Source organism: Suncus etruscus, chromosome 14, assembly GCF_024139225.1.
Source record: "Suncus etruscus isolate mSunEtr1 chromosome 14, mSunEtr1.pri.cur, whole genome shotgun sequence".
Classification (NCBI taxonomy): Eukaryota; Metazoa; Chordata; class Mammalia; order Eulipotyphla; family Soricidae; genus Suncus; species Suncus etruscus.
The window spans coordinates 63,259,159-63,362,452 of record NC_064861.1 but is presented as its reverse complement, the minus strand read 5'-3'; the positions used below and the strand labels follow the sequence as shown (position 1 = coordinate 63,362,452).

Here is a 103,294-nt window from a genome sequence, read left to right as displayed (position 1 = left end):
AGGCTCAGGGGACCATATGGGATGCTGGGATTCGAACCATCGTTCTTCTGCATGCAAGGCAAACACCTTACCTCCATCCTATCTCTCCAGCCCCCAGTTTTGTATAATCTTTCCTTTTTTTTTGTTTTTTGGGCCACACCCGGCAGTGCTCAGGGGTCACTCCTGGCTGTCTCCTCAGAAATAGCTCCTGGCAGGCACGGGGGACCATATGGGACACCAGGATTCGAACCAACCACCTTGGGTCCTGGGTCGGCTGCTTACAAGGCAAACACCGCTGTGCTATCTCTCCGGGCCCAGTTTTGTATAATCTTGTTTCTCTTCTTTTTCCTAATGATTCCAGGCTCATGACACAATTCTCTTCTTGAATCCATAGTTGGCTTTTCTTGAGTTATTCAGATGGCCTAAGTGTTGCTTATGGCTGAGCATCCTAAATCCATATACTTTTTGATACTTTCCATTCACAGATTACTGATTGCCTCATTTTTTTGTTTTCAATTGCATTGAAATTGGCTAATTATTTTTTTGTTTTGTTTTTGTTTTTGGGTCACACCCGGCAGCGTTCAGGAGTTATTTCTGGCTCTACGCTCAGAAATCACTCCTGGCAGGCTCAGGGGACCATATGGGATGCCGGGATTCGAACCACCGTCCTTCTGCATGCAAGGCAAACGCTCTACCTCTATGCTATCTCTCCAGCCCTGGCTATCTATCATCTATCTATCTATCTATCTATCTATCTATCTATCTATCTATCTATCTATCTATCTATCTATCTATCTATCTATCTCTATATCTATATCTATATCTATATATATTTGGTTTTTGGGTCATACCCGGCAGCACTCAGGGGTTACTCCTGGCTCTATGCTCAGAAATTGCTCCTGGCCGGCTTGGGGGACCATATGGGATGCCGGGATTCGAACCACCGTCCTGCTGAATGCAAGGCAAACGTCCTACCTCCATGATATCTCTCCGGCCCCAAGGCCCCGACTAATTATTTCTTTACCTACCCCATGCTCACAGAGGCACCACTGAATGGTATTTTTTCTTTTTGGAGTTATTCAGAGGCATTATTCTGCTACACCCAGCAAAGCTCAGGACTCACTACTCACTCGCTTCTTGGAACCACACATATGCAGTGCGAGAGATCAACCTGGAGTTACCACATGCGAGACAGTGCCCACCTTCCATACTATCCCTCTGGCCCTTGCTGTTTTTACATGAACAAAAGTAACAGAATCTGTAAGTAATATATAGGTGTATCCACTCTTCTTTCCCACATATATCTGTGAATGCTCCTCCACTGCTTTCTAGATTTTCTATATACCTCCTCCTCCCCCTTCTTTTCCTGGAACTATATTTTACTTTGTGCTGGATCACCCCTGTTCCTCTTTCTTGGGCTGTCCAGAACATACATACAGAGTAAAGTTTCTGGGCAGGAGCGATAGCACAGCAGGTAGCTTGCCTTTTCATGCTGCTGACCTGGGTTTCATCCCTGGAATCCCATCTTGTTCCCTGAGCTTGCTAGGAGTGATTTCTGAGCACAGAGCCAGGAGTAACCCCTGAGTTACTGGGTGTGACCCAAAAAATCTAAAAGAAAAAAAAAAGATTAAAGTTCCTTTGACATATTCTTCATTGATTAGAATAGCAGAGCTGATGGGGGTCAGGCCTTAATGATTGGTTCACAGAAACCAAGCCCCAGGAAAGACAGTAGCAGATGAAGGTTTTTACCTGGTGACTGCATGAATTGCTAGCGGTACATTTCCTTTGCTGTGAATACCTAAATTCTTTTTCTTTTTTGGGGGGTTCACACTCAGCAGCACTCAGGGGCTACTACTGGCTCTATGCTCAGAAATTGCCCCTGGCAGGCTTGGGGGACCACATGGATGCCAGGATTCGAACCACTGACCTTCTGCATGCAAGGCAAACGCCTTACCTCCAGCTATCTCTCTGGCCCCATGAATGATACCTAAATTCTTTATTTTATTTTTTTGGTTTTTGGGTCACACCCGGCAGCACTCCGTGGTTACTCCTAGCTCTATGCTCAGAAATCGCTCTTGGTAGGCTCAGGAGACCATATGTGATACTGGGATTCGAACCACTGAACTTCTGCATGCAAGGCCTTATTTCCATGCTATCTCTCCGGCCCCATGAATACCTAAATTTTTATCCTGCTGTGTCAAACTGTATCCAAGGGGAGACCCCACCACCCACACCACACAAGCAGTCACTGAGGTTTGTTAATTTTTCATTAATTTCTATACTTTGGAATTATTTTTTCATATGGTGGTGAAGATCCAAACCAAGACTTCATTCCAAGGCAGGCATTCTACTGCTGAAATATATCCCCGAACCTCGGTTATATTACTCTGCTTAAAATCCCTCTTCAGAGATCGGAGCAGCAATAGCACAGAGGTAGGGCATTTGCCTTGTACGCGGCTGCTGATCTGGGGCAAACTTAGCTTTGATCCCTGGCATCCCATATGGTCCCACGAGTCTGCCAGTAGTGATTTCTGAGCACAAAGCCAGGAGTAACTCCCTGAACGCACTGAGTGTGGCCCAGAAAGCAAATAAAAACAAACAGGGACCGGAATGGTAGCACAAGCAGTAGGGTGTTTGCTTTGTTACGCGCTAACCTAGGATGGACCATGGTTTGATCTCCTGGCATCCCACATGGACCCCCAAGCCAGAAGCAATTTCTGAGCACATAGCTAGGAGTAACCCCTGTGGCCCAAAAACAACAACAACAAACAAACCCTCTTTAATGGGGGTCAAAGACAAAGTATAGCAGTTAAGGCCCTTGTCTTGCATACAGCTTATCGGGTTTGATCTTCAGCGCCTCCATATGGTTCCCCCAAGCCTTCTAGTAGTGATGCTTGAGCTGGACGTGACCCAAAAGAACACAACCACACCAGTTGTTGGGGGGGTGCCTATTGGGAGGCATTCAGGATTACTCCTTGCTCTGTGCTCAGAAATAACTTCTGGCAGGTTTGGGGATTATATAGGATGCCAAGGATTGAAACCTGGTTGGCCATGTGCAAGGCAAACAAGCTAATCACAATACTATCTCCAGCCGCAACTCCCTTTTTTTTTTTTTTAGGGGTGAGATATCAGACCACACCCAGCAGTGTTCAGAGCTTACTCCTGGTTCTGTACATGAGAGATTCCTGTAGTGTTTGGGGGACCATATTAGGTGCCAGAAATTGAACCTGGATCTGTCCATGTACAGTGAAAGCACCCTGCCCTCTCTGTTAATGCTCCATGCCTTTTGCTTTTCCTTAAATGATTCCTCTGCCCCAAACTTCGTGTTTCTTACTCAGTTAAAGAAAAATTTTTTTTTTACATTAAATTGAGTGCTCCTGTATTCTAGCTGGGGAGATGGCTCAAAAGGCTGGAGCACACTGAATAAAGCCTCACACCCCAAAACCAGTAATCCAACTACACAGTGCTTTGCAAGTGGGAACTGGGGTTTGTTCTTTGGCACGCTATGGTGCCCTATGTAGCAATACATGAACCCAAAACAATAAACACACACACGTTCTCCCTCATGGAGTTATACTGTTTTCCATAGTGACAGTACCATTTTACATTCCCACTAGCAGTGCACAAAGGCTCCAGTCTCTCACTTTATTTTTCTCTAATAATGATCCTAATAGACGGACATGCTTTTATATATCTCTGGAGAAACAAAATGTACACCCACAATGGAATAAACAGAATACAATATATTCTGTACTATGATTGAACCTTGAAAACATCATGCTAGTAAAACAAGTCAGGTTTTGTCAGGGTCATACTCAGCTGTGCTCAGCAGTTATTCCTAGTTCTGCTCTCAAGGATCACTTTTTTTTTTTTTTTTTTGTTTTTGGGTCACAACTGGCAGCACTCAGAGGTTACTCTGGCACTGCACACAGAGATAACTCCTGGCAGGCTCAGGGGACCATATGGGATGCTGAGTATCGAACCTGAGTCTGTCCCAGGTCAGCAGCATGCAAGGCAAATGACCTACCGCTATGCTACCACTCTGGTCCAAGGATCACTCTTGATAGTGCTCAGGGGTTACTCCTGGCTGTGCTCAGCACTCCCAGCAGGCTCGAGGGACTATATGGGATGCCGGGATTCGAACCACCGTCCTGCCTGCAAGGAAAATGCCTTGCCTCCATGCTATCTCTCCAGCCCCAGGAGTAATTTCTGAGCACAGAGCCAGGAGTAAACTGCTGAGTGCTGCTGGCGTGTGCCACCCTGCCCCTCCAAAATGTTAAATTACTCCACTTGCTTGTTTAGGCTGCCGAAAAAGTTCTGGAAATAGAACTGAATCACACACATTTTTTTTTTTTGGGCCACACCCGTTAGATGCTCAGGGGTTACTCCTGGCTACGTGCTCAGAAATTGCCCCTGGCTTGGGGGGACCATATGGGACACCGGGGGATCGAACCGTGGTCCTTTCCTTGGCTAGCGCTTGTAAGGCAGACACCTTACCTCTAGCGCCATCTCGCCGGCCCCAAATCACACACATTTTGAATATACTTTTTTTTTTTTTTTTGGTTTTTGAGTCACACCCGGCAGTGCTCAGGAGTTACTACTGGCTCCATGCTCAGAAATCGCTTTGGCAGGCTCGGGGGACCATATGGATGCTAGGATTCGAACCTTCTGCATGCAAGGCAAATGCCTTACCTCCATGCTATCTCTCTGGCTCCACATTTTGAATATACTTAACGCTTGGAATTATACACCCTAAAAAAGACAAATATGTAAGAGCCAAAGATAAGGCTCAAAGTGCAAAACAATTGCTTTGCATGGGGAATTCCTGGATTTTATAACTAGCACAACACAATTCTTTGAGCACCACCAGAAGTGTACACAAAATATCACACATATCCTCGCCACCTGGCTCTCTCGCTTCCTGGCAAGGGCCTTTCTCGGGACACTGGGGGTTCCCAGCAAATGCTGCCCCAGCCTCCTAGCAGAGCATCCCATGCCGAGGCTTCCTGAACAGCCAAGTCCGAGAGGCCACATGCTGTGTGTGGTCTCCGCGGGGCCAAGCTGAGGAACGGGGTGCAGGGAAGTCTTGGGACACAGAGGCCAGCACACAGAATGCAGCCTGAGCGGACGGGGGAGCAGTGACAGCGGTGCCAGGCCTCTAGCTCCAAGAGAAATGGGTGGTGGAGAGGCGGCAGGTATACTCACTCTAGGTCCGCATATACCTTCCTGCCAGACAAGCACAGGCAGGGTCCAACTCCTGGGCTGGGCTGGGCTGGAAGGGTGGGCAGGCCCCGAAGAATCACAGCCTTTTGGGTCCACCTGCCCCCTGTGGGGGTCGGGGTCAAAGAGGTCGAGCTGAGACAAGGCCCCTCCTTTGCAGGCTGCAGGGAGAATGTTCTCTTCCCCCGAAGGAAGCTCTCGTGGCCTTGGGGCTTCCCAGGGCAGGATGAGGGATCCAGAGCACAGGGCTGGCAGGTGAAAGCAAAGCAGGTGAGGACACGACAGTGATGGAAGCTGCGACGGTGACAACAGGTCTCTCAGTGGCCCTGCAGCCCACCTGGCCGCCCGCCCTAGGGGCGTGGTCCATGCAACAGGGGGCGTGGCACGGGCAGCAGCGCTTTCCTGCCCTCGCCTTTCCCCTCTCCCCATTTCTTTTTCTTTTCTGTGGCGCATTAGGAGTCACGTTGCAGGACTAGTTTACATCTTCACTTTCTGAAGACACTTGAATTTAGGACCGACCTATCTGTGACAAGCATGAGGGTGGGGCTGCCATGGCTGGCTTCTCCCCTCCCCACTGTACTGGGCGGGGGGTGTGTGTGTGTGTATGTGTGTGTCTGAGGGCCGACACAAGGCCCTAGTGGGTGGCTCTGCACCCTAGAGGTGGCGTCTGTGCCCAGGGGTGGCACGTGCTGAGTGTGCTGGGGCCTTGTGTTGGGCTCCAGATCCGGGGCCAACTGCTGCCCTGTGTGTCCTGGCCTCCAGCTCAGTCCCACTTCCAGACCTCTGTCTGAGTTGTAATGTTCTGTTTTGTTCCATTATAGCCCCCCCTCCTTTCCTGATGATTGATTTTACAAAAGAAAGCAAAGCTGCTTGAGGCCCTGGTGGAAGAGTTGGGGGCCCAGGAGACTAACTTGGGGGTGGGGTTTTGCCAAAATCCTGGGCAAGGAGCGGTGAGTGAGGACTCCCATGAATCACTGGGGGATTTTGGGGGGGTCCCAGGCTGGCCTGCCCCTGCAGCCAGCTGCTGACAGGGACAAAGGACAGTGAGGCGGGAGAGAAGAGGGGCCGCTCTCACTCGTAGAACATTACCTTTCCATGCTAGGATATCCCGTTCAAAAGAAGAAAAAAAATGTAAAATACTTGAATGAGCTTGTATTATAACATTAATATTATTGAGGACCTGCTTTCCAGGCTGAAGTGATTCATCCATTATTCTAGTCCTGCTTTAGTCCTTTGTAATTTGTGGTAATTATGCTTTTCTTTTTTTTTTTTTTTTTTTTTTTTTTTTTTTTTGGTTTTTGGGTCACACCTGGCAGTGCTCAGGGGTTATTCCTGGCTCCAGGCTCAGAAATTGCTCCTGGCAGGCACAGGGGACCATATGGGGCGCCGGGATTCGAACCGATGACCTCCTGCATGAAAGGCAAACGCCTTACCTCCATGCTATCTCTCCGGCCCCTATGCTTTTCTTTTTAATACAAAAAATGTATAAAAATAAAAACTTGAAAAGGCAAAAAAAAAAAAAAAAAAAAAAAATCACACATATTCTTGTTCACTTGGGGATCACACCTGGAAGTGCTCAGGGCTTACTCAATGAGTTGCTGGGAGGACATATGTGGTGCTAGGGATTAAAGCAGGGTTGGCTTTGTGCAAGGTAAGTACCTCATCCCTATGCCAACTCTCCAGCTCCTAGTCACACATTTTTTGTTTGCTTATGGGCCACACTCAGGTACCCAACACACTGTACTAGCTCTTTATTCTCTTACACATATTTTACTGCAATTTTTTTTGTTTTTGTTTTTCGGGTCACACCTGTTTGCTGCTCAGGGGTTACTCCTGGCTAAGCACTCAGAAACTGCCCCTGGCTTGGGGGGACCATATGGGACACCGGGGGATCAAACCACGGTCCTTCCTTGGCTAGCGCTTGCAAGGCAGACACCTTACCGCTAGCGCCACCTCACTGGCCCCTGCAATTTTTTTTTTGTCTTTTTTTTTTGGGTCACACCCGGCTGTGCTCAGGGGTTACTCCTGGCTCTATGCTAAGAAATCACTCCTGGCAGACTCAGGGGACCATATGGGATGCTGGGATTCGAACCACCGACCTTATGTACGCAAGGCAAATGCCTTACCTCCGTGCTATTTCTCCAGCCCTGGTCTTTCGAACACTAAGTAGAACTTCTTCAGCCATGACAGTTCTAAGTGATTCAAAAACTACCCAATGTCCCTTGGGGAAGACCACATATTCCAGTTAAAAGTTTTCTTGTGGCTCAGCCCACACCAGTGTTCACGGACACCACAGCGACCTCCCCAGAGCAGGGTCTTCTGATTCAGCCCCGACAGAATGACACAGAGCTGGGTCTGTCTGTCTTGTCTGAACTTGGTGCCAAACTCACATAATGACCAAGACTTACAAACTTCTTTAATAAAATTTATAAAAACGAATATTTCAGAATAAATTTATCACAATCATTTTTCTTTTCTATTTCCAAAATACAAAACTTCTACCTTACTTTCAGCAGACATTCAAAACCCATGGGGAACATTCTCTACATACACCATTCATCAAAATTATGGGGGTGAGGGGAATCAAGACAAAGTAAATGAGTGATTACAGGGAAGCTAGCTTTGAAACATATAGTAAAGCAATCTAGATTAGGTTTCCAAAGTGAAGACTCCCCACACCCCACCACCTTCAGCACCCTTGGGGAAAGTGTTTTTAATACACAGGTGGGGATGGGGCAGTATGCCCAAGTCTGTTGTGCCCTGCACACCCCAGGAGAGCAGGCACTAGGAAAGTCTGTGCTTCTGATTTTAGCCAGGGTGGAAGGACAGCTCTTGGCAAGACGAACATGTAGCGATGCCTCCATTCTTCCAGAATCTTCCTGGCTGGAGGTGGACTCATCTCAATCCACCTCTCCATTTGACTGCCCTGCCTGCTTCTCCGAGGCTCACATCCCCGAGTATCCTCTGTGGAGATGAGCCTCTCTTTGCTTGGTACAAGTCTGAGCATGGTTCATGTTCATGGTAGACAGGAGGAGGACAAAGGATGTGGCTCTTAAAGACTCACATTTTTCTAGTCAAGGGTTCATATTTCCACCTTAAGTTCCCACAGTGACATTCATTCTCAGTAGCAGAAGCAGTGAGAAGCCGTGAGGGAGGGACACACAAATTAAAAATTCTCTACAGGGACCAGAGTGATAACACAGTGGCAGGGCATTTGCCTTGCACACGGCTGACCCAGGACGGACCTGGGTTCAATCCCTGGCATCCCATATGGTCCCCCGAGGCTGCCAGGAGTCATTTCTGAGACAGAGCCAGGAGTAACCCCTGAGTGTTGCCAGGTGTGGCCCTCTCCAAAAAAATTTCTACATACAAAATAGATTTGTTGATCCCCGCCCCTTCTAAAGGTGTTTCTTTGGGGGGAGGGGGTTAGGGGTGCACATGCTTTCGAACATCATCTCTGGGCTAAATAGGACAAAAGGAAAGGGTCTAAAGACAATCTTCCTAACAAACCAATACATCTAAAAAGTTAAAAAAAAAAAAATCCTTGTGTCCCCAATCTCTCTTCTGCCCTCACCACAGGAGGTCAGGTGGGCAAAGTCAAGAACCCCTGAAGTTCTTGGACCTTTACAGGCAGCTCTGGGGGCTCTACAGCCTCCCCTAGTCGTCCTCCCCACCTCCATACATGTCGGCCAGTTTCTTAAAGCGGTTGCCCCACTCATTCAGGTAGTCGTAGTCCTGGTCCTGGTCTGATTCGGAGGAGTTCAGGGAGCTCAGGCTGGCAGCTTCGGAGCCGCTACCCTCATAGTCGAACACAAGCAGGGAGTCGTAAGGGGGAGCAGTGGGGTCAGTGTCAGCCGCCTTCAGGTTCTAACAAAGAAAGACAAAGAGGAACCGTTCAGTGAGAGAAAATGTCCCCTTGTTTAAGCTGCCTTCTCCAAGCTCCCTGAGCAAGAGAGTTGCACCCCAGCACCCCCCCCCCCCCCAGACAGGTCAATGTACGAAGTGTGGCTCAGAAGGCAGAGAGCAAACAGAGGTCAGTCAGTCACACTGTGTGGAAAGAAAGTTCTGGAAAGTTGGATGCCCAAACCCTGACTCAGGAGTAGGGTCCGTGGAACTAAAAAAGAAAATACATTTTTTCCCTCTATATACATTTCAAATATCTTCAGTGATAAAAGCTATGATCAGGGTCAGAATGATAGTATAAAGGATAGGCCATTTGCCTTGTACAGGGGCCAATCTGGGTTCGATCTCCGGCATCCCATATGGTTCTTGAGCACCACCAGTAATGACCCCTGAATACAGAACCAGGAGTAATCCCTGAGCACACTGAGTGTGATCCAAAAACAAAACAAAACAAAAATAAAAAAAATACCAATATGATCAGTTGGGGTCATATGCAAATAAAGGTTACTTCCATCATGGCTGTGTCAACTCTCCACCAAGGGACACTAAGGTGGAATCAGTGTCATGAAGCCCTCAGAAGACAAAACAGACCACATGCCTTGACAGTCACTCCAGGGATCAAAGAAACAGTGCAAGTGTTAAGGCATTTGCCCTGCATGCAACCAACATGGTTCAATCCCCAGACTGCATATGGGCCCTGAGCACGACAGTTGAATAACTTTTTTTTTTTTTTTGCTTTTTTTTTTTTTTGGACCACACCTGGTGATGCTCAGGGGTTACTCCTGGCTGTCTGCTCAGAAATAGCTCCTGGCAGGCACGGGGGACCATATGGGACACCGGGATTTGAACCAACCACCTTAGGTCATGGATTGGCTGCTTGCAAGGCAAACACCACTGTGCTATCTCTCCGGGCCCAGTTGAATAACTTCTAAGCACAAAGTTGGTAGTAGCTTGGTAGCAGCACCTAAACATTGCCAGGTATGGCTTAATACTACATTAATCACCTCCTGTACCACCTCATCCCCCCAGAATATCACTCCAGTATCTGACCAAGTGACCAGGCAACAGTTGAAGGACAAAGATTCTAATTGACTTGGTTCCTTTCCTATCCACATACTTGTCCCTTGTTTTTCCTCATCTAATAGGGCAAATTGGATCAAGCAACTCCTGATTTGGCCACATGAATTTTTACAAATCCATTACAACCAATTCTGAGTTCTAAAATTCAGAACGAACACAAATAAGGAGAAAATGTGTTATAGGAAAAGATGTAAAGACTCAATGTGACACGCTTAGTTTTCTCAGTTTAGAGATGAATTGAGTCTTGGCTTTTTTGCTGTTACTTACTTCATCAATAAAGTTTCCAATTTCATCTGGATTAGCAGGTCGGGGCCGATACTGGGGCATGGTCAGGAGGGTTGGTGCCACATCATTGCGAGTCACTTCAGGCCGAGCATCCAGGCCTCTGTGCAACTGGCTCAAATCGAAGTCCTTTGAAAAAGAGTAGAGTAGGGAGTAAAACACTGTGAAACTGAACACATATTTATAATCATGAGCCTATGATCCCGGAGGCGATAGCTTTCAAATCTCAGTGTCCAAAACAGCAATGGAATGACTACAACTAAAGTATATCAGGTGTTTGTCTTTTTTTTTTTTTTTGGTTTTTGGTTTTTGGTTTTTGGGCCACACCCGGCGATGCTCAGGGGTTACTCCTGGTTGTCTGCTCAGAAATAGCTCCTGGCAGGCACGGGGGACCATGTGGGACACCAGGATTCGAACCAACCACCTTTGGTCCTGGATCGGCTGCTTGCAAGGCAAACACCGCTGTGCTATCTCTCCGGGCCCAGGTGTTTGTCTTATATGTGGCACAACTGGGTTTGATCCCCTGCATCCCATATGGTCCCCCCAAGCCCTCCAGGAGTAATCCCTGAGTGAGAGCTAGGGAATAACCTCTGAACACTGTCAGGTGTGACCCAAAAACAAACAAACAAACAAAAAGCCAGTCTTAGATAAAAATACAGTTCTTGGGGACAGAGCAATAACTCAGTAATAGGGTGTTTGCGTTGCATACGGCTGACCAGGACGGACCCCTGAGCTGTCAGGAGTGACTTGTAAGCATAGAGCCAGGAATAAATCCTGATTGCTGCTATGTGTGGCCCAAAAACCAAAACCAAACAAAAAAAATCTTCCATGCCTCTAGTAAATGCTGGAGTTCTGGTTCAATCCCTGATCACTGCCAGGTGTAGTATCAAAATAAGCAGGATACAAAGCTAACACAGATTTAAGGCATATTCCTTGCTGACCATAGTTGAATCCCTGGCTCTACATGGTGTCTAGAGCATTGCTATGTATAACCCTGGGGGTCCCTGACAAACAATGTGGCCAAGGTTATCCCTGGTATCACAGACACCAAGTATCACCAGGAGGGATCCCCTTGAGCACAGGTTGGGAGATCTCCTCCAAAATACTGGTGAAGAATGATGGGGATTGAGAAGGTAGTTCAGTGGCAAAAATGAGACGTGGATTCCATCCTAGCAACATATATAACAACACCATGGTGCAAGATGGGATAGAGCACATGCTTAGCATGGGAAAGACCCAGGAATGATCCTGGGCACTGCATAGCCCATGGGAGCACCAAGTGTGGCCCCCACAACAAAAATAAAATAAAATAGAGGCCTGAAAGATAGCACAGTGGTAGGGCATTTGCCTTGCAAGCTGCCGATCCAGGACAGACAGTGGTTTGAATCCCGGCATCCCATATGGTCCCCCGAGCCTGCCAGGAGTGATTTCTGAACACAGAGCCAGGAATAAACCCTGAGCGCAGTCGGGTATGACCCAAAAACTAAAAATAAATAAATAAATAAATAAACAAATAAATAAATAAAAATAAAATAAAGGGGGGGGAGATAAAAAATAAAATAATTAAAAATCATGAGAACTGGGCCGGAGTGATAGCACAGTGCTAAGGCATTTGCCTTGCACGCAGCCAACACAAGACATACCCTGGTTTGATTCCTGGCATCCCATATGGTCCCCCAAGCCTGCCAGGAGCGATTTCTGAGCACAGAGCCAGGAGTAACCCCTGAGCACTGCTGGGTGTGACCCAAAACAACCATATTATAATATTCATATTTATATTTCTCATGAGAACTGACTCATAGTACTGTGTGGAGCTATATAACTTTGGGCAAGTTGTAAACATCTCTGTAAACAGTTGTAAACATGCCTCTGTTCATTCACCCAAGTTCAAAACAGCCAACAGGTCAGCATATGTTCTAGTGAGTGAGGTCTTTCTTCCTGGGTGACACGCACTATTTCAAATATCTACCTCCTCCCAATCCAAGCCAAAGAAGCTTTCCATTGACATCCCAAACCCCACCTGGTCCTCTTCTCCACCGCCTTCTTCATCGTAGTAATAAACGTTGTCCCGAGTGTCATCTTCAGGGGGCAGTAAAGGCTCTTTGACTACTGTTCTCCTCCGCAAAAACAGCAGCAGCAACAGCAACAGAACTGGAAAGGGAGGAGAGCCAAGGTCAGAGACATTGCTGGGCTCGCACAAAGCTCAGCTGCTGCTGGCCGGGGCTGACCCTGCTCACGGACACTCAAGGTCTGGGCGCTGACATGCAGCTGAACAGAGCAAGCAATTGTATGCAAGGTCAAGTGTGCTAGTCAACTGATTTCAGATCAGTCAGTCCTTTCTCAAACCTGGGGAAAGTGGTCCAAGTAGAGTAAGGCCCCGAGGTAGGTGCTGTGTGACTAAGGAAAGTGAGACCTGAGGGTGGCAGGGGCGTCAATGCAAGTACTTTGGCTCTGAGTGAGCTGGAGCCACTAAAACCCGTGGGAAGGTGATGGAGACAAATGTATTGTTCCTTCCAGGTGCAGGACACAGACTATAAAAGTCCCTTAGAGGGTTCTTTTATCTTCTCTGATATAATCATGAAAATAAGTGTTAACGCTAACTGTACGGGGCTGGAGAGATAGCACAATGGTGTTTGCCTTGCAAGCAGCCGATTCAAGACCTAAGGTGGTTGGTTCGAATCCCGGTGTCCCATATGGTCCCCCATGCCTGCCAGGAGCTATTTCTGAGCAGATAGCTAGGAGTAACCTCTGAGCACCGCTGGGTGTGGCCCAAAAACAAAAACAAAACAAAAAGGCTCACTGTACTTCCCAAGGAATTAATACAGATCTAGGGAAACTTTGAGGCTCTCAGACTGCTTACATCTTTCCATCACTGTGAAAGTTACCGAGTAAGCTCACACATCTGGCTTCTAGATGAGTCACCACCCATGCAGGTGGCACCAAAGACCCAAATATCAAAATGTGGGAGTGAATGCCTCAGGTTAACACTGTGGTTTTATGGTTTGGTTATGTGTTTGTTTTTGGGTCACACCTGGACCATACATGGATTGGATCCAGATCAGCCACATGCCAGGCAAGTGCCCTACCTGCTGCTCTCTCTGGTCCCAACACTTAAGTTTTTTAAATAGCAAACTGCTTACTATGAGGGAAAAGCAGATTCAGTATTTTTGATAGTGGGTCCTTGGGCCCAGTTGCTATGGATGATACTGGAAAGGGGAATTAAAACCCAGGCACAGAAGCTGCATCAACATGGAGAAAAGGGCCCGGAGAGATAGCACAGCAGTGTTTGCCTTGCAAGCAGCCGATCCAGGACCAAAGGTGGTTGGTTCGAATCCCGGTGTCCCATATGGTCCCCCGTGCCTGCCAGGAGCTATTTCTGAGCAGACAGCCAGGAGTAGTAACCCCTGAGCACCGCTGGGTGTGACCCAAAAACAAAAACAAAAACATGGAGAAAAAATTTCTTAGAATGTCCCTCCTTGGGGCCAGAGAGATAGTACAGCGGTGTTTGCCTTACCCAGAACCGAAGGTGGTTGGTTTAAATCCCGGCGTCCCATATGGTTTCCTGTGCCTGCCAGGAGCTATTTCTGAGTGGATAGCCAGGAGTAACCCCTGACCACCGCCAGGCGTGGCCCAAAAACCAAAAAAAAAAAAAAAAAAAAAAAGAATGCCCCTCCTTGCTGTCAGAGCAATAGTACAGTGGAGAAAGAATTTGCCTTGTATGCGGTTGATCCTGTTCAATACCTGGCATCCCATATGGTCCCCTTGATAGTACCACCAAAAGTAATTCCTGAATGCAGAGCCAGAAGTAATTCTTGAGAATCACCAGGCGGTTAGAATGAAAATAACAATACAATAAATTCTTCTGCAATAGCACAGCAAGCAGTAAGGCAGTTTTGCACATGGCCAACCTGTGATTGGCCCAAGTTTGATCACAGGCATCCCATCCGATACGGTCCCCCAATTTCTTTGAGCAGAACCAAGAGTAACCCCTGAGCAACACTGGTTGTGACTCAAAAACCAAACCAAATTAACAAATTCTGGAATGACAGTATAGTGGATAGGACATTTGCCTTGCATTCAGCCAACTTGGGTCCAATCCCATATGGTTCTGGAGCTCACCAGGAATAACTCCTGAGCATCTCTGGCTGTGGCCCAAACACTAAAAAAGAGAACTCTCCTTCCTCCTCTTCCATAGAGGAGCAGAGCTTCACTAAAAACATTTCCCACCCCCCAATTAAGTGCCTTCCGGTCTCAGAACACTCATTCTGGAATGTTCAGATGAGACAAGCCTTCCCCACTTTTAAAGTCAAGGACTGAAACACTTGTGAACTGCACGTACTTAACAAAGCGAGGATTCCTCCAAGGATCCCCAGGATGGCAGGAACCGTGAGCCCAGCCGCGGCTAACTGGCTTGAGCGCTTACAGTTGCTGATAGTCCCTTCACAGTCACACACGAGCACCTCCAGCGTGGTCACCTGGTCTTTGTTCTGGTTATCTGTAAGCTTGAGGTTGATTTTGTATTCACCCAACTCCATGGGTTTCTTGGGCTTCATAACAATGGATTCATGGGCTGGAGGAAACAACCAATGTAAAAGATGGGGTAGAGTGTGAGATAAGTTCGTTGCAGAATAAAATTGGAGCAGGCCAATTGAGATTTGATTCCTGGCAACACAAATGTTTGGGTTTCATCTTCAGTACTACTCATGCATTACTTAAAATGATTCATGAACAAAGCCAGAATATGCACTGTGCATGGCTGGGTCTGACCTATGACCACCAAAACAAATAAGCAAACAGGAAAGACAAAACAAAACGAACAAAAACTAAGTTAAGGAGGTGATGGACAAAAAAGCAAAAAGCAATAGGAAGCGCAGCAGTAGGGCATTTGCCTTGCACACAATCAATACAAGATAAGACGGTGGTTCAAATCCTGGCATCCCATATGGTCCCCTATGCCTGCCAGGAGCAATTTCTGAGCACAGAGTCAGGAGTAACCCCTGAACGCTGATGAGTGTGGTCCCACCGGAAAAAAAAAAAAATAACAACAAACAGCAACAGGGAGAGGTACAGTGGTAGATGATATTGGGCACAATGGTATTGGTGAAGGCATAGTACGTCAGAAGTAGACATAGGGGCTGGAGTCATAGCACAGCAGGTAGAGCATTTGCCTTGCAGGTGGCTGACAGACCCAGGTTCAATGCCTGGCCTCCCATATGGTTCCCGAGCCTGCCAGGAGCGATTTCTGAGTGCTGAGCCAAGAGTAACCCCTGAGCACCACCAGATGTGGCCCAAAAACCAAAAACCAAAAAAGGGGAAAAGAGGTCTGCTATGTGCAAGGCAAACGCCCTACTGCTGTGTTATCACTCTGGCCCCAGGACTATTATCTTACCTAAACTAGAGTGAAATATTTTTTATTGTGGAAAAGGTGCATAGACTACAGCAGATAGGTTATTTGCCTTCCATGCTCCTGACACAGATTCCATCTCCAGTATCCTATATGGCACCCCAGTACCCTCCAGAACTAACCCCCACCCCACACCAAATGTCGAGTCAAGAATAAGCCGTAGTGGTCCGGAGAGATAGTACAGTGGCGTTTGCCTTGCAAGCAGCCGATCCAGGACCAAAGGTGGTTGGTTCGAATCCCGGTGTCCCATATGGTCCCCCGTGCCTGCCAGGAGCTATTTCTGAGCAGACAGCCAGGAGTGACCCCTGAGCAATGCAGGTGTGGCCCCAAACCAACCAAACAACCACAACCAAACCAATACATTGAGAGAAAAAACAGAACCACTACTTGTCGCTTGCAGAGAGCTAGTCCCAGGCCAAACTCCCATGGAAGGAAAGGAGCTTGGGCGTGTCTCAAGTTCAGGCTCCAACGAGACAGAAAAGAGAAGGGTTGCCAGTGGAAGCTGAGCAGATGAGGGCTATGCAGGGGAGGCAGAGGAGGTTTCTGAAACCTTGGAACTCCCACCTGGGTCACTGTACTCGATGGTCCAGTTGACACTTGCCCCGTGGGTGAGTTCAGCCATGAAGGGTGAAGTGTTAGGTGGCAGATCACGATCAATGATGTTGATGACCTGTGGCTGTGGGTCCCTCTGGCAGAAGTCCAGATTGCGGGGGTATGGTTCAGGGGCATTGTCATTGACATCAATGAGGAAGAGGAGAAGGGTCCCTGTTCCTGTACCAACTGGAGAACCTGCAAGGAAAACACATAGATTCTCAGAGGCAATATCGTCCACACTGACTGTCTCCACCAAGAGGCAGTCAGCCCAGACTCTGTGGGGGGCTCCACAGTCTCAGAGACTCGTTCACCATGTGTAATAATTTTCCATGTGACCCCTGATCCCTCAATCCAACCCCCTCTTCCTCCTAACTCTCCATACTGTCATCATTTAGACAGTTTAAGAAGTGATCTGAGGGTCCAGAGAGATAGCATGGAGGTAGAGTGTTTGCCTTGCAGAAGGACAGTGGTTTGAATTCTGGCATCCCATGTGGTCCCCTGAGCCTGGCAGGAGAGATGTCTGAGCATAGAGCAAGGAGTAGCCTCTGAGCGCTGCCGATTGTGACCCAAAAAGCCAAAATAAAAGAAGAAGTGCTCTGAAACTAGAGCTAGAGTACAATGAAGGGGCCGGAGTAATAACACAGTGGGTAGGAAAAGTAGGACATGTGCCTTGCAGGCAGCCAAACCAAGTTCAATCTCAGTCATTCCGTATAATCCCCCGTGTTGCCAGGAGTCATTTTTGAGTGCAGAGCCAGGACTATCCCTTGAGGTGTGGCCAGGAATGGTCCAAACCACACACCCCACCCTCAAAAAAAGTGCAGTGGTAAGGTGTTTGCTTTGCATGTGGCCATCCTAGGTTCAACTCTTGGAATTCCATATGGACCTTAGTCCTGCCAGGAATGATTCCTGAGAGCAGAGTCAGGACTAAATACTGGGTGGGTATGACCCAAAAACTAAAGGGAAAAAAAAGTCCTTATTACGAAAACCAGTTCTTGACCCAAGGGAAAGGTGTGTACAGAAGCCTATTCAGAAGCTTATTTATATTCAGAGAAATAACTAGTTGAACAGCCCTGTGTTCTAAAATATGTGAATGATTAAATTATGCTATGCCGATATTTAATTAAAACGAGTTAGTTAAACCCATAACATTTTTTTTTTTGGTGGTTTTTGGGTCATACCTGGCAGTGCTCAGGGGATACTCCTGGCTCCATGCTCAGAAATTGCTCCTGGCAGGCTCAGGGGACCATATGGGACGCCGGCATTCGAACTGATGACCTTCAGCATGAAAGGCAAACGCCTTACCTCCATGCTATCTCTCCGGCTCCTAACTCATAACTTTTTTTTTTTTTTTTGGTTTTTGGGCCACACCCGGCAGTGCTCAGGGGTTACTCCTGGCTGTCTGCTCAGAAATAGCTCCTGGCAGGCACGGGGGACCATATGGGACACCAAGATTCGAACCAACCACCTTTGGTCCTGGATTGGCTGCTTGCAAGGCAAATGCCGCTGTGCTATCTCTCCGGGCCCAAGATAGTGGTTCTTATAACTACTACCCCCTAAAAATTTTTATTATATATATTGGTTTATAGATAGCCATACCTGGCAGTGCTCAGGGGTTACTCCCAGGAAATATTCAGGAAATATTACTCCTAGAAGGCTTGGCCCTGATTGAGGTGTTGGGGGAGGTTAGGGGAGTTTGGGGAAGCAGCAGTGCGGAGGTGTCTCACCATTGTCCGTGGCTAAGATAAGGGCCGTGTAGGTGCTGTTCACCACATAATCTGTGTTCTCTCTGTCCAGCTCTGCCCGAGTAGAAATGACACCAGTGTCGGGGTTAATCTCCAGCCAACCAGCAGGGTCCCTCCAAATCCGATACCTGAGAAGGAACAAAGCAGTTGACTGTCTATGGTGTCAACAGGGTTGGGGTGGGCATGGCCGAAAGGCAGGAGGAAAGAAAAAGGTGGGGGGAGGCACGAAGGGAAGGAAGAGTGAAAAGGGTAAAACAAAGAGAATTAAAAGATAAACCCGGGCCAGAGTGCTAGAATAGAATAAGAGGTGAAGTAGGTAGCAAACCCCAGTTGGAACCCGGGCATTGCTTCTAGTTCCTTATGTTTGAGTATGACCAGGTATAGCCCAAACTCTCCTCAGCCCCGTCCCTCATGAAAGTCAAACAAAAGAAGGATCTTGCCCAGATTATTAATGAGAAATGGGTCCCTCTCGCCCTCTCTCTCCTTCTACCTCACACTGTGAAGAGAGATGGGTCCACTCACGTTAACTTCTGCTCCATGTAGGTGTCTGGATCCTTAGCCGTGTAAGATGTGATTTCCCGGCCCACAGCTATGTCTTCAGGCACTTTCACTGTATTTTCAGGAGGCACAAAGACTGGAGCCTCATTTACGTCTTCCACGGTCACAATAACGGTGGCTGTGGAGGTAGGCAGCTGGACCTCAAAGGGGGCTTCATTTGTCACCGCCACGAGTAGGGTGTATTCCCGCTTGGCCTCATAATCCAAGCCCTAAAGGGCAAGCAAAATGAAGGGAAAATACACATTAGATTAGTTACCTAAGGGAGGGGAAGGATCCTTAATCATTGCATTTGGCTGGCAATGCATCAGTGGTTCTCAAATCATACACATGAAAAATTAATTTTTGTTTGCTTGTTTTTGTTTTGTTTTGTTTAACTTGAGAACTTTCCCAGCTGTTTTGGGCCGCAATGAACACAAGAATCTGTTATTCATTCATCAAAGAGCATAAATGCGAGGTGGACCACACCTGCCTATATGCCCGGACCTCTTAACCTGGTTATTCTTCCACACCGCAATTAAATAAAAAAGGGAGCCAACTTCCTCCCAGGTACTATAAGGAACAAACATCCAGGAACCTGTCTAGAAAGCACCTTTTTATGGATAACAAGTGATAACAGGTGATAAAATAAGTAAAGCAGAAAATACAGGGCTGGCTCACTTGCTCAGGGGAAGTTCTGGGGCTGCTCCAGGAAACTGGGATTCCTGACTTCAGTAAGGAAGTCCCCTAGCTTGGTGGTTTCCCAAAACCTATGAAAAATAGTGCTGTTTGCCCCCACAGCCTGTTACTTCCCCTTTACAAAGCTCGAGCGGCTTGTGTGTGTGTATGTGTGTTAAACTTTCCAGAAAGTTTTTTTTTTTTTGGGGGGGGGGGGGTTGGGTCACACCCGGCAGCACTCAAGGATTACTCCTGGCTCAGAAATTACTACTGGCAGGCTCAGGGGACCACATGGGATGCCGGGATTCAAACCACCGACCTTCTGCATGTAAGGCAAACGCCTTACCTCCATGCTATCTCTCCGGCCCCTAAGAAAGAGCTCTTAAAATAAACAGGTCTTCCTCCTTCATGGTAGGAGGCTGTGCAGGGGCTACCTGTCTTCTCCCATAATCCCAAAGTGTCATGGCAAACCCCAGTGATGCCCCAGAACCAGGGGCGCCCACCTGTACTACCAATACTACTAACAGAATCACCACATAGAAGTGGTTCTGGGTAGCATAGGGGAAAAGGGAGCCAGTGGTTGACTGGGCCACTCGTTTCCACATCTTTGCAGGTACCATACTAACCTTAGCTGTTTTCAGAATGCCATCATTGGTGACGGGGTCCGTGGTGATGACAAACTGACCTTCGTTATCATTTGTTATGGTGTACATGGCCAGCCACGCTGGGGTGTTGGGGACATCGGCGTCAATCACTGTGAGGGTAGCGACGAGGGCATCCTTTTTGTTCTCAGGCACTGTCCCCTCATACTAAAGAGGCAGGAGAGAAGTTGGGTTTCTTAGAGTATGCTGAGATACCAGAGGAGCCAAGAACCAAGAAGAGTCTGTCTCCTCTTAGGGCCTCGAATCTAAGAAAGCATCTGCCTAGAACTTTCACTTCTTTTTTTTTTTTGGATCACACCTGGCAGCGCTCAGGGGTTACTCCTGGCTCTATGCTCAGAAATCGCACCTGGCAGGCTCAGGGGGGGGGGGAAACCATATGGGATGCCGGGATTCCAATCACCGTCCTTCCACATGCAAGGCTTACCTCCATGCTATCTCTCCAGCCCCTTTCTTTCTCTTCTTTTGTCTCACATTTGCCAACCTCTGCCCATCACTTAGGACACAAGCACTGCTAATAGTCTAATTCTCATTCTCCCCTGCAATACTCCCAGATAAGCCTCATCTTCCTTTATTTAGTTCACAGTTGCTTAATAAAATACCATGTGGGTGAGGTTTACAGAAACAAAAACACTGGACTTAGCAGTGATGCCTTTTGTACCCCTGGTACTTGTCTCCTTCCTAAATGAGACACAAATGAGACTGGCCCTTTAGTACTCAGACGGCTTGGGCCCTGAGGAGATACTGAGGATGAAATTCATGTGCCAAGGAGGGGAAGGCAAGGGCAGCAAGACAAAGGAAAGAAGGCTCAGTCTAGATAGGGTGAATCATTTACTTTTGGGTTTCTTGTGACTTAAGAAAAAGTCGACAGTTCAACATTTGTGTGCTCTCAGGAATAGAACCCAGAGCCTCACTCTTCCAAGGTTCAAATTTCACCATTGAGTCCTCAATGGTTCCAGCCCAACTGGTTGAATTTCTAGAAGTCAGTTCTCTGTTACTGACCATTAAATTAACACTAAAGTATTCTAGTGAGGCAACTAAGGTTTCTTGTCTTTCTCCTCAACTAACATTCAATATAATTGCACACAATAATTTGTATTAGTTGTCTGACATCATCCCAACGAGCCTATAAATTCCTGGAGAACAGTATTGTGCTTGTGTTTCTAGCTGTAGTGTCTGGTAATACAGCGCTGGGCTAGACTGGGAAATGCTGGCTCAATGAAATCAGTGAAAGCTGGTAAGATTTGCCACCAAGTGGCACAAAAGAACATGTATTCGTGGGTGCTTTAGGATCTTCACAAACCAGAACCAACAGGCTCCTTCGACCTGCCTACGCCCTCTTGCAAGTCCACACTCCCTAGTTGGGAACTGATGATGGGAAAAAAATAAATACTGGTCCTAGCACATACTAGGCACATGCTGAGAGATGCAGAATTACCGTGGTGGGGTCGAAAATAGGTGCGTTGTCATTGCTGTCCAGGATCGTGATCACAGCTGTTGCTGTTGTACTTAAACCTTCACCTAGCAAATCAGCAGCCTGAACCACCAGCGTATAAGTAGAGATACTCTGCAGACAGAACACACACACACAAGTTAGGTCCAAGAGTTGCACCAGCTCAGCCTAGGCCACCGCAAAGAAATAGAACAGAACAGAGGCCAGGCTGTCTGCCAGGTGCTGCACCTCTGTGCATAGTTCAGAGGCAAGCTGAGCCCACTGCCACCCTAATGATGGTCTTGGTGGACTTTTGTACTCTCTGAGATTCAGCATATAAATCTATTTGCCCAACACTCGCTGGATGTCCCTGACCCCCTAACCTCTCGGTCCAGTCCAGGAGTGATCACTCTGATGATGCCCGAGGAATTGTCGACGGAGAACATATTGGGCTGGGGCAGTGGGGGATCCTGGCTGAGGATGCTGTACCCGATGGCAGCATTGTAGGTGTTCTCATTGTCATCAGCATCCGTGGCCGAGATCTCCATAACAGAGGTTCCTGGACACAAGAAGGAAAAGGTGAACTCATCAGACTGAGTTATGGGAACTAAGCAACCCTGTTAGAATCAATTCTACCCTGGTGTAGCTCATTCACTCTAATCTCTCTGCTTAGTTTTCTTTGTTGTTGTAAGGGGTTTTTTTTTGTTTGTTTGTTTGTTTGGTTTTGGTTTTGAGACCACACTGGGTAGTGCTCAGGGCTTACTCCTGTGTTCAGAAGTCACTCCTAGAGGAGCTCAGGGAACCATATGTGACGCCTGAGATCAATCCGAGGTCAGTCAAGTCCAAGGTTAAGTGCCATACTCCTTGTTCTCTGACCCTTATCTCTCCAATTCTTTTTGGTTTTAGGTTTTTGGGTCACACCCGGCAGCGCTCAGGGGACCATATGGGATGCTGGGATTTGAACCACCGTCCTTCTACATGCAAGGCAAATGCCTTACCTCCATGTTATCTCTCCAGCCCCATCTCTCCAATTCTTTTTTTTTTTTTTTTTTCCAATTCTTAACGAAAGCGATGAGAGGAAGAAAGCATCCACCAAATAAACAAGGTTTTGTAAATCTTTGGGAAATTTTGTTTGTTTCTGTTTGGGGCTGTAGTTGGCCAACCTGGGTTGGTCACATGCATGTCAAACACCTTACTGTACTCTCACTTCTGTCCTCTACTCTTAACTTCTTTAGGGTCACACCAGGCAGATCATAGGGATTACTCCTGGCTCTGGCCCCAGACTCAGGGGACCATATGGGATTCCGGGGATCAATCCTGGATCCATTCTGGATCCGTCACATGCAAGGCAAACGTCCTACCACTGTGCTATCACTCAGCCCCCACCCCCTTTTCATACTATAATTTTTGAACAATCTCCACAGTTCTTAGAAATGCCTTTCTCCGGGGCCGGGCGGTGGCGCTGGAGGTAAGGTGCCTGCCTTACCTGCGCTAGTCTAGGACGGACCGCGGTTCGATCCCCCGGCGTCCCATATGGTCCCCCAAGAAGCCAGGAGCAACTTCTGAGCGCATAGCCAGGAGTAACCCCTGAGCGTCACAGGGTGTGGCCCAAAAACCAAAAAAAAAAAAAAGAAATGCCTTTCTCCATAAGAAAATATGAAATTTATTCTTGTAGTTCACTATAGCTTGTTTTGTGAGAGGGAGTTGGAAGGAGGGAAAAACAAAGGATAAAAAATGAAAAAATAAATAATTTTTGCCTTGTCTCTTGGGTTGTATACAAAATGAATTTTAAAAAATCCAGAAATTGGGGCCGGAGAGATAGTATGAGGTAAGGCGTTTGCTTTTCATGCAGAAGGTCATTGGTTCGAATCATGGCATCCCATATAGTCCCAGGAGAAATTTCTGAGCGTGGAGCCAGGAGTAATCCCTAAGCACTGCCGGGTGTTACCCCAAAACCAAAAAAACTAAACAAAAAAAAATCCAGAAATGTCTGCAATATGCTTTTCTGACCCAGTTTCATCTATGAGAACAGTCTTTTTTTTTGGTGGGGGGGCCACACCCAACAGTTGCCAGGGGTTACTCCTGGCTCTGTGCTCAGAAATTGCTCCTGGCAGGCATGGGGGACCATATGGGATGCAGGGATTCGAACTACCATTAGTCCTGAGTTTGCTGCTTGCAAGGCAAACACCCTACCACTGTGCTATCTCTCTGGCCCAATAATAGTCAATTTTTTTTAAACAACTTTTTGGGTTTTGGGGGGGACCACAACCAGTAATGCTCAGGGGTTACTTCTGGCGATGTGCTCAGAAATTGCTCATGGCTTAGGGGACCATATGGGACACTGGGGATCAAATCAAGGTCTGTTCTAGATCAGCTATGTGCAAGGTAAACGTCTTACCACTGCGCTATCGCTCCAGTCTGAGAATAGTCATTTGGCATAATGTCCATCCTTCAAGGTGGAAGTAAGAATTCTACTGTGTATATAACACATCTTACTTATCATTTTATCTGTCAATAGGAATGTAAATATATCTTCAAATTAGGAGCTTTGTATTCTTCAAACATCCAGAATAGGAATATATGAATCATATACTGGCAGTTCTATTCTTTTTTTTTTTTTTTGGTTTTTGAGCCACACCCGGTAATGCTCAGGGGTTACTCCTGGCTATGTGCTCAGAAGTTGCTCCTGGCTTGGGGGACCATATGGGACACCGGGGGATCGAACCGAGGTCCGTCCAAGGCTAGCGCAGGCAAGGCAGGCACCTTACCTTTAGCGCCACTGCCCGGCCCCGGCAGTTCTATTCTTAAAACTTTGGTTTGTTTTGTTCTATTTGTGCTTATTTGGGCCATAACTTATTACACTTAGTATTCACTCCTGGTGTTGGTTGGAGGATCATATAGGATCATATTGGAGGTGGCGCTAGAGGTAGTGTCTGCCTTGCAAGCGCTAGCCAAGGAAGGACTGCGGTTCAGTCCCCCAGCATCCCATATAATCCCCCCAAGCCAGGGGCAATTTCTGAGCACTTAGCCAGGAGTAACCCCTGAGCTCAAACAGGTGTGGCCCGAAAAACAAAACAAAACAAAGAGAAAAAAGAATATCTGAGATCAACCTGTATTAGCCATGCACAAAGGTAACTACCTCACCTGCTGTGCTTCCTCTCTAGTCCTCTATTTTTTTTCTTTATCAATTTTGTGCCATAACTGGCAGTGTTCAAGGCTGATTCCTGGCTCTGTGCTCAGAGATCACTCCTGGCAGGACTTTGGGGGGATAGCGAGGGTACCAGGATCAAAAACCTGGGATTGGTTGTATGTATGCAAGGCAAAAAAAAACTTATTCACTGTTCTGTCACTCCTGCTCTCTATTAAGAACTTTTTTGTTTTGGGGGTACACCCAGCAGGTTACTCTTGGCTCTGTGCTCAGAAATCACTCCTGCAGGCTTGGGGGACCATATGGGATGCCAAAGATCAAACCCAGGTTAGTCCTGGGGCTGGCTGTTAAAAGGAAGGCAAATGCCCTACTGCTGTGTTATCACTCCATCCCGGATATTTTCTGAATAATCTTCACAGTTCTTAGAAATACCTCCCTCCAGAAGAAAAAAAGATAAAATTTAATCTTGCAGATCACTCAAGTTTGGAAGAAACTGGAGGGTGCCAAGTTAATTAAAATAAGTCAGTGGGGGCCCAGAGAGATAGCTCAGCGGCGTTTGCGTTGCAAGCAGCCGATCCAGGGCCAAAGGTGATTGGTTCGAATCCCAGTGTCCCTTATGGTCCCCCGTGTCTGCCAGGAGCTATTTCTGAGCAGACAGCCAGGAGTAACCCCTGAGCACTGCCAGGTGTGACCCAAAAACCAAAAAAAAAAAAAAAAAGTAAGTCAGTGGGAAAAAGAAGTAAGTCAGAGGGAGAAAGGCAAATCCAGGATGATGTCACTCATCTGGGACTTACAGAGAAACAAAACAAGGCAATGGACAGTATCAAATGATGACAAACACTTGACTTTGGAGAACAGAACTGAAATTACTAAATATGAAGGGCAGGGTGGGAATGGGGGTGGAATGGATGTGGTTCATGATGAGAGGGGTTGGATTATAATATAGGACATTAGCGGAGGGTCTTATACACTTTGGTGCTGGTGGAATAAGGTAAAATTATCAAGATCATATAAGCTAACACTGCTAGCTAATATGTAACCTAAACTATAATACTTAAATTAGAAGCACCAGCAAAATGGAGTCAGCCAATTTTCATTCCCATCAATGAATATGGGCTCTTTCCTGTCCACACTTTAATCAACCAATCCAACTGTAGGTATTTCTTAACTTTTCTTTTGTTTTTTGTTTTGGGGTCAAAGGTGACTCCTGGCTCCATACTCAGCAATCATACCTGCAGGTATGGGATGTTGGAGATCAAACTTGGGCTGGTCTTCCCAATATACTATCACTCTAGTTTTGTTTGTTTCTTGTCTTTCTAATGTAAGCCATTGTAAGAGGCATGAGGTTTGTCAGGGAAGGTGGTTCTTCATGGCTCTTAATCTATGCTTATTTGTATAGTGAGATCTCTCTCTCTTCCTGTCTCTCACATAAAATATTTCTCTCTCACAATAATATCTCTTTGATGGCTATTTTCTTTTTCTTTTTTCTTTTTGGTTTTTGGGTCACACCCAGCAGTGCTCAGGGGTTACTCCTGGCTCCACGCTCAGAAATCGATTCTGGCAGGCTTGGGGGACCATATGGGACGCCGGGATTTGAACCAATGACCTTCTGCATGGAAGGCAAACGCCTTACCTCCATGCTATCTCTCCGGCCCTTGATGGCTATTTTCATACAAACACAATGTCTCTATCACATACGTTTTTTACAAACTCACACATGATCTTTATCTCACACACGCGCTCTCTCTTACACACACACACTCTAGCCTCGACACCATTTTGGGGTACAAAGACCTATTTGGGTACCCCACTTCTCATTCTTGGACATACCTGGAAGTGCCCCTTCGACGACGAACCCCTCGAAGACCTGCTGGGTGAACTCGGGCCTGTTATCGTTCTGATCCGTGACCCTGATCAAGATCTCCATGGGGTCCTCAATGGCGTGCCCATTGGAAGACACGGCATGAGAGAGGAGCTGTAAGATGGGGAGCAAAGAAGGCTCCTTTAGCCCCTCAGGAAGAAGAGGCAGAGACGGGGGGGGGGGGGGGGGGGTTGTCCGGGGGCCAGGGTAGATACAGCCTTGTCTGCTCCTTTCCTTTCTGAGAGTCACACCTAGATGCCCACTGTGGAGACCTTTCCTTACACATGTCACTGCTTCAGGGGGTCCAGACAGCAGTGGAAGCTCAGCATTTAAAGGGACACCAGCAGGACAACATGCTGGCCAGACCATAGCTCTGCTGCCCAGGAACAAGGATGTCCATCTTCACACATGGACAGGTGGGTGCTATGTTGGCTGCCCAACATCTTCCTGCTTGTTTTTTCTTGAGCCACATCTGGCAGGACTCAGGGGTTACTCCTGGTCTGCGCTTAGAAATCACTCCTAAGAAGCTCGAGGGACAATATGGGATGCCGAGAATCAAACCTGGCTTGGCAACATGCAAGGCAAATGCCCTACCCGCCTTGGTCTTGGCATTGGAGTATCAGTTCCTTCCTTCCTGGGGTTCTTGCTTCTATTGAGCCCCAGAAATGCAGTGTGTCCCCTACATGTCACCAGCCTTTCCTTTGGGTCAGGAACTGCTGAAGCCAAGAATACAGTGTTTGTCATCTTAGGTCTAAAGAGATACTTGAGGTGTGAAGATTCAGATTCCCACTAAGGAGGGAAATGATTGCCCCTACCCTTGAGATTCTCCTACCATTTTATCAGAAAAATATGTTAAGGTATCAGGTTTAAGCTCCTCGGATCTAGGGCTGACTAGTGGGGTGTGGCTAGCAAGCAAAAAGTACTCAGGATCAGGCCAGGGCTGGAAAGCATTAGCCTGGCACATGTGAGGCCCCGGGCTTGATCCCCAGTGCCACAGACATCCCTTACTCACAGTGTACATGGCGATTTCCTCTCGGTCCAGGGGCTGGGTCACCTTCAGCCATCCTGTCTCTCGTTCGATGATAAACACACCGACAGGGGGCATGTCTGCTCCATGGCCAGTGATGCTGTAGAAAACTGTGATCTCTTTATCCTTGTTGGATTTGATCTATAAACACAAGAGGAAGGGAGGGATGAAGGGAAAGAGAGACAGACAAACAGACAGACAGAGAAGTGTCAGCTAGGCAGGATGCTTCCTGTTCTCTGCTTGGTCATTCCCTCTGGCCAGCTCTTCCTCTGGAAAAACCCATCTCTACCTGCACCAGTCTTTTAGGAAATGGGCCTCTCTCGTTCTCCGAGCAGCTGATGGGAGGGATGACCCAGTCTCTCTTCTGCCTTCGGAGACCTTGGCGGGAGCTGGGGAAAGTGAGCACTTCTGGCTGGGCTCCAGAGAGAGAATCCTGTAAAGAAAGGGGAGGAAAAACAAGAAGAAAGGGTCAGGAGGGAAAGGCAGGTTGGGGGAGCAGGCAGGGAGCTGGACCAGCCTCTGGGCAGCTCCTGCAGCCTAGTCTACTAGGGCCTTGTGGAGTTTGTGCTCAGTAACAACATGAAGAGGGACCAGAAAGAAAGTATAGAGGTGAAGGCACAGGCTGTCAAGCCCAGTTTGAAAACCCAGCACAGTATATGGCCTCCTACATACTACTGAGGGTCACTCCGAGCACACAGCCAGGAATACACCCCTGTACATTGCCAGGTCTGGCACAAATCTGCCTCTCATAATGACATGAACAGCCCCTCATGACCCAATGACCTCCTCAGCCACGGACTAATGACCAGGGTCTCTCTTTTGATCTGACTCCATGATCAGAGCTCAACTCATCATTACGCACAATTACTATAGGCTAGATATTATTTTACAAGTTCCTTCAGGCCTACTCATCACACCTGTCATTTTTAATAAGATAATATCCCTGGTGAGTTCATCTCAGAGCCGATTCAGCAATTGGAAGTTCAGGTGCTTTGATTTTTTAGGCATATGGGTCCCTCAAAGTCAAGTGATCACCCAAAATAAGAACTTGCGGAGAGCAGATACTAGGAACAAAAGTGTAATCAATACAAATACCTTCATCTCATCGTGTCATGAGATCTATTTGGTTTCCATCTGCTCTAACAAAAGAGCATGGATTGGGAACCCAAACGCCCTCTGAGGCTTGTATCGAACAGTCTTGATGGGTGATAGGGATAACTTTATGCACACACAGGGAAATAAAATCATTGCCGGTGGATGGAAAGGATCTTTCCAATTGTTTAAGTGTTTTAGGGGCTGCAGATGCAGCTCAATCAAGATTTAGCGTTGGGCCCGGAGAGATAGCACAGTGGAATTTGCCTTGCAAGCAGTCGATCCAGGACCAAAGGTGGTTGGTTCGAATCCCGGTGTCCCATATGGTCCCCCGTGCCTGCCAGGAGCTATTTCTGAGCAGATAGCCAGGAGTAACCCATGAGCACTGCCGGATGTGACCCAAAAACAAAACAAAACAAAAAAAAAAACCAAAACAAAACAAAAAAAAAACAAAAAACAAAAAACAAAAAAACAAAAAAAAAGATTTAGCGCACATCATGAATACTGGATATGCTGGGTCAGTCCCTGGCGTTACAAAAACCACTATCGGGCCTGGAGAGATAGCACAGCGGTGCTTGCCTTGCAAGCAGCCGATCCAAGGACCAAAGGTGGTTGGTTCAAATCCCAGTGTCCCATATGGTCCCCCGTGCCTGCCAGGAGCTATTTCTGAGCAGACAGCCAGGAGTAACCCCTGAGCACCGCCAGGTGTGGCCCAAAAAACAAAACAAAAACCACTATCACCACCACCACCAAAAATCATTCTAAGCTACCAAAGAACTGTGGAACATTCTCAACTCGGCCCTCTGTGAATACACACTTGTAGTCCCTGAGAAATGCTTGTCGGTGTCATTCAAACTCCAGTTCCTAGTTTTAAAAATCTGATTTAAAATTACACTGTGATGGGTTGGAGGGATAGCATGGCGGTAAGGCCTTGCAAGCAGAAGGATGGTGGTTCAAATCCCCGCATCCCATATGGTTCCCCGAGCCTGCCAGGAGTAATCCCTGAGCGCTGCCGGGTGTGACCCTCCCCCCCCCCCCGAAAAATAATAAAATTACACTGTGAGCCAATAGAATCCCCTAATCCACTTAATCATACATTCCTGAGTGCAGGTCACAGGCATGTCTCTGGTCTGTACCCCTTGTACTGATCCAGATAAGCAGTTCTCATGCTGCAACTAGGCCATGGCCTATGGCTCCTATTGACGGTGCCCCCTCCTTCTTTTTGGGAGGCTTCTGGAAGAAACTGGATGTGGGCATCAGGGGCTGGGAATATGCTCAAAGGGCTAAAGTACAGACTCCATAGGTGGGAGGGTGTCAATTCCCAGCACCAGTTGGTCTTTTAAGTAGCATCAGGACTGACTCTAAGCACTGTGTCAAGAGTAATCCGAACACTGCCAGGTATAGCCCCAAATTGCAAAGAGTAACAATGATATGAAGGTATTATTGTCACTGCCTCAAAAAACTGCTGGGAGATGGCTGGGAAAACACCGGCTGATGTTTAATGACACGTTGGTTTGGGAGACGGTCCCATCACAGGAACAAAACCATCAATGGTCAGCACAGAACCCTAAGCCTCAGATGACTTCCATGTCCTGGCTGAGGGGAAGAAGTACTGAAAAATGAGTGCAAAGTCCTGTGCTACTGGGCAACTATGAAATAATAACTTTAAGACTTGTGATATGTCAAAAAAAAAAAATTTTTTTTTTTTTTGGTTTTTGGGCCACACCCTGTGACGCTCAGGGGTTACTCCTGGCTATGCGCTCAGAAGTTGCTCCTGGCTTCTTGGGGGACCATATGGGACACCGGGAGATCGAACCGCGGTCTGTCCTAGGCTAGCGCAGGCAAGGCAGGCACTTTACCTCCAGCGCCACCGCCTGGCCCCCAAAAAAAATTTTTTTGAACATATTTTAAATGTTTGCACTAAACTGGAGAGGAAGACAAGGTACATGGCTGCTGTCAGGATGATAAATGAGGCTGGTGGATAGTCAACAAACAGTTGGTAATGCCTTTGCATGTGAAATGAAAGGAAATTGTCTCCTGAATGTGGGTGGGCCCAGCTTGGAATCCCAGCACCACATGTCTCCTAAAATTCCAAGGGGTGGCCCTGAACAAAGAGAAATAAAACAGGAGGGCAACAAGGGGAATAGTTTCTCAAACAGACTAAATACAGAATTCATTCCTCAGGGGGAAAAAAGGATGCCAGAGAAAAAGAACCAGAAATGTGGGGCTGAAGAGATGGTACAAGAGTATAGATATTAAATGAACAATAAAGTGGCTGGATCAATAGCATAGCAGCGGTAGGGCACTTGCCTTGCACATGACCAACCTGGGACGGACCTGGGTTCAGTTCCCAGCATCCCAAATGGTCCCCAAACCTACCAGGAACAATTTCTGAGCGTAGAGCCAGGAGTAACCCCTAAGCCCTGCCAGGTATGGCCCAAACCCCTGCCCATAAAAGAACAATAGATTGTCTTCTTCAAAGAGAAAAAATTGGGGGTGAAGGGACCTGAGAGATAGTGAGAAGGGGTTTGCCTTGCATGCAGCCAGCTTGGGATCAATCACCTGCATCCCATATGGATACCAGAGCATCACCAGGAGTGATTCCTGAGTGCAGAGCCAGGAGCAACCTCTGAACATTACCAGGTGTGACCCCCCCCCAAAAAAAAAAAAAAAACTAAAATGAGAAATAAAAAATATGGGTGGAGAAAAAGAACATGAGTCCAACAGGTAGGGTGCTTGCCTTGCATGTGGTTGACCCAGGTTCATTTCCCCAACACCCTTAAGGTCCCTCAGTCAGCCAAGAGTGATCAGAACACCCCAAGATATGAGTCTAGGGAATGCTTGGTGCTAGAGCATCCATCTTTCAGCTGGACCCCAGCATCACTTCCCATATGCCACATGTGGTCCAGCATTACAGGAAATGTTTAATCAGAGGTACAACTCCTGGTCACCAAAAAGAAAAAAGGGACAGGGAGGGGAACATAAATTATATTAATGTAAGAAAACTTTAGAAATATGGACACAGTTAAAATGCCTCACAAGGATGAGCTCTGGTATAATCAATGCTCCTGAGGGTCCGTGGCAATGTGGCTGAAGCTAATGCAAGACTGCTTTTTTCCCTTTTGGGGAGCGGGGGTTTGTTTGGGGGCCATCCCCAGCAGCATTCAGGGGTTACTCTTGGCTCTGTACACAGAAATTACTCCTGGCAGGCTTGGGAACCGTATGCCAGGAATCGAGCCTGAATAGGGAATGTGTAAGGCAAACGCCCTACTTTGCTGTGCTGTCTTTCCAGCCCCTGACTGCTATTTTTAGGGACCATAGTTTTATACATCCTAATGACCATTACAAAACATTTTTAAACATTTTTACAAAATAAAATTCATTTTAACCACATCCATGTCCAAAGCCACCCTCATGTCAGCTTATCGGTCCAGCTCCACAGATCCTGGAATTCTTAGAGTGTGTATATGTCTCCAAATTTTTTAGCACTGACATCCCAGTAGGACGTACCCATTAGATGTGACAGTAGTATAGAAGTCATGTAAGCTCAATTAGCAATAAACAGCTTAGTAAACCTTCAGACAATTGCTTAATGGTCCCATTGTGAGATACCAATTTTCACAAATTTTCTTTTAGTGGAGGTACTTTTGTTGTTGTTGTTGTTTTTGGGCCACACCCGGCGGTGCTCACGGGTTACTCCTGGCTGTCTACTCAGAAATAGCTCCTGGCAGGCACGGGGGACCATATGGGACACCGGGATTCGAACCAACCACCTTTGGTCCTGGATCGGCTGCTTGCAAGGCAAACGCTGCTGTGCTATCTCTCCAGGCCCGGAGGTACTTTTTTTTTATATACATAATTCCATTACCATTTAGTTGTAACTAGCAATATAAAGTAAGTTATTTGCCAAGGGGGCAGACTTGGAGGTATATGGGAAACTTGGGACAAAGGTGGAGGGAATGTTACACTGGTAGAGGGATTGGTATTGAATGCCAGAAACAACTGTATTATGAGTAACTGCAAACCACGATGTTAAAAATAGAGTAATGATTTAAAAAGAAAATAACTATCCATTTTAATGAGACCAGAGAGTCTCTCTGGAGCAGTAACCTACACTTGAGGAAGTATGAACTATGTTCCTACAACATTCGCAATGCTGTAAACCCAAGTTGCCAATAAAATGCATTGGTGTAACTCACTCTTGAAAGGCAACTGAGGTAACAACTGTCATTTATGACAGGCATTTGAACCTAGAACTGACACCACTAACATGAAGGGGAAGAAAACAGTGACAAGAAAAGGTAAACACCGAAGCTCCAAACTGTCCACCAAGACTTCCATGCCCCATTTTCTCAGTCTGTCCAAGAACACCGGGGAGGAAAATGAGATCCATCAGGACTGTGAGGTTGCCAGAATCCCAAGAGAAAAGTGAGGAGTCAGATGGAAGGAGAGTGGCCCCCAGAGAGATGTTGGGATGGGGAGCTTTCAGGGAAGCCTTTGAGAAACAGACAAAGGCTTTGACTGTGGGGAACATGCCAGAAATGTTCCTGCCAAGACTGGGGAAGACACATCCTCTGCACCCAACCAGTCATCCGGTCATTCACCAGAGTTTCTGGGCTGTCCCAGTCAATGACCAGTCAGGTTCTGTGAATACAAAGGAAACACGTCTGTGAAAGACACAGCTCAGCAGGATCACAAGCATCTCCCAAGTTTTCTGGCTCTTTGTTGAGCTCCTCCTGACTCCCAGACAAGGATCTGTGTTCTTAGAATATTGTCCCCACAGAAATAAGGAGAATAATACTAGGCCTTCATTCCAGAAGATTCTTTCTCTACACAACAGCTAATGACAATGATAATGATGACAACAACAACAATGTTGCTGGAGCAATACTACAACAAAATGATACACTTGCTTGCCTTGCACCCAGCTGGCCCTTGGCATCCCATAGGGCAGTAATGGCTAACTTTTTGAGCTTGAGTGCCCAAACTGCCACACAAACCGAAGAATTTCCTCCAAGTGGCAGCACGTCAATTAAACCTTAAGAACAAGATTTTAGTATCTAAAAACTCTTTACAAATTTTACAAATTTGGGGCCGGAGAGATAGCATGGAGGTAAGGCATTTGCCTTTCATGCATAAGGACGGTGGTTCAAATCCCGGCATCCCTTATGGTCCCCTGTGCCTGCCAGGGACAATTTCTGAGCCTAGAGCCAGGAGTAACCCCTGAGTGCTGCCCAAAAACCAAAAAAAAAAAAATTTGGGGGGCCGGCGAGGTGGCGCTAGAGGTAAGGTGTCTGCCTTGCAAGCGCTAGCCAAGGAAGGACCGCAGTTCGATCCCCCGGCGTCCCCTATGGTCCCCCCAAGCCAGGGGCAATTTCTGAGCACGTAGCCAGGAATAACCCCTGAGCATCTAATGGGTGTGGCCCGAAAAACTAAAAAAAAAAAAAAAAAAAAAAAGTTTTTTTTACAAATTTATTAATTGCAGACTTTCCCGTGTGCAGCTGCAAGGCCTTCACATGTCACAGCTGGCACGTGTGCCACTGGTTCGCCATCACTGCCATAGGGTCACCAGAGCCCACCAGAGTGACTGTAGAGCCAGAACTAACACTTGAGCACCACTGGGTGTGGACCACAAACCAGCCAACCAACCAACAAATAAATCATAATCCTACCAGAATAATACCAGCAAGAATAAGGTTCAAGGTGCCAGGGATATTATTCAGTGATAAAACACAAGCACTGCATGGGTTTGATTCCCAGCATACAAAAATATAAAGAATTGAGTTAAAAGACAAAACAAAACAAAACAAACTCCAGAAATGGGGCCGGAGAGATAGCACAGCGGTGTTTGCCTTGCAAGCAGCTGATCCAGGACCTAAGGTGATTGTTTCAAATCCCCGTGTCCCATATGGTCCCCCGTGCCTGCCAGGAGCTATTTCTGAGCAGATAGCCAAGAGTAACCCCTAAGCACTGCCAGGTGTGGCCCAAAAACCAAAAACCAAAAAAAAAAAAAAACAAAAAACCTCCAGAATTAAATTAGGGGCTGGACATGCAGGGCTCTTGCCTTACACAAATCTGACCTGGGTTTGACCCCCAACATCCCATATGACCTTCCAAGTCCTGCAAGGAGAGATTCCTGAGCAGAGCACAGAGCCAGGAGTGATCCCTGATTATCACTGGGTGTGGCCCCCAAACAAAAAAGTAAAGTAAGAATTAAGTTGTTTCAAAGGTTTCTTTCTCCTCTCTGCCCCTCACCCACTCCATGGCATTCACTGGCTGTGACTGGGGACACTTGTCTTCTAGGAGTGGGCTGCAGGCATCTAGTTCAGTGGTCTTCAACCAACAGTCCATGGCTTGATGCTATAGGCACAGACCCACATGTAGAAAGGCTGAAGACGTTGGTGTGGAGAAAGAGGAGCAGTATAGGTGCTGGCCCTGAGGGATGAGAAGGTGGGACACGCTGATTCAGGGCACTCAGACTAGGGGTGCTATTGGACATTAACCCAAGCACAGGACAACCTGCATGACAAACTCGATAGCAAAAGTTAGACAAGCGGTGACCTGAGCCTGGAATAAGGCAAGACACAAGGATCAAGGTCCCTGAGACGGTAAAGTCTCAAGTCAAGAACTTGACTTGCCTTGCAGCTGACCTCACACTGCCAAGTGTGATCCCTGAACAAAGTCAGAAGTAAGCTCTGAGAACTGGCAGGTGTGGCTCAAGGTAGAAAAAACAACAATAAAGCAAACCCAAAGCCCACCATAATCCCAAGCTCCCCAGGCAGCACTGACGTACATGATGGACGTGATTGTGGCGGCGGTGGTGGTGGTGGTGGTGGTGGTGGTGGTGACGGCGCTGGCGAGCAGTGTATTTCAGGGTGACTTTGGTCGAGTGCTTGTGGAGGCTGGAGTCCCAGGCTTGGACGAAGAAGCTCAGCTCCGAGTCATACAGCTGCACAGGCCGCTTAACAGTCACCACACCGTTGGTGTTCACTCTGAACCGGGTGTCTGCAGAGTTGAAGACTGTCCTCGGCTGACCAGTGCATCCTTCAAAGCTCACTGCAATAAAGAAATTACAGAGATTGAGAAATGGGACAGACTAAAGAGAGGAGAAATTTCCTTTTCTGTAAGCAAGCTTGGGTTACTCACTATAGGCCTGACTCACACGTTACAGCCCCAGCACAGCAGACCATAGGTGGATGAGAGGCAGTGAGGGCAAATAAGTAGTAAACAGCATCAACACATTCTTTACCATGCATGAGAGGTTTCTTTACATCTCTGTGGACAGTGAAAGCACACGCACGCACGCACACACCCCGCACGAGCACACACACCCCGCACGAGCACACACACACACACACACACACACACACACACACACACACACACACACACACACACACACCTGCACGAGCGTGTGCGCGTTCTCTGTTTTGAACAGCTTACTCAACCTCAGTGGACCCAACTGGAGAATTAAGGCACCAATAGCAAACTAGCATGAATCTTAGGATATTTAAGATATATAAAATAGTGTCTGGCACATAATATAGACTATGTTAAACTTGGCTAAATAGGGTGCGAGAGATAGCACAGCAATAGGGTATTTGCCTTGCACACAGCTGACCCAGAACAGATGGTTGTTCGAATTCTGGCATCCCATATGATCCCCCAAACCTGCCAGGAGCAATTTCTGAGTGCAGAGCCTGGAGTAATCCCTGACCACCGCTGGGTGTGACCCAAAAACAAACAACAAAAAACTTGGCTAAATAAAAGCATAAAGAGCTGGAGCATTAATAATGGCGGGTAGGGCACTTGCTTTACACACAGTCAACCTGAGTTTGAACCCCAGCACCACATATGGTCACCCAAGTACTGCCAGGAGCAATCCCTGATCACAAAGCCAAAAGTAAGCCCTAAGCCAATATTACTGATTGTGGCCCCCCCCCCAAAAAAAAAAACAAGAACAACTAAAATAAATAAGAAGCTGGAGTGATAATACAATGGATAAAAGCTTTGTCTTGCATGCAACAGACCTGGGTTTGATTCTGAGCACCATATCTCCTACCAGGAACTGATCCCTAGGCACAGAGGCAGGAATAAGCCCTGGACATCAACAGGTATGCCCCTCCAAAATGCAAATAAACCAAGTAAAAGGTATGAATCAGGGGGCTCTGGCTCTGCCTTTCAAGCAGAGGAAATAAGCACCCCTTGTGGCATTTCCAAGCCTACGGGTTTGAATGGCCGGGCTTCCCTCCAAGGGAATGTCTCTGTTTTCCAAGGAGATCCTTGGTAACAAGCCCTGCTCATTTACAAAGCTAACACACACCTCTGAGCCTGAAGGCTTCGGTCTCTGCCCTGTCCTGCCCTGCTGGCCGTCAGCACACCGAGGCTGCAGTTCTCTGTTTCCCCACCAGGGGCCACTCTTGCAAACGCATCTGAAGTAAAGGGCCCCACCCTGGGTGAGAGTAAAGGAGATTGAGTTTTTGGGGGGAAGACCAAAAGCACCAGTTTGAATATGGGGAAACCGAGGGTTGCAGAAGTTAAGAAATCTGCATGACATCCCATCCCATGTGATCCTTGAACACAGAGCCAAAAATAACCCTTGACATCACTGGGCATGGCCCAAAACCAAAAAGACTTTAATGAGGGAGCTAAAAAAATGTTCCTCCTCTCTTGAGTTTCTCCATACCAACATGAAGGATACCATCATGGCAGAGTCAGAAGAGATGAGGGCATCTGTACAAATATTTAGATGAACAAGCCAGAGACAGTCTGATAAATGAGAAAGGTGGACCATCAAATGACCGCTGAAGCTACAAGAAATACAAAGCCAATAGGGGCCAGAGCAATGGCACAGCAGTAGGGCATTTGCCTTGCATGCATCAAATCCTTGACAGACCTTGGTTTGATTTCTGGCATCCCATATTCCCAAGCCTGCCAGGAGCGATTTCTGAGTGCAGAGCCAGGAGTAACCTCTGAGAGCCATCTGAGACCCAAAAACCAAAAACCAACCGCCCCCACACACACACACACACAAAAAAAAAGTCATCCTAAGGCTGAATTGCTGCCTTAAGAGTCTAAATCAGGGCCTGGAGAGATAGCACAGTGGCATTTGCCTTGCAAGCAGCCGATCCAGGACCAAAGGTGGTTGGTTCGAATCCCGGTGTCCCATATGGTACCCATGCCTGCCAGGAACTATTTCTGAGCAGACAGCCAGAAGTAACCCCTAAGCATCGCCAGGTGTGGCCCAAAAACCAAAAACCAAAAAAAAAAAAAAGAGTCTAAATCAGGGGCCGGTGCAGTGGCGCTGGAGGTAAGGTATCTGCCTTGCCAGTGCTAGACTAAGACAGACCGCGGTTCGATCCCCCAGCGTCCCATATGGTTCCCCCAAGCCAGGAGCGACTTCTGAGCACATAGCCAGGAATAACCCCTGAGCGTCACCGGGTATGACCCAAAAACCAAAAAAAAAAAAAAAAAAAAAAAATCTAAATCAGGATTTCTAGGGTTAGGAAGATGCTACAGTGTTATGGTATTTGCCTTGCACCCTGCTGACTCCAGTTCAAATCCCCAGCACTGCATATACAGAGCCACAGCACCAATGGAGTGACCGTTCCCCCGCAAAAAAAAGATAAAATAGGTCTTCTTGGTGTGGCAGTGTACATGGGAGGTTAGGTACCTACTCAGGAATGACTCAGGGACCATGTGTGGTCCAGCCACATGTGTAGCCCAGCCTAGGGCTCCTAAATTCAAAGCTCAAGCACTATCCCTGAGCCTGCCCTCCCCTTCCATCCCACTGTCTTTTCTTTCCTTTGCTTTCTGGGGACTCTCACCTAGGATGGTTCTGTATGCAAGGTGGATGCTTCACCACCTTTGCACTAAGGTGGTTTCTTCCACACCAACAGTTTCTTTCTCCACATTGGAGGGGGGCCCACACGTGGGTATGCTATGGTTCAGGGCTTAGTCCTGGCTCTACATTCAGGAGACCTTGGAGGGTGCCAGGATTGAAAATGGGTAAGCCACAACATGCAAAGCAAGCACCCTACCCACTGAATTATCACCTTGACCCCACCTTCCTTGACAAATTTTTAAACTTTTATTGTCTCTTAGACATGACTGCTACAACCGTGTAATGATTGTATGATATCGTTGTACGAAGTTAAGGCAAAATATTGTTTCTTTTCCACTATCAATACAGAGATTAAGAATAGCTCTTCCCTCCCCTTCCCCATAGAAAAGAAACAGGGGTGGCTGATCTGTGTGCGGCGGGTAGGCAAGGAGAGACACCATTGAATGCAAGAGCAGGCCAGGTTTAGCACACGGAATTCCTCTCCTCAGCCAACCCAAATCTGGGCAGTGAAAGTTAGGACAAGCAAGACGGGACTTGCCAAGGGTGTGGGCCTGAGAGGATGGAAGATTATTGGCAAATAACTTGATGCAAGACACCCAGCACCCGGGGAGCTTGGGGGCATTTGGTCTCTCAGGGGTGGGCAGGTCCCACCCAAAGTGTATAGGACAGGCAGCCCCAACCTGAATTTCCAGGTGTTCCTTCAGGTCCATTATCTTCCTAACTGCTGATGGGATCTGATTGGCCTGTAAACTAGAAATTAAGGAAGGCTGAGGGCCTCTCTAGCTGTTGGAAAGCTCTGGAAACTCACTCCAGCCCTTTTAGAGCCACAGTGAGTGACAGCACATGAGCCAAGGGAGCCAGTGAGCCATTTCAGAAGCTGAAGCCAGGACAGGCCTTTGAGATTGAATCTGAACAGTTTCTAAGTAACATTAAGCAAAAATGAAAGTAGGTCCAGACTCACGATTCATTCTCTCTCCTTTCCTAGAGCAGTTCAGTCACTTGGTCCAGAAACCGAAGCCCCATGGCAAGAGAAAGAAAGAACAATGTGGCTATCTCTAACCGAGAAGAAGGCTTGTGCTTGTTTTAACACCATAATATCACCGTGGAAAATTACATACTCAGAGATTTCTGCTGAAACCACAAATAGGCCTGCCATCTGATCCAGCAGTTCTATCCCTAGCTTTCTATCCAAGGAGCACACAACAAAATTCAAAATAGATAGATGAACTCAAAGAACTTATGTACATCTGTGCTTCGTACAGTGCACTCTACAACAGCCCAGATCTGGAAACAAGGCAATTGGGATGAGGCGGGTGCGGGTATATACACAATGGAAAAGGAACCAGCTACTAAAACAGATGGCAATTTATAGAGCCAGAGAGATTGGACAGCAGGTTAAGGCGCTTGCCTTCCATATGGTTGACTCCAGTTCGGTCCTCAGCATCCCATATGGCGCTGCCTCCCAACCCCAGCACATGAGAGGAGTGACCCCTGAGTTCAGGGCCAGGAGTAAACCCTAAGAATTGCCAGGTGTGGACCAAAAGCAAACATAAAAGACAGCTGCCCTTTGCTCCGAAGATGAATGGAACTGGAGTCACGCTAAATGAATTCAGTGAGAAAAGCAAATACTGGATGATCTCACTCACTCATGAGTGGCAAATAAAGAGCAAAGCTGTGTCAATGACAACAGACCTAGGACTCTGACCACAGAATGGGGATTACCAAAGGTGCAGGAGTAGACAGAAGGGTAAAGGGTCCAGGGGACAATGGTGGAGGGACAATGACACTTTGGCAGCAGGCCCGGTGTGGAGATATCTCTGTTTCCTTCAGATACACATCAAGATTTACTGTCTTGTGAAGCACATTACCTCAATATAAAGATCAAACAATACAGTCTTCACTACTACTCCTTTTATCGACTACCTTTCATATTGTAGGCATGAGTAGAACACAGAGAATTAGGCTCTATTTTTTTGTTTGTTTGTTTGGGGCCACATCTGGCTGTGGTCAAGATTGACTGCTCCAGGACCGGATCGGTCGCACAAGTGTTAAGGCGTCTGCCTAGTGCGTGCATGCCTAGGACAGACTGCAGTTTGATTCCCCCAATACCCCATATGGTCCCCCAAGCCAGGAGCGATTTCTGAATTCATAGCAAGGAGTAATCTGAGTGTCACTGCATGTGGCCCAAAAACCAAAACAAACAAACAAACAAAACCAACATTGACTACTCCAACCCTTGTGTCTGAGCACACGCTGACACAGGAAGATAGAACCCAGGTGAGCCACATGCAAGGGAGCACATCATCCCCAGTACTGAACTATCTTTCCAGCTCAGCAGATAGCTTTTACAAAGCCCAAATTTGTTTTACACATCTTTGTGATACAGTGCCTGTTATCAACAGTGAATTACTTATAAGCGGACGCATACCTAGCAGTGCTCAGCAGTTACTCTAGTTTGTGTTCAGGGATCACTCCTGACCAGCCCAGAGGAAAGTGTCTTGACTGCTTTACTATCTCTCCAGTCAATCTAATCACTTTTTAAAAGTGTCTGAAGGTGGGGCTGGAGAGATAGCATGGAGGTAAGGCATTTGCCTTTCATGCAGGACGTCATCGGTTCGAACCCCAGCGTCCCATATGGTCCCCCGTGCCTGCCAGGAGCAAGTTCTGAGCGTGAAGCCAGGAGTAACCCCTGAGCACTGCTGGGTGTGACCCAAAAACTAAAAAAAAAAAAAAAAGTGTCTGAAGGTGGGGCCTTCAGAAACAGCACAGCAGTAGATAGGGCATTTGCCTTGCACGTGGCCAATACAAGATGAACCCTAGTTCAAAGCCCTGCATCCCATATGGTCCCAAGCCTACTAGGAACGCTTTCTGAGCAGAGAGCCAGGAATAACCCCTGAACACTATTGGGTATTGCCTACCCCCCCCCAAAGTGTCTGAAGGGAATCACGTGGCTCATCTGAGTTTGATCCCTGGCCTGGTTAATGAGCCAGCCAGGAGTGATTTCTGAGCTCAGAGCTTGCTCGAGTACTGCCAATGTAGCTCAAAACAAAAAGTATCTAAAGAGAGGGTCCAGAGAGATAGCACAATGGGTACGGTGTTTGCCTAGCATGTGGCCAACCTTGGTTTAATCCCCAATAGCCCGTATGGTCCTCTGAGCACCAAACAGGAATGATTTCTGAGTGCAGAGCCTAATGTATCCCTCCCCAAAATAAACTAAAAGTATTTGTTTTTTGGTTTTGGTTTTTGGGCCACACCCAGTGGTGCTCAGGGGTTACTCCTGGCTGTCTGCTTAGAAATAGCTCCTGGCAGGCACAGGGGACCATATGGGACACCAGGATTCGAACCAACCACCTTTGGTCCTGGATCGGATGCTTGCGAGGCAAACACCGCTGTGCTATCTCTCCAGGCCCAACTACAAGTATTTGTACAAGACACTCTGGCATTGTATCCATTTCATAGCACAGCACCCCACTTTCTAGCTTCTTTATTAAGGGTCCCCAGGGAAAGTTCCTGAAGTCCTTCTTGAGATAACCCCCAATTTCCTGAGGCTGGTTAATTATCCAGGCCTGGGGGGAGGAGGGCCACGTTCAGCAACATTCTTCCCAGGGAATCACAGTCCTGGCCCGGAGTCTGTTCAGATTCCATGTGCTCCTTCCCCCTCAGGCCTAGACCAGGAATGTGAGTGCGGAGGAAGGCGTCTCGCAAAGTCACTCTCTATTCCTGCAAGACATGGAGGGGCTCTCCAAGCCAGCTAACCAGATCTGAGGTGGAGGGGATTCAGGGGGAAAAAACCCAATGGCACTGGAAAGAGCCCTGGAGGGTGGGTTTCCTGCTTGCCCCTCCTCAAAGTCCCCCATTATGGATTGTTCCCCTGTCATCAGTGCCTTTCCCACGCCAGACCAGCAGCATCGTGGTGGCGCTGAATTCCAGGCCCATTTGAACTTGAGCTCTTCAGCCTCAGGATGGGAAAGTCAGACCCATGACCTCAAGACAAGATCACAGAGTTTTCTGAGGTGGGGTGGGCGTGGGGCACTACCCCCCAAAACCAAAAAGGGTTTTGGTTTCTAACTTCAATGTTGAAGATCAAAGAAGAATGAGAGGAATCCTGAAGAGACTAGGAATTTGTCTGAGCCCATGAGCAAGGCTGACATTCCTTTTGGCTGGTTTCAAGAGGCGTTTGTAATTCAAAGCCCAAAGCTCCCCTCCCCCACCCCCACCATCAGTAAAGGGTCTGCTTTTCCTGACTATTTTCCTAAATGGCATCGCACATCTCTCAAATCTCAAATATCTGCCTGTGACCCATGTCCAGGAATCGTTACAGATCATCATGCTCAGCAGAATATGTGATTTTTATCTTTATTTTGGAGGGAGTTGGGTTTCGGGCCACACCCGTCAGCACTCAGGAGTTACTCCTGGCTCTGCACTCAGAAATTGCTCCTGGCAGGCTCAGGGAACCATACCCGGGTTGGCAAGGTAAGCGTGATACAGCTGTGCTATTGCTCTGGCCCCTATCTTTTTTTTTTTTTTAATGAGATGCAGGACCAAGAGGGAGTTGAGCATTTGCCTTGCACCTGGCTGGCCTGGTTTCTATCCCTGGAGCCACATATGTTTCTGGATTCTATCCCTGGAGCCACATATGGTTCCCTGAGGCTACCAGGAGCATTTCCTGGGCCTAGAGCCTGAGCACCACAGGGTGTGGTGCAAAAACTCCAAAAACAAACAAACAAACAAACAAACAAAAAACACCAAAAAAGTGAAAGGCAGGGATTAGGGTAATAATAGTACAGTAGGATAGGATGTTTGCCTTGTACAAGGCTGACCTGGGTTCAATTCCCAGCATCCCATACAGTCCCCCAAGCACTGCCAGGAGTGACTCCTGAATATAGAGCCAGGAATAATCTCTGAGTATTGCCAGGTATGGCTAGAAAACCAAAAACATAAAAAATTTAAAAAGTGAGAGGCCGGGCCGGAGAGATAGCATGGAGGTAAAGCCTTTCATGGCATCCCATATGGTCCCAAGCCTGCCAGGAGCGATTTCTGAGTGTGGAGCCAGGAGCAATCCCTGAGCGATGCTGGGTGTAACCCCAAAACAAACAAACAAAAACAAAAAACAACAAAAAAGTGAGAGGCCAGCGTTGACCAGAGGAAACCTAACTGGTTGAAGTGTGTGCTTTGATGCTGGCTGAACACTGCATGGTTCTCTGAGCACTAAGCTAGGAGCAGTCTCAGTCCCCTCCAAAGTAAAGAAACAAAGAGAGGCCAAAAGCTATCAAACCTCAGATTAGGGGCTGGAGAGGTGGTGCAAGCCGTAAGGTGTCTGCCTTGGGTGCGCTAGCCTAGGACAGACCTCGATTCGATCCCCCTGCATCCCATATGGTCCCCAAGCCAGGAGCAATTCCTGAGTGCATAGTCAGCAGTAACCCCTGAGCGTCACTGGGTGTGCCCCCCCCCAAAAGAAAAAACTGGGGATACTATACTAGGAAGGCAGTTGCCTTTCTCTTCTTTTTTGGAGGGAATCTCAGGGGCGAGGGGGTCACACCCATCCATGCTCAGAGCTTGTTCCTGGTTCTGTGCTCAAGGATCACTCCTGGTGATGCTCAGGGGACCATATGTGGTGTCAAGGATGGAACTGGATGCATGCAAGGCAAGCAGCTTAACCTCTGTTTTATCACTCTGTTCCTATCAGTTTTCTTTTCCACCCTGCTAAGACCCCTTGGCCCTGTTCATTTGCCACTGAAAAAAAGTGGAGAGGATAGTGCCCATACCATGGGGAGACCCTGAGCCCTGAGCAGTGGGAATTTGGGAGCCCAAGAATATAAACCAGGAAACTGACAGTCCCAAAGAGACTTGGTCAAGCCACACTGCTAAGAAGGGACAACACTGTGGGTTTGAGGTTTCTGTCGGGACTGGAGAAGAGCCCTGGTGGGCGAGGCCTTGGTGAGAGCAGGGCAATGTCAGTTCCCATTGTGGGATGGACCAGCTGGGGTACCTAGAATTGCAGCAGGGGTTCCCTCTTCCTTCAAGAACCTCATACACATCTCCTTTCTCATACCCTGAGTCAACACTGAGCTCACAGACAAGCCCACGCTTCTGAGAAGCAGATGGACAAGCTGAGGAGGAAGTTTCAAATTCACATTCAGAATGTTCTAAGGTCCTGTAATCAGCCAGCTACACCCCAAACCAAACATGCTTCTGGGGAAGAGCAGCAACTTGAAATCCTTTGCACAAACACAACAACTGATGTGTCCACCAAGACTGTAAGGAACATTAAAGGCACCCACACCTGTCAGGTGCCCCCTATGTGAATACCCACAACCATCAGATCCAGAGGCTCCCCAGTGGCCCAGAGAGGGGGGAGTGGATGTGTGTGAACTCCAGCCTTTGGACCCGTCTTGAACAAATAATGAAGTGTTTGTCTTCATGAGTTTCAGCCCTGAAAGCTGGGGTCACTGTGAGCGCCGCAGGGGAGGAAGCAGGAAGCAAAGTCTCCTTCACTTCCGTTTCATTCAAAGCGGTGGATGGACACAGAGAGCGAAGACCCAGGGAGCAAACAGCGGGGCTACAGATGAAGGGAAATTTGCCCAGGAGCCAGCAAAGATCACCCTCCATTTCCCCCCTTGATTTTTTTGGGGGGAGGGGATTACAGCTGGTGGTGCTTAGACTCTACTTCTGGCTGTGCTCAGGGATTACTCTGGGAAGAAGTCAGAGACAATATGGGGCACTGGGGATTAAACTCACATCGGCCCACATGCAAGGCATGCATGCACCCTACCCATTATATTCTCTCTCTAGCCTTCTCCTTTTGATTTTAAGGTGCTTCATGCTATCTGGGTCCCTTTTTGCCTCTCAATTCTTTGTCTCCTTGGCTAAGGTAGGTTTAGTTGTCCAATAGGAAACATAATGGTTATAGCCACCTAGGGAGAGTTCATAAATAGGGTCTGAGAAATATTTCAGTGGGGAAGACTACACACTTCTGGCTCAGGTGTGATCTCCAGCACCCCCCTATGGTTCTTGGGGTACCACTCAACCCCCTTACAGAGTGATCCCTGAGCAATCATGAGTTACTTCTGAGCACTGCAGGGTATGGACAAAAACAAAAAGGAAGGAGTGGGTTGTGGAACTGAAGGAGCTGGCAGCTAGCAGCGAGGTGGGCTGGAAATTTGGTTTCAAGGCCAACGGCAACACATGGGGAGATCCCTGGCTTCCGCACGACATGGGGGCATTTTATCATCCCCGCTTTTGGCTGCAGGTTAAATATTAAACATCCAAACCTCCGCCAAACATGGGCAAGGATCGATGCTTCCCACGGCCTGGGGTTGCAGCCCAGGAAACATTCCTGCGGCCAGGTTGGGCAACTCCAGTCACTGTTTGCTTATTGATTAGAAAAGAAAAGGTTCTTTATAAGCACACCAACGACTGACACTTTCCTTTCTGTGTACCTGAGGCCACTTGGGCACCAAACTCCAACTTTCAAAGCTGCTAGACCACCTCCACCTGGCTCAAGCTCCTGTTGGCGCCCCCCTCCAGAAGGGGCAGAGGAGACTTACCAATAGATGCTAATTAAGGGGAGGAGTCTGTATATTAGATGTTATGAAGCATTGAGATTCATTCTCATAAAGGGTTAAATATACCAGAACAGACTCTCCAGAGTGCCTGGGTGAGAAAGATAGACCAAAGGGCTAGAACACACACCTAGAGGCCCCAGCATCACAGGTGGGACAGCTCAATGGACTGTACAGTACTAAAGTAAGTAGCTTACAGATCTAACTAAAACCAAGCACTCCAATCAACCTATTTCTTTAAAATGAAGGTATAAGCCATCATCACTGATGAGCCAGGCTGTTCCCACTTCCTGGGGCTGGGGCCATAAACAACCTTGTAGGTGTACTTCCCACTTTGTTGTCCTCAGCTTGGAAAAGCCTTGGAAAGCCCCAGCACAGTGTCCATAGTCCACATCCATAGCCATGTCATCATGTTCTCGTCCATTGAGCTACAGTATAGAACAAGGCTGGGCCAAGTTCAAGTTCTCTGGAACCATAAAAGCCACATATCCAAGAAGTTAGGCACTGCCACGCTTAACGCAGGTGAGCTGAAGGCTGAAAAGGCAGCTTGTCACAGATGACAGTGGGGGGTCAGATCATTCCACAGGGGCTCCTGGATTATGGGCAGACATTGCAATCCTGAGAGCTGTCCCCTCTTTCATCACACCCCTACCAATAAATCCTACTTTTTCTCAAATAAAATAAAAGTCAGGATGTTGGATCTAAGAGATAGTTCAAAATGCTGAAGTAAAGTTCTGCAGGCAGAAGATTTGAGCTCAATTCCTCCACGCCATCTTTACACCATGCACAGAGTTGGGAGTAAACCCTCAACACTGCTAGGTGTGGCCCCCAAACAAGCAACCCATACTATCATTGGAAGGATAAACTACGGTCCCTAAAAATAATAGTCAGGGATTGGAGAGATAGCACAGCAGGTAGGTGGTGGTCTTGCACATGGCTACTTTCCTTTCTGTGTACCTAAGGTCATCCAGGTTTGATTCCCAGCATCCCATATGGTCCCCGAGCACCGCCAGGAGTGATTCTGAGTGCAGATCCAGGAATAAGCCCTGAGGACAACTGGGTATGTGTGCCCCCCTTCCAAAAAAATAAATAAAACTATGGGCCAGGGGCCAGAGAGATAGCATGAAGGTAGGGGGTTTGTCTTAAATGCAGAAGGACAGTGGTTCAAATCCCGACATCCCATATGGTCCCCGAGCCTGTCAAGAGCAATATCTGAGCGTAGAGCCAGGAGTAACCCCTGAGCGCTGCCAGGTGTGAGCCAAAAACCAAAAAAAAAAAAAAAAGGGGGGGGGCAGAGGAATAGTACAAGTTAAGGCATTTGCCTTGCACATAGCCATCCCTGGACTGATACCAGTATATGGTATTCCAAGCACCATCATGAGTGATACGTGAAACATAGGAGTAGACTCTGAATGCAGCTAAAATATGGTCTCCCCAAAATATATGCAAATACATATATAATATGCACACAAATTTTGTATATATATGTACATATGCATGTATATGTATACAAACATCATATATAGCTTCTCAGTAATTAAAGGCACAAAACACCAAACAATGCTAAAAGCATACATAGATGAACCTTATAAAGCATTGTGCCTTTAAGTGAAAAGACAAAAGCCCAGAGCCCAGATACTTCTGTTCCAGGAAACTGGATTGAGGCTGTCTGGGTGGGGCACAGGCCTGAGCACTTTTCAATAGTGCACAAAATGTTGCTTTGTTCACTGAGTTGAAAGGTCTTGATAATCAGATAGAAAGCTGTGGCAGCTACAACTGAAAGTGGGGTGTGGAATAGTGATAAAGTACCCTAAAAGCTGATCAGAAGGGTCAGAGTGATAACACAGTGGTAGGATGTTTGCCTTGCACACAGCCAACCCAGGACAACCTGGGTCTGATCCCCGGCAACCCATATGGTCCCCCAAGCCGGCCCTTAGTGATTTCTGAGCACAGAGCCAGGAGTAACCCCTAAACATCGCCGGATGTGCCCCCCCCCCCAAAAAAAAAGGCTGATCACCAAACTGTGCTGATCTCCAGAAGCTGTGTACAGGCTTGCGTGGCGCCTCAGAATATCCCAGCCCTCAAAACAGGGGAGCAGGGTCAGGAGAGATAGCGCAGCGGCATTTGCCTTGCAAGTGTCCGATCCAGGACCAAAAGTGGTTGGTTCGAATCCCGGTATCCCATATGGTCCCCCGTGCCTGCCAGGAGCTATTTCTGAGCAGACAGCCAGGAGTAACCCCTGAGTATCGCCGGGTATGGCCCAAAAACAAAAAAACAAACACAAAAAAAAAAACAGGGGAGCAATGGGGAGGAGCCTGGAGCAAGTCCCCAATCCAGCAATGAGCAGGAATTAGGAATGAGCACCCTGGGACTGTGGCCCTAAATGAATGACCTAATAGAGATTCTTTAATCCACAGGCTTTCTCTCTACAAAGATGATTAAGATAGGAGCAGGGAGGTAGTTCTCAGATTCAGAGCACTTTCAAAGTGAGACCTGGAACTCAGATCTCCTGCTACCACGTTATCACCCAGCACCCCCAAGAATCATCCTAAGAAACGACAAACCAGGTTAAGGCACAAATAATCTGATGTTGACTGGGGGGCAAAACCTGGAAAGGGCTGGGAAGTTTAAGATTTGTTTTCCAGTTCAATTCAACCCAGGGAAGGGTGCTAGAACTGTGTTCAAGTCCCACTAGCCCCAAACTCCTCAAATCAAGCAAAGCTGGGGGCCGAGCCAGTCCCAGTCCTAGGCATTAGTTGCACCCAAACTCAGTACAAGCGTATTCTTGTCTGAAGGCAGAGGCTATGTCCTCCTGAATGGGTGCTGGCATCCAAAATTTCTCCTAATCAACAGTAAGTAGGCACTAGTGTGAGAGGCTGCTAAACCCACCCATGGACCCTGAAGGGGAGTCACTCAGCCCTCCAGAGAAATAAGCTCAACCCATCCAACACCCCCTACACCTCCAGATAAGGGAAGGCAGAGGCCTCAGCCCAAGGGGGAAAGGGTCTCATCCCCAGAACTTCCCAATGATATGAAGTTGACAGACTCTGGGATGGGTGTCTCAGAGAGTGGCTGGTCTCAACTCCATTTTCCTGGCTGCAGCCCTGGCAACACTCTGAGGATCCTTGCCACGCCTGCCATTTTCCAACATAAGCAAAAATCTGGAAGCTTGCAAGGGTCAGAGTGGATACGATGGGTGATGCGCTTGTCTTGCAAGTTTCAATTCTTTTTTTTTTTTTTGGTTTTTGATTTTTGGGCCACATCCAGTGACACTCCTGGGTTACACCTGGCTCTGTACTCAGAAATTTCTCATAACTTGGGGACCATATGAGATGCCAGGGATCAAACCCAGGTCTGTCCTGGGTCAGCCATGTGCAAGACAAACGCCCTACCCACTGCGCTACCACTCTGGCCCCAGACTCAAGTTTGATGACAGCATCCCATATGGTCCACCTGAGCCCACCAAGAGTGATTCCTAAGCACAGAACCAGGAATAACTAACCCCTGAACACCACTGAGTGTGGTCCAAAAACACAAACAAACCATAGAAAATATACTTTATCAGGCTGTGGGAGAGACGAGAGGTCTGTGTAGTCTACTGGCACATCAACTCTTCATCCAACCAAAGCTTTTTTTGGGAGGTGGGGCACTCCCAGAGATGCTCAAGGGTTACTCCTGACTCTACACTTGGGAATCACTTCTGGCAGTGCTCAGGGGACCATAATGGATGTTAGTGATCAAACCTGGGTCGCCCTATGCAAGGGAAATATGCCCCTAACCACTGTACAGTCCCTCCACCCCAACCCTCCAAGTTTTCATGCTGACTGTCAGGTTACTAGAAACTTTTGCAGCTGCCTCAGCACAGACTCAACTCATTGAGAGCCTCCCCACACCCCTCAGGAGCTGACCCATCTGTTTTGGAAATGTGAGGGGATAGCCAAATGGACCAGCTGCAAATTTAGGGAAGTGGGGTTCTCTCTTGCTCCTTTTTGCCCCAAATCAGGTCACTACCCAGAGTTGGAGGCCTCCAGTTCCCATGCTACCAGCTGCTCACATAACCACATCTCTTCTCATGCTGCCTCTCCCATCCAGACCACCCTGGTTCTCAGAATAACCACCTCTAGGAATCAGAGCAAAAATACATCAGGGAGGGCACTTGTCGTGCACATTACCTACCTACCCAGGTTCGATCCTCAATATCCCATCCAGTCAGTCCTTCAAGCTCACCAGGAGTGATCCCTGAAGCATTGTTTGCATCTATATCTGACTACCCCCTTCATGCAGCCAGCAGTGGGTGCTCCTACCCTGGTCACCTCTACTGACTGCCCCCTCTAGTCCAGGGGACTCCTGTACTTCTTCACTTGACCCTCAGATCACGGGTCACTTTCTACAGAGGCCCTAAGTATAGTGCTTGAAATGATACATTTCTGTCTTAACTGATCCAGCCCAGGACCTCATCTGTATGGGCCCTGGCTCATCCTTCTCTTTCCTCCTCCCCAATACACTCAGTGGGGCTTGGCCTGCACATCTTATTCATGGATGTTCATCACCCACAGCACAGTGATCCCTACATACCACTAGGTTTGGCCTCAAAACCAAAAGAGGGGGGTGGCGGCCTTGCCCCTAGTTCCCTGGTCACGAAGACAGGAAGTGAGCTGGAAGCAGAACTCTCCACGCCAGCACCTCACCCTTCCTTTCCACATCGCCTGTCTGCAGCCCTCCTCCCCAACAAGTGAGGTGCTGGACTCCAGGAGGGGGGCAGCATTTTGTTCTCAAGAGGAGCCCCAGGGCCATGGCACAAAGCCAGGTCAGGGGCCGGCCTTGTGCAGACATGTGACAGAGCCCATTGGCATGAGGCCTTCAGGGCAAAATTTCAAAGCCTTGGAACTCTGAAAAAAAAAATGTTGCTTGAATAACTAAGCTGGTAATGGGGGTTCAGAGGCTCTCAAAAACCCTCAAGGGGCTCTTCTCAAAGGCCTCATGTGCTTAAGGAAGCATGAACCCTTTGGGTGTGAATTCCCAGAGAAGTGACTTGCAGACCAAAGAAAAGGGGGCCCCTCCTGGGGAGCCCAAAAGAGGCAAACTCCCAGCCCCCACACTGCTTAGTCCTGCAAGAGAGCTGGGCTGGAAATGAGCAGGCCAAGTGGGAGTGGGGGGGGGGGAGAGCCCTGCTGACCCCAGCTGCATACACTCTCCTAATGCACAGTTTCTGCTGACCCTTCTAACCACCCTTTTAAGCCATTAGCTAAGGCTCCTTTTGATTACACAATGCATCAAGCTGATCAAGTCTGCTTTCCTGGGCAGGTTGGTGCTATGTTTTCCCAGAATCCCTCCCGTTTATGGGAAGGTTCAGAGGGTGGGGTCTGGAAGAAGCAGCAGCAGTTTGAGGTTGTGTGACCAGAAACAGGAACTGCTTCATAGATAATTACTTTTATCCTTGCCCCCTTCCCAAATCCATGTTATTTACTCAGATTGTAAATCCATCATTCAAGGGATAGATTCTTTGATTTTTTTTTCCTTGATACTGTGCAAACCATGATTTCATTCTAATTCCAGGACATTCTTTTATTAAAAAAAGTTTGGGTTGGGGGCTGGAGCAATAGCAAATAGGACATTTGCCTTGCATGCAGCCAACCTGGGTTCAATCCCCGGCATCCCCCCCAAGACTGTCAGGACAAATTTCTGAGCTAAGAACCAAGTAACCTGAGCATCACTGGGTGTAGCCCGAAAGCCAAAACAATATTTTTAATTGGGGGGCCACACCCAGCAATTTTAGGGTCTAGGGGTGGACTTTCGCTGTCTTCTCTCACCCAGCACACTGTTCACAAGTTCATCCAAGTCATAACATGAATCCATTTCATTTCTTCTCATGCCTACAAAATATTCTGTCATAAAGATCACTGCAAATTTTATGCCTTTTGTTGTTGCAAATAGTGAAATACAGGGACCAGGGAGAGTAGTACAAAGCCAGGAATAACTCCTGAGCATGAGTGGCTGCTACCCAAACAACAAAAGTGGGATAAAGGCATGATAAAGCATTTTATTTTATTTTTTTTTTCTTTTTCTTTTTTGGTTTTTTTGGGCCACACCCGGCTGTGCTCAGGGGCTACTCCTGGCTGTCTGCTCAGAAATAGCTCCTGGCAGGCACGGGGGACCATATGGGACACCGGGATTCAAACCAACCACCTTTGGTCCTGGATCGGCTGCTTGCAAGGCAAACACCGCTGTGCTATCTCTCCGGGCCCGCATTTTATTTTTTTAAAGATATAAACCAATTTTGGGGGAGAGGGGAGTGGTGTCAGGGGCGAGGCCATACCTAGAGATGCTATGAGGCTATTCCTGGCTCTGTGCTCAGGAGTGCTTGGGAAATCATACGTAGTTCTGGGGGCTGGGATAGGGGTAAGTTACATGTAAGGCAAGCACCATATCCCCTGTGTGATCTCTCCATCCCCATAAACCCATTTTTGGGGGAGGGATTTAGTTTGGGACCATACCTGGCAATGCTCAGGGGTTACGACTAGCTCTGCATTCTGGCATCACTTCTGGTGTTGCTCAGGGGATCATATGGGTTGATGGAGATTGAACTCAGTAGCTGCATGCAAGAAGGCAAACACCCTACCCTTTATGCTGGCCCTAAACCAATGACTCCTAGGGGTTACTCCTGGCTTGGGGACCATATGGGGTGCCAGGGGATCGAACAGCAGTCCATCCTAGGCTAGCACGAGCCAGGCAGACAGACACCTTATCACTTTTGCCACCACTCTGGTCCCCCTAAACCATTTTTTTTTTTTTGGTTTTATTTTTTGGGTCACACCCGGCAGCACTCAGGGGTTACTCCTGGCTCTACGCTCAGAAATCGCCCCAGCAGGCTTGAGGGACCATATGGGATGCCAGGATTCAAACCACCTTCCTTCTGCATGCAAGGCAAAACACCTTACTGCTGTGCTACCTCTGCGGCCCCTTGTTTTGTTTCTTGTTTGGTTGGTTGGTTTTTGGGCCGTACCCAGCAGTGTTCAGGGATTGATTACTCCAGGCTTTGTGTTCAGAAATCCTGGCAGGCTTGAGGGACCAATGGGATACCAGAATCGAGTCCATCCTGGGTCGGTTGCATGCAAGGCAAGCACCCTACTGCTGTGCTATCACTCCAGCCCTCCTAAATTAATTTTTTTTTTTGGGCCACACCTGACGATGCTCAGGGGTTACTCCTGGCTGTCTGCTCAGAAATAGCTCCTGGCAGGCACAGGGGACCATATGGGACACCGGGATTCGAACCAACCACCTTTGGTCCTGGATCGGCTGCTTGCAAGGCAAACACTGCTGTGCTATCTCTCCGGGCCCCTAAATTAATTTTTTACTGAAATATAGTATGTCATATTTTTGATTCATATCGGGGTCGGTCTTGTTTGGCTGCCATGAAGAATGCCATGAACATTCAAATAAACATTTTTTGTGGCCAGGTGTTTGCATTTCTCTTAGGTATCTGCCAGGAGTAAGATGTTGATTTTTTTTGAGAAACTGCCAAGCAGTTTTCTGCAGAGGTTACACAATTCTACATTCCACCAGCTGTGCCAAGATGTGTCATTGTTCAAGTTAAGTCATTTGTCCTACTCTGAGTTGTGGTCTCCTCATTTAAAAATCTATCTAACGGAAACCTCTGAGAATTGAATTGTTTTTGTTTTTGTTTTTGGGCCACATCCGGTAACGCTCAGGGGTTACTCCTGGCTATGCGCTCAGAAGTCGCTCCTGGTTTGGGGGAACTATATGGGATGACAGGGGATGGAACCTCGGTCTGTCCAAGGCTAGCACAGGCAAGGCAGGCACCTTACCTCTAGGACACTGCCCCGCCCCAAGAACTGAATTTCTTAAAAGGGCCAGGGAGGAGCCAGAGACAAAGTGCACTTTGCCTTGCATTGGCTGACCTGGGCTTGATCCCAGTACCTCCTATGGCTCTTTAAGCACAGCTGGATGTGACCCAAATGCCAAAAGGAAAGGGGGGGCTGGAAAGATAGTACAGGGGTTAAGTTGCTTGCCTTGCATGCAGCCAGCGCCATTAGGTCCCCAAGAACTATATTTGATCCCCTGAGTACTTCCTCGAGTGACCCCTGAACAGAACCAGAAGTAGACCCTGAGCAACACTGAGTGTGGCCCAAAGGTCTCCCACCCCTTCCAAAGACAGTTGATATGAGAGGCCATAAAGAATTTTGCATACAGAAGTCCTGAGTTTAAAGTCCTGAGTTTGATCCCTGGCACTACAAGGTCCCCAAGTGTCATCAGAAATTACCCCTAAGTACTATCTGTGTGGCCCAAATCAAACAAAAACAAGTTGGGGGACATGTTGCTGAAGATGGTAAGTGGCTAAAGCATTGGCCTTAAAAGCATAAGGCCAGGGCCCGGAGAGATAGCACAGCGGCGTTTGCCTTGTAAGCAGCCGAACCAGGACCAAAGGTGGTTGGTTCAAATCCTGGTGGTCCCATATGATCCCCTGTGCCTGCCAGGAGCTATTTCTGAGCAGATAGCCAGGAGTAACCCCTGAGCACCGCCGGGTGTGGCCCAAAAAAACAAAACAAAACAAAACAAAACAAAAAACATAAGGCCACAAACTCAATGCTGGCAGCTCTGCTCTCTGAGCTCCCCTGCACCACAAGTGATTTCTGCCAACACCATGAGGCATGTGTGAACTTTACAACCAGATGTCTGCAATAACACAACTGAGATGCAAATGTACCGCGAAGCGTGTGTGTGCCTCAACTGAAAGGAATGTTTGACCCTACAAAGTGTGTAAGCACCACAAACTATAACCTTCTGCCCATGACCAGCAGGCAGGTGAGAAGGGAATGGTGAATGTGAGGGTTTTCCACTCTTTCCCAAGCTGCCCGTGAAGTGCTGCCTGACAGAACACAGTTGGATGACACCATTTCCTGCCAGAAAGAGCCACAGTGACTTCCGAGTAGTGCATGCCAGGCATCAGCCCCAGCACACAGTTTGCCCTCTGGAGTTACACTCTTAGAAATATCCACTCTAGAGTGATAGCACAGCAGTAGGGCGTTTTCCTTGCACATGGTCAACCCAGGACGGACCCCAGTTAGTTAAAACAAAGTGATCTCCTGCATAGGATGTAAAGAAATAAAAGAGAGGGGCTGGAGCAATAGCACAACAGTATGGCATTTGCCTTGCATTCGGTTGATCCAGGACGAACCTCGGTTCATCCCCTTTCTACCCCCCTCCCCCCACCTCCCGGCATCCCATATGGTATGCAGCCAACTCAGGTTCAATCCCTACATGGTCCCCCAAGCCTGCCAGAAGTAAGTTCTGTGTGAAGAGCCAGGAGTGACCCGAGTGCTGCCAGGTATAGCCCAAAAACCAAAAAAAGAAAGAAAGGAGGGGCATAACAAATGCCGGACGTAACAAATGCCAGCCACAACAGACCGAGTATTGGTTTTCAGTAGAAAATTATCATGAGGGAGGGAAGAAGTTGATTTTAAAGGAGACATGGGGTGGGGGTAGAGTGCGCCACATTTTGGCCATTGATAAAACTGTGCAGGGAAGTGAACACACTGGTGGAGGGTGTGGTGCTAGAATCTGTTATGCATGAAACTCTGATTACTGGTACCATAAGCCACAGTGCCTAAATGAAATGTTAAAAAACAATTAATATAAATAAATAAAATTTAAAATGAAAATAAAAGGCTAACATAAAAAAATAAATAAAAGGTTCACGTGAAGGGACCTAGAGGAAGAGTACAGTAGTTAAGATACTGGCCTTGCATGCAGATGAGCTGGATTCAGTCCCCTGCACTGCCAGAAGTGATCCCTGAGTAAGCACAGGAGTAAGCACAGCCCAAGGTGGCCATAAAAAAAAAAAAAAAAGGCGTGCCTTGCATGCTGCTGACCCAGGTTGGACCTGGGTTCTATTCCCAAGCCTGCCAGAAGCAATTCTGAGTGCAGAGCCAGGAGTAACCCCTGTGCACTGCCAGGTATGCCCCCCCCCAAAAAAAAAGAAAAGAATCACCAAGTATGGGATAAGGGGGTGATATTAAGCAGTGGGTGCATATGTGTCAAGTCCTGAGCTTGATGACCAATAGCTCATGGGTCCCAGAGTACTGCCAAGAATGCTGCCCCCAATAATACAAACTAGATACTGGTATTATTATTATTATTATTATTATTATTGATAGCAGTTATTATTATTATTATATATACACACTGGTATTATTATTACTTGTATTACAGTAAATCAAATTGTTTTATTTGGGGATTTTTTTTGGTTTGGTTTGGTTTGGGATCACAACCAGAGATGCTTAGGCCTCCTGGCTCTGGCAGGCTCTGGGAAACATATGGGATGCTGGGGTTTGAACCCAGGGTAGTATAAGGCAAGCACCCTAAGTGTTGTGCTATTGCTTTGGGAACCCCCTGGGGGGTACATTTTAGAACTTCACCCTAAAAATCCTTTTAATGGGGGAAAATGGAAATTACAAAGGATCTGTGCAGAGGCTGAAGAGATAGCACAGCGGTAGGGCATCTTCCTTGCGGACCCAGGACGGATGGTGGTTTGAATCCCGGCATCATATGGTTCCCCGAGCCTGCCAGGAGCGATTTCTGAGCAGAGAGCCAGGAGTAACCCGAGTGCCATTGGGTATGACCCAAAGACAACAACAACAACAACAAAAAAAGGGGGGGTCTGTGCATATGGGAGTGAAGGCGCATACCTGAGCTGTGCCATCTGACTTGATGGCTACTTTCTAGATCTATTAAACCAGAATCTTCTGTTCCTTTGGAGAGCAACATGCTGACACTACCGATTTTGTTTTCTTTGGAAGCTTCAGAGGCAGAAATGCCAGTCATACCTCATCACAGGAAAGAGAACTGAAAGAACTTTGTCTTTCTAAATCAGAAGCTTGCATTCCGTGTGAGACTGCTGAGTACTTACATGGATATCACTTACATGAAATTCATGCGCTTATGAACACAGAAACAGAAACTTTCCACCCCTCCCTAGAATCTAACACATGCTGAAGTTCACTCTCCAAAGCAGGAGAACAAAAGGAGGCTGGCAGGCTCTGATTGGCAGGTAAGAACTTCCCCTGTTTGCCTCACGTTCCCTGTGAGGTACACAGGGGTAATGTGAGGGGGGAGCCAGCACTCTCCCATGGCTGTGTGTTTTTATTATTTTATTATTAAAATAAAAATTATTAAAATCTATTATAAAATTTCCACAATAAATGGACCTTCTCGGGGAGGAGCTCTGAATATAACGTAGGCATTTAGTGATATTGCACATTTGCTTAGCTATTGTTGAAATGGATAATGTTTGGGAGCCCAAGTATAGCAAAGTAGGGCACTTGCCTTGCATGTGGCTGGCTCAGGTTTGATCCATGGTGTCCCAAATGGATACCTAAGTATCATCAGGAGTGATATCTCTGAATGCAGGAGACAGCCCTGAGCACCACTAAGTCTGGCCCAAAAACAAACAAACAAAAAGGGTAGAGACAGCACAGTGGATTGGGAGTTTACCTTGCACGCAATAGACCTGATTTGATCCCCAGCATCCCATATGGTCCCCCGAATCTGCCAGGAGTGATTCCTGAGTGCAGACCTAGGAGTAACCCCTGAGTACTGCCGGGTATGGCCCAAATATCCAAAACAAAGAAATAAACATACAAAAAATAGGCTAGTTGCTTCCAAATTGCCAGTGTTGAGGCTGGAGTGATATAGTTCAATAGCTAGGCATTAGCCTTGAACCTGATATCCCATTAGCCAGAGCACAATAGAACTAATTCCTAAGTGTAGAGCCAGGAATAAGGGAGGAAGGGAGGAAGAGAGAGAGGGGAAAGAAAGAAAAATGATGCAGAAGTCAAAGAGACAGAATGGAGGTGGGGCGTTTGCCTTGCATGATAGGACAGTGGTTCAAATTCCGGCATCCCATATAGTCCCGAGCCTGCCAGGAGCGATTTCTGAGCATAGAGCCAGGAGTAACCCCTGAGCGCTGCTAGGTGTGACCCCAAAACCAAAAAAAAAAAAAAAGGCAGTATCCCAACCTAATAAATTTATTAGGAACAGCTGGAACATACCACAGATTTCAAGTCTGCTCCCAGGTGTGTGACATGAATTGCAGAGAAATGCTCAGCAGAAGTACAGGAAAGCAGGCACCCATGTACCTCACCCAACTGCACCTGGGACTACCACCCTCAACATTCTTCCTTCAGTATCACCCACCCCAAACCTGCTCTTAGAGGCTAGCAGACTGGTGGTACCTGCACCTCAGAAAGCTTTCAAGAGCTGCATGTGCCCCTAACGTCCCCTAAGCCCATATACCCAGGCCAGTTGGTATATGTCGGGTGATGAGTCTTCAGGAGTCCCCAGCTCTACCACATTCCAGCAGAGCTGGCAGGAGATCCCAGCTCCCTCAAGGTGGGGTGCAAACAAGGACCCCCCCCCAACCCTGCACAAATTTTGACACTCTCTTGGGAGTTTATTAACCAAGGGGCTAGGCTAGTGAGAGTCTCAGAACAGGCAGAGCTGATGAGAGACAACTGTCTTGTGAAGTCAAGGTCACATGCGGGGTCACACCTGGCAGCCTCAAGGAACCATAGGGGATATCAGGGATTAAACCCTAGTCGGCTGTGTGCAAGGCAAGCTCCCTAACACTGTGTTATTTTATCACTCCAGCCCCTCATTTATTTTACTATAAGTCCCCTGCCAGTAGTTCCTATACACAGAGCAAGTATAACCCCTGAGCATTGCCAGATGTGCCCCCTCCTAAAATAGTTAAAATTAAAAAATGAGTAGATGAACAAGAATGCCCCCAAAAATGAATTTGTGAGGCATTAAAAGAGTGCAGGAGGGGCCGGCGAGGTGGCGCTAGAGGTAAGGTGTCTGCCTTGCAAGTGCTAGCCAAGGATCAGGACCGCGGTTCGATCCCCCGGCGTCCCATATGGTCCCCCCCAAGCCAGGGGCGATTTCTGAGCGCTTAGCCAGGAGTAACCCCTGAGCGTCAAACGGGTGTGGCCCAAAAACCAAAAAAAAAAAAAAAAAAAAAAGAGTGCAGGAGCAGTGGTAGGGCGTGTTTGCCTTGCACTTGGCTGACCCAGGTTCAATTCCCGGCATCCCAAGCCTGCCAGGAGCGATTTCTGAGCACAGAGCCAGGAGTAACCCCTGAGTACTGCCGGGTGTGATCCAAAAGCCAAAAACCAAAAAAGAAGAGTGCAGTAGGATATCCAGGAAGTCCAGGTGGCATCCATACAGCTTGCTCTGGGGAACTGCCTATGTGGGCAGCAGCTGTCTGTCCTTGAGCACACAGAGGGGATTCGACTCCACCTAGTACAGTACCCCACCTCCTCCGGGGACCACTCCTCAGACCTACAAACCAAAACTAGCCAGAAAACCACCCACTATCCCATGCCAGATAAGGGAAGTTTGCAGCAGAGGCCTGGATGATAATTAAGGGCAGTTGGTACCCTTAAACATGACAGCAGGGTAACACAGGGCACCAGTCAATGCAACATCATCATCACCTCTTCCGGCTATTGCCACACTTCTGGGACATGATCACTACCCAATAGTCAGAGCTCCCGGGAGGAGAGACTCTGGCGTAGTAACAGGAACAGTAAAGATGGGTTTTGTGCTTCTTTATTGGGGGGGGGGGGGGTCCACACTCAGTGGTGCTCAGAGGTCACTGCTGACTCTGCACTCAGATATCACTCCTGGCAGGCACGGGGGAACATATGGGATGCCGGGATTTGAACTACTGTCCATCCTGAATCAGCTGCATGCAAGGCAAACACCCTACTGCTGTTCTATCTCTCCAAACCGGGTTTTGTGTTTCTAAGATAACTATGTCTTATGCTATTTCCCCTGCCATCGTCGAGCTGCATCCATTGATTGTACAATAAAAACAAGTACTAACAGAGATCAGAGCTCCTGGGTCAAAAGGATCCCTCACACAGGGCCTGACTGATGCTGATAGCACTGAAGCCCAATTCTGCCCTTGGTCTTATTTCCTTCTCTGCCTGGACTGGTAGGGATGGAGTTCGAGTCGAATGTGGGCTCTGCTTCTAGCAAGGATCCAGTTCTGTGGCCCCTCCTTACCCCTATCCTCATTGTTTCTTTGTTTTCTTTTTTAGTTTTGGGCTTCATCCAATGGTTCTCCAGAGTTACTCTGGCTCAGTGTCACTGCTCAGGGAACCCTCTGCGGGGCTGGAGACTCAAACTACTTCAGCAAGATGCAAAGCAAGTGCCTTAGCCCCTGTCTTACCTCTCTGACCCTATCTTCATCTTACCTTATTTTTCCTTTGCTCATTTCCTAGTCCCTATCTGAGATACAGGCTTTATGTTATTCTTCATTGAAATAAGAATAAAATAAAAAGGGCCCGGAGAGATAGCACAGCGGTGTTTGCCTTGCAAGCAGCCGATCCAGGACCAAAGGTGGTTGGTTCGAATCCCAGTGTCCCATATGGTCCCCCATGCCTGCCAGGAGCTATTTCTGAGCAGACAGCCAGGAGTAACCCCTGAGCACCACCGGTGTGGCAAAAAAAAAAAAAAAAAAAAAAAAAAAGAATAAAATAAAAAGAAATTTCAAATAATTCATTAAATAAGGTAAGAATTAGCCAAGTAGGAGTTGAGGAGATAAGTCAAAGGACGCTGCCTGGTCCCTGGAGCAACAACCTGGGAAGAGCCCCTGAATACCAACAGGCATACCACCACCACCACCACCACCACCCCCGACCCCAAAAGAGAAGAGAATAAAATTGGCATTCCACTGCAGAATCACCCACACCCCAATCTGGGGTAGAAATTTCCTTTCTTTTTCTTCATGGGTGCTCTTTTCTCTCTGGAGAAGCCTGCCTACTCATTCTAAAAAGCATTTTCTATTCTTTTTTTTTTGGGGGGGGGGGCCACACCCGGCAGTACTCAGGTGTTACTCCTGGCTCTCTGCTCAGAAATAGCTCCTGGCAAGCATGGGGGACCATATGGGACACCGGGATTCGAACCAACCACCTTTGGTCCTGGATCGGCTGCTTGCAAGGCAAACGCCGCTGTGCTATCTCTCCGGGCCCGCATTTTCTATTCTTTCCTTTTCTCTCCGTTTTAATAAAATATCTTTACTTCAAAATAAGCTAGAAGCAGCAGCAAGTAAAGGCCAGAGATGTGGCTCAGTGGCACAGCTTCTGCCTTGTATGTGTGTAGCTTTGGGTTCAACCCTTAGTACAAAAGGTTGAGGGTGGACATTAGCAAGTGAAGAAGATCAATAAAGATGAAAAATGGGGGCCGGAGAGATAGCATGGAGGTAGGCATTTGCCTTTCATGCAGGAGGTCATCGGTTCGAATCCCGGCGCCCCATATGGTCCCCCGTGTCTGCCAGGAGCAATTTCTGAGCCTGGAGCCAGGAATAACCCCTGAGCACTGCCGGGTGTGACCCAAAAACCAAAAAAAAAAAAAAAAAAAAAAAAAAAAGATGAAAAATGAATGTGGTGGGCCAGAGTGATAGCACAGCGGGTAGGGTGTTTGCCTTGCACACAGCCAACCTGGGTTTGGCCCCTGGCATCCTATATGGTCTCTTGAGCACCACCAGGAATAAGTCCTGAGCAACATTGGATGTGACCCCACCAAAAAAAAGAAAAAAAAAATCCCACTACGAAACAAAAAGAAAATGGAATGAAGTAGGTGTGTACATCAGGTTCTATACTTCATTTAGGAGCAAAGTCAAAGGGAGGGGCCTGGCAGGAGAGCAGAGGGGCTGTCCCTGGCCCTAAGTTAAGACCTCCAGGTCCCATATCTGAATGAGGTGACTATCTGAATGCCCCCTCTTCTGCTGTGTGGCATTCCTGTCATGCAAGTGATTTCCAACTGTACCACAGCCAGATTGTGTGCAAATACCACATTCCACTGCCAGGTGAAGCCCAAAAACAAACAAACAAACAAACAAACAAAAATCAACCAAGTAGCAGTTCCCACATTATAGGGGACCCCAAGCTAAGTGAACTTCAAGAATCTCTTTTGGGGGGGAGGCCCCCACACTCACCTATACTCAGAGGTCACTCCTGACACTGTACGCAGAAATTGAACTGCCAGTGATTGTGATGCTCAGGATTGAACCTGGGTCAGTCTCACGCTAGGCAAACGCCCTACCCACTGTACTATTTCTCTGGCCCTGCAAGAATCTCTTAGACCAGGAGAATGATTGTTTGGCTTAGGGCAATGTCCAGCAATACTGAAAACTGTGGCTGTATTAATAACAATAGCTATTATGCTTTGCAATTATCCACAGTAGTAATGGTGGCTGTGGAACCTACGTACCCAGTGTATCTGACACTCCATATTGTTCACTATGTTAAGTCCCCTCCCCCGATAGTCTCATGAAGTAGGCGTGAGAAACTTCCTTTTATGGAGGAAAGGAGTTCACAGAAAGACTGGGTACCCTGGAAAAAAAATCCTGTCTCAAGGGCCAAGCCCTGGCTCCACAAAAAACATAACAGAACTAATGAAGTTTCCTTAGGAATCAGTGCACCGAGCAGTCCACCCTCCAGGCCAGCTAAGAGCCACTGGTGCACAGTCCCCACATCTATGACATGAGAGTGATCCTCACAGAGTTGATGTGAAGAATGAATGAGGTCACCTATATAAACACCAGTGCCTATCAATCCCCAGGGTTCTTCATAATGACCTTTAATTAATTTGACACTTACATTGAGACGAGATTAGCTGAGAACAAGGTGTAAGATCTAAGGCGAAACCAGATCCAGTTGCAACAGGGAACTTTCCCAGGAGAGGAAACTACCCCTTTAAAAGGTGTTTAATATCTGAAAGTCCTGGCAGGGCTAGACCTCCTCAGCGAGAGGCCTGGCAGTTCAATAACAAGCAGAGGCAGCCCAGGTGTCCCAGCATCTATGAATGCCCCTCCTAAAACCTGGGGAGTCTATTTAGAAGCGAATTTCTGAAATGCCTTACACATGAGCTGGGTCTATTACCCTAGTCGGCAGGGATCAACCAGAAATCAGTTCTGTCTGTTCAGGCCACCCACCCCCAATAAAACAAATTTACCTTTGTGTCCACAGCAAGGAAAGTCCCTTGGCCCGGTATAACAGCGAAACCACAGCTGCCTATCTCCACGTTGGATCAACTCTCGGTGGAGCCTGAGTTTCACCCCAGCATTTCTAGCTTTCTCCAAATTATGAATTACAGAGACAGTGCTTAGCCATGCAGGGTAACTGCCAAGTGAGGGAATTGTTTGCTGCTTGGTCCGCCAACCCCAAATCAAGTAAGTCAGTGAATTAAATCACTGCCCCCAGTCTTGTTGGTTTATTTGTTTCTGAGCCACACACTCCTGGCTCTGCTCTCAGGTGGTAGGAGGCAGGAGACTGAACCAGTGAGCCACATGCAAAGGCCCTCTCACCCCAACCCTGTACTATGGCTCTGGCCCCTCACACCCGCCCAAGCTGCCCTTTCTACAGCCCTTGGCTCCAGGAAATGCCGGGATAGAAAGCTTGAGGGAGGGAGCAGAAGTGGGGGTGACACGGTACTGACCGACCCCATGGCTCTCTAAACACATGGTTTTCTATGTCCACCTAAGTTTCTGCACCTTTTGCTCACAGTTGCTTCTCCCAGAACACTGAGTAAGTTCATAGCACTTGACCTCTCATTAATGTGTGGAAGCCCCCACAGTTTGGAGTCTCAGCACTGTTAGGCTTTGGGGTAGGACATGGTATTTCAAATCTGTCTAAGGCCAGAGTGATGGTATAGAAGGTAAGGGCATTGCTTGTCTTGCATACCTGGGTTCCATTACTGGCATCCCATATGGTTCCCAAGTCCACCAAGAGTGATTCCTGAGCCCCCAAGTGAGCCCCCCAAAACATAACAAAAATAACTAAAATCAAAATCTGTTTGCCTGTCTTCCTTGTCTACAAGGTTCACAGATTTCTCTAAATCCCCCTAGTCTCCCAAGAATTACTTGGGGAGTCTATTTTTTGGTGGGGTTTTTTTGTTTTTGTTTTTTTTTTTGTTTGTTTTTGGTTTTTGGGTCACACCCTACAGTGCTCAGGGGTTACTCCTGGCTCTACACTCAGAAATCGCTCCTGGCAGGCTCAGGGGACCATATGGGATGCTGGGATTCAAACCACCGTTCTTCTGCATGTAAGGCAAAAGCCCTACCTCCATGCTATCTCTCCGCCCTGGAGTCTATTTTTTTTTCTGAAGTCTATTTTTAAAAAAAATCCCTCAGGGGCCAGAGCAGTGGCGTAGTGGTAGGGCATTTGCCTTGCAAGTGGCTGACCCAGGACAGACTGATGTTCAAACCCCTTCAACCCCTCCAAGCCAGGAGCGATTTCTGAGTGCATAGCCAGGAGTAACCCCTGAGCATCACCGGGTGTGGCCCAAAATTCAAAAATTAAAATTCCTCAGATCTCCTGACTTTGCCCCTCCAGACAGAAAGGTCCTGCACATCCCACCCATTTTATATCCTCCGGGGAGCCAGGTTCTAGCCCATGCTGGGGACCCTATGTGGGGTCCACTTTGACTTTGAAGTGTAACCCAGAGTCCTCTGTGTATCTGTTTTGTGGAGTTGGGTTTGAGGCAGAACCCAGAATCCTAGCAGGTTGCTCTGCTGCTGGGCCCCATCCTGCTAGCACCCACCCATGGGATTTATCCCACTGGAATCCGGGGTGGGGCCTCGAAGTCTGCATTGTTTAATTAGCTCTGCAGGTGGTTTCGAAGCACATCCCAGACAAGAAGTGGTTCCCGGAATTACAAGGTGATTCTTGAAGAGGCCTCAGGTAGTTCAAGGCCAAAACAACTGCTAATTAACTCAGCAGGGTGTCCTACATGGGTGAGCACTCAGGGTGTCCACATTCCAAGGCGAGGGGGCAAGTGACCCTCCCCACAAATACCTTTTTGAGAGGCACACCTACTCCTAACTCCCTTCCTCAGTCCTGAGGCCCCTTTCACTCTCGCAATGCAGAGGGAATGTGGAGGAGCCAGGGGGGCTGGGCAAACATAAAGAGAGACTAAAACCTCCCCCAACACCGCTTCACCTCGCCCTCTCCTGTGGGCACCAACTAGCCTTGTCTGTTTACAGACCTTCTTCTGGTGGGGGCTGAGGGTCCTGAGCACCCAGACCTCAGCTTGTACCCTGGGTCACTTGAAAACAGTTTGAGTGTGGAGTTCAGAGGCCAGAGCCTCCCACTCCTGTGGAGTCCAGGTCTGATTCCCCAGCACCACATGGCCCCCAAACACCACCAGAAATGATCTCCAAGCACCATCAGGTATGGCCCTAAAAACAAATAAAAAGGGACCAGAGAAATAGTACAGCGAATAGGTTGCTTATCTTGCACAAAATGAACCTGACTTCAATCTCCAGCACCCCAACATGATCACTTGCCAGCAATGACCCCCGAATACAGTCAGGATAAGTACTGAGCACCACCAGATTTGGCTGAAAAACCAAACATTTAAAAATATTAAATAAGCAATTTAGCAGTCAAGCTGTACTCCTACATTCTACAATGCACTCCTCATCCCAAAGTCCCCAACATGTTAAAGTCCCTCCCCGCTCCCCGCCCCATCCAGTACCTGGTTATTGTCCCATCACACAATGAGTACTGAGTGAGTACATGGAGTTGTTGAGTGCTGATAACTACATCCCAGCAACATGCTGGGACCCTCAGGGTAGCCAAGCTGGTGAGGACTGAATTCAGGGAATTCCAACCTAATATTCATCCAGGGAAGATGGAAGATCAGAGGCTTCCTGAATGGCCTGAGATGAGAGAAGGGGGGCAAGACCCACAGAGAGCACAGTGTGGACAGAGAAGGGAATTGGCCCCTCCCAACAGGAACCAGCCACACCATTAGAAATGTGAACCAGGGGACAGAGCAATAGCACAATAATAGGCCATTTGCCTTGCATGCAGACAACCCGGGACAGACCCGGGTTCAAGTCAAGGTATCCATATGGTCCCCCAACCTGTCAGGAACAATTTCTGAGTGCAGAGCCAGGAGTAACTCCTGAGCCCTGCTGGTTGTGGCCCAAAATCCAAAAACAAACAAAAAAAGAAGTCTGAACCCAGAGAACAATCTGGTCCAGAAATCTGGGCAAGGTCCTGGAGGGGTCTGTGCTCAGTTCCAGAACCTGGGTGGTGGGGGCCAGCAAGCTGGCTCAAAGACAGAGCAGATCTTGGCATGGGTGTTCTGGAAGGACTGGGCTGGTGTACCCTGGCAATGCATGATCTCTGAAGCACTGTGAAACCCTGGGGCTGGAGAGAACATAACATAGCAGGTAAGGCACTTGCCTTACATATGGATGACCTCGATCACCCAGCATCCTGTATGGTGTCCGTCCCACCCACCCCCAACCAGCACATCAGGAATCAACCCTGACCCAAAAAACAATAACAACAACAACAAAAATAAATAAATGATTCCCCAGAGTATTGAATTGACAGGGTAGAGACCCCAAAATAAAACAAAAGCCAATGAAAAACCTGGACCAACTTATTAAATCCCTAGAAGAGCCCGGATGAAATCAAACCCCAACCAATGGGGGCCAGAAAGATAGCACAGTGGGCTTTTAGGGTTGGACTTGACCCAATCCGATTCCTTGCACCCTCAATGGTGCTCAAGATCACTAGGAAGTGATCCCTGAACACAAAACCTCAAGAGTAAGACCTGAGCACTGCCAGATGTGTCCCAAAATCCCACCCTAAAAATATGAAAGTATAGGGGCTGGAGAGATAGCACAGCAGTAGGGCATTTGCCTTGCACACAGCCAACCCAGGACAGATGGTGGTTTGATTCCCAGCATCCCATAGGTCCCCCTGCCTGCCAGGGGCAATTTCTGAGCACAGAGTCAGGAGTAACCCCTGAGCACTACTGGGTGTGACCCAAAGCCAAACCAAACCAAAACAAACCAAAACAAAACAAAATATAAACAAACAGAAACTAAACCAAAACAAACAAAAAGAAAAAAACAAAGGGCAGAGGGCGAGGACCCTGGAGGCAGTAGAAAAGGACAAAGTGATCTCTGGGCCACTGCTCACACAGGCCACTGCTCTATAATGTACCTCATCCTGCCCTGGGCCCCAGGACCCCAGGCATGTGCTCCCTCTTATACCATTCACCTGTTATTCAATGCCCCCACTTTCATCAGGCTTTCTCAGATGGCACACACCCCATGCCCACACCCCTCGACACTCAGATTCACTATTCCTGGATATTGGTCACCAGCCGACACACCAAATGCTTCACCTATTTGTCAGCACTGCTGCCTCTTCCCACCCCAACCCGGGAAACAAGCTCCAGAAAAATGTGCATCCATGCCAGTGCTCAGGCCGAACTCTCAGCCAACCTCTCCACCATGAAGTGCTCGGGCAGGCTCTCAGCCTCACCACGGCACCAGTGCTTGGGCCAGTTTCTCAACTGGGCCAAGTTCTCAACTCGGGCTTCCAGGATTGAGCAGGGCGTGAGCAGCTGAGAGGAAACAGGGCTGCCACTTGCTGAGAGGAAAGACAAGGAGGAAGGAATGAGCCTCCCTCAAGTCATGGGTGAGGCCCTGGGCGTCAGGCGGGGCAGAAGGCCTGTGGCTGACCCGGCTCAAGGCCCCTTCACTCCTGCCTGTTACCCCCAGAGCCTGGACCTGACATGCTTGATTAGGGTGTCAATGAGAGAGAAAAGGAGGTGCACCAACCACCAACCAGTCCTGTTTCTCCAGCTTCTCCTAACCTGCCTGGGCAGCTGCCAGTAGAGCCCCACCCAGCCCAGCCGCCAGGGGATTCAAGGGCCACAATGCCAGGGACCATCCCCCTCTCTTCGCACCTCTCCCCTCCTCCAGCAGAGACTGTGGGGCAGGAAGTCCAGTCTCACCTCAGCTGCTTGAGTCACCATCCAAACATCCCCTTTGTCCCACTGCTGGGCCACAGGGCTGCAGGGTAGGTCCTCCCTACCCCCAGAACCCCATCTCAACCCAAGGCAGGGCTTTCTCCCCCCCTCCCTACTCACATGCCACCCATCCCCCATCCTCAGCAGCAGAGGCTGGGCCAGCTGCTCCAGCCCACACAAGTCTCCCCCACCTGCCGCTCAATGCACCCATTGTCTGCAGACTTGGCACTGCCCCCCCCCCCAACACACGCACAGTTTCCCAGTCTCCAGTCCACAGCAGAGTAGCCAGAACACACAGTAGGTGCTCATACAAGGCTAGGAGGACACTGGTGTCTCCCAGGACACTGAAATACCATCCTCTGGTTCAAGAGAAAAGTGGGCACAGGTATTCCTGGGGCACATTGTGAAGGGTGTGAGAGAAGGCGGGTTTTACAGAACAATCCCTGGTTCTACTTGGGGAAAAAATGTCAGATTACAAAAGAACCCAAATAGTACAGCGGGAACAGTGCTGGCCTTGCACATGACTGAACCAGGCTCAGTCTCCCACATCCCCAATGGTCCCTCAAGCAACCTCACCAGGAATGATCCCAGAGTGCAGAGCCAGGAGTAACCTTTAAGCAAACAGGAAGTGCCCTCTCAAGGAAAGGTTTGAAATCGTGTCTCCTAATTTGAAAAAGGCTGATCTAAGGGATCAAGAGGCCTACTTGGTCCCCTTTTTAAGGGGAGGTCACATGCAGTGATTACTTGGTGGCTATACCTGACCAGGTGGTGCTCAGGGGTTGGGTGGGGCCCAGCAGGGCATATGCTGCTGGAAGCCACTCAGTTCTCCTATGCTTCAGCCTCTGAACTACTACTTCCCCAGACCCTTTTACATCTCTTTTTTTGTTTTTGGGGAAAGGGTTTGGGCCACCCTTCCCCCCCCCCCTTGACACTCAGGCTTTACTCCTGGCTATATGCTCAGAAATCGCCCCTGGTTTGTGGGACCATATGGGACGCCAGGGGTTCAAACCTTGGTCCGTCCTACGCTAGCGCACGCAAGGCAAAAAAGCCTTACGTCCTGCGCCACCACTTCAGCCCCCTCCTTCCCTTTTACATTTTATAATAACAAAATCCAAAACCATTACTATTAGGACATTTTTTTTCTTTTTGTAGGGTTTTGGGGCCACACCCAGCAATGCCTAGGGGTTACTGCTGGTGGTGCTCGGGAGAACCACACTGGATGATGGGGACTAAAAGCAATTGGCAGTGTGCAAGGTAAAAACCTTACCACTATCACTCCAGCCATCTATTAGGTAATTTCTAAAAGCAAAAAGCTTTCCCTCCATTTCTATTTAGTTAAGCTGTGCCACACTTCCACCTACCCCCAACTCCACTCTTTCCCCAACCCTAAGTGAATAGAGAAGAAAAAAAGAAATAAAAGGTTAGAAATACTGACAAATTGGGGAAGGAGAGATGATAGTGTGGGTAGGGCATTCGCCTTGCACACAGCCAATCTAGATTCAATCCCCAGCACCTCCTATGGTCCCCTGAGTACTGCCAGGAGTACTGAGCACAAGAGTCAGGTGTATGGGGCCGGAGAGATAGCGTGGAGGTAAGATGTTTGCCTTGCATGCAGAAGATCAGTGGTTTGAATCCCGGCATCCCATATGGTCCCCCGAGCCTGCCAGGAGCCATTTCCGAGCATAGAGCCAGGAGTAACTCCTGAACGCTGCCAGCTGTGACCCAAAACCCAAAAAAAAAAAAAAAATGTCAGGTGACATAGCAGTGAGGACTGCTAGGTGTGGCCCCAAAACAAAACTAAACAGAGTAAATTTTGAGCACCAGGGATATAGTTCAAAAACACAAAAACAAAAGTGGGACTGAACCTACATCTCATAAAATCCCTGAGCACCACTAATATTAATTTCTGAGCACAGAACCAGGAACTCCTGAGCAATTTAGGTATTCCAGAACAACACCAGGGATTATCATAAAACAAAACAAACAAGGGGCCAAGTGGTAGGGCATTTGCCTTGCATGTTGCTGGCCTAGGATGAACCCAGGTTCAATTTGTTGCATCCTATATGGTCCCCTGAGCCTGCCAGGAGCAATTTCTGAGTGCAGAGCCAGGAGTAACCCCAAAGGGCCATTGTGTATGGCCCCAAAACAAAACAAACAAACAAACAAAAAACAAGCAAGAATCTGACAGAGGGCGAGGGAATGTGGTTCAAATGATAGCACATGTGACTTGCAGACCCTGGCTTTGATCCCTGACACAAGCAAGAGGCCACCCTAGACTCCTCTGGGTGTGGCACCTACAACGAGGGAAAAGACTAACAACATAAAGTTGGTGAACCACTTAGGGAGTTTGGGTGAGTGAGCCTTGAGCTTCCTTTCTAGGTCAAAGAGAAAAATTCTCAGAATATTCAGAAATTTTCATCAACGGGGTTGAGCCCTAGGAGCAGCAGACTGGCCAGGGACTGACATTTTCTGTCTTTAATCATGGGCAGTGTGATCCTAAATTAGTCATTACTCTCCAGAAGCTTCTAGTTTGTTATTTTTTGGGGTTAGGGGTCATGCTGAGAGTTAAATCCAGGTCTGTACTCTAGAGTTATCCCAGGGGATAACTCAGGGGACCATACTGGAGTTAGATATAAGGGAAGTGCCTTCATCTCTATACTATCTCTACAGACCCTAACTTTTACTTTATTATTTGAACTTACAACACTCAGCCCTATTTTGGGGAGTTCAGGCCCATGCAGAGCAGCAGTGTCTCATCTGAAAATGGAAAAGTCATAAGTCATACCACATAGGTGGGTTCAGGATGACACACCAGGAAGACCTGGAGGCCTTACTAAACTAAGCTGGGGGCCATTAGCACAAAGGCCCTTGAATTCTGGTAACCAACATCAGAATTCTGTTCCTGACACCTGTCTGTGAGGCTGAGTCACCTGCCTCACTCACCTGTCTACCCAACCAATTCACACATGAAACTGAGCTGCAGGGAAGTCTCCAGGTTTCTGTAACTAGAGTGAATCAACTCTACCTGGTCCGGAGCTGCAGAGATAACACAGGGATAAGGCGCTTGGCCCACATGCAGCTGACCCCTGTTCAAGCCCCAGCACCATATACTTGAGCCCCACCAAGAGGGATCCTTGAACACAGAGCCAGGAATAAGTCCTGGTATGACCCAAATATCCCCACCCCAAATAAAAAAAGAATTTCCATTTTTCATCCCCAGTGCATGGTAACCCACCAAGAACAACATCCCTGAGCACGGCTGTGTGAAAGGACAAACCAAACAGAACTCATCAATTTCTACTTTATGTCCCTTTCAACAGGGGACTGAGCCCCAAGGGATAAAGAACTAACTTCTCCACATCATCAAAATGGCAAGCAAAAGTCCAGTTGAGATTTGAACTCTGCAACTCAAATTGCTCAAGGTTGCCCTGGCCTCACTCTCTGGTAGATTACATTCACCTTTTCACGCTTCAGAAAGGAAGCCAGAGGGCCCGGAGAGATAGCACAGCGGTGTTTGCCTTGCAAGCAGCCAAAGGCGGTTGGTTCGAATCCCGGTGTCCTATATGGTCCCCCGTGCCTGCCAGGAGCTATTTCTGAGCAGACAGCAGGAGTAACCCCTGAGCACCGCCGGGTGTGACCCAAAAACCAAAAACCAAAAAAAAAAAAAAAAAAAAAAAAGAAAGAAAGAAAGAAAGGAAGGAAGCCAGAGCCCCTCGAAGCTGGAGAAGTTAGCCCCATTGTCTTGGGAAGACCCTCCAGTGCCTAGGATCAAAGTCCAGAAGCTGAGTCCTCCAGTTCAGATGAGAGGTTTAGCAATAGAGGAAGAAGCAAATACTTTTTTTTTTTTTTTTTTGGTTTTTGGGCCACACCCGTTTGACGCTCAGGGGTTACTCCTGGCTATGTGCTCAGAAATCGCCCCTGGCTTGGGGGGACCATATGGGACGCCGGGGGATCGAACCGTGGTCCTTCCTTGGCTAGCGCTTGCAAGGCAGACACCTTACCTCCAGCGCCACCTACCCGGCCCCGGAAGAAGCAAATACTAACCAAAGTGCAAAGTGCCAAGAAAATCAATGCATTAGCGCCCCCTCCCCCACCCAATCCCACCTCCAACACTCTTAGGACAATCTCAAACTCATTTGTAGAGCACAGAGAACTTTTCCAGGGGCTGGAGAGATGGCTCAAAGGGCTGAGCACATGCATTACATGTAGGAGGCCCAGGTTGACCCCTCACACAACATGGTCACCCCCAATTTGAGCTAAGGGTAGCCCCTGAGAACCACCAGATTCACATCTCAAAAACAAAACAAAACAAAAAAAAAAAACCTCATAAATTCTTATTTCTAGGGTAGCACAGGGTTAAGGCTGGCCCACCCAGATTCAGATCCTGAGCAGAGTCAAATAGCTCCTGAGCACCTAGCAAGGCCCAACAACATTCCCCAATTAATAAAAGGGGTTTGTTTTTGGGCACCAGCAATGCTCAGGGTTCACTCCTGGTGGTGCTCAGGGGACTATATAGGATACTGGAGATTGAGCCCAGGTTGGCCATGTACAAGGCAAGTGCCCAAGCTTCTGTACTTGCCCTCTTGCCCCTATATTCTTCTTTCTTTTAATTTTTTTTTGGGGGGGGGGGGTTTGGGCCACACCAAGTGGCACTCAGGGGTTACTCCTGACTTTGCACTCCAAAATCACTCCTGGCAGGAAATCAAACCTGGGTCCGTCCCAGGTCGGCTGCATGCAAGGCAAACACCCTATCACTGTGCTATCACTCTGGCCCTACACTCTTTATTTCTATAACTACGTACTTTCATCACTGGAATGAGTCCCAGAATGGTGGCAATAAAAAGACTTTGTCAGGTGGCACTGGTGAACCCGGTCATTTCGGCAAAGCTCAGGGTCAGAATGAAGGCCCAGTTATCTCCCAGAATCTATGAGTCAGAGCACCTGGGAGAGAGGGTGATGTCACCGTGATTTCACCTGTGCTGTGATCACCTCAATGGGAGAGGCCAAAGTGGCCATGACTCAAGGCCCCCCCTCCACCTCTTCATCCCACTCAACAAGTGCCCAGGTATCTTTTTCAGGCTGACTCAGGGGCTGATGTCTTCTATGACAAAGCCACAACTTTCCCCACGCACAAGCTGGTCATCTGGGTCCCTTCTCCAAACACTCCCACGCCCCTGCAGAGAAGGAAGTCGGCCACCTCGGAGCTGCCTGTGGAATCAGGTTGCCTTGTGATGGGCAGCCTGAGATATCCGTGCACCTGCATGTACCCCAACAAACTCACAGTCTGCTTCATAAGTCACACACTATCTGCCACAATCAGAGTGTGCTTGTCTCTCACATGTGGAAAAGCTGGCATGAACACATCCCACACACACACACCATCATTATTTGCCCCAGGCGCACACACACAGAGTCACAAGTCCTGTTCAGACCACTGCCATTCTTACACTGTAGTGTTCTGGTGAGGAAAACTTAGACCAGACCCAGAATCCTCCAGGGCAGCCTGCCAAGAGGCAGGTGGCTGGGAAAGAGCATTAGATCAGATCCTGGTTTGAAGCTGAAACCCTCGAAATGAGCCACAGAAGCAGCCAGCCCAGCCCTCAGCATGTTTCTCTGGAAAGAGGCTGCCTGGGTCCCAGTCCCAGCTCCCAGCCCAGCCCAGCCCCCTTCAGTCCTGTCTTCCCCTCTCATTTCTTAGGGTCTTATTTATTTGAGGGGAAGGAACACTAAACCCAGCGGTGCTCAGGGGTTACTTCAGGCTTCTGTACTCAGAAATCACTCCTGGCCGTACTCGGGTAATCATATGGGATATAGAGGATGAAACCCCAGTAAGCTGAGAGCAAGTACTAGTTATCTCTCCAGCTCCCACTTCAGGTCTTTACACAAACATCCTTAATCTCAGTAAACTTTCCCCAGATTCCTCCACCCCAGCACACACTCCATAAGTCCTGCCTGCTGAATCACTCTTCCTTCTACTGTTCACTTACTAGTGGCCTTCTAAGAACATGCCAGGTGAGAGGATAGAGACCAGCTACTAGTATTGAAAGGAACAGCTTCTGCCTCTGGCTACTGAGCCCCCAGTTGAGCCCCCTTGTCTGGCTGAAAGACCACAGGTGTTCTGGGGTCCACCCCACTTGCACCCTCCTTCCAGGCTGCTGGTCACTGGCTGCCCCCAGTTTGAGATTCAAAGGAGAAAATCCTCAGGCAAGGTCCTCACAGCACAGGCTCGTTTATGACCAGGACAGGAGGAAGCAACAAAGGGTTTTCTTAGCAACAAGTTCTCAAGTCAAAGTGTTAGTCACAGCGGAAGAAGGATGTGGAGAAAGATGTGGCCAGTGGTAGGCAGCTTGCTAGGCTCTCCCTAAGCCCTGAGTTCCATACAGGCATGGCCAAAAAACTCTCACTGATGGATGGGGAGACAGTTCAAAGGGCTGAACTTGCACTAGACCTGCAGGAGGTCTGAGTTTGCTTCCTGCATCTCAGCCAAGGACAGACCCCAAGCATTAGGCTGAGTGGAGCACTGCCTGCTGTGACCCCAAGAAACAAAAAAGTCCACACCCTAAATTCAAATGTAATTTGGGTGTCCTGCATTTTATTGCTATGAAGTCACCCCCCCAGTGCAGTTCTCTCCCCACCCCATAGCATCTTACAGAAAGAGATAGTAAAAGGGTGTGGGCACTGGCCTTGCATGCAGCAAACCCTCACTTAATCTGGATTCTACATCCCCTAGCACCACATATCGAACTCTGTGCACTTCTGGGTTAGGCTTCCCCACACCCCAAAATAAAATAAAGATATCTAAGGCCCCCTCCCAAAGACCACTTAGTTATCAGAAGGAATGTGGACCAGGAGCTGACCAATTCAGCTTTTAGTTTGTGTCTTAAGAGTTTTCTTTTGGGGACTGGAGCGATGGCGCAAGCCGTAAGGCATCTGCCTTGAGTGTGCTAGCCTAGAAAGAACTGCAGTTCGATCCCTGGAGTCCCATATGGTCCCCCAAGCCAGAAGCCAGATTTTTGAGTGCATAGCCAGGAGTAACCCCAGAGCATCACCGGGTGTGGCCCCCCAAAAAAGAGTTTTCTTTTGGCTTCTCTCATTATACTCCTTTCATTCTGCCTCCCAAGTGTTGCCCAAAGTAAACAGATGCCGGGTCTTGAACAATTAATGGGCCTGAGGATGCTGCCGTTTGCCAGGAGGAAGGTGTTGGGTGTATCAGGGAGATAGGCACAGAGAAGGTGTGGCCCAGACAGCAGCAGGAAAGCCAGCGGGTGGCCCTGGCTCAGATCTCTGCTCAGATTTTGATCTGGTGCTTCCTTACACCAAGAAGTGTGAGGCAGACATGGCCTGCCTGGCCCTTACATGCTAGACTACAGCTGCTGTATGGCCAGATAAGGAGGTAAGGGTACACCAGGGTACATAGCTCAGAGAAAGTGGGAAGCACTGAGCTGGACATGACCCGAGTCAACCCCCCTATCACATCCCTCTCCAATGGCTCACTCTGACAAGGTTCTAACTTTTCATTCCTTTATTATTTTATTTTATGGGGAGAACACATGTGGTGGTGCTCAGAACTTACTCTGAGCTCAGAGATCACTCCTAGCAGGACTTGGGGGACCATATGGAATGCAGAGGAAGGAACCTCAGTGGGCTGCTTGCCAGGAAAGCACCTATCACACCAGAAGCATTATAACACCAGTATTATCACACCAGTAGCATCTTTTCTTTAAAACAAAAAAACAAGGACCAGAGACAGTATAGCAGGAAAGGAGGACAGAGATCCAGGAGTAAGAGCTGACTATCACCTGATGTGGCTCCAGAAACCAAAATATAATTAATATAATATAATATAATATAATTAATATAACTAATATAATTAATATAGTATAATTAATATAAAATAAAATAAAAGACAGGTCAGGACTGGAGAGATAGCATGGAGGTAGGGCATTTGCCTTGCATATAGAAGGACGGTGGTTTGAATTCCGGCATCCCATATGGTCCCGAGTCTGCCAGGAGTATCCCTCAGCGCTGCCGAGTGTGAACCCCCCCCCAAAAAAAAAAAAGATAGGGGTCAGAGAGACAGCATAGTAAAGACATTTGCCTTGCATGTGACTGACCCCAATTTGATCCCCAGTACTACATACAGTCCCCACCAAGTATCACTAAAAGTGATCTCCAAGCACCCCTGATGCCAAGATGGCCTGAACCCATCTCCCCAATAAGTAAATAAGCACTAAGGACTATCTCATAGGAAACAAGATATGTGTAGACCTTTAGTTACCCACGGAAATCTCTCTGATTCAACGCATACAAGGAGTTACTATGTAGTAGGTATTATTCAAATGAAATATCACTACCAAGAACCACACAAAAATACTCAGGCTTCTTAAGCTTTTATTTCTCTTTTTTTTTTTGGGGGGTGGGGGCTACTCATTGACACTCAAGTATTATTCTTGGAGGTTTCAGGGGCCCATATTGGATGCTAGGGATCAACAAACCCAGGTCAGCTGCATGCAAAACAGATGCCCCAGCCACTATATGTCTCCAGCCCAGGAGCTCAAGTTCGAGAGAAAGGAGACAATGAGAAGTGGTGAAAGGTGTGGCAAAGTAGGGGGAAAAGCTGCAGAGGGAAATAAAACAGAGGAAGGGTAATGGCTGGCTGTGGCTGTGGCTTAGCATGCTTCATGACAAAACCAGAAAACCATATCTTCTGCTTTCCGAACAGAATGCATGAGAACTGGAGAGAGCCTCAATGCCTCGAGTACATGCTTCACATACAAGAAGCCTAAATTCCATACCTGACACCGTCCTCTGTGCATGCCAGGTCTTACCCACACACACCAAGCTAAGAGCCCAAGCAGTAGGGCCGGAGAGATAGCATGGAGGTAAGGCGTTTGTCTCGCATGCAGAAGGACGGTGGTTCGAATCCTGGCATCCCATATGGTCCCCTGAGCCTGCCAGGAGTGATTTCTGAGCGTAGAGCCAGGAATAACCCCTGAGCTCTGCTGGGTGTGACCCAAAAACAAAAAAAAAAAAAAAAGAGCCCAAGCCGTGTCAGGTTTGGGTACTGTGTGTCTCTCCCTGAAGGCAGTGTCTGAGCACAGGCTCAGTACAGAAAGGAAGGACTATGCTGTGCAGAGAGCAGCTGGGGAGTAGGGTGGGAGCACACAGGTGATGTTAGCAAAACTATAAGGAACCCAGGAGGGGCACACAGCTAGCCAAGATTGGGGCTTTTGTTGTGTGGCTTGGGTAACCATCCCTAGTAGGAGCTGGGCGAAGGGGACTGTTGGGGAGGCATGGGACCTGCAGGACAAGCAGAAAGAAAAGGGGCTGCTGCCATCAGCCAGGGGCAGACACATAAAACATTCTCTTTTGGCAGGACTGGGGATGTGCTCCATTTATGTATAAGGCCCCGAGTTGGATCCCTGACACCTTAAAAATAAATACATGTGGGCCAGAGCAATAGCACAGCAGGTAGGGCACTTGCTTGTGATATAGATAGCCCACCCAGACTTAATCCTTGACATTCCATTTGGTCCCTGAGTACCAGCAGGAGTGATCCCTGAGCACGGAGCCTGGAATAAGTCCTCAGCAACTGCCATGTGTGGCCCAAAACCCAAAACAAACAAACAAATTCATTCCTGTGCCTTTCCTTTGGGGAAAACTCTTCTGGGAAAAAGAGCTATCTTTGGTGTGTTTAAAAGCCAAACCACAGGAACAGGTGCTCTTGGCCTTCAACATGCCAAGGCTTCTTGGCTCATTAAGTTCTCCTAATTACAAAGCCCACTAATTATTATCTAGACCTCAACCAATTATCCCACGGGGTCCTGAGCAGGAACAACTCAGCCTTCAAGAGCACCTGCTAGGACCTGAGAGGGGACTGAGCTCCGGGCCTGCTCTCCCTCCATCTCCCAGCAGATCTTGCTCTGCTTTGTGCCCAGTTCCAGCCACAACAGGAATTTGTTCAAAGACTTCCGGGTGAGTGGGACACCTCAGTCACAGAGCACCTACCTGCCTTGCAGGAGAGAAGCTTGGAGTTCATCCCAGTATCACAAACAAGCAAAATGACTTGTTAAGACAGTTTCCCGGGCACAGCGGCGTTTGCCTTGCAAGCAGCCGATCCAGGACCAAAGGTGGTTGGTTCGAATCCTGGTGTCCCATATGGTCCCCCGTGCCTGCCAGGAGCTATTTCTGAGCAGACAGCCAGGAGTAACCCCTGAGCACCGCCAGGTGTGACCCAAAAACCAAAAAAAAAAAAAAAAGACAGTTTCCCTCTTGGGGGTCAGAGCCATAGCCCAGCAGGTAGGAGTTTGCCTTGCATGCAGCTGACCCAGGTTCAATTTCCAGCATCCCATGTGGTCCCCCAAACCCAAACGTGCTAGGAATAATTTCTGAGTGCAGAGCCCTGCAGGAATAACCCCTGATTGATGCCAGGTGTGCCCCCCCCCCCCAAATAACAATTCCCTCTTGAGCCCCAGTCTTCATTTATTTGGTTCTAAGGCCACACCTGAAAATACTCAGGGATCACTCCTGGCAGGCTTAGAGACAATATGGAGTGCCAGGGGTCAAACTAAGGTTGGCCATGTGCAAGACAAACACACTAACCATCGAATCATCCCTCAGGCTCTGAGCCCCGTTCTTGAATGCAAATATAATTGCATTTCCAGGGATCCAGGAAGTTGGAAAGATCAAAAAGGAGCATTTATTTGAAAATGAAGGACAATGGGAAAAAAGGCTGAAAGTTACCCCAAAGCCAAAGATCATAGATTGAGGCCTTTCAAAAGCAAACTCAAGGGCTAGAGAGAGAACAAGGAGCTAAATAAGGCGTCTTGCACATGGCTGACCTGGGTGATCCCCAGCACCCCATATGGTCCCTCAAACCTCACCAGGATTAAGCTCTGAACAATACCGGATATACCCCCCACTCCCACCCTGACCAAAAAAAACAAAAAAAAAAAACAAAAACAAAAAAAAACACCTGAGCTCTAGCACCACAACACCACAATTAGAACTGGTAAGATCCAAGGTGACTGAAGACATCTGTTCCAAACAAAGGAGTGTTTTTTCCTTAGCAGGGGGCCATCAGCACAATAGAGAGGCTGAATTTGCAAGAAAGCCAGAAGGGCAATGAGAGCCCAGTTCGGAGAGATGAAAGCCCAGGACAGCACAGCTCAGCTCTGCCAGTTACTCAATCTCTGGAGTCCATTAGCTCTCTTAGACTCAGGGATTGGATGATCCTGAGTGAGGATCCTGGGGAGCCCATTCCTTCTCCTAGACTCAGGGGTTCTGTTTTCTCCTCTGGAGTTGGGGACAAGGACAGTTGTTGATTTGGGCCACAACTGGGACAAAGCTGTCTGCATGTTGGCCACCCCGAATAAATAGTCTCAGTACAGGCCTTCCCATTTATCCTCCAGTCCATGGGTGCCCTGAAAACTCTGTTTCCATTAACATATGGTTAAGAAAAAGGCCACTTCAGAAGTGAGAACACTGTGCCTTGCACATGGTCAACCGGATTCAATCCCTGGAATCCCATTTGGTTCCCCAAGCTCACCGGAAATGATTCCTGAGAGCAGAGCCACCAGGAAGTAACCCCTAAGCACTGCAGTTGTGACCCAAAAAACAAAAACAAAATTTTTTGCTGGGGCCAGAGAGATAGCACAGCGGTAGGGCATTTGCCTTGCACACAGCCAATCCAGGATGGATGGTGCTAGAATCCCGGTATCCCATGTGGTCCCCCATGCCTGCCAGGAGTGATTTCTGAGCATAGAACCAGGACTAACCCGAGTGCTGTTGGACGTCACCCCCCCCCAAATGTTTTTGCTTCTCAACAGATCTCCCGTTCTTTCAAGTTCAAGACCCCAAACATTTCTTTATAGACATATTCAACCTTTCCTAATCAAGAATTCATGTATCTCCTCCTTTCTCGTACATTTCTAAAAGGAACCACCAAAAATAAGTTTCAACTATTTTTTGCTTACAACCACTCAGGAGATAAGACTTTGAAGTCTCTCAAGTGAAAATGGTTTTATTTTTGGAGAGACAGAGGCACTCGGCCTCCTCATTGATAAGTAGTTGACAGAAGTGCAGAGGGATACAGTCCTAGAGGAGGGCAAGGTCTGAGAACATTCAAGATGCCCAGTCTCACCTGCAGAGAGGCCCAGAGCAGTGACAAAGCCGCCTCAAGTCTAGACCAAACTGCCCAGCACAACTGTTTACCGTCTGTCCAGAGCCAGTCAGGTAAACTGACATGAGATGGGACAATGGGGGAGGAAGGGCAGGGAGGAGGTGGTGGGAGTAGAACTTTCAGCATCTACACACACAGGTGGTCATTAGGTTTAAACAAACTACTAAAAGGATGGATAGGACTTGGACTGGGGCTGGAAGATAGCACAGCAGGGATGGCACTTGCCTTGCCTTGTAGGGGGACCCATCCAGTTCAATTCCCAGCACCCACATGGTCCCTGGAGTCCCATCAGGAGTGATTCCTGAATACAGAGCCAGAAGTAGGTCCTGAATACCACTGGCTATAGCCAACAATCACCAAAATAGAGAAATAAAAATTGAAAACTAGGACCAGAACAATTGTACAGTGGTAGTGTGTTTGCTTTGCATGTGGCCAACTGGGGTTTGATCCCTGGCATTCCATATGGTTTCCAGAGCCTGCCTGGAATAATTTCTGGGTGCAGAGCCAGGAGTAATTCCTGAGTGCCACAGGGTGTGGCCCCAAAACAAAATAAAAAAAAATTAATAAAAAGGGGCCGGCGAGGTGGCGCTAGAGGTAAGGTGTCTGCCTTGCAAGCACTAGCGTCCCCCCAAGCCAGGGGCAATTTCTGAGCGCTTAGCCATGGGTAAACCCTGAGCATCAAACGGGTGTGGCCCGAAAAACCAAAAAAAATAAAAATAAAAAATATAAAACCTGAGGGAGCAGACAAGGCTCTCAGGACCCCTCTCCTCCTGTACCTCTGATCTGCCCCTCCCTCACCAATAGGCACCCCCACTTCCTCCAACCTTTCCCCTACTTTGCCTGGCTGCCACCCTTTGCCTTCACCTGCCTCTGTGCATTTTCCCACCCAACATTCTTGGAACATACTAGAAAAACACACTTGGGAAGGTGTCTTCAAGATTCTCTGGATTCTCTCTGCAGGAAGGGGCCCAGGACTGAGCCACTAAGGCAAGAGAGACTGCAGCAGGGAGAGCTTCTCTGGGCACCAACTGCCCTCCTAACTGCCCCACACAATTGTCCCTCACCAGCAAGGCAGTGGAGCCTGTCTGGTCCTGTTCAGGGGTGCCCTTGACTCCCTGGCCTTGGCAGTACAGTCAGATGCCCACACCCTGCCTGGCACCAGCTATTGACTCAGCAAATATATGTGGCAGGACCTTAAGCAGGGGAGTTTGTCCAGGACAATGAATGGGTTGAACTTTCTAATTTGGGGGATTGGGGAGGGCTTCTTTAGGCAGCACCCAGGGGCCAGTCACTGATACTCAGACATCTCAGCTGGACAGGTGAGTGTCTGAGCCCAGAGTTGGTGCCAGGGCCACCCCCAGTATGCTTGGAAGTCTGCCAGGGATAAACCTGGGGAGCTGAGGATCAAATGGGACAGGGAAGGCAAAAGATGCCCCTACTTGCTGAACTGCCTTCTACCCTCCTCAGCTGGTGCAAATGTCCCCTTCCCCCAAACCCACAGATCTGAGGCTCAGCAGGTTTGAAGTGCCAGGTGGCCAAACACAGAATCTGGGGTTGAAGCACATCTCATGCGCTGGGCAGAACATTTTTGACAATGGGCACAGACAGGGATCTGAACGCGTGTGCATTAGGAGGCACCCTCAAAAACATGCCGAAAAGGAGAGGGTTGAGGCCCCCTCAAACCCACCTTGTCTCTTCTCGCCCCAACTCTGAACAATTTTCCTGAACAGGCCCACAGGTAAACCCACTTAGCACACTGGCAGGGACCAGAAAGCAGCGTCCAGTTTTCTCCCTTAGCAAAGAACCTTGTTCTGGCCACTTTGGGAGTGGTGTTTGCTTTAACACAGAAACAGGGAACAGCGTGAGGAACTGGTTTAGCTGGTTTGCTGGGTGGGAGGGAGCACAGGACAACAGGGGAACCAAAGGTAAAAAAGGTGGGGAATCTCAAGCAGCGAGCAGCAAAAACTCCAGGAACTTTCTATTTAATAGTAAGGGCATCTATGCTCTCTCAGGTCCTTCCCCAGACAGGGAAATTATGGCTGAGAGGAAGGCCCTGGGTCAATGTTTCTTCTTCGTGACACTTACTTTGAACCTTGATGGAAAGATGCCATCAGAGCCCTGGAGGGGAAAGGGACACTGGGGACGGAGGAATGGAGAGAGAAAAGCCAAAGTGCAGAGTGCGAGGGATTCTAAAAGCTGTCCAGGAATAAGCAGAAGCTCAGGAATGGAGAGAGAACCTGGGGGGCCGGGGAGATGACTTAGAAGGGGATTGATAACTGGATCTGCGTGGTCTCCAGTATACAAAGCTGGGAATAGCAGCTCCAAAGCATGGGGTGGGAGGGAGAGAGAGGGAGGAAAAGGTAAAGAAGAAAGACTTTCCCTTCCTGTTTGCAACCATCCCAGCACTTGGGCCTTATTCAACACTCACAGCAGGATCCTGCTGGAGCAGACTGATGTGCATTTATCTGAATGAAAACTCAGGGGCACTGAATTCCCACAACAAACCTGCAGGTATTACCTAAACCTCAGTCCCCCTTTACTGATGAGGTAATGGACCAAACTCACTGGCATTGCCAGGAGCTTACAGCAACCCTGGATCTTGCAGGAACTAATTCTGATGGCAACCCCAGAATCGGAAGTTTTGCAAGAAGAAGGGGGTCAAGTGGAGGCAGAGTGGAACCCAGGCAGTTAGTTGGGCTTAGGGGATTTAGCAGTGTGGGTGATGGGAGAGTACATCGCTCCAGCATCTGGCCTCTCAGGGGCTCTGTTGGGAAAGGAAATGCACAAAAGACTTGGGTTGTGGGGGTGTTGGGAAGAAAAGGGTCCTAAAGAGCAGCAGAACCAGGGAGCACAATGCTAAAAGGAGTGGGTTGTGTGTGGGGGAAAACAGATGCAAAATGTCTACCCTGTGTGAAAAAACCATGAGGAAGGGAATAACAGTGGCTGATGGTGACCGTATGGCAGCCTGCAGAGCTGTCTGCCGAGGACGTGGAGAGGGGAGGGGACCTTGAGACACTGGTGAAGAGACACTGATATTGAAAGTGGGTATAAAATCGGGACATTGTAGATCTGAAACATTATTTTTGTTTTGTTTTGGGCGGGGGAGCTACCACCCAGCAGTGCTCAGGGCTTACTCCTGGTGGTGCTCAGGTAACCAGACAGAAAGCCAAAGATGGGGCTGGGAAAGTGGCGCTAGAGGTAAGGTGTCTGCCTTGCAAGTGCTAGCGTAGGACGGACCGTGGTTCAATCCCCAGGCGTCCCATATGGTCCCCCCAAGCCAGGGGCGATTTCTGAGCGCATAGCCAGGAGTAACCCCTGAGCATCAAACAAAAAAAAAAAAAAGAAAGCCAGAGATGACCCTGGAGCAGTGGCATACAAGGCATGCTCTCCCACTGTGCTATCTCTCCAGAACTCTAATAATTGGCAGGAAAGGGGAAGGAAGAATACAATAGAAAAGGGGAATACAATAAAGTAACAAACAGGCATAAGCACCTGCAGAGGAGCAGCCACCAGTCTTTTTTCAAAGGCCTACAAGGAGGCTGCCCCATCCTGCCCATCACTGGGGGGCTGTTGTAAGGTGAGCCCTGCGCAGTTTATTTGTTTTTTTTGGTTTTTTTTTGGTTTTTGGGTCACACCCGGCATTGCTCAGGGGTTACTCCTGGCTGTCTGCTCAGAAATAGCTCCTGGCAGGCACGGGGGACCATATGGGACACCGGGATTTGAACCAACCACCTTTGGTCCTGGATCGGCCGTTTGCAAGGCAAACGCCGCTGTGCTATCTCTCCGGGCCCAGTTTATTTGTTTTAAGCTCAGTTTCATTCAGGGCCCTGCCTCCTGGAGACTTTCCACCTTTCCACACATCTTTTCAAAGAGCAGAGGGGAATATTTACTCGGGTGAGTGCCTGGCAGGGCGGTGTCACATGGTGAAGGCCAAGGCCAGGGGTGAGGAAAGCAGAGGCTCCTGGCTAAATGGAGGCTGAACACACAGAGACCTCTAAACCCTCTCAGAGTCTGTGTCTCTCTAGCGAGTATGTGGCAAGGAAAGGAGAATAACAGGACACTAATGTATGTACTGCAGGGTTTTGTTAAACAGTGTACATTTTAGAGCCAGGAGAGAAACCAAAGGAACAGATACCAGGCTGCGGGTCAGTCCAGTGGGAGAGCATTTGCCTTGCCCAGCATCCTACATGGTCTCCCAAGCATCCCCAGGAGTGATTCCTGAGGGCAGAGTCAAGAATGAACCCTGAGCATTACTAGTATGTGACCCAAAAACAGTACTAGTAAATAGACACCAGGCTGAATTTGGAGCACAGGAATGATCCCCAGCAAACCACTCAAGTCCCCCAAGTTCAGTGCCCAGATTTGTTGTGACAGAGTTTGATTATGGTGCAGGTGGGACATCCAGTGGCCTGCAGAAGACCCAGATCCACCCCACTGTGCATCCAAATCCCTGTATAAGCACCTCAGTCTCCAGAGACCTGAAAGGGCCAGTCCCTCCCAAATCTATCTTTTCTTCCTTCCTTCCTTCCTTCCTTCCTTCCTTCCTTCCTTCCTTCCTTCCTTCCTTCCTTCCTTCCTTCCTTTTTTTTTTTTTTTTTTTGGTGGGGGGGTTGGGCCACACCCAGAACTCCTGGCTCTGCACTCAGAAATCTCTCCTGGCAGGCTTGACTGGAGATCAAACTAGGTTGGTCCCCCTAGGTTGGTCAGCCCCCTGTTGGCTGCTGTGCTGCCCTACCCACTGTGCTGTTGCAAACCTCCTCCTCTCCCTCCCCCCCCCTTTTTTGAAGCTCCTCCTTCCCTGGAGGGAGGGACAAGCTGAGTCCCCTCCCTGGCCCCTGTAGTCAGAGGTGTGACCTCAGTGAGGTGCAGAGCCAGGAGTACTGGGTGTGGCCCCACCCCCCCACCAAAAAAAAGACAGAAGCCACTAGTCCTCCAAATGCCTCCAAATGTCTTCCTTGTACAATTACTTAAAAGTGAAGGGGCTGAGGGTCAGGTAGATAGCACAGAAGGCCCCAAGAACCCAGTCCTGGCCCCACACGGTCCTCTGAACACCAGGAGGATGACCCAGGTGGACTCCAGCACTGCTGGAACAGAGCAGCACTGTGTCTACCATGGCTTGAAATAGAAATATAGCATGTTTCACATGTATGAGGCCTGGATTAGAGCCCCAGTGCTAAGAAAAAAAATATTCTGGGGTCAGGAGAGATAGTACAGTGATCTTGATGGGTCTGATCTTGATTCTATGTCCAGCTCCCCCAAGCACCACCAGAAATGATCCCCCCAAAAATATAATGATGATGGGCCCGGGGAGATAGCACAGTGGTGTTTGCCTTGCAAGCAGCCGATCCAGGACCAAAGGTGGTTGGTTCGAATCCCGGTGTCCCATATGGTCCCCCCTGCCTGCCAGGAGCTATTTCTGAACAGACAGCCAGGAGTAACCCCTGACACTGCCGGGTGTGGCCCAAAAACCAAAAAAAAAAAAAAAAAAAAAAAAAAAAAAAAAAATATATATATATATATATATATATATATATATATATATAAAATGATGATTTATCATTCACAGCAATTACTCTTTTTTTTTTCTCGTTTTTTGGTTTTTATGGGTCACACCTAGCAGCGCTCAGGGGTTAGTTACTCTTGGCTCTATGCTCAGAAATCGCCCCCAGCAGACTCGGGGCACCATATGGGATGCTGGGACTTGAACCACCGTCCTTCAGCATGCAAGGCAAATGCCCTACCGCTATGCTATCTTCCCGGCCCCACAGCAATTATTCTACCAGGGTTAAGGGCCAGACAGAGTTGAAAGTCGGGAACTAAACACGTAGGCACTACCAAATGTCCCATATCAAGAGAATCAAATGACCAGCCTCTATACCAGACTGCCTTGTGTTGGGTTTTGTCCATACAAGGCCAACTACAATTTGCCAATTCCCAGAAGCCCACTGAGGCTATGGAAATGTCCTGGGCCACCCACACTCCTTTTTTCTTTATTTTATTTTAGGGGGTTATTTGGTGATGTTCAGGAATTACTCCTGGCTCTGCACTCGGGAATTATTCCTGGTAGCACTGGGGGACCAAATGGGGTTGCTGAGATTTGAAACAGCATTGGCTACATGCAAAACAAGAGTCTTCTCCAGTTCATGGCCCACACCCTGTAACAGTTAAGTGTCAAGGCCCTCTAGAGGGTTTTGCTAGAATTTGGGGTCTAAGGACCTGGCTGGAATATCCCTGTCCCTTCTTCATTCATCCCGATTGTCCAGGCCCTGAACAGACAGATAATGGCCCCACTGCCAAAGGGCAACCAATCTCTCCTCTCTCATATTCCCCACAAAGCTGCATTCCACCTCAGAAGAACCTCCAAGAAAACGTTTCACTAATCAAGCTGAAGTTTCTCTGTTTAAGAAAATAGCCGCCCACAGTTGGAACAACTTCCAACGTTCAAAAACATTTTTCAGACAACTGTGACTGCTGTTGTGTTCACATGGCCCAAGACTGGAGGGAAAGCAGGTTTGGTGAAAGGCAGAGAGATTCCCTCGGGGGAGTGGTGGGCGATTTCTCTCTCACTCTCTCTTTTTTAAAAGGCTTTCTTTTGATTATTAGGAGGCTCGACCAACTGACAAAAATCAAGTAGAAGAAAGTCTTTCGATAGGAAATCAGGCGCCTGGGAAAGGGAGGCCAGAGACAGAAGTTTGCCTCGCCTGGCTGGTTCTCACAGGTGGAGGGGAGCAGAGCTGACTGGGGAATCATGATGATCTCGGTGATAAGGCCCAAAGTACAGTGCGGGAGTTTTGTGCCCTGACTCAGAGCTGCCATGCACGGAAGCACACGTTTCTTTGGACCCATAGAACCGACACCAGTGTCCACTTTTCCCTGAAAAGGCATAGAGAGGTCTGCAAGACTAGGTGAAACTGGGGGTGTGGAGTCGGAGTCCCAATCTAGGCACCCCCAAGAGAGGACTCAACTCTTCTCTGCTCCTTGGCTCCAGAGTAAAAGTGTAATCAGCTTCCCTGGCCCTCCTACCCTTAGGGTTTTGCAGCTGGTCTCTAAAGCATCTGGGCCCCAGCAAGGCCTCTAATAAACCCTTCTCCGCCTTTTATAACGTAATTAACCCTACACCTGGGGAGCCCCTGAAACCGCAGACTGCACCTCGGTAAGTTTAGATCCCTAAATCTGCGCGGATTCCAACGGGGTGTCATTTGAGCCTGTGGAGGAGGGGTTCGGGCGGCCTAGCCCAGGGGCGTGGCCGCGAGGGTTTCGATCTTTCCATCATCCACACACCCTCCCCGCACCCCCAGAGCTCGCACCCCGCCCTGCCCGGCGCGCCCTCACCTCTGCCCAGGACGCGGCTTCTCTCCAGTTGCCGCCGAGGCACGGGGAAGGTGTAGTTCTGGGCGCTGAAGCCGGGATGACAGGGTTGGGGTTCCTGACATAGCCCCGATGAGACCTGGAAGTTGAGGGAGAAGGTAGGGAGTCCGAAAAATGAGGGGGACCACGCAGATCTCTCATCCCGAAACTCGCAGCTGCCAAGCATCCCGTCTCCCTCCCTACTCCCAGAACTTCGGTCCTGGGCGCCCTAACTCTTCCCGTCTCTGCACCCAAAGCCCACCTCTCGTATCTGAGTCTGTCTGCTACAACCTCTCTGAACCCCCTCATATCCCAGCGCCCCCATATTTCCTCGCTGTGCTTTCTCTACCTAGAAGGTCCCATTCTTTTCCCCTCCACTTTCCTTTTCTGATCTCCACTTCTCCTTTTTTGATTTGCACCGAGGCTCCCCTTCTGCAAAGCTTGCACCCCCTTTCCAAGCCCCCGGCGGCCAGCGCCCTGGAACTCCCTGGCGCCCACACCTGAGCAGTGGCGCTTGACCCCCCCAACTGCTCACACCCCGCTTTCGTGGAGCCCGAGAGAGATTCCAGGCCGGCCTGGGCCTGCGGATCAAACTTTCTCGGATCAGGCGAGGGAGGGACGGACGGCGAGGGCGGCCGCGACCTACCTGCAAGAGCAGCAGCCCCAGGAGCAAGCAGAGGCGGCGGCACGGAGGGCCCATGGCGGGCGGGCACGGGCGGGCGGGATGGGTCCGGATTGCGCGGCGCAGAGACCGGGCGGCAGCGCTTCCTCCGACTCGCAGGTGCTTGCTTCCCCACGCTCCGCTCCGACTCCACTGAGCCCGACCGCGGCGCCGCTGCCGCCAGGTGAGCCGCCGAGGCTCCGCCCCTCCCTGCTCATTGGCCAGCGGCTGCACCTGCCCGTCCCCAGCCAATGAGTGGCGCCGCTGACTTCCGACGCAGCAGGGGGGCGGGACCGACAGCCCAGGACCCCGCCCGCGGCCTCGCACCGCACGGACCGGGTAACTGGCTAGTTTGCGGGTGTGCGTTTCAGGTGGATTGTAGGTTCGAATCCCAGCCCCGCTACAGTTCTCGGGAAGAACTTGCCCCGTCGTTGGTTGGTTGTTGTTGTTGTTTGGTTTTTGGTTTTGGGGCCACACCCGGTGGTGCTCAAGGGTTACTGCTGGCTCTGAGCTCATCAGTCACTCCTGGCAGGCTCCAGGAACCATATGGGATGCCGGAAATCGAACCCAGGTGCGTCCCAAGGAGGCAGCATGCAAAGCAAACGCCCACCGCTGTGCTATCACGCCGTCCCTGCCCATCATTTAATGTTCTGTTTTTGTTTTTGTTTTCTAAGTAAGTCCCGACAGTACTCAGGGTTTAATCCTGGGAGTGTTTTGGACACTATCTGGGATACTGAGGATTGAACCCGGACCGGACACGTGCAAGGCAAACACTCTATACCAATTCTACTATCACTCCAACACCTAAAGTTCATTTTTTTTTTTTAGTTTGTTTTTGGGGTTACCCCCAAAAGTACTCAGGACTGACTGCACTCAGAAATCACTCCTGGTGGGACAGAAGTCTCTTTGGGAGACTATAGTGGGTATTAGGGAACAAACCCAGGTAAGCCACGTGCAAGGCAAGACCCCATCAGCTATACTATCAATCCAGCCCCTACTAATACTATTTTACTTTGAGGTAGGGGAAGAGTTTGGGGGCATACCCTGTGGAGCAGGGCTCAGTGGATACATAGACCTTGCTCTTGATTCAGGGATTACTCCTGACAGGGCTTGAGGGACCATAATAGGGTTCTGTGTATTGAACCCCAACTGTTGGTACAGTCTCTCCATCTCACAAACTCATCTTTTGATGCCTCCATCTCTCCACCTTCCATTAGAATAATAATCATTATTATTCTCCTACATTGTTTTTTTTTTTTGTTTTTTTGTTTTGTTTTTTTTTTTTGACTTTTGGGCCACACCTGGCAGTGCTCAGGGGTTACTCCTGGCTGTCTGCTCAGAAATAGCTCCTGGCAGGCTCAGGGGACCATATGGGACACCGGGATTCCAACCAACCACCTTTGGTCCTGGATCGGCTGCTTGCAAGGCAAACACCACTGTACTATCTCTCCGGGCCCCTCTCCTACATTGTTATAATGGAAAGCTCTGGGCCCGGAGAGATAGCACAGCGGCATTTGCCTTGCAAGCAGCCGATCCAGGACCAAAGGTGGTTGGTTCGAATCCCGGTATCCCATATGGTCCCCCATGCCTGGCAGGAGCTATTTCTGAGCAGACAGCCAGGAGTAACCCCTGAGCACCGCCGGGTGTGGCCCAAAAACAAATAATAATAATAATAATAATAATAATAATAATAATAGGGGCCGGAGAGATAGCATGGAGGTAAGGCATTTACCTTTCATGCAGAAGGTCATCGGTTCGAATCCCGGCGTCCCATATGGTCCCCCGTGCATGCCAGGAGCAATTTCTGAGCACGGAGCCAGGAAAAACCCCTGAGCATTGCCGGGTGTGACCCAAAAACCACAAAAAAAAAAATAATAATAATAATAATAATAATAATGGAAAGCTCTGAAGGAATTTGAGGGGTAAAAATAGAAGCAAGAAGACTGGAGAAAATAGTATAGCAGATAAGGTGCTTGCCTTGCACACAACTTAGTTTGATTCCAGCATCCCATATGGTCCCCTGAAGAACCAGGAAAGATTCTTTAGTGCAGAGACAGGAGTAACCCCTAAGCATTAGGCATACCACAAAAGTTACAACAACAACATTAGAAGCAATAGAGGCTAGAGAGATAATACTGAGGATAAGGCTGTATGTAGCCTCCCCTCCTGGTTGGATTCTTGCCATTGCATATGATCCTCTGAGTACAGAGTTAGGAGCAGTCTACACAGTTGAATGTGTCTAATCCTTCCCTCTCCCAAATACACAGGGTCTAAATTTTGGCCCTAAAAAAGAAATATCAAGTCTTTCCAACATAAAAAAAAAAAAAGTGGGGCCAGAGAGATAGCACAGCAGGTAGGGCATTTGCCTTGCATGTAACCAACCCAGGTTCGATCTCTGACATCCCATATGATCCTCTGAGTCTGCCAGGAGTGATTCCTGAGTGCAGATACAGGAGTAAACCCTGAGCCCTGCTTGAGGTGGCCCCCAAAAGAAAAGAAAAAGAAAAGAAAAGCAAGAAATAGAAGCAGCAGCATATTGAAGTGCTGTGCCGGGCACCAAGCTAGTGCTGGTCATTGGTAACCTCATCCAATTGGAAGGTGGGGGATACTGAAACCCAAAGGACTGCAGTGATAGAATTTTTTCCTTCCTTTCTTTTTGTTTGGGGGGGGTCAAACCAGGGGGCGCTCAGGGTTTACTCCTGACTGCACTCAGGAATCAATTCTGGTGGGGCTCAGGAGACCTTAAGGGAAGCTGGGGATCAAACCTGGGTTGACTGCATGCAAGGCAGATGGCCTTCCCCCTGTACTGTTACTCCAGTCCCATTTTCTTGTCTGATTCCAGTTTTTTTTTTTGTTTGTTTTTTGTTTTTTTCACTCTCATGTGTGCCTAGTCTCCCTCTGGAGCTGAACTTCCAATCTGTCTTTATTTGTCCCAGTTGGGGACCACACTCATTGGTTCTCAGGAGCTATTCCTGGCCCTCTTCTCAGAAGTGACCCCTGGCAGTGCTCATGACTGAACTGGGGTCAGCAGTTAGAGTGAACACTCTAACCCTGTACTTCCTCTTCAGCCCTCCCCTGTCCTTCAATAGTGAGCTAGAAGAGAGCCTTAGAGGGTGCCCGTGCTCATTATTTGCAAATAACTCACTGTCATGTAGCACAGGAAAGTAAAAACTCAAACTAAAAGTCCCCAGGACTTTTTATTTTTCTATAAAATATCTTTATTTAAGCACCATGATTACAAACATGTTTGCAGTTGAGTTTCAATTATAAAAAAAAATAACACCCTCCCTTAACTTTTAACACCCATTCATAGCCCCCTCCACCTTCCCTAAAGAATTGTCCCCAAATGATTTTAGATAAACAAAGAATAGACATGCAAATATTAGGTTAGGGGAGAGTTCCCACTGGTTTCCAAGGAACCAGCCCTGACTCCCTGATTTGAATCATTTGACCAGAAAACCAGTGGTTTCACCTCCATTCTACAATACCAAGAGGTCTCAGCCCCTCTCTGGACACATCATCTTGGGTCACTCAACCTGCTCACGGGTTCACATGGACCATGTGAACTGCAAGACCACTGATCAGGTTTCATTGGTCAGTTGATTTTGGAGTCACATTAGCAGTGCTCAGAGCCTCTTTCTGGCTCTGTGCTCAGGAGTGGTGCTGACAATTCCAACCAGGGTCCTCCGTCGCATGCAAGGCTGCACTGCCTCATCTGCTATACTGTTTCTCTGGCCTCTCACCAGCTCTGTGGAAAGATCCTCCCTTTCTTCTTTCTCTGTGTGAGGGGGTCATATTTCAAACATCTCACAGAGATGGGGAGAGAGAGAGAGAGAGAGAGAGAGAGAGAGAGAGAGAGAGAGAGAGAGAGAGAGAGAGAGAGAGAGAGAGAGAGATGGGGAGAGAGAGAGAGAGAGAGAGAGAGAGAGAGATGGGGAGAGAGAGAGAGAGAGAGAGAGAGAGAGAGAGAGAGAGAGAGAGAGAGAGAGAGATCCCATGCTTTCATATAGGAGGCTGAGATCTGGTCCCTGAACACCACATGAGAGTCCCCTGAGCACAGAGCTGGAAGTAACCCCAGAGTAACACCCTATGCATCTAACACCCCACTCCCAAATCAAAATACTCCGCAGAGGAAACTTTCTGAATGCTTTCTCTATTCTTTCTGAGGAGAGAAATCACCTCAAAAAAAGACTGTTTCCGGTCGGTCGGCCCTGCCCCACCTCCCCACCCACTTAATGGATTCCTGAGCCTAGTGCCCAGGCCACTTGGGTAGCCACTTGGCTCTTGGTCTCTTAAACCCCAGGCGGCTCAGTGGGGAAAAACCCCAGCATTTCCTTTCTCCCTGACAAGATAATGGAAGTATACAGGCATGGCCCTAAGGGGTGAGGCCTGTTGGTTTATTTTTTTTTCCCTCCCACTTCTGTAAAAATACATATTTTAAGCCATACCCGACCCAGGGAGCCTTTAGACATCAGAGCTCTGCTTGCCTCCAGCCGACAAACGCCGACCTTAGAACTTAGATTTTCATCGACTCTTCCACTACACTTGGCTCATTCAATACAAAGGGTTTTAGAAAACAATTAGGGGACTAGAGGATAGGCTGGGCTGGACGATGCACTTCAGACTTCAAGGCGAGTCGCTCTCCAGGGAGCAGGCTTGGTCCCAGGCAGAAGGTGGGGTGGGACCAGGGCTCACCTTACAATGCCTCAGTTTCCCCAAGCATCTGACTGATGGAGGGTTCTGGCTCTGCCCCCAGCCCAGCAGTAGCAGGTGGGTGGATTTCACAGCGAATCAGGTCTCATCTGAGAAATGGGAGACTTTAAGGGCATCTAGTCTGCCCAGCAGCTTTGGGGAATGTCCAGCCACCTGAGCTATTAGCCGCAGTCTCAGCACTTTCCTTCCCAACTTCAGCCACAACTCTGAGTTCTGGGTGAGCGCCTCCACTCTCGGGCCATCTTTCTGAACCCCATAGTCAAAGCTCAGAGTTATCATTTGCCTTTGTTAAAAAAAAAAAAAAAAAAAAAAGAAAAAAGAAAAAGAAAAAGAAAGAAAGAACAAGGGTCCGAGTTTATAGTATAGCAGGTACGCAGGGGTTAAGTAAAATTCCCTGCATCTCATATGGTCCCCTTAACCTGCCAGGAGTGATTTCTGAGAGCAGAGGCAGAAGTAAAAAACGGTTGGCTTTTTGAGTGTAGCCCCAAAACAAAAAACAAAAAAGACTTTGAAAGTTGGTCGGTTATAGGCCTGAGAGATAGTATGGAGGTAGGGTGTTTGCCTTGCATGCAGAAGGATGGTGGTTTGAATCCCGTCATCCCATATGGTCCCCTGAGCCTGCCAGGAGTGATTTCTGAGCTTAGAGTCAGGAGTAACCCCTGAACGCTGTCGGGTGTGACCCAAAAAGAAAAAGGAAAAGAAAGTTGGTCGGTTAGTGATTTAGGACCCTTCCCAAAACGTTGTTCATTTGCATGTCAAAGAAAAGGGCGGGGCTGCTGTCTTCAAAGACAAGGAAATGGTGGAGCTACTTAACATCATTTAGCATTGGGCGGAGGAGGTTGGGGACGAGTCTTCTCGAGGACAAGGCAAGTGCTCTTTCTTTTTCGTTTTTTTGTTTTTGTTTTTGTTTTTTGGTCACACCCGGCAGTGCTCAGGGGTTACTCCTGGCTCTATGCTCAGAAATCTCCCCTGGCAGGCACAGGGACCATATGGGATACCGGGATTTGAACCACCGACCTTCTGCGTGAAAGGCAAACGCCTTACCTCCATGCTATCTCTCCATCTCTCCGGCCCCGCTCTTTCTTTTTCTTGAGGGGTATTTGTGTCACACCATGCAGAGCTGGAGGGTACTCCTGGCTTTGTGCTCCAGGAGATGATGGGTGACCATGTGATGCTGGAGATCAGACCAAATTTCTTAATCTGGTTCTGGAGGGATGGAACTTCCCTGACCCCCTTAGGGAGAGATTTCTTCTTTTTTTAGTTTTTTTTTTTTGGGGGGGGGGCTCATATCTCACTCAGGGGTTACTCTTGGCTCTGTGCTCAGAAATCGCTCCTGGCAAACTCGGGGGACCATATGGGATGCCAGGATTCAAACAGGGGTCCGTCCTGTGTTGGCCACGTCCAAAGGCAGACGCCTTACTGTTGTGCGCACCGGCCCTGGGAGAGATTTCTGATCTGGGAACTGGGATTTCCCAAGAAGAAAAGGGAGAATTTCGGCCATAACAAGGGAAAGAAAGAAATACCAGCAGAAGTCTTGGGGGTGTCCATTGAGAGAGATCATTCCGGGAACCTCCCGACTCTCATGGCCTGACTCCACCTTTGGGGTGAAAGGCTTCCGTATTGCAGGGTGCGTCTTGAGCCGACAGACCTTTATTCCTTGAGTGCCCTGGCTTGCCTGAGTTAATGATTAAACCAAACCACCACCCCCCCCTCCGTCCTCCTCACAAACATATGCATTGCTTTGCTCAACAAGGAAGAGATAGCAGGAAGCTGCAAAGGATTCACACCTTTGAGGAGAGAAACCAGCCCCACACCACCCCCATCCTGCCAGGCTCAGAGAAAACAATTGTAATGATTACAGCTGAGCACGAAGGAGGAGGTTTTGTTCCCCGGCACCTGGGGTGCCCTAAGACTTGGCTGACTGGGCTGCCTGCCAGCTTGCAGGGGAGGGAAGGGCCCCCTCCAGTCTCCCGGTAACCGATAGGGGTGTGGCCCTTTGCAGTTCAGCTGCTCACTCTAAGGGGGGAAACTATTTCAAAACACAAAGGAAATAGTATAATACACGACACATTGAAACACCCCGGATTAGCATCAGGTTCCAGTAATCTTTGGTTTTGGGGTTGGGGGCCATATCCAGCCTCGCTCTAGCCTGTGGTGGCTCCATTCAGGGATCAATTTTGGTAGGGCTCTAGGAACCATATGGAGTGCCAGGAACTGAATCCGAGTCAGCCCCCATGCAAGGCAAATGCCCTCCCTGCTGTGCTATCTATATCCAGAAATTTTTTTTTTTGGTTTTTGGGTCACACCCGGCAGCGCTCAGGGGCTACTCCTGGCTCAGAAATCCTGGCAGGGTCGTGGGGCCATATGGGATGCCGAGATTCGAATCACCATCCTTCTGTATGCAAGGCCAATGCCTTACCTCCATACTATCTCTCCAGCCTCCTAGCCCCAGAAATTTTTATTTATTTATTTATTTATTTTGGTTTTTGGGTCACACTGGCAGCGCTCAGGGGTTCCTCCTGGCTCTACGCTCAGAGATAGCACAGTGGTAAGGCATTTGCCTTAGACGCAGAAGGACGGTGGTAGAGCCAGGAGTAACCTCTGAGTGCTGCCGGGTGTGACCCAAAAACCAAAAAAAAAAAAGAAAAGAAAAGAAAAGAAATCACTCCTGGCAGGCTCAGGGGACCATATGGGATGCCGAGATTTGAACCACTGTCCTTCTGCATGCAAGGCAAACGCCCTACTCCATGCTATCTGCCCCCCCCCAATTATTTTTGATAACTTTGATAGTTCTCTTATTTGAAAACTTTGCCATGGAGCACAGCAGGTAGGGCATTTGCCTTACACATGGCCTACTCAGGCCAAACCTAGCATGTTCCTTGGGGTAAACCTCAGTCAGTCCAGTAGTAGATGGTTGAGAGGGAGGCACACAAGACTAATTTAATTTAAGCATTCTTTTTTTTTTTTTTGGTTTTTGGGCCACACCCTGTGACGCTCAGGGGTTACTCCTGGCTATGTGCTCAGAAGTTGCTCCTGGCTTCTTGGGGGACCATATGGGATGCCGGGGGATCGAACCGCAGTCCGTCCTAGGCTAGCGCAGGCAAGGCAGGCACCTTACCTCCAGCGCCACTGCCCGGCCCCTAATTTAAGCATTCTTTTTCCTCTCCCCCTCCCACCCTTTCTTCTGGTTCTTGCTAAAAGATGGGAGTTGTATCCACTCCTGGCTGTGGTGCTCTTATGTTTTTTGTTTGTTTGGGGTCATACCCAAGAATGCACAGAGCTTACTCCTGATGGTGCTCAGGAGAGCAAAAAAGGGTACTGTGGATAGAACCTGGATTGTGCAAAGCAAAAGTCCTACCCACTGTACTATCAATCTACCCCTGTTCCCATATTTTTTGTTTGTTTTGGGCCAAACTTGGCAATGCTCTGGGTTTACTCCTGGTCTGTTCTGAAGAATTACTCCTGGTGGTGCTTGGGGGACCATATGGGATGCTGGGATTGAACCTGGGTCTGCAGCATGCAAGTAGCTACCTGTTACCACTCCAACCCTGCTCCCAGATTTTTAGTTGTGCTCACTGAGGGCTATTATCAAGTTGCAGTACTCATTCACACAGAGATATGCAAGTGGCCCTGAACAGCATTTTAATGGGGGTGAGGGGGTTGGGCCACACCAGTGACACTCAGAGGTTACTCCTGGCTATGTGCTCAGAAATCGCCCCTGGCTTGGGGGACCATATGGGATGCCAGGGGATAGAACCGAGGCTCATCCTAGGCTAGAGCGGGCAAGGCAGATGCCTTACCTCTTGTGCCACTACTCCAGCCCCAGCATTTTTTTTTATTTTGTTTTGTTTTGTTTTTTAGAGCCACATCTGTTTGATGCTCAGGGGGTTACTCCTGGCTATGCGCTCAGAAATTGCCCCTGGCTTGGGGGGACCATATGGGACACCGGGGGATCGAACCCTGGTCCTTCCTTGGCTAGTACTTGCAAGGCAGACACCTTACCTCTAGCACCACCTCACCGGCCCCCAGCTCCAGCATTTTAATTTTTTTATTTAAATTTGGGGGGGGGGTTTGGGCCACTCCTGGCGATGCTCAGGGGTTACTCCTGGCTGTCTGCTCAGAAATAGCTCCTGGCAGGCACGGGGGACCATATGGGACACTGGGATTCGAACCAACCACCTTTGGTCCTGGATCAGCTGCTTGCAAGGCAAACCCCGCTGTGCTATCTCACTTGGCCCATATTTAAAATTTTTTTTTTTTTTGGTTTTTTGGGCCACACCCGGTGACACTCAGGGGTTACTCCTGACTATGCACTCAGAAGTCACTCCTGGCTTGGGGGACCATATGGGATGCCGGGGATCGAACCGCGGTCCATCCTAGGCTAGCGCAGGCAAGGCAGGCACCTTACCTCTAGCGCCACCGCCCGGCCCCTAAAATTTTTAATAAATTTTTTGGTGGTGCTTAGGTTCTCACATTTGTAAGGCAAGTTCTCTACCACTGAGCTACATTTCTGACTCACACCTTGAATACATTTACAAATCAAAAACAGCAGGGGGCTGGAGAGATAGCATGGAGGTAGGGCGGTAGGGCGTTTGCCTTGCATGCAGAAGGACATTGGTTCAAATCCTGGCATCCCATATGGTCCCCTGAACCTGCCAGGAGCGATTTCTCAATGTAGAACCAGGAGTAACCCCTCAGCACTGCCGGGTGTGACCCAAAAACCAACCAAACAAACAAACAAAAACAGTGGCCACAGAGCTCTTGGGCCTGAGAGCATGATCTGTTCTCTGGAAGTCTTGAGTTCTGTCCCTGGCACTGTGTGGTCTCCTGAGCACCTCCAGAATTGACCCACTAGCATAAAGCTGAACACCATCAGGATGGCCCCCAAACCAGAACTAAATATAACAATAACAAAAAAAACCCAGCGGGAAGAGATATCTCAGTGGTCTAAAAGCAAACCTATCAGCAGAAGACTGCATTCCATCCCAACTAACAACTTGTTCTTAGAAGGGTTGGAGGATAACATAGCATTTGCCTGACATTGAACCAATTGAACCAATCCAGGTTCAATCTTCTGCTATCATAGGGTACCCCAAGCCTATCTCTGGCATTATGGTTCTCCTAGCACTGCCGAGCTGACTCCTGAGTACAGAACCAATAGGCCAGGTGGGTCCCAAAACTCCCTTTTTCCAACCCACAAACAAAACAAATTTAAAAAAACTCCAGTTTAGGGGCTGGAGTAGTGGTGCAAACCATAAGGTGTCTGCCTTGCAAGTGCTAGCTAGGATGGATCACGGTTCGATCTCCCGTCATCCCATATGGTCCCCAAGACAGGAGCGATTTCTGAGCTCACCAGGTGTGGCCCAAACCACTCCCCCCAAAATAATGGGTGGGGTGGGAGGAGGGAGATTTAGGACATTAGTGGTGGGAATGTTGCACTGGTGAAGGGGGGTGTTCTTTACATGACTGAAATCATACAACTACAATCATATTTGTAATCACAGTGTTTAAATAAAGATATTTAAAAAAAGAGGGGCCGGAGATATAGCACACAGCAGCGTTTGCCTTGCAAGCAGCTGATCCAGCACCTAAAGTGGTTGGTTCGAATCCCTGCGTCCCATATTGTCCCCCGTGCCTGCCAGGAGCTATTTCTGAGCAGATAGCCAGGAGTAACTCCTGAGCATAGCCAGGTGTGGCCCCCAAAAAACTTCCATTTTTGGGGTTAGGGAGATGATGATGCAAGAGTTAGAGCAGATGTTTTGCATGTGGGTTTGACTCACAGTTTTGTGGCTCAAAAGGACAACAACAACAAAAAGCCAATAAAAACCCATAGGAGGGACCGGAGCAATATAGGGCTTTTGCCTTGCACACGGCTGACATGGGATGAACCTTAGTTTGATCCCGGGTCCCCCAAGCTAGTAGTGATTTCTGAGCACAAAGCCAGGAGTAACCCCTGAGTATCACTGGGTGTGGTCCAAAAATCAAATATAATAATAATAATATATATATAATTATATAATATAATAATTAATAATAAAATAAAAATAAAAACTCAAAGTAGGGTCGGAGCAATAGCACAGCAGTAAGTACAAGCATTTACAAGCATTTATTTGCCTTGTATGCGGCCAACACAGGACAGACCCTGGTTTTAATGTTGGCATTCCATATGGTCTCCCAAGCCTACCAAGAGCAATTTCTGAGTGCAGGGCCAGGAGTAACCCCTGAGCACCGCCTGGTGTGACCCAAAAAAACAAACAAACAGACAAAAACAAGCCATAAGAGGGCCTGAGGATAGCACAGTAGTAGGACATTTGCTTGTGTTTGGCCGACACAGGAAGGATTTGAATTCAATCCCCCACGTCCCTGAGCCTGCCAGGAACGATTTTCTGAATGCAGAGCCAGGAGTAACCCTGAGCACTGTCAGGTATGTCTTAAAAAACACCCCCCAAAAGAACAAACCAAAAAAAAAAAAAAAAACCAAAACATAGAAAAAAGCTAGAGGATGGCACAATGGGTAGGACACTTGTTTTGAACACAGCAACCGGGGTTCAGTCCCCAGCATCCTATCTGGTTCCCCAGCCTGCCAGGTGTGATCCCTGAAAGTAGACCAGTATTAAGTCCTGAGCACTGGAGTGTGGCTCAAAAACAAAACAAAGGGGCTAGGGGCCCAAGCAATAGCACAACGGTAGGGCTTTTGCCTTACACACAGCTGATCCATGGGTTCGATCCCTCGAGTCCCATATGGTCCCCCGAGCCAGCGCATAACCAGGAGTAATCCCTGAGCATTACCTGGTATGGCCCAAAAAACAAAACACAAACCAAAAACAAAATAAAAAAGATTAAAAACCCATCAGGTCCCTTTATTCTTGCAGTTTGTCCTTGACTGAATATATCCTCTTAGTGTCTGTTAATATGTTTCTCTGTCCCCTATATTGCAGGAACTGGAACTCAGGTCTAAGATTTGATTCAGTTTCAGTGTTTTAGGCAAGAGTTGTTATTGACAATTTCCCAGCATGTAATATCAGGAAGCAATGAATTGTCTAAGTGAGTCATGTTTTGGAAGTTAAGATTCATCCTGTCAGCTGATCTTCCCTTATCAAATTCCCTATCAGCCTTCCACCTCCTGAATATGGCTTCAAGGGGACCAGGGCACACTCAGACTCCAGATCTCATTTGCACAGACTTAGTCATTTAGTTCCCTCTGTCTGACACTACACCCTGCACTGGAGATGCAGAAATGAAGTCAACTGGGGCCCCTGCCTTTAAGAATCTGATAAGAGGGCTGGAGAGATAGCATGGAGGCAGGGTGTTTGCCTTGCATGCAGAAGGATGGTGGTTTGAATCTCGGCATCCCATATGGTCCCCTGAGTCTGCCAGGAGAGATTTCTGAGCGTAGAGCCAGGAGTAACCCACCCCTGAGCACTGCCGGGTATGACCCAAAATAAAAACGAAAAAAAAAAAAAAAAGAATCTGAGGGGCCCAGAGATAGCACGGAGGCAGAGTGTTTGCCTTGCATGCAGAAGGATGGTGGTTCAAATCCCGGCATCCCATATGGTCCCCCAGGCCTGCCAGGGGCAATTTCTAAGCACAGAGCCAGGAGTAACCCCTGAGCGCTGCTGGGTGTGACCCAAAAACAAACCAAAAAAAAAAAAAAAAAGAATCTGATAAGGTAGAAGGCAGGAATGATAGTACAGCAGATAGAGCACTTGCCTTGCATGTAGTCAACCCAGCTTTGATCCCCAGAATCCCATAAGTCTCCTGAGCCCACTAGGAGTGGTTCCTGAATGCAGAGCCAGGAATAAACCCTGAGCATTGTTAGGTATGACCTTTCTCTCCCAAAAAAGAAGCTGGTAAGGTATTGAGGGATGTAGACAGGCAAACATCCATACAACTATTTACAAAATTCTGAATGTTGGAGCCTGAGCGGTGGCATGGAGCAGTAAGGAATCTGCCTTGCAGGAGCTAGTCTAAGACAGACTGCAGTTCAATCTCCCAGCATCCCATATGGTCCCCCAAGCCAGGGGTGATTTCTGAGTGCATACCCAGGAGTAACCCCTGAGCATCACTGAGTGTGGCCCAAAAAAGCAAAATAAATAAATAAATACTTCTGAATGCCAGCTATGCCCTAGTCTACGGACCAGCAAGTACAACAGAAACAGAGTTGCTGATAAAAGTGACAGCTACCACTTACTGATGATCAGAGCCTGTATCTCTTTTCACCAGGCCTCACACTGGCTTCCAATTGATCTGCAGACTTAGAAGTAGAGGTTCAGCGAGGCAGAGATTTTGCCCAATGTCAAAAAGGCTGGAATGTGTTTTGTTGTTGTTTTGTTTTGTTTTGGAGCCCTACACAGTGGTGCACAGGGGTTACTCCTGGCTCTGCATTCAGAAATTGCTCCTGGAGGGATGGAGAGATAGCATGGAGGTAAGGTGTTTGCCTTGCATGCAGAAGGACGGTGGTTTGAATCCCAGCATCCCATATGGTCCCCTGAGCCTGCCAGGAGCAATTTCTGAGCATAGAGCCAGGAATAATCCCTGAGCGCTGCCAGGTGTGACCCCCCACAAAAGAAAGAAAGAAAGAAAGAAATTGCTCCTGGCAGGCTCAGAGTCCTTATGGGATGCTGGGGATTGAACCCAGGTTGGCTGTATGCAAGGCAAACACACTACCCACATAGCAGCCAAAGGCTGAAATATAAACCCAGGAAGTGACACTCAGCAGTGTTCGTGGACAACTCAAGGCAATGAGTGGGGCTAGGGATTGTCCTGGACCTCCCAAATGCCCAGTGCTCCCTTCCCATCTGAAGCAGAAGCTTCATGTTCCAATCCTAAGGGATTGGAGAATTGGGTCTGGAAGCAAACGCCAACACAGAAATTAATCCACACAAGGTTAAAGAGAATAAAACAGGTTCAGGAAAATTCTACCACAAGCATTCTGTTCACTAGCAAAAGATACCAGCAGGCAGATAAACTAGTTGTGGAAACCAAAACCGCAAGCAGCTTCTCCCTGAGACCCAAGGTCTTTATTGAGAAGAGAAAGACCATCCTCTTGGGTGGAGGAGAGGTAGAGGTAAGGGACCAATCCAGAGGTACTTCCAGTTCATGAGTCACAAGCACAAGCAAAGAAGAATTATTCTGAATAGAGTGAAAACTGGTATTCTAACACCCATCCATCTTTCCTGTTCCTTCTCTCTTTTTTTTTTTTTTTTGGTTTTTGGGTCAACACCCAGCGGTGCTCAGGGGTTACTCCTGGCTGTCTGCTCAGAAATAGCTCCTGGCAGGCACGGGGGACCATATGGGACACCGGGATTCAAACCAACCACCTTTGGTCTTGGATTGGCTGCTTGCAAGGCAAACACCGCTGTGCTATCTCTCCGGGCCCCTGTTCCTTCTCAAATCTAATCTTTCTTTTGGTTTTTGGCTATACCCGGTAGTTCTCAGAGACGACAACTGGCTCTGCACTCAGAAGTCATGTCTAGCACGGAGAGATAGCACAGTGGCGTTTGCCTTGCAAGCAGCCGATCCAGGACCAAAGGTGGTTGGTTCGAATCCCGGTGTCCCATATGGTCCCCGTGCCTGCCAGGAGCTATTTCTGAGCAGACAGACAGGAGGAACCTCTGAGCAACGCCGGGTATGACCCCAAACCCCCTCCCCTCAAAAATAATTTCTGGGCCCAGAGAGATAGCACAGCGGTGTTTGCCTTTCAAGCAGCCGATCCAGCACCTAAGGTGGTTGGTTCGAATTCCGGTGTCCCATATGGTCCCCCGTGCCTGCCAGGAGCTATTTCTGAGCAGACAGCCAGGAGTAACCCCTGAGCACTGCCGGGTGTGGCCCAAAAACCAAAAAAAAAAAAAAAAAAAAAAAAAAAAGAAGTCATGTCTGGTGGAACTCAGGGGGACTATATGGTATGCCAGTGTTAGAATTCAGGTCTGCTACATGCAAACCAAGTGACCTATCCCCTGTTCTATGGCTGTGGTCCCTGGTCCCTCAGCACAGAGACTTTGTACCTGGTATCACAGGATTACAGATATGGTTTTGCAGGGCCTCCTGGCATGAGCCTATGTCAAACCTCCAGCTTTTATGTTTTGTTTTTGTTTTGGGGTCAGAACTGGTGGTACACAGGAGTTACTCCTGGCTCTACTCAGAAATCATTCCTGGCAGAATCAGGGAGACTATATGGTATGCTGGGGATCATCAAACCTGGGTTAGCTGTGTTCAGGGCAAATGCCCTACCCACTGCGCTATTGTTCTTGCCATCCAGCTTTGTTTGTTTTGTTTGTGTTTTGTTTTTAAGCCACACCTAGTGGCACTCAGGGGTTATTCTTGACTCTGCACGCAAATTTCTCTTTTTGTTTTGTTTTGTTTTGGGTCACACCCGGCAGTGCTCAGGGGTTACTCCTGGCTCTAAGCTCAGAAATCGCTCCTGGCAGGCTCAGGGGACCATATGGGATGGTTCAAACCACTGTCCTTCTGCATAAAAGGCAAATACCTCC

General features: G+C 48.4%; 1 protein-coding gene across 1 annotated transcript; it reads right to left on the bottom strand.

Moving 5' to 3' along the window:
- Window positions 1-8,751: 8,751 nt before the first annotated feature.
- On the bottom strand, window positions 8,752-88,141 carry CDH1 (cadherin 1). Its single transcript, XM_049786345.1, has 16 exons — window positions 88,077-88,141; window positions 87,416-87,530; window positions 35,429-35,691; window positions 27,833-27,976; window positions 27,529-27,684; window positions 26,486-26,630; window positions 21,891-22,066; window positions 21,514-21,642; window positions 20,043-20,225; window positions 18,727-18,971; window positions 18,187-18,332; window positions 16,433-16,657; window positions 14,804-15,034; window positions 12,485-12,615; window positions 10,450-10,593; window positions 8,752-9,066 (listed from the first exon to the last, which is right to left on the bottom strand). Exons 1-16 carry the CDS (start codon window positions 88,128-88,130, stop codon window positions 8,857-8,859), a joined length of 2,697 nt encoding a protein of 898 aa, XP_049642302.1. The 5' UTR covers window positions 88,131-88,141; the 3' UTR covers window positions 8,752-8,856.
- Between the last annotated feature and the right edge of the window lie 15,153 nt (window positions 88,142-103,294).

What these genes read in the sequence shown, in the direction of transcription:
- CDH1 (XM_049786345.1), bottom strand. Translation starts at nt 88,130, where the DNA reads ATGGGCCCTCCGTGCCGCCGCCTCTGCTTGCTCCTGGGGCTGCTGCTC. An exon ending in TTCCTAAAAGACTGGTGCAG is followed by an intron (nt 27,685 to 27,832) that starts GTAGAGATGGGT and finishes TTGTGTTTATAG; the next exon opens with ATCAAATCCAACAAGGATAA. An exon ending in TACATGGAGCAGAAGTTAAC is followed by an intron (nt 18,333 to 18,726) that starts GTGAGTGGACCC and finishes GTTCCTTCTCAG; the next exon opens with GTATCGGATTTGGAGGGACC.